General features: G+C 39.2%; 1 protein-coding gene across 1 annotated transcript; it reads left to right on the forward strand.

Moving 5' to 3' along the window:
* Positions 1-11922: 11922 nt before the first annotated feature.
* TPH2 (tryptophan hydroxylase 2) lies at positions 11923-108125 on the forward strand. Its single transcript, XM_522470.7, has 11 exons — positions 11923-12104; positions 14598-14747; positions 17305-17488; positions 17597-17697; positions 22600-22667; positions 45410-45606; positions 51834-51969; positions 67330-67456; positions 95249-95344; positions 104113-104246; positions 104376-108125. Exons 1-11 carry the CDS (start codon positions 12000-12002, stop codon positions 104548-104550), a joined length of 1473 nt encoding a protein of 490 aa, XP_522470.2. The 5' UTR covers positions 11923-11999; the 3' UTR covers positions 104551-108125.
* The last annotated feature ends 36054 nt before the right edge of the window (positions 108126-144179 follow it).

Consider the following 144179-nt stretch of genomic DNA (forward strand, 5'->3'; position numbering starts at 1 on the left):
TTGAGCCCCTCTGAAGTTAGAGCACTACCATTATATATTGTATTTCATATGTTAATCTTTTGATTTATGGCCAAGTGGACAATTCCCTTAGTTTTTAAAAGCTTGTTCCTTGATTTTCTAAGATACTTGCTCTAGTTCCGGTCGCCATTTTTAGTAAAAAGTGATGACAGCTCAGCCTGTTATATGTAGATTTCTCATTTATTACTTTCTGAAGAAAATTAAGCTTTCTGTGTCACTTCTGAGCACGAAACAAGATTAAATTATTGGAATCTGAAAGGCTTCCATCAGTACCTAATCTCATTACCTGATACTAAGTATCTGTGCTTGGACGTATGTATATACACTGCCGTTTGAATAATGCAACCATATTTGGCCTGTTCTTCCCTTGGGATCTTACAATATGGGGAATTTAAGTTGTATATTTTTGAGGAGTTTTCTAATTACAGATGCTTTCCCCATTGTTGTATGCAGGCTTCTAATTTTCAGGCCATCCATCTTGACACAGGGAAAAATGGTGTGTCACCCTTAGAAAGGTTGGGGGAGTGCCTGCGGTTGTACTGGACATCCACACTCTTTTTTAATATCCACAGCACCTCTTTCAGCCACCTGGGAAATTACACTGTTTATGAAATCAATGTTTAAAAGAAGTGATTATAAACAAAAGTCTTCTAAAAACGATCAGGAATCAAGAATCCTATCATTTTTGCCTAATGTGATTCAATCCCTATTGATGAAATCAGGATGTTAGAATAATAGGAAGTGAACTATTAAGTATGCCTCTCCCTCTCAAATGATCTAGATAGTATATTGCCCCTCACATACCCCCCTCTCTCTGCAAAAGATGACAGAACGAGAAGAAATTCCAGTAAGCTTTGCTGTGATCAATGAGCAGCAGTCTAGTTTAGCTTAGTTTTTTTAATTAAAAAGACCTATTAACTTCTAAGATGGACTTTTACTGTGACAGTCAATAATGTGTCCAATATCACACTAGTCTGATTGGAAGCACAGGACCCAGTGGGTTGGTAGACTGCTTTAAAAATAGAAATAGAGCTATTTTTCTATGGCTTTGAGTGTTGTTTTCCCTCATCATGTAGGTACTAGAATCCCTTCCATTGGTGTAACTGACTCACTTTAGAAAGCAAGTTGCTCTCCAGTAGGAGAGCCATCAAGGTACTTCTGAATGTCAGCATTAACACTGCATGCTACCTACAGTCACTGTCAGGGGCACGAATATGGAGTACGTACCGAAAGATTTTGGCCACATGTTTTGTTAGCTAAGTCAAGTCTTAAATGAGCCAAATGTAGTATTTGCTGACTAGGAAGTAAGTCATTTGAAATTAACAGTATTTAGGCTGTACATGGTGGCTCATGCCTGTGATCCCAGCACTTTGGGAGGCTGAGACGGGAGGATTGCTTGAGCCCAGAAGTTTAATGTTACATTGTGCTATGATGGTGCCACTGCACTCCAGCCTGGGCAACAGAGCAAGACCCTATCTCTTAAAAAAAAAAAAGTTAACAGCATGTAACCCTAATAGATTATATAGAGATTAAATTGTTAAGTTTTTGGAGTGAAATTTAAGTTCTTTTAGTTTTTGTACTTTTAAAAGTAATACTATTATAAACACATAGATGTCCCTTTACACACTTCTTCCCCCAAATGGACATCTGCTATTCCTTCTTTTGCACATCAAGGTGTAAAGTAGTGAAGTCTAAAAGCTGAATTTTTTAAACTTGCTCAAATATTTGTCCCAAAGTTATTCAACTTTTGAATAACTTTGGGACAAATTATTCTTTTTTGATTAACAGAGCTTTTAAGCATTCTGTGTAAAAGCTAATGACTTCTTAAAGGAGGAGAAACTATAGTTCTCACTAGCTTCCTCCACATCCTACTAATAATGTTTTTCTAAACCTTTGAACTTTCTGTGGAGAATGACTTTTGCCAAAGTTTTATTGACAAGTGAAGACAGGAGAAAATCCTTTTCATTGACATTTCATACCTGAAAAGCGCTTCATAAGCTACAGCTTACATAGTGGATGGGTTGTCTTGGCAAAGGCACATCTTAGGGATGGAATTTAAGGAATAAGAATGTGGTCAATTAGTTCAGATGGCGGAATTCTGAAGCCATCACTCAGACACACTAGAATCCTTTCCCGATTAAAATTGGTTTTATCAAAAGGCAATAACCGATGCTGGTGAGGATGTGGAGAAAGGGGAACTCTCATACACTTGGTGGGAATGTAAGTTAGTACAACCACCATGGAGAACAATTTGGAAGTTAGTAAAAAAAAAAAAAAAAAGCTAAAAAAACTACCATATGGTCCAGCAATCCCACTGCTGAGTGTATATCCAAAAGAAAGGGAATTAGAGTATCCAAGAGATATGTGTGCTCCCATGTTTATTGCAGCATGATTATAAGAGCCAAGATATGGACTCAACCTACACATCCATCAACAGATGAATAAAGAAAATGTGGTACATATACAGAATGGAATATTATTCAGCCATAAAAATAAAATTCTGATGTGACAACACAGATGTAAGTAGAGGACATGTTAATTGAAATAAGCCAGGCATGGAAAGATAAATATTTCATGTTCTCATTCATATGTGGAGGCTAAGAAAAATTGCATTTATGGAGATAGTAGAATGATGGTTACCAGAGGATGGGAAGGGTAGTGGGGAGGTGGGACAAAGAAGGGGTGGTTAATGAGTATAAAAATACAATTAGAAGGAATAAGATCTAGTGTTTGGTAGCACAATAGGGTGACTATAGTTAACAATAATTTATTGTATATTTCAAAATAAAGAGTAGAATTGGAATGTTCCTAATGCAAAGAAACGATAAGTGCTTGAGGTGATGACTATCTGCCCTCCCACCAAAAAAAATTCTTTCTCCAAATGTATTCCCCTTAATCCTAACAGGACAACTGAATCATTCTGAACATAAGAATACAACTTCCTTTAAAAAAACAACACACACACACACACACACACACACACACACACACAAAACACTTGTAGAAAAGGAGATTCTTTACCACAGAAATTCTCATTTTTATGGGTCACTCTGAATTTGATTTTGTGACACTTTTTCCCATGTCTGGATTGCTGAGGTTTCCACATCCTTCTTCAGCTCTACCCCTCAGAATTAGACATAAAGAAGTAAGTTTAGAAGAGAGTTTATTCTGTAAGAAGGTTTGAATTATAAATATTGTATTTGATAGCTTCACAGTAGTGGATCCATAAGAGGCCTAGCCTTGGTCCAGGGTTCACTCATATTTTAATTTCCTAAGTTTCCTGAGTTTTCCTTAAAGTGTCACATTGTCTAAGAGCATCACCATGGATTTTAAAAAATACAGTCTTGGTTGTTAAACTTGCTTTAAAAAACTGCGGCCAGGCACGGTGGCTCATGCCTGTAATCCCAACATTTTGGGAGGCTGAGGTGGGTGGATCACCTGAGGTCAGAAGTTCAAGACCAGCCTGGCCAACATGGCAAAACGCTGTCTCTACTAAAAATACAAAAATTAGCTGGGTGTGGTGGCGGACACCTGTAATCCAGGCTTCTAGGGAGGCTGAGGCACAAGAATCACTTGAACCCGGGAGGCGGAGGTTGCCATGAGCCGAGATCGTGCCACTGCGCTCCAGCCTGGGCAACAGCAAGACTCCATCTCAAAAGAAAAAGAAGAAGAAAAAAAACGTAGAAGTTTTATATGCCTTATTTTTATTCTTGTTCTCTTATAATTTATATGCTATCACTGACCCAAAGTTTCTTGGCCACAATTTAGAATTGTATACCCATGTAAACTCAAATAATGTGAGCCGTGTTGATAGGTGGTACTTCAAATAATACAACTTGCTTTAGGGGCTTGTTTTCTCAAGTTCAAGGTGAATTCAGGGTGGAGTCTGGATGCCTGGGTCACCTTTATAAGGTGCTTTATATTCTTGCAAAGGATATAAAATTTATTCTATAAGCTTTGGAAGTCAAATGTCAGAAAATAATTTAGTCAAACTGAATTGTTCATATTAGAAAATGTCTACTTATGAAGTAAAACAAAAAGCTTAGACTAAGAAGACAGATTGAGTCCGTCATGGGTCTGAGACCTGGTTCAGTTGCTTCTTAGTTTTGTGACCAGGCCTCTCAGCCCTCAGTTTCTCATTTGTAGATGAGGATATTACCTACCTCAGTTGTGAGGAGTAAATGGAGTACATATAAAATGTCTAATATGGTACTGGGCATGATAAAGCACTTATAAATGCTATCATTATTATTTCATGGCAACCAAATAGATACTGCCACAAACTATCTTTTTGAATCTTAAAGCTACATGGTTTGCTTTTCCTCCCCAAACATACTATCCTACAGATAGAGCCTTGAGGCACCCATTGGTTTGTTTTCTATTGACTGAGGTCATTTTGACTCCAAATCTGAACTATGTATTCTGGTTTCTTCTGAGCCACAGCCTCACTGACCCCACCATAAATCACCATTCTTTTTATGCTTCAGTGTTCTTCATATTTGCTTAGATATGCTTGCCTTTTATCCATTCCCCCTTTATAAAAATTATTATTAAAAATGATGAAAGATGAGTGTAAGATACAGCTTATGTTTTGCTTATTTATGAAGTCTGATCACCCTCAAGTCAATAAATAATCACAAAATTAAAAATGACATGTCTGCATTAAACATTTTTAGTAGTATGGGAAATTATAGTGTCTGACAGTCAGTGAACATTTTATTAGGCAACAAATTAATGCTTAATATTGTGCACAGCTGTTTCTGGTTACGCTTCAACATTAGGTCAATTTGGTCAGACTCTGATACCAAATTGTCCTGCTTGATTTCAGGTCAGACTGTATTATCTGCATGTCTAGATGGTTGACACAACCTCATGCAAAGTTTCAGTGCAGTTTTTCTTTGTTTATCCTTTTTCCCTCTCAAAATGATAGTTTATGTAGTATTTGAGAGTAATCAGCAGGAACAAATACTTTTTTGTGTTATAAACACCATCTGTTACAATATGAGTTGAAGTGCTAAAAGCCACTTGAGTATTAATTTTCAGAAATTTTCATCTGAGCACAGTGTATCACTCATATTGACTATTGAGACTAATAATCAAGGCTTTTCACTCAAAGTCAGGAGAGATGTTGGTTTGTGCATATCTTGAAAATAAAATGGTGTTATGGAGGAGTCTGCTTGAGTTTCCTAAAGGTAAATAATTGCATGCTTATTTCATTTCCTTTTACTGATAAGTTACAATACTACTAAATCAAGGAAGCACCTTAGATAGGCAATAAACTTATTTTGGTATGATATTCATGTGGTTAATTTGACAAAATTAGGAGCAGTTGGTAGTAATAGAGAACAATTGCTGCCAAGAAGACCAAAGTATACCCTATAATCTCTAGAAGACAAATGTTGATGGGAAAAAAATCCAGCCAAACTGATTGTGACCTTGATTGTGTGCTATAAATATAAAGGTCAGCCCTTTCTCTTGCCTTGTTCAACATGAATTTAAGCATAGTAAGCACATGCATCAAATTTGCTTGTGACACATACTTGATAGACTGGAATGATGGCTTAAAACCTAAAGGACAAGTTATTAAAGGAAAAAGAATCAGACTTTTTGTCGAATTCCAATCTTGAAACTCTCACTTTGCTTTGAGTATCTCCAAACTCTCACATCCAATATCTATCCTTTAATAACTTTACACCTGCTTTCTCCATTCACACTGGGGTGTTGCCAGGCAAATTCTCCCTTACTTTAAGTCTACTCATGTCCTTCCATTCTTTCTCCCGAACACATTTCTTTGCACTGCTGAAGCCTAGATTTCTCTTCATGACATTGCATTTCCAGCTGGCTTCTAACTTGGCCAGCATGGTGGGTGTGAGTGGTAAGGGAAGGAGAAGAAATAAGGAGTCCTCAGGCCTCTCACTTTCTGTCTATGAAATGGAAATTGGTAGGTATGGATAGGTTGGTCTCTTCCAGTTGTGGGCCATGGATGCTTCAGCATCCCCTTGGTTGTCTTAGTTTATTTATATTGCCTTTTTCATTTCTTTGTTCATATGGGCTACAGCCTCTCAGAAGCCATTTCCATTTTTCCAGGTGTTTTAAGGGCTAGTTTATAGTATTTCTCTCATTTCACTGCTTTCCTCAATGACAACAAATACCTATGTTGAGGACTCATTGGTGTCCTTAATATAAAACTTCCCTAATTTTGTGGACCCCTATTTCATATCTCAGCTGTTTGCAATCATGGCCATTCATGATCACATGGCCCTCTTACACCTGTAAGATCTTATATTGGAGGTCTCCTTATCTGACAGTATCTCTTTTTATATTTTCCCACCCAATTTTTCGCTTCCTGACGCCTAGCCTCTTTAGCTGCTTGATCCAAGCCACTTCTGTTGGCTTACCTTGTGACTATTGACTTCTTACTTATCATGAATTATGAGGGCAACCACCTCATTAAAACCTAGGTATCCACGTCTCTTAAATTTCTGTCAAATATTGCAAACCAATGCTCAATTTTATATTACTCTGGCTTCAGAATCAATGAGACATAGGGAGATAATTAACACTTTGAGTGTCGAATATCTGCCAGCCACCATGTTAATCACTTTATACAGATACAATACAATCAGCATAACAGCCCTATAAGGTTTAGATATTATTGCCCTACTATTACAGAAATGGAGGCTGAAAAATGTGAAGTAATGTGTCCTGATTAAGCATAAGTAGGCAAATAGCAGAGCGAAGATTTAAACTTAGTTTTATTTTTAAAAATGTCTTATTTCCATGCAGTATTTATTTATTTATTTATTTATTTATTTACTTTAGAGATGGGGTTTTGCTCTGTCACTCAAGCTAGGGTGCAGTGGCATGACCATAACTCACTGCAGCCTTGAACTCCTTGGCTCAAGCGAGCCTTCTGCTTCAGCCTCCTGAGCAGCTGGGAATACTGCCACATACCATTACACTAGTAATTTTTATTTTTATTTTTGTCTTTTGTAGAGATAGGGTCTCATTATGTTTCCCAGGCTGGTCTTAAACTCCTGGCCTCAGCAATCGTCCTGCCTTGGCCTCCCAAAGTGCTGGGATTATAGGCCTGAGCCATTATGCCCGGCATAATGTATTTTTAAAGTTTATATTTTTGTAATCAATATCACACAGGTACATGGTATCCACAAGACTTTTTGTTATGAGAAACTGTTCCTCTCCTTCTCCCCACCATCCATATCCTCCTACCCTCCCCAACCCCCACCAGCGGCAAGACTTTCAACTGTCAGGTCATGCTTGTGGTATTTACTTCCATATGTCCCAATGCTGTAATATGTGTATGCTGCTACTACTTTGATTTTCAGCTCTAGGCATTAACCATTGATTTTTCATCTTGGAAGACAAGAATTTAGCTGTTTACCCTCTCCCCACAGCCCCTATTATTCACATACACACTTTCTTATCTGTCTGTCTTCTAATATAATTGATATAATATTGGTTAGGTCAATATTTAGTGCTTATGTTATGACTTTGTAACTGTAATCCCCAAATGAGACATGCTCCCCTTCAGCCCTAATTTTCATTTTTCTTGGGGGTTAATTCTTATCAAGGTTTTTTACTGGCTGATTTTATATACAGTTGTCACTAATCTAACCCCACACTCTCTACCAAATATTTAAATTGAGGCTTGTCAAATGTGAGCTTACCTACAGGGTAATCTGTTTGCATTATTTTGTTCAGAGCTTTCAATATTATCTGAGCTTTTAGTGTGTTTTAAGATCTTGCCTTTGCCAGATTCTCCAAAGATATTTTTTGTCTTTATTTGGCTGGAGAATAAATGCCTGGCTGTCAGACTTCTGAGGTTTGGGAGTCTCCATGTCATGATATCATGAGTCTCAATACCTCAATACATTCATTTAATCAGAATGGTACCCGTATTCTAAACTATGCCTGATGCTCCTAAGTACAGAGGCCCTTTGTTTTACCCTTTCCAGAGAGTAACCTTCAATTTTCTACCTGGGGGCAAAAGAGGAGGTGGCTTGGCTATTTAGTCAAGGGGAATATGGAATTTTAACTGCTTTTTAAAAATAAGATAACAGCTTTATCGAGATATGATATATATGCCAAAAGATTCCCTCCCTTAAAGTGTACAATTTTGTGGCTTTTAGTATATTCACAAAGTTGTGTAAATATCACTAATATTTAATTTTATTAGTGATGAATTCTGTATGAATTTTATTAGTGATAAATTCTGTGTAAAAATTCATTTTCATACAGAAACCTTGTACCTTTTAGCAGCTATTCCCCACCTCTTCTTTTTTTTCCAGTCCCTGGCAGCCACTAATCTACTTTCTGTGTGTGTCTCTCTCTCTTTTTAAAACGATCTCTTTTTACATCTTCTAGACATTTCATATAAACAAAATCTTGCAATACATGCATGGTCTTTTGTGACTGGCTTCTTTCACTTAGCATAATATTTTCAAGGTTCACCCATATTGTAACATGTATCAGTACATTATTTCCTTATATTGCTAAATAACATTTTATTTATCATGTATCATTTTTTTGTTTTTTTCATTAGGTGATAGTATTTGAGTTGTTTCTACTTTTGGCTATTATGAATAATGCTGCTATGAACATTCATGTACAGTTTTTGTGTGGATGTATATTTTCATTTTTCTTCGGTGTATACCTAAGAGTGGAATTGCTGAATCATGTAGTAACTCTAGTTTTACCTTTGTGAGGAACCGCCAAACGTTTTTTCAAAGTGACTACACCATTTTACACATAGCTAGGAGTGAAATTGTTGAGTCATACAGTAACTTTATGTTTTGCATTTTGAGAAACCACCAAACTGTTTCCCAAAGTGACTGTACCATTTTATAATACCACCAGCAATGTGTGAGTGTTCCACATTTTCTGCTTCTTTACCAACATTTGTTATTGTCTGTCTTTTTTATTTTAGCCATCCTAGTTGGTCAGAAGTCATACTGTGTTTTTTGATTTGCATTTCCCTAATGACTATTGATGTAGAGCACCTTTTCGTGTTTGCACTGGCCATATCTTCTTTGGAGAAATGTCTATTAATTTTTTTTCCCCAGCCAGAGCATGATAGCAAGACCCTGCCTTTACAACAGCAACAAAAAATTAGCTGGGTGTGATGGCCTGTGCTTGTAGTCCCAGATGCTTGGGACGCTGAGGCCGGAGGATCACTTGAGCCCAGGAGGTTGAGGCTGCCAAGAACTATGATTGTGCCACTGCACTCCACTGTGGGTAACAAAGCCAGCTGTCTCAAATAAATTTTGTTTATTAAAAATTGGTCTGTTTTTTTAATTGCTGAGTTGTAAGAATTTTTTATTCTCGATACTGTTTCCTATGAGATATATGATTTATAAATATTTCCTCCCACATTGTGGGTTGTCTTTTCACTTTTCTGAGGGTGTCCTCTGAAGCACAGAAGTTTTTAATTTTGATGAAATCTTATTTTTTTCTTTAGGTACTTATGTTTTTGGTGTCCTATCTAAGAAACAATGGCCTAATCCAAAGTCAAAAACATTTACTCCTATCCTTTCTTCTAAGAATTTTAATTTTAGTTCTTACATGTGTGTTTGTGATTCATTTTGAGTTAATTTTTGTGTGCAATGTGAAATAGAAGTCCATCTTCATTATTTTGCATGTGGATATCCAAAGTTGTCCTGGGACAGTTTGTTCAAAAGATCATTCTTTCCCCATTGAATTGTCTTGGCACGTTTGTTGAAAATCAATTCCCTCTACATGTAAGGGTTTATTTCTGGACACTCAATTCTATTTCATTTACCTATATATCTGTCCTTAGTACCACACTGTCTTGATTATTGTAACTTTGTTATAAGTTTTGATTTGTCTAACTGCTTCTCACACTTTGAACCACTCTTTTTCAGTCTCATCTACCTTCAATTCCAGAGGTATTTGAGCCTTTAGGGTATTCTGTCATGTAAAGTGCGTTGCTTCTAAGTCTTCTTCATTGATAGCTTAAGGTTCAGCTTTCCCATGACTGCAAAGCCTTTGATCAGTTTTTCTTCTTTCAAGCTGCTAATTTTTTGTTGCCATTGTTTTCCAACTTATGCGACTCTTGTGTACCTTGAAAAGGAATTTTTTATCTTGTTTTAATAGGGTTTCCAGGGTGAGCAAAAGTAGTTAAATCTTTAATATTCTAAATATATATTATAAATAAATTACTTTTAATATCTTTTTTTCCCTCATTTCCACATCCAAGCAGGGACACTATCTAGTGGATTTTATCCCTTCACATCTCTGGTTCTTTCATTACATCTCAGTAACATTAGCTACTATTATTGTCATTAGTTCATTTGCCTTATTTAAACTTGCTTCTCCTATTAGCTGATTAGAGCTGACCCTTGCAGAAAATGTAAGCCAAATAATATTTTCAGAATTAGATCAATTAATAATTATGTCTCTTCAAGACTCCAGAAACAATTAAACTTCAGTCAATATTAGTTCATCCCGACTTGTTTTGAAATTTTTTTTCTATATAGACAAGCAGTGCCAGCACCAGATTTTGTTTAGATTTTCAGTCAAACAAGCACATTTGGTCAAGAGTTTTTCATTCTTCAGGAGATTGGTAACATTTTCCTGTGGCCTGGTGAATTTTATGACTTTCTAAGGTTTGAATAGTAAGAATATTGATTAATCTATGCATGTCAAGTTGCTGGATTTGATCTAGTTGACATTGATGTTTGACAGTATGTGTAGTCATTAAAAGCTCAAATGTCATAGTACTCTTAACCTCTGCGTTCTCCTCACCACATAACACGCAGATCTCATATATTTAAGTAGCACTTTTTATATGAAAGGGTCATGTCAAAGATTAAATTTCCATGATTTCCAGTAGAGAGAAAAACCACAAGAGTATTAAAATGAATGGCTGATATATGGGAATCTAGTTTCCTTTTATTTCTCATTTAGTAAGGAAGATTCCAGGATTAGTATATGAGCTATATGTAATCTACATGTGGCTAAATCGAACCCTTACTTTTCCTTTGCAATACATTTTCCTCCATATAACTCTACATAGAGGCATCACAGGATTAAGAAGAAGCCCTTTTATGAAAGCCATTACACATATATACACTCACACATTTGCATGCACAAAATTATAATATGTCAAGTCAGAAAAAGCTTCTTAACATAAAATGGAGTTGGTCAATGAGTAAAAAAAAATATGCTGATAGGAGGGATAAGATCTAGTGTTCGGGAGCACAATAATTTATTTTCTTTTGTATTTTAAAATAACTGGAAGAGTGGAATTGGAATGTTTCTAACACAAAGAAATGATAAATGCTTGAGGCAATGGATATCTTGATTACCTTATTTGATCATTACACATTGTACGCTTGTGTCAAAATATCACATGTACCTTATAAATATGCACAACTATTAGTTATCCATAAAAATTAAAAATTAAAAAATCCGTAAAATGGTTTAAGCATTCAGCGGTGCTGATCTTTCTTAAATTATTTTTCTAATTTTGGAAAGAAAGCACAAAATCTTTGAATTCACAGTTGCTTAAAGACTGAGGTTAACTTGCCAGTGGCAGGCTTGAGAGATGAGAGAACTAACATCAGAGGATAGATGGTTTCTTGTACAAATAACACCCCCTTATGTATTGTTCTCCACCACCCCCGCCCAAAAAGCTACTCGACCTATGAAACAAATCACACCATGAGCACAGATAACCCCAGGCTTCAGGTCTGTAATCTGACTGTGGCCATCGGCAACCAGAAATGAGTTTCTTTCTAATCAGTCTTGCATCAGTCTCCAGTCATTCATATAAAGGAGCCCGGGGATGGGAGGATTCGCATTGCTCTTCAGCACCAGGGTTTTGGACAGCGCCCCAAGCAGGCAGCTGATCGCACGCCCCTTCCTCTCAATCTCCGCCAGCGCTGCTACTGCCCCTCTAGTACCCCCTGCTGCAGAGAAAGAATATTACACCGGGATCCATGCAGCCAGCAATGATGATGTTTTCCAGTAAATACTGGGCACGGAGAGGGTTTTCCCTGGATTCAGCAGTGCCCGAAGAGCATCAGCTACTTGGCAGCTCAACAGTGAGTACTACGTACCTGGCACTATGGAGAAGTATTTTTTAGGGTGTGGCCATCTTCTCCTCACCATATGAATCCCTTTTGTAGTGTAAGCACGCACACCTCAAATTTCTCCTTCTTCATAATCTGTCTACCCTGCTTTCCTCCTGTCTGCCTCCAGTCTTCCTCTTCTCTCCATAAGTAAAGCGAGTGTGCCAATCACTGCGTGCTCAACTTTTTTTTCCGCAAAGTTTGTAAGTAGAGAGTTAAGAAGTTCCTGAACATTAAGAATGAGAGATTGTATGAATCAATGTCTTAAATCTACAGCCAAAAAAAAAAAAAAAAAAAAAACGGAGTGTGAAGAATTTTGAAAAGCCGTTTATTATGAGGAGGAGGAGTAGGGAGAACAAATTAAATAAATTTCCACGGTTTTCAGAAGATCATTGTGTCTCCTACACCCCCTTCAGTTTACAAAGCCTGGTCTTTAAACATAGAACTATTATTTTCTCTTCTTAGTTATGGGTGCAGGTTATTGGAATAAAAGAAAGATTGGATTCCTTTCAAAAGTTTTTCTGTGTTTCACATTGCTCAATTTTTTTCAGTTTACTTGATGGAATAATGAAAGCAATACACCACTTGCTATAGTATTTAAGGGAGTTTTATGTTTATAATATCTACAGGATAAAAAAGCAGTATTTGCAGGATTTTAGATCCTGCTTTCAGGTAATAGTCGTGGGATTTAATAAAAACCACGAAATAAAAATGTATCCAGGTCCTAGTCATTAAAAATATTAAATGATATTTTATTACTGTACTATCAGAGTTTATCAACCAAATCCAATTCAGTCTGTATCATAGAATCATCTGTTTTAATTTCGTAGCTCCAAATATGTGCCAGAGGGCTGCATTGGACTGACATATTATTACTGATAAAAATGTTGAAAAGTAAACATGGCAACTTCTGTAGAATTATTTAAATCAATTTGCAAAAATGAGGCCAAAATGTAAATAGATTTTCTAACATTTAAATATCATGAATATTTGGATGAGATATTACAATGAAGAATTTTGAAGTCATAATTAACTGCTAGAAGGAAAACAAAGAAAGCTCAGGGTAATGGTTAATGTATGACCCTTTTATATAAAAAATGCTACTTTTGTATGCGAGATCTGTGTGTTGTGTGGTGAGGAGGAGGCAGATGTTAAGAACACTGAGATATTTGAGCTTTTAATGACTAAACATACTGTCAAATGTCAATGTCTGCATAAACTTCTTCCCTCCCTCAAGTCATAAATAATAAAATCTCCATCTCTATTATATATAAATCTAGTGAGTAAGGCAATACTGATGTGTGAAAATAAAGCCAGTAGAGAAATCAGAAGAAGACAATGGCAGATAACTATTCACTGGGTCCCAAAGCAAACCTACATTTCTCAGTTTCATGAGGATGTAGTAGATTGGTACGATTGTATTAAATCACCATTTGCCAGGAGTTACTTCTATGTCTGCCCAATGCTGTATCTGCATATAAAGAATATAAAACAGACCATCATAATTTTGCATTGTCTGTCAAATGAAAGTTTCCAGCTTGTTGTTTTTGTTTTGTTTCCTCCCATTCTATTCCTAAATAAAGTTTCCAGCTTTGTATTCTGCATTTCTGGCAATGTGACCTGAGTTACTGGAATCTGTCATTTTTTTCTTTAGCCAGCAGGATTAATAGACATTACTTCATCAGGCAATATAAAATCTTAAGTGGCTAATGAAGTGTTAATCTTTTTCAGTTTCTCAGATTTTTACTGTTTGCCCCTAATAATTAGCTGGCCAGGTTTCTTCCTTCCTTCCTTTCTCCTTTTTTCCTTTTATTTGTCACTGAATTTTAATAGTCACTTTTCAAATATTATCTTCTGACACAGATGGCCTTAGAGTTATACACTTGTCTGTGCTAAACTTTTGCAGGCAGATTCACATTGACAATGCGGATCTAACTGAAGAAAGTAATACTACCCGTTAATTTCTGGGCATGTGCTGACATATTTTGGAATGAAATCGATATTTTGTTTTTAAAATTTAATTGAAACTAAAAATATTTTCAAAAATATGTTTGATCTTGTTTTTATTATGGTTAGTAATTAATGTAGTTTCCATATGATTCAACGAGGCTAAGAGATCAAATTTTGTGCTGTAAAATAATCCTAGAAAGGCAGGAATTGTTCATATATGATATTTCAGGCGTTATGACAGTCAGGTTTTTGTTACTATTAAAGTGAAGCAAATCTGATCCCCTTTTAATTTCAACCACTAGATGATGTCTTAGACCATTGGAAAATAGTGTCTCAGAATAAATTAGACCAATATTTATGACTGAAAGTTATGAGTGACATGGCAACTTCACCTTAAGTTTGTATGATTGGTGGAGCTTCCAGCTTATGAATGAAATGTGTGGGAAAAATCTAATTATGGAGGATTCTGGAACCCTAACTAATATTTTGTTTTATTATGCTTCCACATTCCTGAAGCTAAATAAACCTAACTCTGGCAAAAATGACGACAAAGGCAACAAGGGAAGCAGCAAAAGTGAAACTGCTACCGAAAGTGGCAAGACAGCAGTTGTTTTCTCCTTGAAAAATGAAGTTGGCGGACTGGTAAAAGCACTGAGGCTCTTTCAGGTGAATGTAAAATATCATTACATAATTTTAAAAGTGACGGTGTGCCTGGGTACAAACCTGTTATCTGCTATGAAACATTACTGAATCAATTTCTGGATAATGTGGTGAAAGATTCAAAGGAACCAAACTTCGTGAGGCTTTAAAAGGGGAGTTGTCTGTCAAGCAATGAAATAAGCAGAATTGCATAAGCCGTGGCTTATTAATGCAGAGTTAGCTTGTTAGGAACTCTGAAGACTATTGCCAGGTTAGGAGGTCAGTACTTCAAAAATGTGAGCTTCACACCTGAAAATGAAAACACAAGAGCCAAACAGGGTATCTTAAGTAGCAAGAGCCTGTAGCTTGATTTGATTTGTTCAAATTTGAATTTACACATGTCCTAGGAGCATGTTTATTACGAAAAACTGAGATACATGAATATAGGCACACGGTATTCCCCTGTCTCATTGTTTATGTGTCTTAATGTATCTTTTTGCAAAGATGAGTCACTCTCCTTATATTATATATTGTTGGGGTAGCTCTTCCCTTATCTTATAGAAATGTTCATAGCATCTTCTCAGGCCCAAATCTGTAGTTTGAACCCTCAAGAAAGATCCTGGTTAGGGATGAGGCTGGAAAAGCCCAGAAAAGCTGTTGTGTTCTTGCCAGCATATACCTAATGGTTTCTGTACCCATCAGCAAACACCCTCCCTTACAAATGCATTTTGTTTGGGGGCAGTGGCGGTTGATGAGAGCTGTTAAGATAAGGAACCTAGCTCTGCGTGATGCCTTGGGCTGCTAGTGCAGTGGAAAGATAGCTGCAATTGCAGTTAGGGGGTTCAGACCTGTGTTCTCCTGGCTTGGCTAAACACTAGCTGCTTCTTAGGTTCAATTTCTTTATTTGTAAAATTGCAATAATAATTCCTACCTAACAGGATTGCTGGGACGACATAATATGAGTGAAAGTGCTTTGTAAAGTGTACAACTATGAGGCATTATTATGATGCCTCTATGATGATCATAGCAGGGGAATTAGAAGCCTGATTTGGCAAATAATTTCTTGTTCTCTTTTGACCTTGAAGAAAGGATCAGGCACCATAAACAGTGGTAATGGAAATCTGAGGAAATATTTTACAGATAATTATGTCATCCAAGGCTGTGTCCATACAGTGCCAAAGGCAGGCCAATTCAATTAGACAGCTGGGTGCAGTGGATAAATTCCTGGAGAAGGAGTTAGCAGCCCTGAGTTTTCACTCTGCCATCAGCTAGTCACGGGGCCTTAGCTAAGCCATTTAACCCATCTGGACCTCAGTTCCCCTAAAAACATCTACTCTGCTTCAACCAAAAGCCATTAAAAGCCCAACGTGACACAATGTATGTGAAGTCTATTGGGCCTTGAACTTAATCTTAATATTATTATCAGCCAACTGAAAAAACATGCATGATATTATTGTAAAGGTTAATAAAAACAGAAATAGGACATTTAGTTTCCTCATCACAAGACCAGTTTCTTTATATAGGAGAGGGTGCTGTTTGATTTGATGCTATTCTGGCACTGGAAACTACCTATCTTGTTCCTATGCTGAAAATTCTGAGATCATCTAGGATTGCATCAGGAATTGTGTTGGTAATCACAGTGTATCATCTGGAGTGAGAAGATGTCTGCTTATTTGTAGGTGGGTTGGGATGGAGAGAACAGAGTCTTCAATTAACTTAGAGGAAATGAAGAACACATCACTGGGGGAAATTCTAACCTGATTTTTAAATATTAAATCACTGCCCTTATCTCTGAGATCCATCATAGAGTAATAGTTGCAGCAACACATCCTTGGTTGAAGCTAGTTTAAAGATTGCCAAAAGAGAGCAATTATTAAATGATCTCATTTAGGGGTTATTATCATTATTTTTTTACCTTTTTTTCACCCTCCTTGCAATCATCTAAGTTGTTTGTTTCCTTTTGCCTTCAAAGATCCTGTCTTGACTACTTATCTTGCTCCTAATTCTTTTTGTACCATATGGGTTACAGTTTGGCTAGTGTTTCCCAAGCCTCAGTCATTTTCATGCCACCTCCCCAATTTCTGCTTGCCTTTTGTACTGTTTACTTATAAAAAAATTATAAAAGGTCATTTCTAAAAGGTTATTTTAAAACTTTATTTTAAAAGAAAACTTTATATTAGGGGTTTGAGTTTTAGTTATGTTTTTCAGAAACATATAAATCTGGATATTACATGATAATATAATAAATAATTTTTTCCCCAAATAATCACGTGCCACCTGTGGGATGTGTACCACTCTCTGGGAAATGATGATGTTCATTTTATAGGGCCATTTTATATTTTAAATGCCCCTTCTATTTTTTTATGAGGCAGGACAACCTATACACAGAAGTATAAATATACAGATTTTTTATTAATGGAAATAATGGTTGGAAACATTTCCAAGTTTTATTCAAAGAACAGAGAGATTGTCTCTTCCTCTTGTGTGGGTACTTCGCACCTTGCTTAAGATGTGAACAAGAAAAGCTCATGGCATTCCTTTTATTGTCCCTGAAGGTGATTTTCAGATGCTCGTGTTTCCACAGGAAAAACGTGTCAACATGGTTCATATTGAATCCAGGAAATCTCGGCGAAGAAGTTCTGAGGTTGAAATCTTTGTGGACTGTGAGTGTGGGAAAACAGAATTCAATGAGCTCATTCAGTTGCTGAAATTTCAAACCACTATTGTGACGCTGAATCCTCCAGAGAATATTTGGACAGAGGAAGAAGGCAAGGGTGGTCTTAGCTTGTCGGGTAACTTTGCAATCTGACAAATATTGCAAAGGGGAAAACACAATCTGTGAACTAATATTTTTGAACCTGCACTGTTTTCAACAGAGCTAGAGGATGTGCCCTGGTTCCCTCGGAAGATCTCTGAGTTAGACAAATGCTCTCACAGAGTTCTCATGTATGGTTCTGAGCTTGATGCCGACCACCCAGTAAGTATCCAGTAAAATCTATTTCTCACATGCTCTTTCAGCTCCACCCATGTGCCAGGCACTGTGCCATGTTCTGTGCTGCAATGATTTATTATAGAACAATTTATTATTTATTCCCCATAACTGAGAGCAGACTTCCAAATGATAAAGCTTCCCTGTACATGTGTTGACTGGAAGCAGGTTAGAAGGATGGTATTTTCACATAGCATTTATTTTTAAAAGGGTTGGATAGAGGAGGAGAGGCTAAACCTTGGAGAATATTTCTGTGGAATTAGACAGCCTGAAATATACCTGCAGATGGTGACCCTTGGAAAAACGATGAACTGAAATTGATCATGCCTCTGGGAAACTAGGGAGGACTAGGTATTATGGGGCTCAGTGAGAGAATAAAATTCTTCTTGCTATTTTCCTTGACTGGAGGTAGTTAGGAGTAGAGTAATGTAGTTGACTTCAGTCTCAATGGAAAGGTAGAGAGTTTTAGAATAAAGGCTATGATGGAAGACATATCTCTTCCCACATCTACCCTGAATCTATCTACCATCATTCTTTCCTCTACTCCAATAAAAATGACCATCTGTAAAGAAATATGATACTTGGGTAAGCATTTCCCATTATTCTCCCCTTCCCCCTTTTACATCAGTTTTTATTTAACACAAGAGACCTGGAACTTCTTTATGGCCAGAGTGAAGTACAGTTAATAGTCTGGGAGAAGTAAGCAATGCACCCATTCATTATAGGCATTTTTTCCCTCCCCCGGTGCCCCTTGTCTAAAAATGGGCAGATAAAAGAGTGAAACCCAAGCAGATCACTAACGCTTACAGGACGCATCTGTGGTCTGCAGGTAATAGTTTACAGACATTCCTTGCTGTTTAAACTGAGGAAATCTGGGGGTTTGGCAGTGTGGCTGTACTCTGCGCAGTGGCTCTCTAAGTGCGACCCCAACATCAGCAGTGTCAGTATCACCTGGGAATTTGTTTTAACAAGCCCGCCCTTAAGTTTGAGAACCCCTGTTTTAAAGGAAACTATGACAACTTTAACCCTAGGGAAATCTTCAATTAAACCAGTCATTTGACATATATGCCAACTCAGACCAATTCAAATATACCATTCAAACAAATGGTCAAACAGACCTAATTCAATTGCATTATTTTCAAAAAGCTGAATTCTCTCAAAGAAACAATGTGTTATATTTGCTAACACAGCCTATAATTTCAGAATATTTTCCAGTAATTCACATGTAAGGCTTCTGAACATTAGAAAAACATTAAAAAATAGCTTTAATAATCACCCATTGTTATCTTTCCCCTCTCTCAATTTCCAGAAGGCATCAGAATTAGCACGGGAACCTGACGTAGGAGCTAAGCAGTACCCGGGCTGCACAGACACCAGCTGTTAACTTGCAGAATGACCTTGCCCAAGTCCCTTTACCTCTGCACCTCAAGTTCTTTATGTAAAAAGTGGAAATAAAATTGTTATTGACCTCAAAGGGGTGTTTGAAAAGCCTAGTTAATAAAACAACTGGAAAGCATTTGGCAAGAGTAAATGCTTAATTCCAGAAATAGAAATGCTGTATTAAATCATCCAGATCAATGCCTGGACAGTAAAGGATTTTTCGATAACCTCCTATTTCCAAATGCTCCCCTTAGTCTAGTTTGAAAATTACTCAACCTGGAGAAAGGAGTTCAGCCATTTTAATGGAACGACCATAGGAACCACTGACTTTGCTGAGAAAACATTTATTCCAATACCCAGCATAAATTTTCCTGTGCTTAATTTTATTCCATTACTCCTAATTATACCCACCTTATGATACCTTCTCTTATTTTCTGTGCAGCCACTTGAAATAATTGCAAGCACTTAGCAATCCCCTCTCTTGTCATTTTTTAGACCACATATATTTCTTTTATACGCACACCAAATGTTCATTACACAGAATGTGATATAGGCAAATTGGTGTTTTTGTACGTTGTTTGATGAGGATGGAAAAGTTGTCTAAGCACTTTTTCTGCCTGGGAATAATCCCAGTCCTGAGACAAACACAGGGACCGTTGTGATAGGATACTTCAGAAGGGGCTTGGAATATAAGAGTAAGGTTGCCGAGGCTCCCTAGAAAGGGTTAAATATCTAGGTCAGTGCCTCTCAAACCTCAGGGGGCAAACTAATCACCTTCGCGATCATTTTTAAATGCAGATAATGAGTCTGTAGGGCCTGGGATTCTGTATTTCTGGTGATCTCCCAGATAAGACTTGCACCAGAGGGTCTTGGGACCACACTTTGAGGAGCCAGCATCTAGACTGGGAAGGTCTTTCGAAGTGGGGGTTCAAGGTTCACTCATAAGGTGTTTGTTAAAAATACAATATCTTGATGCTCATCTGAAGCCTACTGAGTCAGAACTTTCAGGGATGGCCCAGGAATCTGCATTTCAAAGTTTCTGCAGGGGATCCTGATGAGATCTAAAGTTTGAGAACTAATGTCTTAATTAATGTTCCAGCTCAGCGATTCTCATCCCTAGCTTTCCATTCACATCACATGCGGAGAATTAAAAAATACTGATGCCAGGGCCTCTGGGAATGTGGCCAGGTTTGATGTATTATTTAAAGCTCCCAGGTGATTCTAATATTCCATCACGGTTGACCTATTTGGGATAGCTAATTGAGTGTCAACACAAATTTAGCTGAGCACTTTAGAGTTCAGGCTGGGTCTTCAATTTCCTTTGATTTCAATTGAGAGAGGGAGGGTGGGTACTCTCTGGCTGCTAGGGTTGCCAGATTTAGCAAATAAATATCTAGGATGCCCAGTTAAATTTGAGTTTCAGATAAATAAGGAGTAGTTTTGTGGTATAAGTATGTCCCATGTAATACTTGGAACATATTTATACTAAAAAGATTATTTGTTGTTTACCTGAAATTCAAATTTAACTGAGTGCCCTGTATTTTATCCGGTAACCCTATCCCTGGCTTCAGTTCAGAATGGATGGCCAAGGAATGCTGTTTCTCTGTCACTACTAGTGCAGCTAGCGTCCCTAGTTTACTTTGCCAGTCCATGGTTCAATCCAGGAAGTTCTGGATCGCCCACAACATTTGCGTAATCACCGCCACACTAAGCTAATGAGGCATGATGAGTAAATCACTCTCTTGCGTCCTTGGAAAAGGTGCAGGTGTTTGCAGAAGAGAGGCAGTTGAGATTCTTCAGGAGGCCCAGCAGATTATGATGCCGTTACCATGGTGTCCAGTCTGGCAGGAACCGGGGAACAGATGCTGTGCTTTTCACAGGACGCTTTTCCTTTTGTCATGGCCTGTTTTCTTTTTGAATAATAAAGGTGCTTGGAATTCTTTGGTTTTACCATCTCAAGTAGCCTGGTTTTACTAGTGAGTGTTGAAACAAGTATTTTCTAGCATGACTGCATCTACCCTCTACAGCAGGAGACCTTTTTAAAGGGCACAGATCTATTTGTGAATGTGGTAACTATTTATTTTATTTTATTATTATTATTATTATTTTTTACCAAATACCCAAACTTCAAGGACTGTGGTAACTATTTTGTAAAATTTTTTATATAGACATTTTAGGACTTCACAAGCCTGCCTATGAACCCCAGTTTAAAAACTCCCAATTCACAGTAAAAGAAAGTGCTAGTTTCTTGGACAGAGGATACTTCATTTCTACATGGTGTTAATGTGGTCTCAGGGCATCTTCTCTCTCCTCCCCTTAGTAACTCTCTTGTCATTCCTGAAAGAAAGGTTGTTGACAATGGAAGTTCTTCATTTCTGTCAAGCAGACAGCCCTGTGAAGATTTCTAGCCTCGAGGCCAGTTCTCTTCAGCCAGGCAAGAGAGGGGCGATTTGCTAATGAGTTTGAGGCTCCTTTTGAGCAGCCCATCTTGCAGAGCTGTCTTAGGCTCAGCAAAGGTAGTCTAGGCCTTTGTGGGCCTCACCCTGTTCTTCACTCTCCAATGCCATGATCCCAGTGGCTTGTCTCCTTGCCTGGCCTCCATTCTTAGCAAGCCATTGCTTCCTGGTTATCCTTCCAGGTTGCAGGGCTGTAGTGGTAGGAGTCAAATTGCAATAACTCCTTCTGAGCTTCCAACAGCTAGAAGAAACAACCCTGGAAAGAATTGATTGTCTGAAAGTGCTTAAAGGAAAGGAAAATGGAAAGTCTGTTGACAAGAGGAGAGATTTCTGAGTAAACCGAGAAGTCCTCTCTGAAGGATTTCACTTGACTGAAAAATGACAGACATAATGTTTAATTTCCCAAGTGGATGATGATGGATAAATATCTTGAAGTTGGCTAAGACTAACTAGAATTATAAGAAGTCAGAGTGAAATGGTGCTAAGCTTCTGTCCTGTGCATGAATTCCCTAAAATCGATTTTGCATTATGTGGCTGTAGTCATAAAATACAGCAAAACCTCTTTAATTCATACTAATTTGGGAATGTGTCGATTATTGTAAATGATAGAATTTATAATAAATGTCACATTTATTAGTTATTTATACAAAGCAATTAAAATTAGGTTAAGTTACTGAATAATCATGTTAAAGGGATCTGTTTTAATGAATAGGATGGGATTAATTTGTGATTAAGATCAATTACATGCAAATGATATTTGAAAACCTAAAGGTATTGTTCACAATATCAATTTGCTCAACTAAGCCATTCTGCTTACTTAGTGGAAAGGTAAACTTTAGCCTGAATTGCCACACATCCTAAATTAGTACAGCCCCAATTTAATGAGGTTTTACTGTAAGCACAATTTGTTTCTGTCTGTGTCATCAAGATGGCCATCCTAGGATAAGATTTACATATGAATTGAACACTCAGACACCACAGTGATTTTCTTTTAGGTCTTCTGCAGCTAATTTTCAGCACTTTGTTAAATAACTTAATCTTTTTTGTGTTTAAGGGATTTAAGGACAATGTCTATCGACAGAGAAGAAAGTATTTTGTGGATGTGGCCATGGGTTATAAATAGTAAGTACCTGTATAACTCTTTCTTGTCACTGGCTAGTTAGGAAAAACACGTGCTGTGTTAAACAAACCTGTCATCTCTTCACTTTAACTTTTGCAGAAGGCAGGTGTGAACCATTTTAAACACTCACCAACTCTGTAGGCTTTAAATGCCAACATTGATGTTTGACATCTGGGTATAATTGTAAAATAATGAGACCTGCGGGCCACATGCCAAGTGCTACATTTACACCATTGTGTTCCCAGCTCCACCAAGACAAAGACCATTTCTGTGCACTCTGCAGGCCTTAGAAACTGTGTTTTAATTTTAATTTTACTTTAGCCTTGACTTTTCAGTAACCCCCTTCAATCTCCTGCTTCCCCGACGAAAGTAGAGGATTCAGCAAGAACGGTGAAAGGGCTCAGTTAAGGAGCCGTAATAGAGAAGTCATGTGTTTGCTTTACATGGAGAGGAAAACTTCCTGTAAACTGCAGGGGTTATGAAGGAGTTTCACACCCATTCCCAGATCAGAGTTGGGATGGAAGAGGAGGACCTAACTTCGGGGTGAGGACTGTGCATAGTACATAATGCTAAGGGGCAGTGACTTTCACTCGCGTCCGTGTGAAGAGACCACCAAACAGGCTTTGTGTGAGCAATAAAGCTGTTGATTTCACCTGGGTGCAGGTGGGCTGAGTCCGAAAAGAGAGTCAGCGAAGGGAGATAAGGGTGGGGCCGTTTTATAGGATTTGGGTCGATAAAGGAAAATTACAGTCAAAGGGGGGTTGTTCTCTGGTGGGCAGAGTGGGGGTTACAAGGTGCTCAGTAGGCTTAGCTTGGGCTCAGAGGCCTGACAGTGACAGGATGTGTTTGCGACTGGAAATGGTGTTGTATGTTAACTGCAGGCCATGTTTAGAAAAATGCAGTGGTGGTTAGGCCTGTGTTTGTTCTATTCATGCTAGTATAACTCATAGATCATCACAATGCTCTCTTTCCTCTGTCTGGTATGATTGATCAGCTACAGGAAACTTGTCATCAGAACAAAATGCAAATCCATCTCGTAAGGGAAAGATTCGTCCTACCCCAATTGAGAGTAAGTGTGAAACTTGACTGTCCTGTGAGGCGAATTTTTCATTGGTGAAAGTTTAGAACATTACGTGTGTTATAGAGGGTCTCAGTGTGGGCTTTGTTTATAAAAAGGGATTTGACACACGGTGCTTAAGACAGATGAGAAGATTCTTCATCCCACCTCTCACTGGGCATCCCTAGCTTCCTCTGATGCTTAGGTGCTCTTCCCTTCATCCTCCCAAGTCCCAGGCATCCTTCGTCCTTTCTCCACGACATTTAGGAAAACAATGTTCTTAAAAACCAGGACCACATGGCACATGCCCTTTCACATGTGCCTATTCTCATCTCCTCTGTTCTAAGCAGCTTCTTTCCCCTCTCTACTGTGACTTTCCACAGCTTGCAATGTCAGCATGCACTTGCCCTAGCCCAAGCCCAACCTCAGGCCCCCTTCTTACCCTCAGTACCACCCCCTCTAGCCCCATGTCCCAGTGTTTCCTGATTAAATTGCCAAGAGAGGACTCGGATGGGCTGAGCTCACGTTTTAACCTCAGGCCCTGATGATGGTTCTGAGCCTTATGATTGGCTTCCCCTGGTCCACAGGCTCCTTCTGCGGAATCAGGTCATGACTGTAAAGGTGGATCCTTAGAGTGCGTGTGGGCAGGGCAGTTCTTTGTAGCATGACCTGCCAGAACATGGTAAAAGCTCAATGCCTGGGAGAGCCTTTTCCCTTAGATAAAGTAGATAGCTTTGTCACTCAGTCTGCCTCCTGAGTAGCTGGGACTACAGGTGTGTGCCACCATGCCCAGCTAATTTTTAAAATTTACTTTTTGTATTTTTGACAGGGTTTTGCTGTGTTGCTCTGACTGTTCTCAAACTCCTGGGCTCAAGTGATCCTCCTACCTTGGCCTCCCAAACTATTGGGATTATAGGTGTTTGCCATTGTGCTTGGCCAGAAAATGTATTTTATATGTAGATGCTATATGTTTTATGTATGTGTGTGTGTGCATGTGTGTGTGTGTGTGTATAAAATGACATGATTTCGGCCGGGTACAGTGGCTCATGCCTGTAATCTCAGCACTTTGGGAGGCTGAGGCAGGCAGATCGCCTGAGGTCAGGAGTTCAAGACCAGCCTGACCAACATGGAGAAACCCTGTCTCTACTGAATACACAAAATTAACCAGGCATGGTGGTGCATGCCTGTAATCCCAGCTACTTGGGAGGCTGAGGCAGGAGAATCGCTTGAACCTGGGAGGCAGAGGTTGCAGTGAGCCAAGACTAAGGGACTAGCTCAAGGGTTACTTATTTCTTCTTGATAGAATTCAAAAGCTAAACAAAGGCAAGCTGATGTTGTGGTGATACAAGTAGAATATATGAGTCAACCAGTTTCATGGAACTTTGATAATGAGGAGTCATTTGGTTTTAAAGAAAACATATTTATATGGAGAGGACAGAAAATGAGCATATAGTCAAAGTGATGGAGAGTGAGGTTCTCAAAGTGTTAACAAGAGTTTGCGTTTGCCACCTTTGCATAGCTAAAGAGTAAGATGAAGGTGTGATGTCTGTAGAGAAAAAAAAGTAGAGACTGGAGAAACTGGTGGACATTTACACAAAAGAGGGCTGGATGGAGCTGGGGCATTCCAGGATCTGGTCCCAGTTTGGAGGGCTGGGAAGTGCTAAGGTTCAAGGGGCCTGGCTGTTGGTAACTGAATGTTCAGGAATCCAAGAGAGCCAGGAAATGGCCAATTCATCATTTTATAATGAGAAACAACCCTCATAGGACTCACAAAATTATCCTTATAGTCATGATAGCAGAGGAGGCCAGATTATAACCTTCGGCTACTTGGTGGATGCAGAGTCAAGTCAAAGCAAAGGGTATTTACCTAAGAGAGCTTAGAATCCAGGGAATTATAGCCCTCTCCCCTGGATGGTGCTGAGCCCAGACTGACCTAGGCAGGATAACAGCATGCTCAAAAACTGCAGCATTGGACTCCAATAGTCTGGGCTTGTGTGCACTCCTCTCCTCCAAGCCAGATGTGCAACCTCATTGTGCCAAGGCTGCTTCATCTGGGAAGTGTGCCCAACAATAGGACCCATTTCACAGGGTTGTATTAAGGACTAAAACAGAGAGTGCATGTGCTGTACCTCACACATTGCCCAACACATGACCAATGATTATAAATGTCACTTATATTATTAGGTTTAATACATCTCCCCTGACCTTTTCCACAGGCTGTCTTCCATTTCCAGTGGACCTACTGTTTTCTTCTTTAGTGATGTTAATACCATTGTTTATGTGCCATTTGCAAATAATGTAGCTCAAAACATTCTTGGAAGAAACTGTTTAGTTTCCCATTGAAGGGCTGTTGCATATACAGAAGTATTTTGTGTTGACCCACATTCCTCTTTACAGAGAGATTTCATAAAAAGCAGTCATATTCCTCCCCACCCCCTTTTCCCTGCTTTTTTTTTTTTTTTTGCACATGGGAAGCTGCCAAAATACAGACTGCCAGTACTTCTTGTGAGTGGATGAACTGAGGAAGGTGCCTACCAAAGGTAGTTAAATCAGGAAAGCACGAACCCAGGACTTGTGGGAAGTAGAGCCAAGGATCACTCCTTAATGCCCCGCATGCTGTCATTGCTAAAGTTTCTCTGAGTATGAGTTTGAGGATGGATAAGAAAGAGACAGTCCTGTGTGTCACTTTTGGGCTCTTGTGCCTGCCATGGTGCTGGTGGGGGTGGGGCACAGATACTAACGAATTCCAAATGGGCCTTGTCCATTTTCTCCAGGCTGCCATGTAGCAAGTAAGGTTTCTCTTCAGTTTATAGGAAACAGAGACGCAATTTCTAATTGAAATAGGTATTTTTCTAGTCCTGATGGTTTTCTGAGTACCTAAAGGAGAGTGACGTGAATACCATAATTACTTAAAATAATCTCATTTAAGTGTGCAACAACCTGATTTTCCAAACTGACGTTTAGAACCACTTTGTCCAAGGAATAGATCATTTGAGATTGGGGTAGTTTTGAAAAATCTGGCATACGCAGTCCTCGCAAATATAGTTTGGTGATAAAATTAGGGACCATGCTGGCAGGTGGAGGACAATTCAATTCCCTGTTGATAATTAGTTAAGACTTTCTGGACAATAAGAAGAAGTCAAACGTGTGGTCAGAAATACAGAGAAAGATGGAGTATGGATATTTTGGGGTTGTAATAGAGGTTAGCAGGATATAGTTTGAGTTGTCTAAAGGTAAGGAGAAGGCAAAGAAATGAAATACAGAATAATATATATTGAAACCACAACCAAGAAGCCCTCTGGGGGATTCGTGTTGAATACTATATTTTCTGTGATATTCTTGAAAGGATAAATCAGGGGGAAGAATAAACACAAGCAGAGAAAAATGAAAAAATTCCACTCTATGATGAAAAAACAGCAGGCTCAAAGTCTGTATTACCATGAACCCGAAAGAGGAGAGGGGGCGGGAAAGCGCTGGCATGCTGAGAACTGTCAATAGATGCCACTCAGGCGAGCTTCTGATTGACAGTGCTGCTGAGAAACATGATTGATTACCCAGAGGCCCACAGCAGCCTGCAGACATGAGTGTGGGAAGGCCTAATTGCCTCACCAATAATAGTGCAGGAAACACTCATTAGTGCAAATATCATTCTTCATAGAAGATCTGAGAATGAACGCCCTGTATCGAGAGGACACTGTTTCTAAAATCATCTGTGAGAGAATGTCTAACACGCAGATTATGCCTCTCCTCCCCCGCCCAAATAAAATAAATTCTAGTATAAACAGGAAAAAAGTACCCCATGATTAGATAATGTGATGTGCATATAGACTTGCAGTTCAGAGGAAATGGAAGTGTGTGGGGGGCAGATAGCCTGTGGAGGAAGAGGAAATTATGACTGCGATGTTGTAGTTGTTAGGTTTGTCTGAAACTGTCCAGTTTTCTCTCTTTAGTGCCTTCATATTTGAATCTCAGCATTAACATTGCTGCATTTCTGTGGACTTCACAATTACTATATTGTTGGGGGAACAATCAGTGATACATTTTTTCAATTGACTAGAAATAAACACATTTTTCTTTTGGGGGCTGTTACAATGATTATTCCTCAACAATATGCATGCATATTTAATTTTTTTTTTTAGTGGGGATGGTGGTAGTTATTTCAAGCCATCTTATTCTCTTGGAAAGAGGCCCTGAGCTCCTACTTTAATTATGCCACTCTTGTTTGCTTAAATTGATTTTGAATATTATTGTGATTGTGTTTTATTATGAATGTACCTACTCCTGGTTGAAAGTAAGGTAGCCCATGAACCTCATGTTCTTCTCATGGGGCTGCTTCCTCTTTGATTTATTTATTTTTATCCATGGAATCTGAAATGTAAATAGGCAACTACAACTGTCAATAGGTAAGGTAAACAAGAGAGTTTCAACATGTTAGAATTTCCAACTCTAATTTAGGTTAGAGTTGGACAATTCCTTAATTTGCCAAGAAAACTCATTTGATTTAAAATTCACCGATTCAAATCATCCCTTAACATTGCTCAGCCTCAGTTTTTCTCCTCTGTAAAATGGAGACAAAACTATCTCTTCGGCCTCTCCTGGGAGTTTTTTTTAAGGATTAAGTGAAGTAAGTGGGGCATTGCTATACAATGTACTTTGTTATCCTTATTAAAACAAGAATCAAACAATCTAGACCAAAGGCATGGGGTTTACTCAGACCCCTGACAACATAAAGGCCTTGGCTGCTTTTCCTGTTTTTCTTTAGATCTGAGAGGCAGCGTGTGAAGTTGTTAAGTGTCAAAAGTTGGAGCTGCACTGCCTGGGGTGAATCCCAGCTTTACCATTTACTAACTGAGTGACCTGGGCAAATTGTTTAAATCTTCTGTACCTCAGTTTCCTTATCTGTAAAATGAGGATAACTCTAGTACTACTTTATAGGATTGTTATGTGGATTACATGAGCGAATATAGTAACAAAACTTAGAACACTACATGTGCTATATAAATATTTAATAATATTGTTATTTTCTCACTTCAGATGATCTCTTCTTTTTGTCTGTCCTCATGCTCCAAATCATTTTATTACCCTTTGGTTGCCAGTCTTCTCCCCTCCCCTCGGCCAAGGCTTTTGTATAATCCTGACTTCTGTCTGATTTTTACACTATATTAGTTATTGATACATAAAAAATAATCCTCAAATTTAGCACCTTAAAACAACAAACATTTATTACCTCACATAGTTTCTGAGTATCAAGAATTAGGGAACAGCCTAGCTGGAGGGTTCTAGATTAGGGTCTCTCATAAAGCAAACTGTTGACCAGGGGAACAATCATCCAAAGGCTTGACTAGGGCCAGAGGACCTGCTTCCAATATGGTTGCTCATAGGGCTGTTTGCAGGAGGCGTCAGTGTTTAGCAACGTGGCCTCTCTACCAGGCAGCCTGAATATCTTCAAGATATTGTAGATGGCTTCTCCCAAATCATGTGATCCAAGAGAGTGAGCAAGGCAGAATCTATAATGCCTTTTATAACCTAGCATTGGAAGTGACACACCATCACTCTTGCTGTATCCATTAGATTCATAGACCAACTGTGACACACTGTGGGAAGGGATTACACATGGGCATGAATATCAGGAGTCAGGGTTCACTGAGGACCATCTGGGAGGTTGGGTACCACATTCATTTAACTTGTTCCCTCCCTCCCTCTCCCTCCCTCTCTCCCTCCCTCCCTCCCTCCCTTCCTCCCTCCCTTCCTCCCTCCCTTCCTCCCTTCCTCCCTTTCTTCCTTCCTTCCCTCCTTCCCTCCTTCCTTCCCTCTTTCCCTCCTTCCCTCTTTCTCTCCTTCCTTCCTTTTTTTGAAACAGGGTCTCACTCTGTTGCCTGAGCTGGAGTGCAGTGGTATGATTTTAGCTCACTGCAACCTCGACCTATCGGGCTCAGGTGATCCTCCTGCCTCAGCCTCCCGAGTAGCTGGGACCACAGGTGCATGCCATCATGCCTGGCTAATTTTTGTATCTTTTGTAGAGATGGGGTTTCCCCATGTTGCCCAGGCTGGTCTCAGACTCTTGGGCTCAAGCAATCTGTCTGCCTTGGCCTCCCAAAGTGCTAGGATTACAGGTGTCAGCCACTGTGGCTGGCCCCATTTCATTTCTTTATGACACTTTTTAACTGCTCTCCCACAGTGGGAGCTAATGTGCTATCTGTACAACTAATCCCTATGAAAGAAGAGGTAGCATGGTATAGCAGAAGATGTGGCAGAATGTATAGGATTTGGAGCTAGACAGAATTAGGTTTGAATTCCCGCTCTACCACTTAAAAGCTCTGTGGTCATGGGCAGTGACCTAGTCTCTCTAATTCTCATGCTGTCATCTTAAAATGGGCACAACACCTTGCATGATTGGGAGGATTAGCAATGATTACAGGACTCAGAGTGCTGACTGGCACAAGGAGATATTAAATCTATGATAGATATGATTATTAGTGTCATGTGGTAAATAGCTAATTGTTCCTCAATTTCATGTAATCAATTGTTAGGCTCATTTAAAATGAGTAAAGGATTTTTTTTTTTTTTTGTGAGACAGGATCTCGCTCTGGTCACCCAGGCTGGAGTGCAGTGACATGCTCATGGGTCACTGCAGCCTCCACCTCCCAGGCTCAAGTGATCCTCCCACCTCAGCCTCTTGAGTTGCTGGGACTACAGGTGTGTGCCACCATATCTGGCTAATTTTTCATATTTTGTAGAGACACAGGTCTCACTATGTTGCCCAGGCTAGTCTTGAACTCTGGCCTCAAGCAATCCTCCTGCCTCTGGCTCCCAAAGTGATGGGATTATAATTGTAAGCCACTGCACCAGACTCTAAAGGATCTTAAGGAGTAATTGAATTAAGGAATTTCAGGCTCCATGATGGGCTGGGTTAAAGGAACTTTTAAAAAATAGGGGTGTGTGTGTGTGAGGGGACCTTCCAGCTTCACATAAATCATGCACATAATTTGCTTCTTTAATCTGGAAAATTGCCCCCTCAAAGGCCTTCCCAGGTCAATGTGTCTCAGCCAGAATATGGTTGGAGGATAAGCTCGCAACAGGGCTATGTTGGACTCATCCCTGAATGGCTCATTGTGGTAAAAATGTTCATTATGTTGACCTCTCAGCTAACACTTTCAGATTGTATTAGGTTCCTTTTCTTAGATCCTGCACTGTGTTAAACGTGTCACTTGATTTTCTGTCATTTAACCACACAACGAGCCCTTGAGGTAGGTGCCATTATTGTACGCACTTTGAAGATGAGGAAACTGAACTTCGGAGACATTAAGAAACTTACTAAAGGTTACACAGCTGATTGTGCCACTTGCATGAAACACCAGGTATAGATGCTTAAAATTCCTCTGAAATGGAGCAGTAAATTGAAGAGCAGAACTGAAGCAAATATTTATAGTACTAGGGTCATTTCCTGGATGGCCAGAATAGTTTCTGAGTAAGGTCACTTTTAGAGGTTCCAAGAATGCCTCTGGTAGAATCTAAATGTCTGCTCAAAAGTCCACACCTTTTTCTTTTTTGTTTTCTGAAGTGGCTTCAGCAACTTCCACTTGACATAGGTGGTTTCATACACAAGTTGGGAATAACAGCGACAGAACTAAGTGACTTGGCATTTGTAAAAGTTATTCTCCTTACAGAATTCGCAGCATATTTGAAATGCACCATCCTTGTAAGTATTTAATACACTTAGAACTTTATGGACTCAGAACTCAAACCAGCCCTGTGACACTGCAAACCTGTTTCTCGCAGGTTGTTGGGGACATCTGCCAGGGTCTGGCATGGCAGAACCATGTCTCCATTCTGTGTGGTGATTTTTCCCTCTCTTCCAGGCCCCATGCTCTTCTCCTCCTACCCAAAGCTTGACCCTCATGAGATATAGAATGAATGGAAATAAACACAGCTGGGCTGAGGCTTGAAAATCAATTTCCAGGGATGTGTCACTCTGGTTTTTACTAGTTGCTAGCTTATCTATTTCTTGATTTTTTTATTTATAAAATTGCACCCTTTGTGATTCATTTGCTCTGAGTGTAAGTACACAGCTAAACAGAGACCCTAAAACAAAACAGCTCCAAAAGAGGACTAGCATATCTGAAAAATGCAATCATCAGCTCAGCAGGCACATTCAATTTGGGTGAGCTTGTGAATATTCTACTCAGCTCTATCAGAGAGACAGAGAATTTTCTCCTTTTACATGGAGTGGTGTTGATTCTAACCTTCTATTCTCATCAAAGCAGAGAAGGGCATTTTTTTTTTTTTTTACCCTCCTCTTCCTGCTTATACTGCCAAGTACTACATGATGTCAAAACAAAACCCTCTGGGACTGAGATTCGGTACTATGCAGTGCATTTTAAGATATTTGAGTAGATACATAAATATGGAATGGATGTGCCTTGGAATGAACATATTGGATTTCCAAGCCAGCATCTCACTTCTTAGGAGGTCTTCTCAGTTTCCTCCTTCACTAGATGACTCAGCCATAGGTCTGCAAAGAAAAAGAGACAGATGATCAGAGACTAATAAGGGTAGACTGCAGACTTGGAGTAGAGCTGTTTTGCTGCCCTGCCTCTCACGTCCTAGTGCTCAGTACTGTGCACACTAGGGCTTCTCCCACTTGCAGGTAGCTGTGACAGTTTAGCTTTGTGTCTGAGCTAGGGGATTACTGATGCTGAGTTTTTCCTAAGAGGCATTTGCAATTATTGCAACTTGCAGAAAAATAACTGGGGTGGCTCTACCTCTCCACCTTTCCAGAAATTTCAGTTGACCTTAGCATTTCTCATTTCATGAGAGAAGAGGCATGATTTATGGATCCTGCTTGGTTTCAGAATGTAGCTTAAAGGAATACATTACTAACAGGAGGTGTGAGTGCCACATTACCTATTTTTAGATAGGCGAATCTTAATTGGAAGCATAACAAGTAGAAGGTAGAGGAAGAATGGAAGGGAAGGTTATGCTTTCTTAACAGGGAAAAAAACTTAATTGGGGGGGCGTTGTAAGTTTTTCTTTTTAATGATGTTTTCCTCATCAATTTCATTGGCAGGTGGTCACCTTGATGAATTGTAGGCTCTACTGTGATGTGAAACCAAGCTTTAATTTTTTTCCTTTCGCTGCCCTTTTGAGAAGAGGCACCTTAGAAGGCAAATATGTTTTCTCCCTGACTGAGCTAATTTTATCCCATTCCATTATCTTCCATTGATTTGCTTTCTCAGGTTTTGAATGAAACTGAGATATATGTGGCTGTTTGGGTACTTTGTGACTCCTGCATAAACACCAGTTGTTGATGCTTTAATTTCTCTGAAATGAAGTGGTAAATTGAAAAGTAGAACAAAACCAAATATTTGTAGTACTGGGGTCATTTCCCAGATGAGTAGGATAGTTTCTGAGGAAGGTCATATTAGGGATTTTTAGAGTGCTTCTCCTGTAGAATTCAAATATCTTTCTCTGCCCAAGATGCCACGTCTTTTCTTTTTTAAAAAATCTGCTTAGCAACTTCCATTTGACATAGGTGGTATCACACACAGGTTGAAAACAAGACCAATAGAATTAAGTGACTTGGTTTTTTATAAAGTTATCCTTCTCTTTACAGAAGTCTTAGTGTATTTGAAATGCACAGTTCTTATAAGTATTTAAAATACTTCAGGCTTTATGGGAGAATCATTTTCATGCCAAGTGTTTCTCTCTACCTGAAGCGCAGCTCAATGGCTGAAAGGAAGGGAGCCTGAGAGTTGCAAAGAAAGACAAAAGGGAAAATTGATTTGGAAAAGGTTTCTCCTTTTTGCTTTTTGGGCTTGGTGGGTTTTTTAGATGTGTGTGAATGCCTCAGTAGGATGTTGTCTGATTATAGCATGGCTCCCACAGCTGTGGAAAACATTAATGCAGTATGGTCCTGTATCACTTACTGACAAGGACAACAGTTGCACCAAATTCTAATGTATTTCACAGGGAAAGAGGTATGAGTATTTTTACTTTAAAATGATTTTCATGAACATGAAGGATTCGAATTACTTCCACAAGTCCTGCTTGAGAGGTGAATGGATTTATATGGAACAGTGCTGTTTTGTCATCTCCAGACCTGCTTCCAACCCTGCAGGGAAGTGATGAAATTTTATTCATTTTTATACACCTGGAGGAAGAGAATCAACTATATTGAGTACCTATTAGGCACTAGGCACTGGCCAGGATGTTTTACAGATGACCTCTCATTTGATCCTCACGATGTGAGAAGTCTTATTTCCCTCAGTTTCGAATGAGGAAACGGAGGCCACACCTTGATGCTAGGTGCATATTGGGTACTCAGTACCTTGTACTGATGTGTATTGGTCAAGAGTGGGGTCTCTAGAGCTAGCCTTCCTATAGCTGAGTCCACACTATTGTACTTACTAGCTGTTTGATCTTGGACAGATTATTACATTTGTAAGCCTCAGTTTCTTCAACAGTTAAGTGAGGACATGAATAGTCATTTAGTCACTCTGTGGGATAAGCATTATATGACATAATCCATGTAATGAACTATTATAGTATTGTTATTGTTACAGTGAAATGGGTGGGTGAATAAATGAATGCTGTTATTAATTTGCACAGGACCATGAGCTGTAGGATAATCACGCTTCTTCATCTATCACTCTGAAAAAGATAGGGCCTAGTAGTTAGCTGTGTTCTGTCCCTTTCAAACAAGGTGCAAGATGTATCTGATTAAATCTGTGACTCTTCATTCTTTGTGAATCTTCATTCTAGTGGCCCAAGACTGTTAGCTGCTATTGGCGACTGGGAATTTTAGCTCTTTTCTGTATCAAGTTCTTTGAGCTCAAGCTCCTTGTGCATGTTGAGCGTGCACATATTGATGGATGTTAGATCCATTGTTGTTGCTGTTGATATTTAATTTCATGATAGTTTTTGCAGATGAAAATCACTTCTCTAGAATATGAAGAGGACTTTCTGCAAGGTGAGAAAATAGTGGGAAGCCCTATCCTGTGGTGCACAGGACAAATAAAAACAAATAATTTCTAGGAGTTAAATCTTTGTTCTCCCTGAGGCTCCTTAGGTGCAGTAGTTTATTTTCATTATGTCTCTTGTAAAGGCAGCACCAATATTAACAACGTGAACAAAACAAACTAACGTTTTTGTTTGCTCCCATCTGAAAGTTCCTTAAGGCCCGTAGACTCATTTACGAAAATTCATGTGCGCAAAACTCATTTGCAAAAGCAAATAAAATATGTGATTGCAAATGCTCTTTACCTGACTGGCCTAGGGGACTAGCTGAAAATGCATTTATGCCTTTGTGTTTACTCTATGGCGTGGCTTAGCAGTCATGGGGCTCCTAACCTCCTCTACAGATGAGTCCCCGTCAAGCCACGTATGTCAGATGACTTGAATGTTTTGAAATTCAGGCATCATTTAGATGGTTGTTAAGTTGCTGTACTAATGTGTGAGTTTTTGTTTGTAAAAAAATTTATTAAATCATTGTGCTCTGTAGCCTTGGAAATGTTTTTGAAGTTCATTCATTACAATGTCCAGCCAAGGAAACATCTCTGTATTTAGTTAAGTTCGGACTTTTCTGTCCCTTTGGGTTTACATATGCTGCTTTCTTTCCTGGTGAAAATTTTGGTTACAAGTGTGACTGAGTGACGATGTCTAGACAAGGATCAGGAAAACTGAATTGAGAAAATTAGAAAAAAGAAACCCTTATATGTAAATTGTACATAGGAATAATTGGAAGCTACCAGAAAGTTTGTTAAAATCCTGAATCTTTGCTTTTTGCATAGTAATTGAAATATATGAGACAAGACAAATACATACCTGCCAGACTCTCTGATGCATAACTATTTTTTCCCTAACATTTAAATGTGTGTTTTGCTTTAGGCTGATTGATTGATTTACTCACTTAACAAATATTATTTTTTTGTTTTGTTTTGTTTTGTTTTGAGATAGAGTATCTGTCATCCAAGCTGAGGTGCAGTGGCACGATCTCAGCTCACTGCAACCTCCGCCTCCTGGGTTCAAGCGATTCTCCTGCCTCAGCCTCTCTATTAGCTGGAATTACAGGCACATGCCACCATGCCTGGTTAATTTTTGTATTTTTAGTAGAGACGGGGTTTCACCATGTTGGCCAGGCTGGTCTTGACCCCCTGACCTCAGGTGATCCACCCGCCTCGGCCTCCCAGAGTGCCGGGATTACAGATGTGAGCCACCGTGCCTGGCCTGAACACCTCTGCATTCCAGGCTCCACCCTGGGTAGCAGGGATACAAAAATGAACACAGCAACAAAAATCTCTGCCTTCAAAAAGTGTATATCCTAATAGGGAGACACATTTAGCAGAGTAATATTTTGAATATTTTACTTTTTGCTTTTTTGCCCCGGGCATTACTGATAATATTTTATCATAAATTTATTGAGTGTCCTTTATGGTCTGAATTCTGAAGTCTAATTTTATCAAATGCAGGACTCCCAGACTTTTCTTATGAATTCTTGGAAGTCAGTAAATAAAAATTACATTTGCTTTATCGTTAAACCTTAATTAGAATTCATCATCAACTCCATTTAGTGTGTGTATATATATAATATATATATAGCTATATATATTATATATGTACTAATACTATGTATTAGTGTGTGTATATATATATATGTACTTTCCAAGAGGCCACATGTTTTCGTTTTTAAAAAATCTGCTTAGTGGCTGGGTACTTTGGCTCACACCTGTAATCCCAGCTCTTTGGGAGGCCGAGGTGGGCGGATCACGAGGTCAGGAGTTCAAGACCAGCCTGGCCAATATGGTGAAACCCTGTCTCTACTAAAAATACAAAAATTAGCCAGGCGTGGTGGCACGCGCCTATAGTCGCAGCTACTCAGGAGGCTGAGGCAGAAGAATTGCTTGAACCTGGGAGGCAGAAGTTGCAGTGAGCTGAGATCGTGCCACTGCACTCCAGCCTGGGTGACAGAGTCAGACTCTGTCTCAAAAAAAAAAAAAAAAATCTGCTTAGCAACTTCCATTTGACATAGGTGGTATGACACACAGGTTGAAAACAAGATCAATCAAATTAAGTGACTTGGGTTTTTAAAAAATTATTCTTCTCTTTACAGAAGTCTCAGCATATTTGAAATGCTGAGACTTCTTGTTGAAACCCACCAAGCCCGAAAAGCAAAAAGGAGAAACCATTTCAGAGAAATTAAAGCATCAACAACTGGTGTTTATGCAGGAGTCACAAAGTACCCAAACAGCCACATATATCTCAGTTTCATTCAAAACCTGGGAAAGCAAATCAATGGAAGATAATGGAATGGGATTTAAAAAATGTATATATATATGCACATACATACTGGCAATATTCTGGGCATATATATACACTTATATATATTAGTATATATATGCTTATTATATATTATATATTAGTATATATAGCATTCTGGCAATATTCAGAAAAAAAAATATATAGTTGTTTTGTTTTGAGATGGGGTCTCTGTCGTCCAGGCTGAGGTGCAGTGGCACGATCTCAGCTCACTACAACCTCCGCCTCCTGGGTTCAAGCGATTCTCCTGCCTCAGTCTCTCTAGTAGCTGGAATTATAGGCACACGCCACCATGCCCGGTTAATTTTAGTATTTTTAGTATTTTTGTATTTTTAGTTGATGCAGAATATATATATATATTCTGGCAATATTTTTCCAGTCTCAGAGGCATAAGCGATCTTCTTGAATACTCATTGAGTATTTGGCTGTACTTTGTAGACACCTGGATGCAGGTGATACTATTTCATGAAGGTGGTACCAACTAATATAGTACTAGGTAACACTATGGTCACTGGCTAAAAATGAGAGTCATCAATTACTGATTGAAATTTCTACACACCTGGTGTGACACCTCAGTTGTGAGACGTGCAACAAATGCTTGATAAGAGTTAATTATAAATTTTGTGATGATGAATTTTTTTTTTAACTTTTACTTTAGGTTTAGGGGTACATGTGAAGGTTTGTTACGTAGGTAAACACATGTCATGGGGTTTTGTTGCACATATTATTTCATCACCCAGGTGTTAAGCCTAGTACCCAATAGTTTACTTTTCTGCTCCTCGCCCTCCTCTCACCCTCCACCCTCCAGGAGACCCCAGTGTCTGTGGTTTCCTTCTTTGTGTTCATAAGTTCTTATCATTTAGCTCCCACTTACAAGTGAGAACATGCAGTATTTAGTTTTCTGTTCCTTCATTAGTTTGCTAAGGATAATAGCCTCCAGCTCCATCCATGTTGCTGCAAAAGACATTATCTCATTTTTTATGGCTGCATAGTATTCCATCGTGTATATGTACCACATTTTTCTCATGCAATCTGTCACTGATGGACATGTAAGTTGATTCTGTGTCTTTGCTATTGTAAATAGTGCTGCAGTGAACTTCTGCATGCATGTGTCTTGATGGTAGAATGATTTATATTCCTCTGGGTATATACTCAGTAACGGGATTGCTAGGTTGAATGGTAATTCTGCTTTTAGCTCTTTCAGGAATGGCCATACTGCTTTCCACAATGGTTGAACTAATTTACACTCCCACCAACAGTGTATAAGTGTTTCCTTTTCTCTGCAACCTTGCCAGCATCTGTTATTTTTTTGACTTTTAAATAATAAACATTCTGACTGGTGTGAGATGGTCTCAGTGTGGTTTTGATTTGCATTTCTCTAATGATCAGTGATGTTGAGCTATTTTTCATATGATTATTGGCTGCATGTATGCCTTCTTTTGAAAAATGTTCAAGTCCTTTGCTCACTTTTTAATGAGGTTGTTTTTCTCTTGTGTTAGAAACTGCAATTACTTTTGCACCAATTTAATAAATTGGTTTAAGTTCCCTATAGATGCTGGATATTAGACCTTTGTCAGATGCATAGTTTGCAAATATTTTCTCCTATTCTGTACGTCATCCATTTACTCTGTTGGTAGTTCCTTTTGCTGCACAGAAGCAGTTAAGTTTAATTAGATCCCACTTGCCAATTTTTGCTTTTGTTGCAATTGCTTTTGGTGTCTTTGTCATGAAATCTTTGCCTGTTCCCATATCCAAGAGGGTACTGCCTAGGTTTTCTTCTAGGGATTTTATAGTGTTGGGTTTTACATTTAGGTCTTTAATGTATCTTGAGTGATGAATTCCTTTAAAAAGTTACATTAGATTAAAAATAAGGTTATTCTTATAATAATGTTAGAATAATGTCAACCTCAGTCTTCTATATTCTTAGGTGCTTTCTTGAATAAGAAGGAAAGGGGATAAATTACAAATAGCTCTCTGGAAATTATGCCAAATTCAGGGTATATTTATTGAGGAGTGCAACAAATGCATCTCAAAAATCAAGAAGGAACAAGAGACCACTAGCCTTGATGTTCCCATAATCTTTCTGCAAAGGCCCTGTCTAAATCTTTTTTTTTTTTAAAGGATTCTGTGGTCTTATTGATTCAACACCATAAGTTACACTTTAGAAATTAAGGTATAGTTTACATACAGTAAAATTATACATATTTTATTATACTTTAAGTTCTGAGATACATATGCAGAACATGCCAATGAGCTGCTAATTTCTAATGAGTTGCAAAGTTGATGCATTTAATCTCTTCTTATTTGTTTTCTCCAACCGCCAGGTAGAAGTGTCAATCAAGACAGAAACACCAAAGGTGGGGAAGGAAAGAAAAGATGAGAGGGACAGTCTATTCCAGGCAGATAAACATCTCTTGAATAAGTGAGGCATCTCCTGCCCTAAGGAACATGTAATGAAATAAAACAGTAAATGAGTTCATTCTTAACTATTTCCATCAGATTCACCCATCCCCTTACCCAATTCTCTGTTATCTTCTGCTCTGTTTGCTCCTTGCCACTGAGAAAATCCGGCTGTTTTCAAAGAACACAATTGGTGTTGTGATTCAGACAGTCTTGCCATCTTGAAGTAAATACTATCAATTGCAGCCTGTCACATCTTCCTCCAATGAATAAGTGAATTGCTTCCCCACACTGAAGTTCTTCTAAAGATAACACAAGCTGAGAAACTGCATCTCATATTAGGAATTCTAGCAGCAAGGACTCCAGGAGGCAGCCAGGATATAGCATCACAATAGAGTATTTTCCAATTCCCCTAATTAAAAAAAATGTGTAAGAAAAATAGCTTGCTGTTGGACCGCTGGAGGAGAAGATCAAATAATAGTTAAACAAAATGAAATCATTGTTGCTTATTCATCTGGCTGTAGAAAGAACTTCCACAATTTCAGTCTCAGTGGGGTATATGTCCCTGAATTTCTGAGTCAAAAATGTGTTTGTTAAACAACTTCAGTCTAATAAGCTCAGGACTCGCACAAAATAACTGTATCTATACCTGCACTCAATTAGATTTGTCTATGTACTTTCCACTCATTCTTCTCTGCAGGCACAAGGCTGGTTTTTCAGAATCATCTCCCTTTCTCTAGGAAGAGTGGGGTTTAACCATACAGGCAGACAGATGCCTCCCACAGCCTTCAATATTCTCAAAGAAAGTTCTTAGTCATCTCTGAGTAACATAATCCACCAGAGAGTTTTCCCTGTTTTCAAGTTGACATCCCCATGGTGACCATTTTAGCTTTCTAGTACTGCCGTCGCTGAACACTGGTTCCGTATCAATGCTCATACAATCTTAGTTTGCCATTCTTTGACAAGAGGGCAGAATCTACAGTGAATGGAAACTACTGAAAGTCCCATTTGTTTTTCTCCAGTAAATTAAGAACCTGTGAATTATAATTTTGGTGGTTGTTGAGAATGCTGTAATCCTAACAAATTCCATATAAATGCAGGAGACTCTCTAGATATCCAATTATAATATTTACATATAATTAGTCTGTTGAGGAGTATCACCTTGTAGCAACATAAAATGGTTTTATTTTTCCCACTCTTTACTTTCAACTGTATTGGGTTGAATTCTACTTTCTTGCTGGGAAGCAAGTTCCTTAGCAACATCTAATTTCCTGTCATTTTCAATTATTAGTGTAGTCTCATTTGGGTATTTAAGGCCTGGTCTTTTTCATTTGAAAAATATTAATCTCAAACTTGATTCAAAGTGTATCCTCCCTCTCCCGCAGTTATTTGGAGTGAATGTGTGTGGATGTGCATGTGTTTTTTGGGGAGTTCTCTGGTTCTGAGACACTTTTCCTTCCCTTCTCTAAGACCTATTTCTTCTAGAGTTGGGGGCTGCGAGGAGGGAGGGAGGAGGCTGAGGCCCTTTTACATGCTTGCTGGAATGTCAGTGGTGAGTAGGTCTCAGGCCACACTCACCCTGGTTCTGACAAATCCCTTTCGATAGTGTTCTCTGCTGAAATGGTGTTAGGCATAGTTTACCTGGGGGAGACCACTCCCTCACCTCCACAGCTGCAGAAATGTGCTCTGCCTCCCTTGGCCTTGTCAGTGACATACCATAGCTGGGGCAGCCCTCAGAGCTTCTTCATGACGGTGATGGGGACCACTGTGGTGTCTTTTGCCTCCTGAGAACTGAGCAGAACTGGATGGCATGGGACTTTTCCATCTTTCTCGCAGGCACACCACATTGGGTCCCACATAAATGTCTAGACTTTGCTGGGCATTAGACTTCATGTTCACGTGAACCTCAAATTTCAGAGGACGTATGTCCAGGCTCCCCATGGTACACCATCCTCCCAGGCCTCCAGACACTCTCCCAGGGACTGTCGGTCCCCTGCTCTGAAGTGGTGGCAGCACCTGGAGGCCTGGATCCTGCTGCCCAGTAAGGGTCCGGTTGGGAAAGAAAGTGCCCTACTCCACTTCTCGCAGGTGCGCTCTCAGGGAGCAGCCTGCTGTCTTGACTTTGAGAGGAGGAAAGAAACTGCCCTTTCCCTCAAACACTGACCTCCTCACAATGCTGAGCATCTCTGATTCCCTAGTAGGCTGGTGGATGAGGTCTGGGGAGAGTGTGGTATAGGTGGTACGGGAGGAATTTGTTGGTGATAGGGCCATTTGTGCTGCCTCTCACCAAGCCCTGTAAGGAGATGGTTGGCTTCAGCTGCTCGGGAATTTCTCTAGAATGTGGAGTCCTTAGGTAACTTTAGTTTTGGACCAGAGCAGAGTTGTAGGATGCTGGAATATGACTTCTGTTATATATATACATTACAACATACACCCATAGAAAGATGCGTAACGGGCCGGAAGCGGCTGGCTCACGCCTGTAATCCCAGCACTTTGGGAGGCCGAGGCGGGCGGATCACGAGGTCAGGAGACGAGATCATCTTGGCTAATACGGTGAAACCCCATCTCTACTAAAAATACAAAAAATTAGCCGGGCGTGGTAGCGGGCGCCTGTAGTCCCAGCTACCCCGGAGGCTGAGGCAGGAGAACGGCGTGAACCCGGGAGGCGGAGCTTGCAGTGAGCCGAGATTACCCCACTGCACTCCAGCCTGGGCGACAGGGCAAGACTCCATCTCAAAAAAGAAAGAAAGATACATAATGATATACAAGGATATATCGAAGGCCTTGAAAAGACCAGGGCACCCCTCTGGCTCCCTTCTCATACGTGATTTACAAAAAACCCACTAACCCATAACAAATTCAAAGAAATACAACACATTCTGATTTTCCTCATGACTATGATTTTTTTCTCAAATGTCAAATTTCAAAGTCCTAAAAAAATGTGAGTGCCCTGCATTCCTGGTGCCCCAAACACATGTTTGTTTTGTTGAGGAGCCAGGTAAAACCTCACAGTCTTACTGGGAAGGTTAAATGAGTGAATAAAGATGAAAGTACTCTTTGTGATCTACAAATATATCCTAGTATGACATATAATTGTATATGAGATTTTCTACATATGAATACACATACCTATAAACCTTATTTTAGTTTGGTATGTGAAAAATAAGTTGGGATGTGAAAAATCAATTTTACTCCATCAGTCTGGAGTACAATTTTTCATTTAATTTGTGTATACTAATCCATTAAGATTACAGCCAGTCTTCAGCTAGACTGACTAGGTTTTAAGCCTGAATCCATGATTTTAGACAAGCAGCTTAATTTCTCTGAGCCTCACTTTCCTCATCCATAAAATGGAGATAATAACAGTATCTACCTCATGGAATTGTGAGAATCAAATGGGCCAATTCATATAAAAACACTTAACCTTAAACATATGCCTGGCACATAGTAAGCTCTCAAATATCAGCTGTTACTGTATGCTTGTATTAACTACATAGAAAAATGGAAAATTTCTTATTTTTTCTGTATTTTGGATATTTTCAACAGAAACAAAGTAGATAAAACTAGTATTTACTTTGCAATCAAATTGATTTTTAAATATTTACCTTAAAGAGTTACCTGGGGTGTGGGGTTACAGTGGTATGAGAAATCTGTTGATATGACCGGAGGCCGACTTACTTGGGTTTAGGGTAGCAGCAGTGCATTGCACCGGTTTTTAACTCAAAGAGCAGGACAAGTTATCCAGGAGAGACAAACAGAACAGTTGACAACATACATGATCACTCATATTCCCAAGACTGCGAGGCTGGAAGTTCATTATTAAGTAACAGACCTGTATAACTCTTTCTTCCTATCCTAATTTACACTTGATCTCATTCTGCCTGTTGAATATTCAGCTCCCCTCTGAAATGCTGCATGTTTGCAGATTGATGTTGAAGGGAAAATTTTGACCTAACGATTCTTCTCAAGTGGCTTCTCAATATTTCCTTTATTGTCTCAGCCTCATTGCTTTCCTACCTTCTGATCATGCACAGCCCTTATTAGCTTTACTGGCTTACCCAACTCAAACAGATTTAGTTGAATTTTCTGGAACCAGAGGCAGACCATTTATATACTTATTTCCTTACATCTTTTCTATTTTTGTCTTTTCATTTCAAGCTTTCATTCTAAATTCATCACAGGTGCGAGGTCTTAGAAGCCTTGATCTTCCCAGCAAATATTTGCCAGGTTGTAATTTTTTATTTGTTATCAACAGCCAAATTTAAACAAGGCTAATCTTGTTCTAATTTGGTTTGTGGAAGACCTAGTCTTGGTATTCAGAGAAAGCAAATGTGAATTTCTGTTTTTTTTTCTTCAGTATGTGTTATTCCCTCATCCCTCATGTACTGCAATTAATTCTTTTTAAACAAAAATAATTTGGGGGCAGGAGAAACTCCATTTGGACCTGAGCTTTAAACAGAAAGTATTTTGCCGAGAACACTGAAATATGTAGAGGGTTAGGGAGGAGGAAGGCAGCTAGGGGATCTGTTTGATAGCCTATTCTTGTTATAGTCCTCTATCTCATTTTTCTCTACCTCAGGGGTGCTACTGAATGATCCTAGCTCATTGAAGATGCCCCTCTCACTGCAGCAACCCTGAGTGACAGTTGCTGTCTATGCATGGGTTCCTGTAGTGACCACCTGCTACAGGCTGGATTTGTAGATTGCAGGGGCACAACTCCTAGTTTTACGTGCATATGTTTGGACTTCCATATGTTGTACGTGTATATTTGCTAATTGCAGAGGCAGAATTTCTGACGCATGGCCAGGGTGGGAAGTGAGGGCGTGCTGCAGGTGGCTGTTGAGTATGTCATGAGAGGTTTTCTCAAATCCTGAGTTTCAGAATAGGTATCTTAATCAGAGGCTAAATTCAGATTTGGGTCCCTCAAGCAATAGCTTACAAAAGCACATGTTTGTATTCTCCTCCTTCTACCCATCCCTGGTTGCAGCACGAGGTATGTTCCTTGCCTGTGGCTGCTGGCTGCTATTATATTAGAGCACCAGTTTCTCCTGACTTTCTTTTTGTTGGAGCCTGCAGGTCTTTACCTGGCCAAAAAGTCTCAACTCAAGTTGTGCCTCCTCCAGGAAGCTCTCTCTGACTACTTCAGTCCAGCGCGGTGTCTCAATATTCTAAACCAGTCACTAGTACACTACTGTTTACGGGCCAAATAAAGACAATTTTTATTAAAATACACCTATATCCATTTGTTATTGTGCATGGTTGCTTTTGAGATATAGTGGCAGAATTGAACAGTTGTGACAGAGACCATATGACCCACAAGCCTAAAATATTTACTTTTTGGCTCTTTACAGAAAAAGTTTGCTGACCTCATCCTAAATTGAGGGGGCTTAATGTGTGTATCTTTCAGCATGACCTGCAATGAATGCTCCTTATTTTTTGGTTTGCAAAACTTTCACTTTTAAATTCAGCATAGTCTTTCAGTATCTCCCAGACATTTTGGACACTGAACAAATAATCTCAAAATTACACTTGAAGATTGGGGTGAGTCTGGGCAAGGGACAAAAAGAACCCATAAAGCAATTTTATTTTTAAGAGACAAAACATTTATTACTGTTGTTAGGTGTTTGCAGAAAATGCTCTCAGAGAATAGTTTTGTACTTAAACCAGTTCCTTCTAACCCGTAACTATTACTTGTTACTGACCTCAGTTTAAGAACATAAATCTTATCACATTTCTCTAAGGATGCATGAAGATATAACTGAATTAAAAAATAATTTATATGGAAATTCAAATACACATGCACAACATTAGAAGGTTAGCATTTGCTTTAAAAAATAATACTTAATGGGATCCTTTCAGACGCTCATGTGCTCCACTTTGCCAGGGTCTGACTTGTGATAGGTATTGAGGTGAGAAAATACTTAACTCAGTGATTCAAAGTTAGATTCATTTAGTTTCTTCTCTCCTGCCTAGTGGTCAGCCCATTCCCAGGGTGGAGTATACTGAAGAAGAAACTAAAACTTGGGGTGTTGTATTCCGGGAGCTCTCCAAACTCTATCCCACTCATGCTTGCCGAGAGTATTTGAAAAACTTCCCTCTGCTGACTAAATACTGTGGCTACAGAGAGGACAATGTGCCTCAACTCGAAGATGTCTCCATGTTTCTGAAAGGTAAGATTTCACACAGGCTGTCTCTTATTAGTCAATATCCTCAATTGCCTTCCAAGGACACAGGTTGCAGCAATGGCTCTTTTTCCAAAAAAGGAAAAACAGTGATTTAAAAAATTGTTGGCTTTGAGCCAACAATTACCTGCGGCCACCTGTGGGAAGCAGAGCAGGGACTCAGCTGTTTTTGCAGCTCAGGAGCTTGCTGAGGCCTCTTTGTGGCTGGTTGTTGTAAATGGTAAGGCCCAAAGGATATTTGCAAGTTCAGCTCTGAGCTTCTTTTGATCCAGGAGCTGCTGTGCTGGGCTACATGAGTATGAAATGACCTCCAAAAGTGCCTTTTTATTTGCTTTGTTAAAAAGTATATACTGAATGATGATATTTTATGGATAATGTTGAATATTAGTGACTTTCCTCTAGGAGAAATCAGGCAACTGTCAGAGGCGTTTGGACCAGAGCAACTCCTTCTTGAATAGGGGCTGGGTAGAATCAGGCTGAGACTTATTGGGCTGCATTCACAGGAGGTAAGGCCTTCTAAGTCACAGGATGAGATAGGAGGTCAGCACAAGATACAGGTCATAAAGACCTTGCTGATAAAACAGGTTGCAGTCAAGAAGCCAGCCAAAACCCATCAAAACCAAGATGACGATGAGAGTGACCTCTGGTCATTCTCACTACTCGTTATACACTAATCATAAGGCATTGGCATGCTAAAAGACACTCCCACCAGTGCCGTGACAGTTTACAGATGCCATGGCAATGTCGGGAAATTACCCCATATAGCCTAAAAAGGGGAGGAACCCTCAGTTCTGGGAATTGCCCACCCCTTTCCTAGAAAACTCATGAATAATCCATTCCTTGTTTAGCATATAATCAAGAAGTAACCATAAAAATGGGCAACCAGCGATCCATTCCACAGCTCTGCCTATGGAGTAATCATTCTTTTATTCCTTTACTTTCTTAATAAACTTGCTTTCATTTTATGGACTCACTCACTTTGAATTCTTTGCGTGAGATCCAAGAATCCTCACTTGGGGTCTGGAATGGGACCCCTTTCTGGTCACACAACTAGTCAATAAATCAATCAACTAATTGATCAATACTTTACATTATAATTTGTGTGTCAGGGATTGTACTTGTTGCTGATGTTACACTAGTGAACCCGATGAATCATACAGTGACATCATTTCACACTCTCTGTGGGTCCCTTCACTGACAACACCCCCCTGGAACAATAGCTGGGAAATAGGCTTGTGAGGGGTTGGGGGAAGAGGCAAAGTTTCACGGTGGTCCCGCTTTCTCCTCTGTTTTTCCTTGTGCTTAGGTCCTTGGATTCTCTGCCCTTTTCTCTCTCTTCTTTCAAGTGCAGTAGTTCCAAAAGCAAAAACTTCATTGCCTGCTCTCTTTCCTGGAACTTGCTTTCTTGCTTGTCTCCCCAGTTTCTATCAGTACTGTTTTTTCTAAACTCATCAGGCTTGCCTCTAAGGACTCCCCTGAATTCCTACCCACTTTATCCCCCAATCCCATACTCAGTCCTTCTTTGTGTTAGTGTCCAATTATAGCTGTAACACATTACCACAAACTTTGTGACTTAAAACAACACGAGTTATCTCACAGTTCTGGAGCTCAGAAGTCTAAAATCAGGGTGTTGACAGGGCTTATTCCTTCTGGTGGCTTCTGTGCCCTGGCCTTTCCCAGCTTCTAGAGTCCTCCTGCATTCCTTGGCTCATGGACTCTTCTTTGCATCACTCCAACCTCTTGCTTCCATTGTCACATCTCCTTCTCTGACTCTGACCCTTCTGCCTCCCTCTTATAAGGACTCTTATGATTATATTGGCCCCACCCAAATTATCTAGGACAGTCTCTCCATCTCAAGATCCTTAAGTTAATAACATCTGCAAAGTCTCTTTTGCCATGTAAGGTCACATACTCACAGATTCAGGAGATTAAGACATAGGCATCCTTGGGGGGCCATTACTTAGCCTACCACAGTCTCCCCCTGTTGCCACTTATGGCTTCATGACATGTGGTAAATCTGTCCTTTTCTTTCTGTTCTACTGCTGTCATCCAAATTGAGGTCCTCATCATTTTATAAACTTGATGCCTATATTTTCTTCCCTTAACTCTCCTGCCCACTGCCCATAAATGTTACTTTCTAAAACATTACTTTTTTTTCTGACATCTCTGCTCAGAAACTATCATTGGCTCCCTCTTGTTTTCACTGGGACTGGCAAACTTTTTTTGTAAAAGGCCAGATGGTAAATATTTTAGGCTTTTCGGGCCAAGAGGCAAAATCAAGGCTATTATATAGGTACTTTTATAGCCATTTAAATATATCTATTAAAAATATAAAAACTGGCTAGGCACGGTGGCTCACACCTCAGCACTTTGGGAGGCCAAGGCAGGCAGATCCCTTGAGGTTAGGAGTTCGAGACCAGCCTGGCCAACATGGTGAAACCCTGTCTCTACTGAAAATACAAAAATTGGCTGGGCGTGGTGGTGGGCGCCTGCAGTCCTAGCTACTTGTGGGGCTGAGGCATGAGAATCACTTGAACTTGGGAGGCAGAAGATGTAGTGAGCTGAGATCACGCCACTGCACTCCAGCCTGGGTGACAGAGTGGGACTCTGTCTCAAAACAAACAAATGAACAAACAAACAAAACTATTCTCACTTTTGGGGTGTACAAAAACAGGCAGTGGGCTGGATTTGGCCTGCAGGTGATAGTTTGCTGATCTCTGTTTTACACGCTCAAGTCTGAACAGCTCAGCCTTAATGTGAGGCCCTGACCCAGGTTTCCAAGTTAGTTTCCTGCTGCAACTGCCCTGTACAAATCCTCTGCCCTTGCTGTGGGCTCTCTTTACCGTTGCTTAAACTCTGTTCCTTACTAGAAAATTTCATCTCTTCTCCACCTACTCAAATTCTACCTATTCTTCAGGACTCAGAGCAAGTCCTGCCTCCTTCATGAATCTTGATTATAGAAGCCACCATGATCTCTCCCACTCTGATTTCATTCTATGTTATGTGTGAACATCATCTACTATATTTGTTACTGAGGAAAAGAGATTGAGAACTACCAATCAGTATCACTTAATTAGCACCTAATTACCTCATGCCTTATGTTGTTAACTAGACTGTATTCTCCTGTCATTTTCTTCTTTGTGTCCCACAGAGCTATACGCATATTACCTCTTTACCAAGAGCTCCTTATATCGAGATGGCTTTTTACTGCATTGTTTCCCAAACCCCAATAGTTAGAATATCACCTCATAAATACTGTTGTATTTGCCCCCCAAATTAATATTCTTATGAGAGGCAGTATGGTATAGTGGCTTGGACCATAGACCCTGGATGTAGAATGTCAGGGCTTGAGTCCCCACTCTGCCCCTTCCTAGCTATGTGACCTTAGAAGAGTCACCTTAACCTTTCTGTGTCTCTGTTTCCTCCTCTGTCAATGGAGATAGTAATTTTATCTACCTCACAAGGTGGTTGAGAGGAGAAATTAATTGATATACCTTAAAGGCCTAATGTGCCTAACACATTAAGCATAGCAGAGTCTTAGCTATTTCCTTTGTTATTGTTTTCCACAACCCTTGGTGAACTGGATATATCGCCTAGTTTGTATCACGCACTGGCATGTAGATAGTATGATGTAAGTATAGGTGTCCTTATATCATTTCATTGACTCACTTTTAAAATACCTAATTTATTTAAAACATAAACTTTTAAAGCAATGGTATCTACAGATTCAAAGTTCTTGATGTCATGGTTTTATATTTTTTCTAATTCACATAAAAATAAAATACATAACTATTAAAAAAAATGTTCCTCTGTGTACTGTTACATATGTCCCACATGTGGGATATACTGGCTTAATTGATGTAATATGGAAAAAGAAGAAAATACACTTATCTTTTTGATATTCACCGGGGAATAATCCAAAGTGAAGGCTTTTGGAATGAACATAGTGCTGTTCGAATTACGGGTCTGAGGAGGCCTGAGAACAGGTTATTTCCAGCAGGTACCAGAAGACCCAGGACGGGCCTGTTTTATAAGCTTAGTTGGTTCTTGCCTCTTAAGATCATTTTCAACCATTGTGTGGTACTCTCCTAATGAGTTAAAGGAATAGCCTTCCAGGACATTATGCTAAATGAAATAAGCCAGACACAGAAAGAAAAATACTGCATTATCTCATATGTGGAATTTGGAAAAGTTAAATACACAGAAGCAAAGAATAGAACAGTGGCTACAAGGGGCAGGAGGTGGAGTAAGTGGGGAGATTTTGGTCAAAGAGTACAAAGTTGCAGTTAGATAGGATGAATAAGTCTAGAGGTCTTTTTTTTTATAATTATTATTTTTTAGATAGAGTCTTGCTCTGTTGCCCAAGCTGGGGTGCAGTGGCGTAAGCTCGGCTCACTGCAACCTCCACCTCCTAGGCTCAAGCAATTCTTGTGCCTCACCTGTATTCCCCAAGTAGCTGGGACTACAGGTGCATGCTGTCTATGCCAGCTCATTTTTTTATTTTTAGTAGATACAAAGTTTTGCCATGTTGCCCAGGTTGGTCTCGAACTCCTGGCTTCAAACCATCCACCCACCTTGGCCTCCTAAAGTACTGGGATTACAGGTGTGAGCCACAGTGCCTGGTAATCTAGAGATTTAATGAACAGCATGAGGACTGTAGTTAATAATATCATATTACATAAGGGAAATTTGTTACTAAATTTTATGTGCTCTTACTACATGCACACACACACACATAGACACACGCACACGCATGTGCACATATAACTATATGAGAAGAAAGATATATTAATGAACTTGAATGTAGTAATCATTTCACTATTACAGTAAATCCTCACTTAACGTCATCGATAGGTTCTTGAAAACTGTGGCTTAAAGTGAAACGATGTATAACAAAACCAATTTTTCCCCTCATCAACATTATGACAATACAATGTTGAAGGAAATGATGTTATTCTGGGCACTGCTTTATGTCATTCACTTAAAGTCGCAATTTTCAAGAACCTATCGACGATGTTGAGGACTCATTGTATGTGTGTATCAAAACATGAAGTTATACACCTTAAATATATACAATTTATATTAAAAAATAGAACTGCTCTTGTGAGAAGAGAACAGAACATAAAGCAGCCATTTAAAAATAGTCATGTGCTACATATAGACTGTTTGGTCAACAATGGACCTCATGCATAGTGGTGATCTTATCAGATTATAATACTGTATTTTCACTGTACCTTTTCTATGTTTAGAATGTTTAGAGACACAAATACTTACTAATGTGTTACAATTGCCTACAGTATTCAGTATAGTAATGTGTTGTACAGATTTGTAGTCTAGGAGTAGGCTGTACCATCTAGGTTTGTGTGAGTACACTCTATGAGATTTACACAACAAAATCACCTAACAATGCATTTCCTAGAATGTATCCCCATTGTTAAGCAATGCACGACTCTATACAACATTTTAATAAAATGCATATTAAAAAAAAAAAAGAATAGCCCTTCTGCTGTAAGTTTTCTGGGCCTTCCTGAGAAGAAAACATTAAGTAGCCCTTAGAATGAGAACACTGATGACTCACAACCTAATTGAATTAGTGGTATAGGGCAGGTTTATAGACTTTATTGCATTCTTACTTTGTTTCCTCTTACCATAAGCCAATAGAGCAAGTAGGGCTTTCGTGTACCTCTTCAAATCATGATAATTCATATAACATCACAGAAAACAATATAGAGTGAAGGAGTTAGCGGGTATTGGCAATAGAAAGCCTCAGTATGAACTGATTTGAAGATGCTAGTGAAGGGGGTGCTTAGCTGTGTGTCACTGAACACATGCACACAGAAGAGATCCCTAGGTATGTCTCTTAGAAAGATACCCGGTAATGTGCGGTAAGCATCACTTTCGATTGTAATCAATTTATCTGAGATTTCTTATCCTAATTGGGCTTCTGAATTTAAATCTCTAAATACTTTTTTCACCCTTCTTTTCATTTTCTTGAATGTTTTGTTCTCCTGGAAACCGTCATTTGAGAGTGATTTTAGTCATCAGAAGCACCAAACATGATAGCTGTTAACAGTATATGTCACTCAGTTGTCAAGAGGTTTATGACCTTGATTACTTTGTTTCTGGATCTTCCTTATAAATAGTAGAAGCTCCTGCTTGGGCCCTCAAGTCTTGCTGGGTTAATATTTAGTTGGCTTTTTCTGTTGCCTTTTTAGAAAGGTCTGGCTTCACGGTGAGGCCGGTGGCTGGATACCTGAGCCCACGAGACTTTCTGGCAGGACTGGCCTACAGAGTGTTCCACTGTACCCAGTACATCCGGCATGGCTCAGATCCCCTCTACACCCCGGAACCGTGAGTACTTACATTAAAGCCCAGGCCACCACACCATAAAGTGGTCAATGATCCCTTTACTTGAAAATGACTTAGGCCCTGTTTTACCTCCAAACTAATTTCCTTGAGCTAGTGAGAGTCACATCACTCACCTAAAGAGAAAAGGGCTCACTGAAGGATCAGACTCCTCAGCTGGGTCCGTGGGGGCCCCTGATATTCCAGCTCTGGCTCGATGCTCTAGCTTTATCCCAACACTGAGCCATCTGCTTGGCCAGATCTCCATTTCTGCTGATGAAGAGAAGGCACAGAAGTGTAAAGTAGACACTGACACATGGTCAGAACATGTGAGGCTCTCTCATTAGGAGGCCTCTTTCATGTGAAGGAGGTTCATGTACACACACCATAGCAACTCATTACTAATCCCCTCTCATCTCTTTCATCACTTCCAAACTCAGAACTCTGTGCTTTGCTCTCCCTGCCATTTTAGTTTCTTGAACACTTCTCTAGTCCTGCCCGCCACCTCCAGATATAGATGAGGTTTGTGATTCTTCTCTGGTTCTGTCAGTTTTCCTTTGGGGCTTTTATCCATTCTCTCCTGGACAATGGGTAAGCTAGGAGTGGGGAGAGAAGCTAAGAGGTGATGCTACACTTCTCTGACATGGGTAAGAAGCAGGAGTAAGCTGGGAACACCCACATGTTAATCATTTGGCCTAATCACACGTGGGATTGTACAGTCTCCAAGTGTGAAATGCCCTGTATCATGTTTCTTTGAGTGCTTTAAAATATGTAACAAGCATTTACTGGGAGACAACTACATGCTTGGATTGTCTGGGAATGAGACAGCATTCCTGCCCTTCCAGGTGAATGGTGAAGACAATGGTTAGCATACAGACAGACAGACAGACAGACAGGGAATATGGTGTCAGGTGTAAGTGCTTCCATGAAGTGCTAGTAAGTGCTGTGAAGACAAATAGAGCATGGCGAGGAGATGGAGAGTCCTGGGTGCTGTTTTTTGGATTGGGTCAGGACAGCTTCTTGGTAAACATCTGAGCAAAGACTTGAATGTGTATATGATGGGGTGGAGAATTTCAGGCTGAGAGAACAGCAAAAACAAAGACCCTGAGGCTGGGAGCTCTGGGTTCTTTTGCCTTCCTGGGCTCCATTAAAATGAGTGCCTTGCTTTAATCTTACCCCACTGTTCTTCAGGCCACTCAGGGTATCGCTTTGCTTATGATGCTGCTTTACTTGAATGCACTTGTGGTTAATGGGTTGCCATGGCCTTCGCTGGGGAGCAGAGAAGCTTTTGAGGTTCCAGCAGTTAAGTAGCTGATGGTAGTAGAAGTGAGCAAGGGTAAGTCAAGTCCCTGAAGCACCCCTCGTTTTCCTAGGCTGGCATAAGGCTCACAGTCCGGGTAGGTCCCTGTCAGGTCACTACATTTTTTTTTAAGCTTTTTTCAGCTTCCCTGAAAGTGTTTTCAGGGTAAACAAAGGTTACTTATAGGACCCCAGACATTTGGAAAAGAAATGCTTCTTTCAGTGGAGTGAGTGCTCAAAGAAGCACTGTCAGAGTTAGAAAGGCAATCTCTAAATCTAGCCCAGAGGGTTTACAAATGGCCTTGTTTACAAATAGAAGGCACTTTGTTAGTTCCCTTTGAATAACTGGCCCTCCTGAGACCTGTGATAGCGTGCCAATAGGTATGCAGAGAGAGAGAGAGGCAAAGAAATGAGATTTTAGCCACAGAGGATAATGTGTTACATTTTTACCAAAGTACTTTCGGCCAATTCATTCAGCAAACATTTATGTGCAATGCTAGCAGGGCAGTGCAGTGGATTCAGAGATAAATAAAATATAGTAGCTTAAAAAAAATTTTTTTTAAAGCAGTTCACATTCTGGCAGCGGAGATAGAAACATAAGTAATTAGGAAATAGTGTGGTTAGGGTTATAATTAGTGTGTGGAAAAAGTGCTGGAGAGCACAGAGGAAGGCACAGTCCTGAAAGGCTTTTCAGAGAACGTATAACCTGTGTGGGAGTCTGGAAGGATGAGCAGAAATTTCATTTTTGTACAAGGCTGGACGGGGAGGGAAGGGGAGGCTTTGCAAGTCAGGGGAAACAGCAAGTGCAAAGTTGTGGAGACACGCAAGAGGCATACATGTTCAAGGCTTGTTAGACCAGAATAGCCAGGATACAGTTTATGTATTAGGGGTGAAATGTATCTTCAGGCCATGTTATAAATGACCATTTGTCAAACTAGGACATTTGGACTTAATTCTGTAGGCAACGGGGAGCTATCCAAGGTTCTTAGGCATAGTTAGGTAAGTGTATTGGAGAAAAATGACTGGGGGTGAGGGCTGGGGAATTGTTGAGAATGAACAACACGGAAAACCAGCTAGGGAGCTCACATTCTATGAAGGAATATAGTTCAAAAGGTGTGGAGCTAGATGAGGTCAGAGGTATAGTACAAGAGGGCACCTATTTAATGCCCTCTTAACACCACAGAGATGGAAGTAACAATATCCAGTGACTACAATAGGGGTGAGACGAGGGGAGGTCCCCTAAGGTAGGGCTAAGGTTTTTGTTTGGGAAGCTGAGTGGAAAGTCATTTCTAATAATGACTGAGAATATTGGAGGAGGATCAAGCTTGGAGGGAAGAGAAAAGGAAAGAGGGAGGGAAGAGGAGGATTTGGGTTTGGGGTATTTTGTCTGTGAGGTGCCCATGGCTGGAACCTCCAGATGGAGAAGTTTCTGGTAGTTACAAATAAAGATTATAAACTCAGAAGTGAATGTAAAGCACCCACAATAGATTTGAGTAGTAATTTTTCTTCCAAGTCTCCTATGACTACACAGATAAGAGGAGACTAAGTCAGAGGATGGAAACTTGGGATTCACTCACTCGGGGTTGTTTTTACAAGCCCTTTATTTTTTGTGGGTTTCATATCATTCGTTTTTTTTTTTGTTTGTTTGTTTGTTTGTTTTTTTTTTTTTTAAGACAGAGTCTCACTCTGTCAGGTGTAGTGGTGCAATCTCAGCTCACGGCAACCTCTGCCTCCTGGATTCAAGCAATTCTCCTGCCTCAGCCTCCTCAGTAGCTGGGATTACAGGCGTGCGACACCATACCCAGCTAATTTTTTGTGTTTTTAGTAGAGATGGGGTTTTGCTATATTGGCCAGGCTGGTCTTGAACTCCTGACCTCAGGTGATCCACCTGCCTCGACCTCCTAAAGTGCTGGGATTACAGGCCTTTCATTTGGTTTTTAAAATTATTACTTTATGAATAGGTAATACATATGCATAATTCAGAATTTAAAGTTCACTAAAAGGTATATACTGTGAACAATGAGTTTCTTTCCATCCTCTGTCCGCTTGATACCCAGTGCATCCTCTCCAGAGGCAACCACTGCTACTAGTTTCCATTTCATCCTTCCAGAAATATACTATGCAGACAAAATTCTCTGTAAAGATCTTTTTAATCCTTGTATATCGCAAAGTCCTAAGTCCCTTCTCAGCCACATAGTTTGAATCTATGGGTACTATACTGGGAGGGCTGTTTCCTGCCTAAGCACTTTCACAGGCATTGTCTTTGTAATGAAATCCCATTTCCTCAATTGAAAACCAACTAGAGGGCAGATTCTCCAATTTATGAAGTTCAACTTGGCTACTGTGTTTGCTGCTTGTACTGTGTTTCCAAATAACTGCTTTCAATTGCTGAACTGTTGTAGTGGAGGCTGCGCTAATGAGACAAAGGTGAGCACTGAAGATCCAGGTAGAAATGAGCATGAAGCAACAAAAAAGACATTATCTGAAAAAAGAATTTTATTTTCCCTTTCAGTCTGATAGAATGTATTTTGCCATCAGAGCTTTCAACACACATTGGATTTTAAACATATCTTCGACTTCTTTTTACATTTTACAATTTTAAAGACTCTGGCTTCTCTAAACCTGGTACACTAGAAACCAAACCTTGCCTTCACACAATATATTCCTGTAACAAATCTGCACATGGACTCCCTGAATCTATACAAATAAAAAAAAAGTGATGGCAGATTAGACTGGTTTCCTGGGGGAAAGTTTTCTGGCCTGGAAGACAATAAAGAACCCCTGGCAAATTAGTGACTTCTGGTTTTCCTGGTGGGAGGAGTTGCTTTTCTATGCATTAATGCCTGGATTGAAAGGTCACTGATCTGCTAGAAGAGGAAATGGACTCTTGCTTTTTCTCCCTTTGAGCAGTGCCTGAGGCAATGAATCTGCATTTCAGTTTTGCCTGGCTCCATGCTTTGATCAGCTGTGGTTGCAATGTTCTCACTAATTGGATAATGAAGTTTGCAAATGATTTCCTTTAAAAAAAATCAATTGGGCCAAATTCAAAGTTATTCCAATAAACCTTCCCTCTCACTCACTGGAATGAGAGGGAAAGATGCAGAGTTCCAAGTTATGTAGGCATGTGAGCGTCGCCTGGCATGTGTACAGTGGCAGAACAAAATCTTGAGAAGTTCTAAATCTCCCTGATCTCCTTTTTGTCTCTCTGGGAAGTCCATTGTGTGCTCTCTCATGCTATGCCCTCCGTCCACCTCATCTTTTAGAACAGGGTTACTTGCAGATCCTAGGCAGAGAGGGTGCAGTGTATCAGGAACGCAGTCCTCCTTCAACCCTGGGTCCTGTGGATCAGGAATGGAGAGTCAGGCAGAGAGAGAAAGAGAGAGAGAGAGAGACAGACAGACAGACAGACACACAGAGAGAGAGAGACAGAGAGAGAGAGAGAAAGAGAGAGATAGCACAAACCCTGGCAACTAGCAGTGTGTGGGCCCCTTAAGGTTCATGGTCAGATGTCTCAGTGGTCTGTTTAAAAGGCAAAGTGAGGGCCCAGTCTGCTAGGTAGGAACGATAACTCACAGCTCTTATCACTGGCCGCTAGCTTGGGCCATATGGGTGTGGTGTTCTATTTCTAATGCCAAAGCAGCACCCTTTGCTGTGTTGTTCCCATTCCACACATCTCTTCTTTTCTGCCGGCGTCACTTTTCAAATCAAAGAGCAAACTTTCAGCATTGAGGAATAATTCAGGGCACCAGTGACTAATATTGCAACTTATATTGCCGTAATACAATGAAATACATTTGTGTTAAGGAACATCTTTTTTGTTGCAGTTGACCAGTTTACTGGCAATTAATGTTATTTTTAAATATAACTGTTTAAAGGCTTTGCAGTCAGGTGGTTTTTCTTATAATTGCCGCTGTTTAATTTTATAAGAAAAATAAAAGTGAATTATTTCTGACACATTTTTCATCCGTTTCTAAGTAAAGTAAATGAATTTTTTGCTTATTAGGAAAGCTTGGTTGCTCCTCTCTTGATTGAACAGATGTCTCTCACTAGGTCCATAATGAGAGGAAAAATATGAATTTTTTCTTTCCCAACTTTTCCTCCTTGTTCCCACTCGAGAGGTTCTGGGACTTGGGCCCTGGCTGTTGTTGGTGTTTTTAATATCAGGCCCTGCTGAAGTCATCTCAGCATGGTCTTCCTGCAGAGCTGGGAGGATAAACCAGAGCTTTACGGAGTTTAACCTGCATGCCCATGAGCTGTGTTTAGCTTAAACTTGTTCTTTCCCATGGGACATGCGAGCTTGGTGCCAAGCCTCCTGCTCATCCACCTGGCTTCCTCCATAGCACTATTACCATTCTTGCTGCTCAGGATTGCAGTGCAGCATTATTACTGGTGATTCTTGGAAAATGGCATGTTCCCAGAAAGCCGGTCATCTGGCCTACCTTTCCTGCTTTGTAACTGGTGCACATACCCTCAGTTTGGTAGCCATGCTCTCCCTTAGGAGAAGTCTGGTTTGGGCTATACTGAGGGCCAGTTAAGATGTTAGAGGCCCCAAGACCTGAAAATACTTTAATTCCTTCCATCCTTCAGCATAGATAATCTTGACAGCAATCACAACAGCAGTAGCAACAATACTTTTACTATGAATAGCAAACATGTCTATATATATCAACTGGACACAGGTTTACTGTTAATAGCACCAGACACTATTTTAAGTGTTATGTATGGACGGACTCACCTAATACTACAACACTTTGAGTTGTTATATTATTATTCTGAGTTTATAGATGAGGAAATAAGACACAGAAAGGTTAAGTACATTGCCCAAGGTAACACAGCTGGTAAGTACGTGAGTCAGGGTTTGAACTTCAGGAGTAATGCCAGCACCTGTGGGCTTAGCCACTACTTTGTTAATCAGTAACACTAAACAAAAATACTCAAAACTTATTTGTATGCTGAAGCTGAATAGCATTTTTGTTGTTGTTGTTGTTGTTGTTTTCCAATGGCATATTTTGTAGAAGGGATTTGAAAAGGCTACTTTCTTTTTTTATTTTTTGAGACGGAGTCCCACTCTGTTGCCCGGGCTGGAGTGCAGTGGTGCGATGTCAGCTCACCGTAACCTCCGCCTCCTGGGTTCAAGCGATTCTCCTGCCTCAGCCTCCTGAGTAGCTGGGATTACAGGGGCCCGCCACTATGCCTGGCTAATTTTTGTATTTTTAGTATAGACAAGGTTTTATCATGTTGGTCAGGCTGGTCTCGAACTCCTGACCTCGTGATCCAGCCACCTCGGCCTCCCAAAGTGCTGGGATTACAGGTGTGAGCCACTGTACCTGGCCTTGAAAGGGATACTTCCTTACTTTTATTTGGTGACCCTGATTTGCTAGAACCCTAAAGACTGTTTATGGCTATTATATAGTTTAGTGCTGTGCTGCCCCATCCAGTTCTCAGCCCAACTTCCAGGCTCCTTAGAGGCCTGCCCTCCCCTTTGATCTTCACAAGGTCACAGTTGGTCTGCCCCATTTATCAAGAGGAGGAGGCATCTGCTATCTCACTGGGAAAAAGAAGGGGACAGCACCTGTCTACAGTATTGAGCATAGCTTATATGCTAGGCTTTTCTAAGCACTGCAGACCCAAATATGAACATGGCCTAACCTCTGTCCTGGAGAAACTTACTCCTTCTTAAGTGACAAAATACCTTCTCAAAGGGCAGTAATGCAGGTAGGAGACTGCTGTGTCCTCAGGCAGAAGGACCTAAGGACTGATTGTCCAGAAATGTAGGCCCCTCTCTCAGCTCCCAGTGTGACTGTCGGCAAGCCATTTAACCTCCCTGTGTGAGAGATGATGAAATAACACTTTGATCTTTGGAGAGAAAAAAGCTTTATAAAAATACCAAATAAGTCCACCCTTACTCGGCACCTCTTAAATTCATGTGGAGGGATAATGTGCCTCATAAAATTCCAATGCGTCCTTAGTTACAAGGCCACGTTCCTAGACCTGGACTCCCAAGTTTTCAGTTGCAATATTGTGTCTAGTTTTGTGAAGTGCCTAAAGCAAAAATAACCCCTGAGATTTCTTATAAAGCCTTTTGTCTAAAGAGCTTAAGCATTCTAACAATATACATTCTATTTTTAAAAAATCATATACATTATTTAAAATGTGCAGTTTGAAACCAAAATTGTGTCTAACTGTCTGCTGGAGCCCTGTTTTTGTTCTTTTAGGCTGTTTTCTGTAGTGACTTGGGATAAAGCTTCAATACTTCAGCCACCCTTCTTTTTTTTTTTTTTTTTTTAGCAGATTCAAAGCAGGATTCCTTATGTCACTCTCCCCTACCCCTGCACCCAGTTCTGTTTTCCTTGTGCGGAGCCCATAATCCAAAATTAGCACTTAAAAGCACCTGGCCCAAATCAAAATTCATATTCCTTCAGCACTCTGTAGTCAGGGAGAGGTTCATTATGTATTTTCAGGTGTGGAAGACTGAGATGACCAGGGAGAAATGTTTCCAGGAGTATTTGCATTTTTAAATTGCAAGTTCAGAAGAAGAAATCCAAAATGATTGAATTTTATGCAAGAAAGAGGTAATCACTGTTCATACCTCTTTACTACCGTGTAGAGAATTGTGTCTATGGATGGGCACAGAAGCCACCACAAGAGAGAAGGAAAGAGGGAGCAGACATTTCCCACACACGTTCTGTTTGTCTGGCATCATCCCACTCATCTCTATTAGGTGGACAGGATTGTCACCATTTTACAGATGGCAATTCCAAGGTTCAAAGAAGTCAGGTAATTTCCCTAAGGTTACACAACTAGAAAATAGCAAAACCAAGTTCTGGTCCAAAGCCTTTATGTGACACTGGAAATTAGGAAAACCATACTTGAGTTTCACTTGGATTCACTTCTATTTGGAACAACAGAGCCCCATCATCACCTGCTCTATTCAGTTGAGTTTAAAAAGCAGTTATTAAGCATATCTTATGTGCCAGGCTTTTTTAAGCACTGCAGACCCAAATACGAACATGGCCTAATCTCTGTCCTGAAGAAACTTACTCTTTTTTAAGTGATAAAGTACCTTCTCAAAGGGCAAAACTTATTCAGGTATGATAGGCTTAGGTATAAATACAATTTAATATAATAAGTAATAATACCTAACTTACGGGAACTAAGATTTTCAATGCATTCTCTTACTACATTGTTTAATAATGTAAGAGATGGCTGGGTACGGTGGCTCACGCCTGTAATCCTAGCACTTTGGGAAGCCGAGACGGGCAGATCACCTGAGGTCAGGAGTTTGAGACCAGCCTGGCCCAACATGATAAAACCCCGTCTCTACTAAAAATACAAAAAAATTAGCCAGGGGTGGTGGCGGGTGCCTGTAATCCCAGCTACTCGGCGGGCTGAGGCAGGAGAATCGCTTGAACCCGGGAGGCGGAGCTTGCAGTGAGCCGAGATCAGGCTACTGCGCTCCAGCCTGGGTGATAAGAGCGAAACTCCATCTCAATAAAAGAAAAAATAATGTAAGAGAGAAGAAATCTTACAATCTCCATTTTATAGATGAGAAAACACTATGTCTGTGTTGTCCAATATGGTAAGATGTGGTTATCTACATTTATTAATTAAAATTAAATAAAAGTACACATTTGGTTCTTCAGTAGCACTAGCCACATTTCAAGTGTTCAGTAGACATCTGTGTCAAGTGGCTATTATATTGCATGGTGCAGATACAGAACATTTTTATCATTGCAGGCAGTCCGATTGGACAGTGCTGCTCTAAGTAATTTGCCTACACGAGAATATGAGAGATGAACTTAGGTCTGACTGTAGGGTATATGCTTTTGACTGTTGTGTTATATTGCTTTCTTAATTACACTGAACTTGGAGAGGTGGAGAGAAAGTTAAATATCTTTTATTTCTTCAAGAAATAAGAAACACTTCAGAAATGGTGGGTGTATTAGGTCATACTTGCATTGCTATAAAAAATACCCGAGACTGGGAAATTTATAAAGAAAAGGGGTTTAATTGGCTGGCGGTTCTGCAGGCTGCACAGGAAGCATAGTGGCATCTGTTTCTGGGGGACCTCAGGAAGCTTCCAATCATGATGGAAGACAAAAAGGGAACACTTCACATGGCGAAAGGAGGAATGAGAGAGAGAGTTGGAGGGGGTGTGCCACACACTTTTAAATGACCAGATCTCGGGAGAACTCACTCACTATCCCGAGGACAACACCAAGAGAATGGTGCTAAATCATTAATGAGAAATCCACCCCCGTGATCCAGTCACCTCCCACCAGGCCCCACCTTCAACATTGGGGTTTACATTTTAACGTGAGATTTTGGCTGGGTACAAATATCTAAGCTATATCAGTAGGGAGCTAGTGATATACCAACAGAATTTCCATTGCACTCTTTCTGTGGTCCCTCTAAGAACTGGAAATTGTTTCTTTTTATGCATCAGGAAAGTTTGTACTTGCTATTTGATTGCCTTTTTCTGGAACCAGATGGTGACTTTTGCTAGGAGTTATTCTAAGATTATGCCTTATTTACTTTTAAGCCACATTTCCTAATATAGCACCTGGTACAAATAGGCACACAATGAACTAAATTTTAAGAAAGACAACTATAATATCTGCCAGTCTTAAAAGAATTGTAGTAAAGAAGAGAAACATCAGTGCACATCCTTATGATTCCTAAGGGGAAAAAGCAAAGAAGATTTTCCCCAATGCAACATCCAGGTTCCTGGCTTTATTAAAAAAAAAAAAAAAAGGTGACTTTTTGTAGCTATACTGTGATAGGGATATAAGAAGGAGTGATCATAAGAATTGCCTAAAATCTTATCTGGGTCAGATTTTACAGTATGCTATTTTAAATCTAAACTAAAGAAACTCTGTATATGGCTCCAAAAGAAGCCCTGAGAAAAAGTTGCCTCACTACCAAGTTAATTCCCCTTATCATCTTATGCAGTGAAAGCAAACTAAGTCACCTGTCTGCAACGCATCCCAGTGTGTTATCCCACATTACTTGCATTTACCCATCAACTGTTGTGTGAAAGCTGAAAAACGCGCCCTATTTTGGCTCCCAGCTCATCCTCCTGCTTCCTTTTATTAATGCAAAGTCTTCACCTCTCCCGCTCATCTCCCTTTCCTTCTCTTTGTGATTTAGCTAAAGTGTTGGCTTCTGTGTCATTTAGAGCAAACAAAACCTAAAGAAATATGTTTTAAAAGACAGATGTGCAGATTTTGGATGGGAAGCAAATGTTGGATGCTCAGTCAATTCCTCGTAAAGGCTTTAATTTACAACAAAAATAAAAAGGAGTTGTTCAACGCGTAGTGTGAAGAGTCAGCTTTGAAAACTGATAAGAGGAGAAAAATGCCAGACTCATTTTGAATTTGAACTTAACAACCAGAACCCTTATTTCTTCATAGCAAAATGATGGCTACTTTCTTGGACTGAGTTAAGAATTTCCCAGAGACATTTCGCCGAGGCTCCTTTGTGGACCTGTTTCTGCAGGCTTTAGAATCCCCCTAGCAGGGCTTATCAGAGAAGATTCCAATTTAGAGCAGCAAAAGTTTAGTGTCTGTTATCAGCTCTTGCTTTTTTTTTTTTTTTTTTAAATAAAAAGGAGACATGATGTTTTACAGTGTTAACAGCTTTGAAAGGTCTTGTATTTCCAGTGAACAGAGCACATTTGTGAAAAGGACTCTAAAAAGCATTATTCAGGCAAAAATGTATCAAAGGGATGGGAGTTAAAAAGAAAAAAGTTTGCTGATGTAGAGATTGGAGGCAGCATGTACTGACAGGTGCAATTATGGCCAAATAATTGAATCTTTTTGGAGAGATCTGGTGAGATAAGGCAATAGTTGTGAACTCACATCGGAAACCTGTTCATAATTAGATACTCAGGGGTTCGGCTGTGGATGATACAACCAAAGTAGGGGTCTCAAACTACTTTACATGCAGGACACAGCGCAGTGGCATTTGCACTTTGTAAAATAGAGTTTAATAGCATAATTTCAGCCCAACAGACCTTAATTGGCACAGAGGTTAGAGAGAAGGCTTTGCAGTCTGCATTCTCCCTCAGACTCCCCATAGCCTGGAACCCCTCTCTGCCCCAAAGAGTGGAAGTGACTTCGGCTTCTAAGTCCTCTGCAGAGAATCTAAAAAAATGTAAACTTTTCAAAGTTAATGAATTGCTTTTATTAGTAATGTTAAAAATCTTTGCTCTTTGGTTGAAGAGTTTCCAGGCACTTCAATTTCCTTTGTCTACATGTACCTTAGCCAAACACAGTGGGATAGAGAACAATATGGTGTTTATTTCTGAGAAAGTTTCACCAAAGACATAAAATATAATAACCTTGTTCCTGGTCTTGAAATACAGGTGCTTAAAGCCTTGGCCCAATGACATGCTATGTCCACACTTTGTTCAGGAATCTGAAGGGAAGTTCTTTCTCAGGGTCTCTGCATGGAAATGGAGCTGAGAAGTGGGCACAAGTTAGCAAAATACAGCAAGATCATTTCTACTTATAACAGAGCAAAGAGTATCTCTGAGGTTCCATTAATCTGCTAGACAACTCACTTCAGGCTTTCATTCTTAATGAAACAATATAACTTACTCTGCTGTATTGTATGATTTTTTTCTTCCAAATTTATAATTTCTTTTATCCTCTTCTATGTGTAGTTAGATTACTTTGTCATTGCAATGGTATTAAAGGTTCTTAAGTTGGCTAGTGAGTTACAGGTTTCTGATAATGACGTCTTAACACTCAGGTGATAGCTCCTTTTTCTGTCATGGAGAACTGACTCCTGAATGTCTTTGGATCTCTAGTATTTTCCTAACTGCTAACTTTTCACCTTACGTTCTACCAGTAAGCTTTCGGACTCCATTAGTGTCTAAGTAGACAGAAGACTGTCTTTTGGATTGGCTTTCTTCAAGTATTTAACAAGTTCAAAGGTAAATTCTGTACTGCACCAAGCATCTACCACCACTGTAGCTTTGACCTACCCTATTCTTTTCTTACATTATGAAGCATTTAGCACAGTGCCTGGCTCATAGTAAGCATTCACTGTAATTGTTACTTTAGTTTCCGCTCACCTTGTTTATGTCAATGAGAGAATACTCATCATCTTCAGTATTTTCTTGGAGTTTGACATAGTGACTAATTTAAAATTATTGTTGCCACATCTTCTGCCTGGATCAGTGGGAGCTCTTTAGCATTTACATCATGAGCCACAATGGAGGTTTTCAGATTTTTCCATGGTAGGTTACTTGATCTTAATTCCAATATTGGTGCAGGCGGCATGACCTTTTAAAAAAATTGATCACAAGAATGAGTCCATAGGGTCCACTCCCGGCTTAGAACTATTGGACTTGTAACTGAATCAAATGCACATGGAGAATGAATTAGTTACCCATCTACCTCTCAGTCACCACCTTTAATTATTCTTCAGTATCATGGTGTAATTTTAGTGGAATTAAACTTGAACAGCTCTAAATTACATAATCACATTCAGTTGTAGTTTTAAGTACTAGTTGCTTGAAGCTTGCTAGGAGAGCTCCTAGAGTCATCAGTTATACAGTGAATCTCAGCCCTGGCTGTGTCTCATTATCACCTGGTGAGAGTTTAAAAAAAATGCTCAGGTTTATCTCAGGGAGCCTGATTGAATTAGTCTAAGGCAGGGCCTAGCCATTCGGTATTTTTAAAATGCTCCTCAAGTGATTTGGAAAGTTGAGAAGCACTGAGTTGGAGGAAAAGAGACTTAGGAAATACTGACTACATTTTTACTTGTGCTAGCTAGCTTGGCTAAACTCTCTTCCTACGGCCTAAGCTGTGTACGCCCCAGCCCCTTTCTTGCTTACACCATATCTGCAAATTGAAACAACAGAGAGCAGAAAGAGTGTAGCTTTGGAGTTCAAAAAATTTGATTTCAAACCTTGTCTCTGGGCTGGGTGCAGTGGCTCATGCCTGTAATCCCAGCACTTTGGGAGGCTGAGGTGGGCGGATCGCTTGAGGTCAGAAGTTCAAGACTAGCTGGGGCAACATTGTGAGGGACCCCCCCACCCCCACCCCCACCCCCGCCCCTGACATTTCTACAAAAAATTAGCCAGGTGTGGTGGCATGCGCCTGTAGTCCCAACTACTTGAGGGGCTGAGGTGGGAGGATTGCTTGAGCCCAGGAGGTCCAGGCTGCGATGAGCTGTGATTGCCCTACTGCACTGTAGCCCGGGCAACAAAGGGAGACCCTGATTAAAAAAAAAAATGTCTCTGTCTTTGCCAAAAGTGTGGTAGCCTAGGAAAAGATTCTTAGATTTACTAAATTTTAGCTTCCTCATTTGTTAAATTGGAATAATAAAGCTTCTCTTATTATATTTATTATTCCTTTATAAAACACGTAAGGAAAGATTCAGTTACCAATGTGACATGAAAACATTTAGCACAGTACCTAGTACACAGTAGGAGCTCAGCATATTCTCTCTCTCTTCTTTATTTTTCATTTCTTCATATGTAAAATGAAGGGCTTGGATTACATTTAAATGCCCCTATACCCTAAAATCCAGTGAATCTGCTTCTTTGCCATAAGCAATGTGATTGAAGAATAACCACCTCGTATGCCTTTTGTTTTAAAAAACAAATTCAGTTCAGTTCATGTACCAAAAAGGAAGTTATTGACACAGTTGACAAGGGATGAATTTGGAGTTTGTTTCAGTATCCTGTCCACTATTCTCAAGTGGCTGCCCTTTCAACCTGCTCTCTATGAAGTAACTGGCCAAGACTGGGGATACGGTTTGAGTTGTGGGAATAAGATTTTTTGATTGAGTGATTGAGTGATGCTCTCTGTTTTATGTGGGCATCAATCTTGGCCCTTGACCATCATTCATTTGCTTCAACTGTGTGACCATCCAACATACTTTATAATTGTAATAATGGTAGCACCTGGTATTTGTATTCTAGCACCTATTTGAAGTGATAGATTTCAGAGGAGTACAAGTGAAATCAAAACTATCTTTTAATTACTACCTAGGTAATTGGTGTTTTTTCGTCAATAATTTAAAATGTTCCTGCATCTCAATCCATTCCCAGACAACCATAGGGGAATTCATTCCATTACAGCTTGGTATCATGGAACGGTTCATTATTCATGGCAATGACTCAGGAAGGCATCTGCCTTGTATTGTCGTGAAAGATACCTGTCTTTTGCTCACTTTTCTGGCTCCAAATGAAAGCTCAGGCAAATGAGAGAGGTTCCAGGCTTCTATTACTACCTAGTTCAGGCTAACCAAAGCAGAGAACTGGGAGATTTTCTAATGTGTTATCACAAGAGAGTTGCTTACATTAGAGCCATAAATCATCTACTGGAAAAGCGACTTTGATCATGATGACAATAGAATCCTCTGCCATTACCCATTGCCTGGCAGAGTGTAACAGAGTTGCAGTGCACCTTAAGGGTTAACAGCAAGAGTTGAAAAACATGACAAATTGGATTCCAATTTTGCCTTCCTCACTATCTATAGCAAGAAACAGCAAATTTTTTCTGTAAAGGGCCAGCTAGTTAATTATTTTAGCCCTATGATCTCAGTCACAACTACTCAACTCTGCAGTGTGATCAAAAGCAGCCACAGATAATACACAAATGAATGGGCATGGCTATATTCCAGTAAAACTTTATTTACAAAAGCAGGCAATGGACCAGATTTGGACCATGGCTGTTGTTTGCCTATCCCTGATCTATAGGATCCTGTGCTAACAAGTTACTTTAATTCTCTAAGGTTGTTTTGAGAATAAAAGATATAAAGCATACAATAAAACACTTACCATGTACTTGGTATATAGTAAGAGCTTGAAAATAGTAGTTGCTTTTATGTTATTAAAATATGGTATATCATATGTTTTAAGTGCTGTTGATTATGAGATGCACTGGGATTTCAGACATATTAAAATGATTAAGAAGTTCCAGCATTGATGAACTGTAGTAACTAATTAATTACAGTGACAAGGTCTTATTTAGGTTTTTAAGTCTTGTTCTACCAGTGGTAATTTAAAGCTTCTTATTTAACACATCTTTGTGATGCCTTTTTTGTCAGAGACACATGCCATGAACTCTTGGGACATGTTCCACTACTTGCGGATCCTAAGTTTGCTCAGTTTTCACAAGAAATAGGTCTGGCGTCTCTGGGAGCATCAGATGAAGATGTTCAGAAACTAGCCACGGTGAGTTCATTTTCAACTTAAAACCAGTTCTATTTATGTCCATTTGTAAGGTAAAGAAAGCTTCAGGATTATTGACTATGAGTTATAGGTAAATATTCTGGAGAAAACATGGTGAACTTACCTTTTCCTATGTTGTATTATTTTGAAGCACAATGAATTATCAGCTTATTGACCACCAAAACATTTGTATTTTATCATTCTTGTTCGGGGGTCAGCTAGAGATAAAGGGCTAGATAGTAAACATATTAGGTTTGTGGGTCGTAAGGTCTCTGTCAGAATTACTCAGCTTAGCCACTGTGGTATGAAAGCAGCCACAGACAACAAATAAGTAAATAAATGAGTGTGACTGTGTCCCAATAAAACTTTATTTATAAAAGCTGGTGGTGGGCAGATTTAGCCTGTGTGCTGTGGTTTGCTGACTCTCACAGAAATATTAGTAATAGTAAAAGGTATACATATATGATAAAGTAGGGGTTGCACCTGAAACTCTCTCTGATTATTCTAGGTGGTTGTAGTCAGACATAATTTGAGTCAACAAGGAGTAAGACACTGAGGCTCAACAATTATTCTAAGTACAAAACCAGGAAAAGATTTAATGGATGTTATAATATCTTCCTAAAACTGAAGTTCTTCTGAAAACAAGCAATATGAGAGAAAAGGTTTAATGTTGGCTGCTACCTTTAAGATGCTGAAGGGCCAGATCTAGCATGCTCATATGCTGTACCCTAGCTCCATTTCTAAGGGCCCAGGAAGAGAAAAAGCAGTTTTAGCCAACCCATTACCTACAGGGACCAGTCAGTTAGCCTAGTGAGCAAAACCACCAAGGGATGAAAAATGCGATCTTAAATTGTATGTATTCAGCACAGGTACACCACAGTGGCATATTTGATATGCAGGAATATTCTTCATTTCCACCCAGAAATAAGTTTTCTCCTAGATTTCTTAAAACACACACAGATCTTTCAGTACATCTTTTGTTTCCTACTTTTGATAAAAATATAGGAACTGGGAGATATTTCTCAACTAAAAGATAAATAGCAATGCAGAAGCCATCTAAATGGCAAGGACCTCTGGGGTCAGTATGGAGATGAATAGGCTCTGGTGGGGGCTGTGGTGGACAAGGACACCATGTCTCCTGTATAGCAGGTTCTCAGCTTCTACTGCTTGTTGCCAGAGATGGGATGCAGGACTTTGTGTTGCTAGAGACCTCCTAAATTTTTTAGAGAGACTGGCAATCTAGATTTCTCAATGAAATTTAATGATTTTTAAATGTTGGCTTATTAAAAAAAGTCCCACCATTATGAGCTGAAGAAAATATATTTGTAGACTGAATCTAGATCTTGACTTCCAATTTGTAACTTCTGGTATAAGGATTGTATCTCATTTGTATTGGCTATCCATCACGATATAATAAATTATCTCAAAGCTTAGTGGCTTAAAACAACAAACATCTATTATATCATAATTTCTATGGTTGGAAATTTGAAAGCAGCTTAGCTGAGTGGTTCTGGCTCAGGGACTCTCAGGAGGTTGTAGTCAAGATGCTGGCTGGGCCTGTAATTGTCTGAAGGTTTGGGAATTGGCTTCCAAAATGGCTCACTCATGTGACTATTGGCAGGAGGCCTCGGTTCCTCACCATGTGGGCCTCTCCTTAAGCTACTTATGACATAGCCACTGGCTTCCTCCACAAGTGATGACAGAGAGTGAGAGCAAGGAGAAAGCTGTGATGTCTTTTGTGGCTTGATCAGATGCTGTTCACATTGGCCATATTCCGTTCATTAGAAGGGACTCATTTCAGCCCACGCTCAACTGGAGTGGAATTAGTTTTCACCATTTAGAAAAAGGATTGTCAAAGTATTTGTGGATATATTTTAAAACCACCATATCATGAGTTGTTTAGTTCTGAAACCTTGGTTCTGGTTTTAAATGCCTTGTTTTGGAACCTTTTCTGTGCATTTCAAACTTGCCTTGAAATTTTCTGGTTTCAGTCTTTGACTCCCTTCTGCCTATACCCTTGATCACGGAGCAAGATATATCGCTCACTTGTCTGACCTTGAATAGCCATAAACTGATACTCAATGGCCAGGCTGTGTGGAGCTGACGTGTGTGTGTGTGTGTGTGCATGTGTGCATGTGAACATGGGCATCTAAATAGAGGAGAAGAAGAAATAAGGCAGGAGTTTATGGATGTAAATGGAGGTGGATCCTCGTGAGTGCTGGTAATCCTTTTTCTAAAACAGTGACACGAATACCATTTTATTGTCCTTTATTTTTACAGTCCATCAAATTATGATTGATTAATTCCATCATTCAAATTACATTTATAAGGAATATGACAATGTTCTCCTCACTTTTTGGAAATTTATAGCTTATATCGACAAAACAGATTTTTTAAGAGGATAGTTTGTACTGAATCTTTAAAGATGAGAAAAGATAGTCAAGTGGAGAAGAGTGAAAGAGGGAATAGAGGAATAGTTTTAGTCAGAATAATCTCTCTGGTTTGGCAGGGCTGTGTTCCTTTATGGGGGCTCTGGGGTATGATCCGTTTTGTTGCTTTTTCCACCTTCTTGAGGCCGTCCGCATTCCTTGGCTCATGGCTTTCTTCATTCCTCTTTAAAGCCAGCAATGCTGCATCTCTTTGACCTTGTTTCTCTCATCACGTGTCTCTTTCTCTCACTGACCAAGACTGAGAAAAGTCCTGTGCTTTTAAGAGCTTCTATGATTAGATTGGGCCCACCGGATAATTTATGATAACCTTCCCATCTCACTATGTATGGCCATCATCAACATCTGCAAAGGTAACATATTCACAGGTTCTGGTGATTAGGCCATCAAAATCTTTATGGGATCATTATTCTTTGTTTCTATTTTTACACTTTCTGGGAAAAATGAATACTCATACCTTGAAATCTATTTTACTAGGCCAACAAATTTGTAGGGCGAGTAAGTTTTCTTTAGGAGCTTGCATTCCTTAGGATAATTCCAATACTCTTGGCCTTGAGTTGCTTGAGCTCCAACAGCTAAAAACACTTCCATCTAGTAGAGAACATTAGGCCATTAATCATGTTTCACCATCTCTTTTTCTCTCCCTCTCTCTTTTATTGTCCTTTCCCTGAAATGTACCTGCTTTTTTGCAAAAGCCAATTTAAGCTACCAGGTATTCTTTAAATGGCTAAAGGATCCTAGGTACCATGAGGTAGGGACAGGGGGAAAAAAGAGGTGGTAGTTTCTTCAAGAAAGTCACAGTCTAGTACCCCAAAATACAAAAAACCCAGAGTCAGTATTACTTTTTATTTATATACATGAGTAGTTATGTAGAAGAAATGGATTTAGCTGAATATTCACCATGTGTGAGTGAGTTCTGAGTTCAGTGTTGGAGGCTGGGCTTCAGGATAGGGGGCAGGAGCTAGAAGAGATGGTCTTCTCTATATAGGTCATGGCTAGGAAGGATCAAGTGTCCTTCCAAGGAGGCCAACCTACCTGCAGTCTTATGATGACTTTGAAAGTTTAAAAGAAAGTGTAAACTTGCAAAGGACTTAACATAAATGCTTTAAATGCAGTGAAGAATTTGGGATGGAGTAGGGGTGGGTGTTTGCCTCACCATGGTTTTGACTGATTCACTCATTTCTCTTTTCTTGATATTGCTTGAGCTCCCACCCCAACTCACTCTGACTTTCTGTCTCTCATGACCCTTCCAGTTCCAAATTTTCCCAATTCTATAGGCTGCCCGTTTACTTCGAATAGTGTTTTGCAGACCAAAGAGAAATTTGGAAGGATTTTTCTGTATGATGTGGAGAGTATGGAGGAGGATAACCTCACACAGCGTGAGGAGGCTAAGGGAGATTGTTCCTGAAATGATACTAAAACTGCTATTGACTTCAAGAGCCACATACCATCCATCAGTTAAAAACAAAGTGAATAGAAAATTGCCAGAAGATAGTCTTGAAAAAAAAAACCACAGATTCCAACCAGGCAATTTCAAAGTAAGCCCTGGAATAAATAACCTGTTGGATACCATGCATATTAATGAACCTCAAACCATATACCGAAACTAGAAGGCAAATTTAATGACCCACTTGCAGAAACAAAAATATTAAGAGCTCAGGTCTTACTGGCAGGGATAAAAAGTCTATGGCAGGGGGATAATGGTAGCTAGCAAGGCCAGATAAGAAATAGAGGTATTATTAGCTGATTTCCTCAAAGTTGTTCACATTAAGTCTTCTGAAGAAGTAGAGGGAAATGAGCAATGAGATGCACCAAAGGAGAAAAATCTGTAGAGAGGACAAATGGAAAGCCATGGAAATCACTATTTATGCAGAACAATGAGACAGGCCATATTACTCTTTGACTCTAGGTGAGATTTATATTATTAATGACTCTGTTTCTATAGTGCCTGCTTTTCCTTATTTAGTGAATTTAAGCACTTATGAAAAAGAGAGTCATGCCTAGTGAAAGCAGACATGTAATAACTTTCTGTGATGTGCTATTGACAAATCCATCTAAAGAAGAAAACCACCTCCACTAGGACTAATCGACACCGCCAAACTCTTTGTCCAAAGCAGCTTTTGAACTTCTTGGTCTGATTTTCCGAGGTACTAGACTATATTGCCTATGGCTCTTCTATCTCCTTGCTATATTTCTATAGAATATTTATTTTGACATTTTAATAATGCTCAGTTTTGAGAATAAAGCTATCTCTGCTATTTAATGTGGGCAATGGTTTCTATGCCCTGAGAACCATTTAAATGAACTCTTTTGTATCTGAAGAAATTGATGACAATGCTTAGAAAACGTATTTCAAATGCATTGTTATACATGTAAATAATTTGCCCTCTGGTGGATAATAAATAAGACCACTGGTTGTGGCAGCATTACTCTGTTTCATACTCATCATAGCTGTCCAAGGTCTGTGTGTGATAGATATGCAAAAATATTCCCAATAAAGGCTGCTTAGAGTGTGTTATAGTTTTGAGACCAGCTATTTACCACAGTAGCACTAGTGGAAGTGAATTTAATAGATTAGTGTGTATGTTAGGAGTTGTAAACTTAAATGTTACTTCATTGGCCAGCTAGGTAGCACACATGTGTGAAATAGCCTGATATAAGATAATAAGGAATATCAGAGCGTGTGGACAACTGGAGAATGTATATATTATGCTAAAGGGCTTCAAATTCCAAAACTAAAAGAAAACAAAAGGTCCTTTGGCTGCAAGTGATGTCTGCAAAAAGCTGAAACAGAACTACAAGGCTCTCAATTCTCTGTCCTTATATCTAAAATTAAATTCTACCTTAGACTACACTATCCTTGAGGGACAAGCCCATGCTAGATTCTTCTTTATATCACATTGTACATTCTCAATTACTGTTTTCTGGACAGCACAATATTTTTCCTAAGAAAAGACAGCTATTACAGTGTTCAGTAGAGATAAGTATCTTATTGTGGTTGAGAGGTGACTTGCCTTTGAGTTATAACTTTAAACCTGTTACAAACACGACTCTCATACATATGCATTGAACATGTGTCAAAGATTTATTTAAAACCCATTAATGAGGGAGGGAAAAGCAGGATGGTAAATCTAGTTCAAAGAAGAATTTGAGGGACCAAGAATATATAGTCACTGAAGGAAAGAATCCTGAAATAAGATGCAAAATGGTTAATGTTCTACAGGGCAATAAAACCATAACCTTGAGGTTATCTTTTCTACTGGGCAGAAATTATTTGCATGTCTTGTGGACAAAATAATTTGCAATTTGTCAGTCTTCACAAATTAACATTGAACTTTACAGTCTGTGGACCCTAATCAATAATAAATAGGAAGTCAGACGAAGATTATATCCCCTGGATCAGTGCTTCTCAAAATGTGATGTATACGAAATAACCTGAGGATCATGTTAAAATGCAGATTCTGATAGAGTGGGTCTGGAGTGAGGCCTGAGACTTGGCATTCCTGACAGATCTCACATGATGCTGATGCTGCAGTTTGAAGGACCACATTTCAGTAGCAGGAATGGTGGGTGGCATTTCAGACATGCGGATCCATTAGACAATAGGAGAGTATGTCTTTCGAAAGGCACATAGTAATCTCTCATCCTTATTTCCATATTTTGCCTGCTTTTCTAACAACTGGATGAACAGGATATCACCAGATAAATATCATGCAGTATGAGATGAGTGTATTTATGACTTATTCAAGCACTGAAAACAGACCTTTCATCTATGAGAGCCACGCCATTGCTTCTGTTTTGTGTCTCTGCTCTCATCCTCTTCTGTCTGCTGTTTTTCCATATAACTTACATTATTTATTTTTATACAAATACACAAACAGAAATTTACTGATCAGATGAATTTAGGAACTAGTCCCTGAAATATATTGATTTCCCTTCCCCCAAATGTTAGAAAATGTAAAGGGGCATCTTTCGTCAAACAGTACATCCCATCCTATGATGCAGATGGCTTCAATTCAGTCTATTCATTTCTCATATCATAAAGGCATTTGAAACAGACAAAGCTGTGCATCATCTGTGGGGGAAGCAATCAGTGTGAATATACCACAGATGTTTCCAAAGCAGAATAAATCGGCCTCTGGCCCAGTTGGAATTTTTCCTCCACAAGAGTTTTAGGTGATCCATTCTGTTCTGTCAACCCTGAAACATGTTTACCTTCACTTTCTGATTGAAAGATTTGTTACTGGATCTCAGTAATGCTGATGAGAGAAGAGTCTTGGCTAAGGGTAATGAGGGAATAAGGAGTCTTTCCCAGAACCGGTTCCTGGAATGTTAGCTTTATGAAATGGCATTATGAGTTCTGTAAAAGGAGGGACCCGTGGGCAAATGTATTTGGACAACACTAGCTTAAATAAACAGCTTTGTGTTCTTTTTTTTTTTTTTTTTTGAGACAGAGTTCTCTCTTGTTGCCCAGGCCAAAGTGCAATGGCGTGATCTCAGCTCACTGTAACCTCCGCCTCCCAGGTTCAGGTGATTCTCCTGCCTCAGCCCCCCGGGTAGATGGGATTACAGGCATGTGCCGGGCTAATTTTTGTATTTTTAGTAGAGATGGAGTTTCGCCATGTTGGCCAGGCTGGTCTCGAACTCCTAACCTCAGGTGATCCATCCACCTCGGCCTCCCAAAGTGCTGGGATTACAAACTTCTTAGAACCTTTAATAACATAATATGTGGAGTGAATCTCCAAAAGTGATAAAAAGTTATTTTTCTAAACTTACCATATCTCCTCCATTTGAAGGTGCCATTGGTTGTAAACCATTTTGTTAATTTAATAGTGGCTTTTTTTTTTTAGAGGGAAAAGATTCAGCTAGCTAAATTTTTGATATTGTAAGATGAAGCTCCATTTTGGAAATGTTAAAGTATAAAAAAAGTGAACTTGGGAATTGTTGGTCAAAGGGTACAAAGTTTTAGATAGATAGAAGGAATAGGTTTTGAGGTCTATTGCACAGAAGGGTGACTATAGTCAATAATAATGTATATTTCGAAATAACTAAGAGAATAACTTTCAAATGTCTCACCATAAAAATAAGAGATAGGTAAGTGAGATAAATGGACAGGTTAATTAACTTGATTTAATCATGCATGTCACATACAAATATCAAAACATCACATTGCATCCCATAAATATATACAACCATGATTTGTCAATCAAAAATAATATTAGAAAAAGATAAATGCCATGCAAAGAGGGTCTGGCTGTTCATACTCCCAGGCGAGAAAGAAAGGGTGGCCAGTGCTTACAGTTATAAGCAGAATCACAGGTGTCACTGGATGAGGGAGGGGGAGAGAGACAGAGACAGAGAGAGACAGAAAGGGAAGAGAAAGAGACAGCAAGAGACAGACAGAGAAAATGAGAATACACTGTAATCATAAATTAGAAATTGGTTTTTTATCTGACCAGGAAAAGGGTGGAAGAACCGTGGCTGCATCTGAGCTCCGATAATGGCAAGGTTAGAACGCTAAACATTTAGATACTGATTGCTATGGAGTGCACTTGACAAGTAATACAAATCTTAGAAACAAAACAAAACACAAAAAGGAAGAAAATACATTATACGGTCACAGTGGTCTCTTTTTATGAAATGCATATTAGCATGCCAAGCTTTTAGAATTCCAAGAAACACATTTTAGGAGATATAAATCTAGAATGTTTTTTTAAAGGGTGAAATTCATTGTGAACATGACCAGACCATCACCTATTTTATTTTACTTTTTTTTTTTGCAAGAAAGAAGTGTCAGGAAATTAATAATACAGGGTTCTGTTTGTACTTTCCTTGATTAAAACAAATAATTTATTTGTTCCAAGTAAAAGAATTTGCATTGATTGGGGCTTTTGGTGGTCATGAATCACGTGTATTTGAATTTTCAGGATAACCAGTACTTTCTCATGCTGAGAGTTGTAATGAAATGTACAGTCAGTCTTAAACTAATAATCAACTATAATTTATGTTAGAAGTGTAATTATAAAGGTAACCTTAGTTTATAAATTGCTAATTAATATTTTCCTCCCTGCTGAGGATATTAGCTTGTTTCCTGGTCCCTCTTGTCTTTGCCTACCTGGCTGGGGATGGGGAATCTTTGGATGCTAAAAGACTTATGCACAGCTGTAGTTCTTTCTGAACATGGATGACATTAAAAATGACCACTTTAGTATCTCTACAGAAAGCTTGAAATAAGCCTCAGGCTTATTTATTCCATGTAGAGTCTTTGAACTAGTTCAGCTGTTTGGATCATTTTATACAAAGCTGACAAAGGGCTGGGAGGAATGCACTTTTATACATTCTTAATTGAGATGTTTGTGTGGATGATCAGTTTGTGTGTTATTTTTAAGAGTAACTTAATTAAAAGTTAATAATATCTATTCCAAGTCATTACTTTCACTTTTATGTCTGCTGTGCATATAGAAGAGTAGTAGCATCTTGCAAGAAGTGCTCGAATTCTTTAACTAGTCACATAGACCTTAACTTCTGTCCTTTTTCACTATTTTCAGCACTACCTTTTCTTGGTCTTTCTTTTTCTACCTGGGTGCTCTGAGGCTACACTTTTCTGCTGACTAATTCTCTCCTGAGAACTTTGATATTGTAGCCCAGGCTGTTTTGTTCTACTCATATGTGCATGTTTCCCTTATGATATTTGTTGTTGCCATTATGAGGTGTTTGCCATCTATTTATATTATGATGAGAACACCACAGTCATCTGGAGTTGGAAAACAAACAGGAGCTCTGCATTGCCCACTATGTTCAGAAAAAAATACATTTGCAATCTGGAATACTTATATATTTTTGCAACTCAAATCTTTCTTTGTTATTTAGAACTGTATGCTAGGGCTCTCAGAGAGCCATCATATAATTGCAGATGAGAAACAAAGCAACACAATCCTATTTTAGATATTTGGAAACTCATAAAGATAGAACTACCTTGGTAACTCTTTATTCTCTGTTCATGTGCTGAGTTGGGTGCTGAACCCACCATGCTTTGCACACACTTCATTTTATCCATGCAGAAGCACCATAGTCAACAGCTGGGATCTCTCAGCACTCATCCCAGCTCAATGAAGATGGTATTCGGGATGTTTGATGTACAGTATGTGGTGTGGTGCAATGTGGTGAAAAGAATCTGAACTTGAAGTTAGCACAGCTGGGTTTGAGTGTTAGATTTGTTACTTCCTAAACTTGTGCTCAGCTTAGGCACAAAGAAACAAATTATATTACCTCTTTTTGTCTCAAATGTCATCTTTCAATTGAAGATATTCTTCTACTGCCCAATGTTGAATAAAGAGTAAAGGAGATGGCATACTTTAATGATGTACATATGACATTATCTAGGTCATACCCAGGTCTGGAAATACTTCTTCTCATCATTACCTAAAAAATTCTAACTGCACCGAAGGAGGTGTGTTATTGGATATCTAATTTTAAAGTCATTTTAAGTCCCCCAATTCTCCAGTTTTTCCCATAATTCAAAAGTCCTGACATTGAGGACTTCTTACTTTTTCTTCTCAAAGTAAGCTAGAATACATTCATTAAGCACGGAAGATTTCTGCAGTCATTTTAATTTCCATAAAGATGTATAAAAGAAAGAGTTTTCTGGTTTAACTACAATGGAGTAGGCTCTCAAAATCTTAGACTTGTATTAACAGAAATATCTGTGGTGTAATTCCATTTCTAGCAAAAGCAGAAAGAAGATGGTTGGGACTTTTTTATGAGCTAGAATAGCAGAGGTAATGTTATATCAAACTATAGGGATTTAATTACCCCATTCCACAAATGTAGTTTTCAAATAAAGGAGTCAAAAGGATTTCTAAAGCTATTCTTCTGAACTGTGATATAAAAACCCAGAATACATTTAGTAGATGTAAAATGTATTACTGTACATTATGAGCCACCACAATGAATGGTATCACAATAAGAAACACGACATGAGATTGAACACACAGTGATTAGAAATCTATTGGCTGTCTTCTTAGAAATATTGCAATTTGCTTAGAGTTTTATATGCTTGCCACTGTAAGGATGGGCATTTCTGGACTGTTTCTGATGGGTGAATTTCACACTGGGGAAACGTCTCCTAGAAAATGGAAATGCTGTCATTTGAGGGCTTAAATCCAGACTAGGGGTAAGTAAGAAATGCTGTTAGGTTTGGGAGGAATAAATCACCTTGTGAGGGGGGTGCTCATCATTTTTTTCAGGATCTGAAAGTCTGTCCTTTAGAACGTCCATAAAAAATCATCTCTTCAGCAATGAAGAGGAGGCTAATGCAGGGTGACTCAGGGACTTCTTTACTGAGGGGGCTTTAAAGTCTTTACAAAAACCTTTTTTCCTCTTTCTTATTAAAAAGATAACATATATTTATTGTAGAAAAAATTTAAAACATAGATAAGGAAGGAAAATAAAGATCATTTGCACTATCACAGCAGCAATAAACACTCTTAACATTTTGGCATATAGTCTTCTAGCTTTTCTGAAAAGTCATTTTGCCAAGTCAAATAAGAACTTAGTAAATGGAAGTTCTGGCATTGGAAAAAGGAGCATCGAGGTTTGCATCCATTTATCAAACACTTGTGCTGTCAGGAAAGTCTTTATCTTTTATATCTATAGAGGAAAGAATAAATTGGGTATATTCTAGAAATAGGAGGTTTGTGACTTTCACTCAGCTAAGTTCCGAAGTGTTTTAGTGAACATTAGCTGTGGCTAATGAGTTTTGTTTGCTTTTCCTTCTTTGTTTTGAGAAAAAATTGAGCAGATACCACTTTTTAATTAAAGAATCATTTTCCACACATATTTCCTCAATCTTCAAATTTTCCTTTAGTTCTGTCCCCATTAGTGAGAGCTATTTTCATCCAGTCTAATCAATACTCGCCCCTTTCATTGTTCTCATTTTGAGTTTAGATCATAAACATACATCTGTCAGTAGCAAAAGTATTCTGAAGCTCCCCCTCTGCACTTGGTCCCAGATACTCATACTGTTAGGGTGTAAAAGGGAAACTGGAATCCATAAAACAGGGTGAACTCTACTATATATGACACTATGCGGTTTTCCTGAGCTGTGCAGCACAGGGACCTGCTAGTAAGGCAGTATAGTATAGTGGGTAATTCAGAGTGCAGGTTTTGGGGTTAACTTACCTGGGTTTATACCCAGGCTCTGTCACTTACTGGCTGGATGAGGTTAAAGAGAAGATTATTCATAACACTTGTTAAAGAATGGTAAGGAAGACTTTATGCAGGACTATCATAATAGGTGCAGAAACCACTGCAATGGGGTTTTGCAGTAGGGGAGAGAGATTGGGTTCAACTCCTGATACAACAAAGAAAAGTAAGAATTTATAGCCAAGGAACAGGGTTGGGGAGGTGGTGGTCAGTGCATGGAGAGTTACTAAGAGGAAACCTGAGGGGCAAGGGAGGATTCTGGCTGAACTGTCCTAACAGGACTCTTGTGGAAGGCAGGCCAGGATGATTCAGACATCATCTGGGGAAAGGTAGGGGATGAGGAATCTGATCAGATACTGAGGGTGATCAAATATCAAGGGTGATTCCAGTCAGATATTGAGGGTGATCAGATGTCAAGGGTGAGGAATTCTGGCTAAATTAAACAATTTAGCAGGATTCTTGCTAACATTGGACAATGTAGACATGAGCGCAGAAGCACCAAAGTCAAGGTGTCGCTGGAAAAATGGCTCAGAGGAACCTGATTAGAATTTGGTTAAGATAAAGATCTTTGTCAGTAACCTTGGACAAGTTACTTAACCTCTCTGTGCCCCAGTTTTGTCATCTTTAAAATGAGGCTAATGATACTATACAATCTTGTAGAGCTGTTGTGAGAATTGATGAAATAATGCATTGTGAAGCTGCTTAGCACAGTGCTAAGCGTTCAAAAAATGCCAGCTAGCATGTTTCACATGACTATACTCTCAGACTTCTGGGTGGCCATATCAGAAAGCACTCATGTCCAGGAAAGGCCCCTGGAGAGTTTCTTACTTTCTTCTGTGACCTTGGGTAATCCTCTAACTTTCAACAACTCACGTTTCCCCTTCTGAAGTGCAGACTATGCAGTTTATATTACAAAATGGTTTTAGATGGAGATAGCATGCTACTTTGCAATGTAAAGTGTTTTAACCATAAATAATAGAGGTAAGGCCTCCCCTAAGAGATGTCGAGCTTCTCCTTGGAGATGGAGGAGGCTTCCCCTGAGTGAATAGCACACCTCCCCTGAGCATAGAGAAAGGCAAGTCACAGGAAACAGCTTGGGGAAAACAAATGAAAAAATATTGTTTGTGCCAGTGAGGGCCTGTGAAAGATGAATTCCTGACTAAACTTCTTAAGCAGATTAGGAGTGATGCTGTTCATAAATACATGCAGGCTTCCCTGAATAACTAAATAAAGCAATAAATTTGGGGTTTCAAATCTTGGCTGCTCCTCCTTATGAGTTCATGCTTCTGAGAACTCCAGCCAGGTGTTTGCAGTTTGGCTGTAAGATGGCTTCATTAACATACAAGTATGCAAAGAAGCCATTGGAAGAGTTCTGAAAGATGTTGTTTGCTCTAGTTTTGATGTGCTTTGGATATCTCTTCATGTTTGTACACAGGGGTCCTATGTTAGTGTCTATCTAGCAAAGTTTAAAAGTTATCTGTAATAAAACAAGGGGATGTACCTTAAAATGACATGCTTTAGAAACATTTAATTGTTTAGCTCTCACAAAAACTTTTTTTTTTTTGGCTGTTCACTTTTTCCTCTTTCAAATCTAATTAAAGAGTCTTAGTTCTTCCAAGAAAAAAGCCAACGGTATAATAGGCAAGGTAAGGGCATTGGATTTTGCTTCTTTGGAAAGATGTTCTAGCAAAGGCACACTCTTATTGTATTCCTACTAAATATCTTTTCCACAGCGCTGATAGAGTCAATTATGGCCCATTCATTTATTCATTAAGTAATATTTACTGAGCAACTACTATGTGTCAGGACTTAGTTAATTCAATTGTTAAACACTAGTCCTACTTTTGGGGAGCTTGCAGTCTACCGAGGGATATAGATAAGTGAACAGGGACTTTATAGCTTGTGAAGGCAAAGATAGAAGAAGGCGGGCACTCACATCAGGTTCAAGGAGCAAGATGGCTGATCAAAGGTGGCTTCCTGAGGGGAGGCTTCTCTCAGCAGTCAAATTGGTAAATTTTAATTTGCTGTTACATATGCTTACTGGTAGAATAGATGTTAATACTTCAGGAAACTTTTGCATCTAATGGGCTATCTCTACCTTGGAAAACTCCTTAGATTGAGATTCAGAAACTGTTGACCTGTAATTAAGCCCATGCTTGCCTAATCAGAATGTAATTTCTTTGCAGAATCAGAATCCTGAGATGGGATGAGTCAGCCACACAGATAATGCTGTTCCTTATTGTCCCAGGGCAGGGAATCTTAACCTGAGTTATAGCTCTTATGTTTATTTAGCATCTGACATATGTTCATTCATGTGAGTCTCACAATGGCACTTCAAGGGAGGCAGGACTCATATTATCCCTTAACACAGCCCTGGTATTCATTCACATGATGCTGCACACACATTCGGTGCTTAATACAATTTTGGTGAGGAAAGGAATCCCCATTTTATAGGTGAATAAAGGGAGGCTCAGACAAATTAAATGTTGTGTGTAAGACCATAACGCAGAATAATGGCAGGGACTGAGCCATTAGTTTTCTGAGTCCTGGTCCAGTCTAGCAAACTACTTCTCAGGAGTTTAGGGTATTAGGGTAAGTTGTGACCAAGTGAGACAGCAGAAGCCCTTGTTCATTGTCCTGGAGAGCCAATTTGTTGCTACAAAGTGGATTTCAGGGTCTTTAAATCATGCAATCCTCTAAAAAAGGGATTACAAAGCAGCATCTTCTGGTCTGGCTAATATCTGAGCAGTGTGCGTGTGTGTGTGTGTGTGTGTGTGTATGCCTGCATCTTGCTTATAGTGTAAAAAATTACCTATATTTACACATCAGAGGATATCACATGACATCCAGATTCTTAGCTTCTCTCAAAAACAAAAACAGAAACAAAAACAAAACCAGCTTCTCTGGCAGTCAGATTGCTTTATACCAGTGGCCAATTGATCAGAGCTGAGTTGCTGTTGTTCCCTTAGATGGGGTTCATGATCCTCCCCTGGGAAGTGGAACTTCATCTTCAATCACCTGCCTGTCCTGCCTCTACTGACTGATTAGGGGAAGGGAAAGAGAAGAGAGGGATTGTCATTCTAAGCTTGGGATTGTCATTCTGGCTACCAGCTCTCTTGGTAGCCAAAGCCAGAGAGTAAGTTGGCAAAATAACTTATCATGAGACACCAGAAATATTTCAAGTCATCATCCTTTATTGTCTCATGAATTTTCACTATCCTTTACCAAATTAATTTTGTGTCCATCAAATAATGCAAACATAAGTAGAATGCTGTAATATTACATAGTATTTTGTTTTGTGCTTTGTAATATGGCTTTTTAATAGAGACACAACTTACTATATTTCTAAACTAGCCTCATTGATTGTAATCTCAGCTCTCTTGAGCAGTGCTAGTTGGAGTGCCATTTCCAAATGGTGAGACTAAGAAAACTAGTCTTCCTTTTGTGACTTGTTTGTAGTGTGTGTTCTTCATTGGCTTTCAACAGTCCTGTGTTATGTTTCTTAGGATATCCAGGAGTCACAAAGGAAATGAAGGCACCTGCCCCAGGGCAGGACATGGCAGAATGGCTGCAGGAAAGCTAGACAGACCCCTGTCTTTTCTGGCACACACCAAGCTCAACTATCAAGAACATGATGTAAACATCAATTCTGGGGGCCTGTAATGTTCAGTCACTCTGGGGACAGAAGGAAGATAGTGTGGTATGGTAAAAACAGCACAGTCTTTGGGGGTTAGGCACACTTGATTCCAATCTACTTCTATTGCCCTTAAATTTGCAGAAGTTACTCAAGCTCCATCTCAGTTTCCCCATGTTTGAAATGGGGGATTTAGCACTGGCAAATAATAAAACTTCAATAAGTAGTAGTTATTTTATTTTCTCCATTTTACACACAGGGAACCTAAAACTCAGAATGGTTAGATAACATCTCCAAGGTCAAGTAAATGGCAGAGCATGCCCTTGAACCTTGGTCTCTCACTCCAAAGTCAATGCTCAAACTACCACATTACATCACTTTCGTAATGTCTGCCTCTCAGGGTTGTTGTGAATATGATGTAAAGTGCTTAACACTGTGTCTGGTGGAGTGCAGGCTTCAGTAACTGGCAGTGATTATTATTAGAGATAGGTGAGCTCAACTGAGCTTAAATGCCTTCTAGAAGTTCAATTACTAAAGACCCTCAATGTGACAGGGACCCCAGCTCAAAGGTATATCTTTTCAGCCCCATTTACACATATAGATGCTTGGTGTCATCTCTGAGTATGAGAGATGATGATGCTAGTGGTGATGGTTAGTGACTAGAAAAGAAACATGACTTCATTAATAAAAACTTAAAATAGAAGACTGCTCAGTGCAATGGAGTGGCAAGAATGACTCTCCCTGCCAAACATACCTTTCTCGTCAGTTTTCAGACATGAAATCATCTTCCAGGATTATCTGTCTTGCCTGGAAAGAAATAGGCGAGAAAGTGCAAGCTCCTTAGACCTAATGTCTAGGAGGGTGTTGCTTTTAGTAATGCAGGAATAAAAATAAAATGACCCTCTAAAAGGCAGTGGTGACTACCCACAGCTCATGTGGGAGTCAGTAAAAACCTCATTTTTCATACTAGCATTCGAGAGCTGACCTTTAAAATCACCACATCTGGGGAGAATGTGTGATTTGATGCAGAACATTTTAGGGCATGCCAAAGGATGAATGGCTGAGAATGCGCTCATCAGTTTTCTTCTGTTTCAAGGAGCTCAGAATTGCTTAGATTATAAAAGTCAGTTCCTGGGTACTGCCAAAGCTATAGCGTTTGCATAAGCAGGTCTTCTGTGCAAAGTAGATTAAGCACATATATAAATGGAATGCTGATCCATGCACCTGATATGAAAATGATGTGTACCTGTGTGTGTGTGTCCATGTCCTCACAGTGAAGTTTAGCTATTTCAAGGTAGCTAGTTATGTAAGTTCAGCAAAGGGTCATTTGGAAAAAGATGGAACTGCTTTAAAAGAAGAGCCAAACTCTGTCAATTGCTTTGTTATGGAGATGTTGCACTGAGGCTCATGCACTATTTCTAAGGTCCAATGAGTGAGACTGCTGAATATAAAACTAGCTTTTGATTTGTGAAAGGCAAAATACCTGCAGGTCCAGAAGGAATAAAATATGCCTGTTTGTATTAATAAAACCAATTTTTAAAGAGCCATGGAATTTTGTAAAAAACAGAATTGGATGGATGGACATCTCACAGATTCATCTCCAAGAAAAAATAGCATCTGTCTGATCTTGTGTTTCATCATCTGCTAAATGAAGGTCTGGGCAGTGATGCTGATAGAAATTCCCCGTAGCTGCTAATTCTGAGCAGGTTGGGCTGTGAGGCACTTTGGAGCTTGGATCTGTTACAAACTCATCCATTCTCTAGCATTTTCCCTGGCAAGTCTCCAGTTGGCTACAACCTTCAAAAGCAGCAAACTGAAAAACTTTCCCCCTGACATTTTTGAATGAGAATCCAGATGTCAGAATCAATGGGTCTTCAGAGTTGCTACTTGTAATGAAGGAGACCAGAGACCACTTAACTACAAAACTGCTGCCTAACTTCTATAGGAGCTACCTGCCAACCAACCTTCATCCATGCTCCAAAAGGCCTGTGGTGTCTTAGGGCCTGACTGTGGCAAGGAGGCTGGTTCCACCCTTCCTCACTGACTTGGGGACCACTGGCTATTGCTTAAAGGGAGTAGAGAGAAAGGTCAAAGAGCAGACCTATTTCTAAACCTATAAGTGAAAACCACTTTGATGGCTACTGTAGACTTTTACAAAGTCTGTAATACTGGAAAATTGGCTGAGGTTAGTAATGACTCACTCAGAAGGCTGGCATTGACTCTGTTGGCATGGCCTGCAGGGCAACTCTTCTTGCTTATCTATTTCCTCCCTCCCTCTCTTCCTTTCTTTCTACCTTAACTATTTGCTGAGTACCTTCCGCATGTCAGGCAGGATGATAGAGAGCAGGAATTCAACAACAACAACAACAACAACAACAACAACAACAACAACAGTCAGACCCTCTTCCTGATTCCAGGAAGTTCAGGGTCTAGTGGAGAGGACAGGCAGGAAGACTGGCAGTTTCTGTGTGGATTCGTATGGGCTACCTTGGGGAAGGGAGGAGGGCCACCTAACCTGCCAGATGGACACAAATCAGACAAAGGGGCTCGGCAATGACAAGAGCATTCCAAGCAGAGAGAACACAGTGTGCAAAGGCCCAGGTGGAATCTGCAAAGAGCAGGATCAGTCTGTGCAATTGCCACTAGTTCCCCGTGGGGTGGACAATTGGGAGGAAGACGGTGGAGCAATGAAAGTTGAGAGAAAGCGATGGCTAGACCATGGAGGGCCTTTTCTGCCACATAAAGAAGTTTGGACTTTTACTCTAGAGCAATGAGACCATGAAGGTTTGTCATTGGGCTACCAGATGGTTGTCATGACCTACCATTGAGTCTTGGAGATGGGAGTATCTTAGATGGATCTTGCCAGAGTTTTAAGTGTGGGCCAACTGCTTGGGTGGCACCAATGTCAAATGAATGCATGACATTCCTGTTAGTCCTTAAGTGAAAGGAAGAGATTGGGGTATATTTCTTTCTTCTTTTTTTTTATTTTGGAAAATACCATTAAAGGCTGGTATAGGAAGTAGTGTTAAATAAGAAGTCAGGTGGCCTTCTTTGCAGTTGAAAATGCTCCCAGATAAGCTGAGGAAGGGGCAATAAAACTGAAATGGCCAGAGTACACTTAAACACAATCATCCATTTATTCTTGAAAGCAACCCAAAAGATAAAGGAAACAATAGTTAAGAAACACACAGAAAAATTCAGACTAAAACAGTGCTGCTGAAAATCGCCTATGTCGACATATTCTTCAATAAAAGTTGTTTTCTGCTGACACTTTTTTTTTCTTCCACGGATGTCCCTCTTATATTTGATGATCAATTTTCCACAAGGTTTGCCATAATGTTTCCTCAGAGCTTAGGTTTTTACATTTTAATTCATTCGATGGCTGTTCTTAACCTAAGACAATGTATGCTGTTTTCACAATTCAGTGTCATCTTTTTCTAGCTGACAAGATGTTTCTCAAATCCCAACTCTTCTCTTTTCTCCACATGTTTTTCCCTCTCTTGCTTTGAGGAGAATCACTGGTAAAAGAGGCCATCTCTGCTGGTCTCAGTGGAGCCTGTGATCTGTGATTTGACTGACCTCCACCTTCCTATGATGTGCCTTTTGGGTTCCCTGAAATCACCCCCACCCCTCCTAGACCATTTACTTTTTCCAATAACTTCTCTTCTTGCAGTCCTTCTAAGATCCCATTTCTCCTTCAAAATTTGACACAAGCTTCATATTATTCACATCCTGAGACAGATAAGCAAAGATGAATTCAAGATTGAATGAGATGTTTGTGGTAGGAGTAAAAACAGGAGAGATTTATTATTATCATTAGTCTCTGTATCCCTATCGTGCCTTTCTTGAGCAGAGAGACCATCTCTTTAGCTACTTTTGTCATCTCAACTAGAGCTTAGCACAGTGGAATTTAGTACATTTAATTTAAAAAATGTGGTTTGATGAAGTTGTGACCTACTGATCGCTATGGACCAGCCCTAATGTCTTCCAGCTCTAAGTTTCTAGCATTTTTTACACTCGAGCTGGGGTAGGTGGTAAAGGGGTGAGAGTGGGAGGGACCCTGAGGGGTCTTCACCTTTTCAACAGCTTTGCTATGAAACCCAGTGAATGGTGGGTTTCGTTGAGAGGCTCGAAGAGAGTATATGGTAAAATATGAGAATAGAAATCTAGGTGTAGCTGCAGTCGTGAAAGGCATTTGGACGAGTGGTACTTGGAATTTATATAATGACTGCCTCCCAAATCTGTGAATGCTTGATTAGTGGCTTCCTATTGCCAAAGGGAGGCTTCAAGATGTGACATGAGTGGCTTGTGATTACAGAGCAGCTGCAGCCCCAGGATTGCACAGAACCATGTTAGTGAGGACTAGAACTCTGGACCAGCCCTAACATCTTCCATCTTGAAGTTTCTAGCATTTTTACCCCCTTAATTTACATTTTACATAGGACTAGCCCAGGGCAAAATAATAAAGCATGCAAAAACCTATTTTCTGCTATCTCTTGAAGCCTAGTCCCAGAATTTTTTTTTTTTTTTTTTTTTGAGAAGGAGTCCCACTCCCTCACCCAGGCTGGAGTGCAGTGGAGTGATCTCGGCTCACTGCAACCTCCGCCTCCCTGTTTCAAGTGATTCTCCTGCCTCAGCCTCCCAAGTAGCTGGGATTACAGGCGCCCATCCCCATGCCCAGCTAATTTTTGTATTTTTAGTAGAGATGGGGTTTCGCCATGTTGGCCAGGCTGGTCTCAAACTCCTGACCTCAGGTGATCCACCCGCCTTGGCCTCCTGAAGTGCTGGGATTATAGGCGTGAACCACCATGCCCGGCCCAAAAAAATTTTTAACTCAAGAATGCTTGCCCTGCAAAACAAAGCACTGGGGTAGTCGTTGCTGCCTTAGTGTGATTTGGCTTTATGTGTGATTCTTAGGAGTATTTGGAGTTTAAATGATTGAAGAAACAACAAAAATTGATGTCTGGTGGGAGGTTTGGATGAATGATGTTGGGATAGATATTTCAGAGGCAGTGGGACCTCCATAGTTTAAGCAATGCAGCCTCTGTTTTCACTTTTGGTTCCGAATGTTGATTTTTATTGCCTTAAAACTTCTATTCCAAAGCTTTTTGTTTAGCTATCAAGCCTCATTCTTATTTCAGTACTATTGTCATTTGCAATTTAATCAAGATTAAGGAATCTTGGCTAAAGGTGGGAAAACACTTGCTGCTTGTAAACTGACATTTTGATATAGCAAAATTCCAACTCTAGTAGCTAGGGTAGGTGGTAAAGGGGTAAGTGGGAGCAGACCTTGAGGGGCCTTTACCTTTCAACAACTTTGTAAGTGTATACATCGACATACTAGTTGTCTTCTCAAAAACTAGATGGAAAAATGTTAGTAAAAACACTGTGAAAGGAAGGCTGTGAGCCACAGAGCCCTTTTATGCGGTTTTTTTTTTTGGTTTTTTTTTTTTTTTTTTTTTTTGAGATGGAGTCTCACTCTGTCACCCAGGCTGGAGTGCAGTGGTGGGATCTTGGTTCACTGCAAGCTCTGCCTTCCGGGTTCACGCCTGTCTCAGCCTCCTGAGTAGCTGGGACTACAGGTTCCCACCACCACGTCCAGCTAATTTTTTGTATTTTTAGTAGAGACGGGGTTTCATCGTGTTAGCCAGGATGGTCTCGATCTCCTGACCTCGTGATCCACCCGCCTCGGTCTCCCAAAGTGCTGGGATTACAGACGTGAGCCACTGCGCCCGGCTTTATGTGTTTTTATCTGCACTTACCAAAGCTACAGCCGCTGATGTTAGAACATCTTTGAGTGACAGTCTTCTTTTCTGAGATTTATCTTTTTGTTATGACTTGGGCCCCTAACAGCACAGATGCTTGCTAGACTTGCATCTGAAAGGATCCTGGAATTCCTAGCTTTATAGACATTGAGCCTTTATTTGCTAGATCATGAAGAAGTGGCAGTGGTGGGGAGGGTGCGGGGGATGAAACCTAGAAAGAGATGGGGCAGTGTCAGTGGCTGGGGTCATGGGGAGCATAAGGTGATAGCTATTTACACTCGTCCTGGAAATATTTCAGTATTTCAACAACAGGAATGGCTGTGCCAGTGTGACTGACTGATAGTGGCCCTGTATCCATAAGTGCAGTTACTGATAAGAAAAGAATGCTGGATTTGTAGATGGGAAACTTGTGCGTGATTCCTAGCTCTGGCAACCACTAGTTTTGGAACCGGGCAAACCACTTGAACTTTGAGTCTCAGTATTCCCATCTATAAAATGGAAATAATAAGTGCTCTATCTACTTCACAATGGGCAGTAAGATAACATATGTGAGAACACTTAATTAAATGAGGAAGCCTTCTTCTGGTTAAGTTTTCCTATTATTTTCATATTTCTGTATAATTGATTATTTATACAGTTCTTTAGTGATAACGTCAATGTGGAGCGTTTATTTACTCAAACACCAAATATTGTATTGATGAACTTTTTGGGTTGGGCTGCTTTTTGCACATATTTTTGTTGTTCCCCTCCTAAGTGAGGGTGTGGGTTTGGAAGCTACGTAACTAAGCTTTGTTAGAACTGTGTACAAGATAAAGATAACTAGGGTCTGAGGACCTGAGGGATTATCTTATAAGTGAAGTACACCAAATTTAGCCTATAACTTTTTGTTATGTTTGGCACATCTCAAACCAATCTCAAATCCATCTTAAAAGGGCCCTTTTAAGTTCTCTTTGATAACTTCTTGCTTCCTGCCTATGTGCTAGATATGTAGTTAATGGAATTCTAGATGTGGAATGATGTATGTGATTATTTTAAAATATATGCTACCAATATGCAAGATCAAATTTTTAGGGAAGGCGACAGGGAAAATATATCACTCAGTCACTTCCTCACTTGCTTACTCAGGAATTTATTTCTTAAATGATGTGTGTAAGCCAATATCCTGGAGAAAGTGAAAGAAGTAGGCAACTCGGGCTCCCTCCTAGAAGTTTATATGTATCATTTTAATCTAATTTATGAACATTCAAGGACCCTCAGGAAGAGGCTATGTAATTATTTCAAGGAGGGATGCAGAGGGAGTGAGAGGAGGGAGGCAAAAGGGCCCTTCAGTAGGGAAATGGGAATAGTAAATTTCTTTCCCATCAAGTGTTCTTTGACAAAGTCATACATCTCTTTAATTGTGACCTTAGCAAGAACTTCAGGTGCCTAATGCCAAACATAAGAAGGGTTTTGCATAGAGTGCTTTTATAAATCACCGGGTGGCACCGTTACATATTTTATTGGTGTGATTCTGTGTCTGTGGACTTGGTCCCTTCAAGCTTTTGCCACTGCCCATTTGGCTAGGCCCGAACTGCTGCGAGAATGGTGTACTACCAGTAGTGATCTGAAGATGGCAGCATTGGGCGCCCTATCTCATTTTCCTAAGCACACTCACTGCAGCTCGGGTCGACAGCGTGTTTGGATTTCAGATTGTCACTCAGACTTTCTTCTGCTTAATGACTGCATGTATGTAAATGCCTCTGCTATTCTTCCATAAAAGAGGTCTGAGCTATCATTTCTGTTTTGTTTTTTAATGATTATATGTAATTATATCCAAATAAAATATTTATAAATAATTACATGTCATTAATAGTATGTAAAATTTGGAATTCATGAACACCAGCTTTGATGAAAGATACCCTTCAATTTGGGAGGTGTTAGTCTTAGTATTATTATTTGTTTCTGTTTAAAAGACATTAGTGGCCAAGAATCTGCAATTTTCTTTTACTGGTGTTCTTACAAGTCTCAGCATATTTTTATTTTTTTGTTTTCTTGATAATAGGTAGGATTATTCATTTGGTAAATCTCTAGGGAATATATTATAGATCCACATGTGGAGAATTCTCTGAGGAAACCAAATTATATTTTCTTAAACGTTCATGAAGCGATTAGTTATCCTCAACTTCTGAAGGGTCTTCAAGGGGTCATCGAGTGCAACTCTAAGTAGGCTTTGCATTTAAAACCAGACTGTAGCAATCAATGTGTGGTTGCCCTCTCCTCTTGATTAGTGATCATGCCCTATGCATTCTGAGGTCTTCACCAGTATTGAAAACAGAAAGAGAAAAATTATCCTGAGCAAGTTTGTGATTCAAATTTTGCTAATAACTTAATTTCAGATGCAACTTACCATTTCTCTTTATCTCTTAACAACACATGGAGCTGCAAATAGAAAACTGTCTCAGACTAAAAGGTCTAATTCTCTAAACAGAATGGGCTGTAGAAACAGCATTTAGGGACCTTCCTTGGTTGAGGACAGCAGGAAACCAAAGGGAAAGGTAGATAGGGAATGAGCAGATGGCACTATGTAAGGCCAGAGTTTCTGGAAGGACTCCCAGATGAGGTCTGGGGCCAGAAAGCATTCTAAGTGATGGGAAGGAAGAGCACAGGGGCTCTTTTCCTCTGAGGTTGCTCTGATTCTAGAAGCACATTAACCAAAGACACACTGGGTGAGAGATTTATCTTTGAATCTTTAGTTGTATTGATGCAGACCTACCTTTTAATTCCTACCTTAAACTAGGATGGTTTGCCAAATCTATGTGAAGACTGTGTCTATGGCACACCAGATTTTTTCAGAGGCTCTCTTAGCGTGTTTTGGTTCAGATCATAAATGTGACCATGAATTATGTATGCATTGATTCAGCATAAAAAAATTAAACATGTGCTTAATAGGCTGACCCAAACGCTCCTGTAGCTGGCTCTGAATGTGTATTTTGGATGCTTTTGAATTTGACAGCACATTTTTTCCACGAGCTCTTCTATATTCAATGTTAAGGCTCCAAGGATTTCGTGTCAGGTGTTGTAAGTGCAATATAAATTAGGAAAATCAGCCAAAGGCACACTAAGAAGATACTGTGACATTCTAGTTTTCCTCCATTTTAGACTTTTATTTCTCCATTATTTGGTTGTGAAGGAAAATTATGCATCTATTAATTTTTTATCTAGAAACTTTAAAATGTGACAGATGTTGATGTCAAGCTCCTTAAAATCCTGAGCTCTAGATCTCTTAAATGTCACCGTCTAGACTGCTCCCGGGTAAATCACTTCATCTTCCTCAACTTGAATTTTCCTTTTGGTAAAATAGGAGAGCTGAACATCCAGGATACTTCCAAGACTTTGTGCTTTATTCTATGACTGTATGATTACTTCCCTTCATTGCACCCAGAATTATGCAAATTTTTTGGAGGATATACTTGGAGGCTGTATTTTAGCTTTTCAACATGTATTTACATTTTTTATCTTGGTTCTTCTCCTAAGGGCTCTGTGATATTTACTTCTCCCAATCCCCTGCCATCCCTAGCCCAAGTCATACTCGTGTTCACTCACCACTCTTGTGTGCCACTGCCATCTAGCTGGTCTGTTTCCACTCACTTTTGCTCCCCTACAATCTATTTTCCATACAGTACCTCCATGACCTTTTGAAAGCTAAGTTAGTACATATCTTTCTCCTGCCTAAAACCCTCCAGCAACTTCCCATTGCTCTTGGAAATAAAAATCTATTCCTGCCTCAGGGTCTTTGCACTTGCTGTCCCCCCTTCTAGGAACATCATTTTCTCTATATCCTTGCACAGCTGCCTTTTTAATTTCTTAATGAAAAGCTGCTTTTAAAGCTGTTTGCAGCTTAAACAATACCCCTTCACTGAAGCTGTCTCTGACCCTTTTTCTAAAATAGTCACATTCCCTGCTTAATATTTGACATATTATATGGTTTTGTTATACATAGAATGTATTCCACCTGACATTATCTGGCTATTGATTTTAGTTTTTGTTATTGCCTGTCTCATCCCAGTAGCATATATGCTTCATGGGATCACAGGCTTTGTTGCCTTGTTCATTGCATATCCTTAGCATCTAGGGCAGAGTCTGGCATGTAATAGTTGCTCAAGAAGTATTTGTAGAATAGGTGAATGAATGAGTGGATGGATGTCACAGAATAGATGAATGAATGGATGGATCGATGTCACAGGGAGGAAAATTACAACCCCGGGGTTGGAGTCACATAGTTAATGAGAAGCAGGGCTCAGACTAGAACTTGGATCCCTTTGTGTGTTTCTTTCTTCCAGGTCATTCTGCCACATGCCAGCTTAACTTAGAGATCATTAATTCATTCACCGTTTATTTATTAACCCAGTGCTTATTGAGCTCTTGTTATCTTTCAGACAATAGTCTAGATCAGTTGTTCTCAACCAAGGATGATGTTGCTCTCCTGGGAACATTTGCCAATGTCTGAAGACATTTTTGGTTGTTACAAAGGGGGTGGGAATGCTACTGGCACCTAGTTAGTAGAGGCTAGAGATGCTGCTAAACATCCTACCATGTACAGGACAGACTCCCACAATTATGTAGCCTAAAATGTCAATAGTGCTGACTTTGGAAAACCTTGTCCTAAATGAACAGACACCTGCTTTTGTGGAGTTTATAGTCTAGTGTTGGGGGATAGATGATAAGCAGCACATATCATGCATATGGAAATTGCAGTCTATGTAAAGAAGTGATTCATAGAAAGAATGAAAAGATGGAACAGAGTAAGGTGGAGTGGTAGTAAGTGCTGTAGGTTGTGATGGAGGGTAGGAAGGGCTGTTATTTTATTTTATTTTATTTTTGAGACGGAGTTTTGCTCTTGTTGCCCAGGCTGGAGTGTAATGGCACGAACTCAGCTCACTGCAACTTCCGTCTCCTGGGTTCAAATGATTCTCTTGCCTCAGTCTCCTGGGTAGCTAGGATTGCAGGTGCACCACCACGCCCAGCTAATTTTTGTATTTTTAGTAGAGATGGGGTTTCACCATATTGGCCAGGCTGGTCTTGAACTCCTGACCTTAGGTGATCTGATCCCTTCGGCCTCCCAAAGTGCTGGGATTACAGGTGTGAGTCACCATGCCCGGTCTAGGGCTGTAATTTTAGCCTCTTTGGGAGGTGAATCAGGAAAAAAAATTTTACTTCTGGAGGTTAAGCTCCATGACCTGAAAATGATCAGTCCTTTGGGTCCAGCTCAGTGCTGCAGAGCTTTGGAAGATTCAACTTCAGAGATCACCCTCACATCAAAAAAAATATATAACCTTCCTGAACCAAGGGACATCTTAGCCTCCAAATGAAAATAGAGCAAACTGCCACGTGCTGGAAATAATTATTATTTTCTGTCCCTTTTCAGGAGTGTTTAAATTCTCTTTCTTAACACCTTCAGTGCTCTATCATCATTAATGCAGGACAGTGCTAATTTGATGGAATTTTTATTGCTTGTTGTCAGCATCTCACTTTTCTTTCAGAGCAAAAATAGTGTGAGTTCAGCCTCTCTCAACAGCACTGTGAGTTTTTTGTTTTTGTTTTTTTTTCTTCTCGTTGTGCAAAGATTCCTCTGTCTGTTTAGGTTGATTTCTTAAACCCAACAGAAGCAATTGAAGATATTAATGTCCTGGGGAAGTTGTAGTAGTTGATGCTGATAAAACTTGGGCCAATAAAGTGTGTGTGTGTGTGTGTGTGTGTGTGTGTGTGTGTGTATAACATCCGCCCCACTGCTTTCCAATTTATATTAGATCAACTTACAGTTTTTTTTTTTTGACTTCATGATGGTGTGAAAGTGATATGCATTCAGTAGAAAACACACTTCAAATTTGGAATTTCGATCTTTTCAACACTTTATTATGAAATAGGCTTTGTGTTAGATGATTTTGCTCAACTGTAGACTAATGTAAGTGTTCTGAGCACTGTTAAGGTAGGCTAGGCTAAGCTAGGATGTTCAGCAGGTTAGATGTATTAAACGCATTTTCAACTTAGGATATTATTTTCAACTTATTGGGTTTATTGAAATGTAAACCTATTGTAAGTCGAGCAGCATGTACATACACAAATACATATATAAACCTACATGTGCATATACATATGCAAACATAGATATATATTTAAGATTTTACTAAAAAAGTATATTAATATTGTGGTTTTGGTAATTTGGTAGTCATATAGAGGTACTTGCTTTCTTGGTTGCTCTCTTGTTTCTTTACCACAATTCTTTACCAAGCACTGGCACCAATGAATATTTGTTGAACAAATAAACAAACTGCCAAAAACAGTTAGCGATTACTGGATTCCAACTTATTTTTCCACATTTGCATAAACTGATTTATGTCACTGAAACAAAATTTGGTAAATATATAGCATATTGTTAGGGAGGTATCATTGTGATATATTTATTCATTTCTATATCTGTGTTTTTTGTTTTTAAAATGATTGCAGGGGATATAATTTGACTCATAGGGCTTCTGAATTCAGGAAGCATAAGAGTCTTAGTAGTTAATACTTTTTTCATATACATTCAACCTAGGGAGAGAATACTGAGCAAGAGAATAGATTTCAATAAATGTTCTTGATTTAAATGTATTTAAATTGATAATATCGAAGAAATTATGCACAGCCCACCATTTTGTTTTGGGTGCCATTTAATCCTATCAAATAACTCATTGACCAGTTCACTGAATATGTGTTCATTTTTTTTCAGTGCTATTTCTTCACAATCGAGTTTGGCCTTTGCAAGCAAGAAGGGCAACTGCGGGCATATGGAGCAGGACTCCTTTCCTCCATTGGAGAATTAAAGGTATGAAGCTGTGAATGAAAATACCCTTTCCATGCAAACTGGTTCAAGGTCAGGGAAAATATTGATTTGTTTGTCTGAGCATTTCTACTCACAGATACTCCATAAATATTTAACGTAGAGGATTTGGCACCTCGGATGTGGGTGCCGACCTCACTTTTCGCACTTCTGAAAATGGGTCATGCCTTTCTGGATTTGTGGTGTGACTCAAATGGATGGGCAGCCACGTGTACAAATCAACAGCAATGACAAATGTATGCCCAAATCTTGGGTAACAAATGGCAGGCCTAAATTTAGTGCTAAAAAGTGGGCCATGAGCTAGCAGTGATCCTACTGATTGAAATTCACTTGTGAATGTGGCTTGGCTACTCTGATTTCCATCACCTCCCTGGCTCCTTTGGACTCCCCAGCATCTACTTCCTAAAAGGGAGTTTGATGTTGTTTCAGCTTCTTCAAAATTAATGTGCATTAAAACGTGTGGACATAAACGATTTGGAAAAACAAACCAAACAAGTATATTATCAGAGAGGTATCTATTATGTGTAATGATGCCTAAAGAATGTCACTTTGTTTTAAAATACAATAAAATGGTCATTTTTTTTTCCAGAAATGTTGAGACCTGGAATATTCTGATAATTTAAATATTCTGGTCTTTTAAGAATTGCCATTTATACCATGGGGGGATAGCAAGTTTTGATGAATTTTAAATGCAGTGTGATACACAATCTAGAATAGTACTGAAAATAATTTAATCTTTCTTTGACTATTCAGACTAAGGTCAGGATTGTGGACCATTCTTGAGTTTTTATTTTGAGCATTGATTATCCTTATGTAATATAAATGGGAAGTATATAGTTATTGGTACTTTTTGGCCATTTGCATTATTGAAAGATGCAAAGTAATTGTAGTTTTATTGAGTCTGGTCATTTTATGACTTCATTCATTCATTCATTCATTCCTCAAACATTTGGTTGAACACCTAGTGCCATGTACTATGGCAGTCACTGGGGATAAAAAGGCAAGTAATAATGATGAAGAATAAGAAGAAAGGCCAGGTGCATTGGCTCATGCTTGTAGTCCCAGCACTTTGGGAGGCTGAGGTGGGCGGATCACCTGAGGTCAGGAGTTCAAGATCAGCCTGGCCAACATGGTGAAACTCCATTTCTACAAAAATGCAAAAATTAGCTAGGCATGATGGCGGGTACCTGTAATCCCAGCTACTTGGGAGGCTGAGGCAAGCACTTGAACCCAGGAGGCGGAGGTTGCAGTGAGCCGAGATCGTGCCACTGCATTCCAGCCTGGGAACAGAGGAGACTCGGACAGAAAAAAAAAAAAAAGAAAAAAAAAAAAGAAAATAATGATAACAGCCAGAACAAGCATTTAAATAGACAATATTTCTGGTGCTTTAGACATATTAACCCATGTAATGCTCATAAGAACCCAATGAGATAAGGGATATTTATATCACAGATGAGAAAACTGAGGCATAAAGACATTAAGGAACTTGCCGAAGATCACACAGTTAATAAGTGTTGATCTGGGCTCAAATCCCAGCCACCTAGGCTCTAGGATCTGAGCTCCTAACCACTAGGCTGCACTCCCTGGGATCCCTGCCATCAAAGAGTTTACAGTACATTTTAGTGCAAGAGATAAACAACCAATCACATAATACAAAAAGTGTGACAATGAAAGAAATGTGCCTGGCTCATATTAGGCCATGCCTGAGAAGCCTTCCTGTCAAGGGCCCTGCTGTCCATGCTGATTCTTGAGGAATGGAAAGGGTAAATAAGGAAAGGATGGGGTGCACCAGTCTGTCAGTGGAGAGCCACGTGTGGACCCTCAAGATTCTAGCTGAAGCCTGGTCCATTGAAAGAACTGTCTGGGGTTCACTGGAAAAGAGGATAATAATATTCAACCTAACAAAAAACTGATGACCTGATGTAGTATGGTAATTTTTTAAAAAAGTAAATTCTCAACAAAGAATCTATTTGATGTTAGTCTTAGTGCAGTGGGCAAAGCCCAGAGCAACAGCATAATGCCATATCCCCAATAAGGGCATGCACTCTATAGAGTGTTTCTTGATTTCCCTGAACAAAAGAGTCAGAAAATGATGTAGCTCTTGAGCTGTGTCTATTTACATCCTCCTCAGACGGTTTATAAGTTACACCAGAAACAAAGGAAACGGATCTCTCTCATGGCCCTGACTTTCCACAGGATCTTCTGGTCTGGTTAATGAGGCATGTGTGGGCAGCACTAGGATGAATCTGTTGTTTTTGTTCCTACTGGTGTGGACAGAATCGTCTGGAAATGGAAATCAGCCAGAAATACGTACCAAGAAGGGCATTGTTCACAGAATACCTTCTTGCTCTGGTCCATTACCTCTAGTCATTAACATTCTTCCATTCTCCAATTTCTATACCTCAACACCCCTAAGATTGCTACACTGGACCATTTTTACAATTCAGAAATACTTTCTATGTGAAATATCTTCTGAGTTTTCACAGAGAATACGTAACACAAGATGCTTTCCCTAGCATCTCTTCCCCCACATTCTCCTTGCCCTGCTTGTGAAAGTACCCAGAGCCCTCTCAAAGCACTTCTGAGTACTTTTAACCTTTATTTGAATGAAAAAATGATAGTCCTGGACCCATGTAGGGATAACTTTATTAATAGCGTTATCATAATTCTTGTGTAAACAAGCTTACAGTTTTGAGTGCAGTTACCTTTTGCAGTAAAATATTTTATGCTGTTCCAACTGCAGCCCAAATGTAAGTCCCAGCTACTGGAGGGTTTTAGGGTCATCTTTATAACTTTTTAGATTGGGTTGCTGGAGGTTTTGGTGTCATCTTTATAACTTTTACGTTAGTATCCACAATCACCTTCTCTTCTTAAACAGAACATATTCTATACTTTGTGCTATAAGGGGCTAAATTTTCCTGAGACATAGATATTGTTCTTTAGAGCTGGCCAAGTACTTCCGAGTGGTAAACCTATAGTTCAGATAACTTTCATTTTTTCCTCTTATTTTTTGACAATACTTATTCTTTTTGAAGAATAGAAACAAAATAAATATGGAAAAGCTTGTAAAAGTTAGCATAAATCTTATAACCATAAACACTACTTTTTCCCCCACAGCAATGGTTGCCCCTCTCTTATTCTAATTATCTGTTCTGTGGTGTACTTACAGGAATGCCAAAAAGTGCATTTGGGTGGGGCTTTTCCATATCTTTCATCACTGTGGAGAACAATTAACAATGAGCTGAGTCACCTGGAGCACTGACTTTAAAGAAAAGGTTGAAAGTAGGATTATTGCCTTACTCACAGTCTAGCTTGTGTCTTTCCTTTCACACTTTTTCTCTTTATCCTGAGTTGATCTAACTATATGTCTATCATTTTTTGATATATTATTTGCTTGCTCATTCATTTATTTTGTTCAACAAACACAAAATTGATGGTCCAAGATTTCAAGAACTTGGAATGTAGTAGGGAAATTCTAAGAAAGTGATGATACAGATCTTTGTTGAGTCCAGTTCTCTTGGAGAAGTGACAGTAAAGTTTGTTCACTTCAGGTGGTGAGGAAATGATTGCTAGCCAATGAACTGGCTGAGTCTTATATGAAAAAGTTAACCCATCTCAAAAGCAAAAGGCAATTTCTACTCCTTTTTCATGAGTAAGGGTAAGGTCTAGATATTTATATCTTTCGGGCCAGAGATTAGATTTTTTTTTTTTTTTTTTAGCATCCACCCCATAGTAGTTGCTGACATATTACATATAAACACATCTGTTTTGCTCTTTGGGTTTTGAAAAAGCTGATTGTTTAAACAAATTTACTTATTATTTTTTGGCTTTAGTTTTAGGATATCTTTCATGGCAAATTTATTGTGTTGCCTTGATATAGCTATTAATCAGCATTCTCAGAATAGCTTTATATTTATTACAAGCAATTTGTATTTATTACCACTTGCAGCAACTCTGGGAGGTGGCCAGAATTAGTGCTAATCTGTATAGAAGAGGCCCAAGGGCCTTGCAGGTTCTCTGATGTCATCTGTTTGGTCAATGGTGTGACTAGAGTAAGGACTCGCTGCTGCTGAGCTCTCACATGTTTACCCTGTTCAGATGGCTTTCGAGTCCCTTCCTCCTGCTCTTTCTTCTCATGAAGTTAGTGGTGTTGGTAATGACAGAGTAAATGCTGGACATTGGGAGCTGGCAACTCTGTCTTTGCTTTTTGTGGAAGGATTGCTTGAAGATGGAGGTTGTTCCCTCGACCCTGCAGCTTATTCAAATTGGTGAAGCCTAATTGCTAATTTAAAAAAGTGTAATGCATCATTGCTTAATTTGGCAATGGGGATATAGATGTCACAATGTGCTTGTTTAGCAGGATGAGCCTTTGAGGGAGGCTCAAAAGTATTATATACACACATAATGCATTTATACATATACGTATGTATATATTTGTTGTTCTTTTGATGTGGGAAAAGATGACTGTGGTGTGAGTGTAGAGTGTTTGCAAATTCTTATTCAGAATCTAGGGCCCAAACTATTCACAAACCTGACTTCACACTTGAGTTTTTTTTTTTTTTCCCAACTTTAACCAGTCCTAATATAGATAGTGAGGATCACAGGGTTTGCATATAGAATAGTCGAGATAATAACTGTCATTGCAAAAGCAGGTGTCTGGGAAGAAGGAAGATTTTATACTGATGAACCCAGGGCAGGCACTATCATAGTCTAGGACCTGAAAGCCTTAGAGCTGGGGCCGTTTAATTCTCTACGGGTTTCAGACCCCTGAGGGAGAAGAGCTGCACAAATGGTGGAAAGTGTGACTGAACACATATGTACACAAAGCATCATCTCTGGACTGAATTAGTGATGATAACTAAATATACTGAGCACTTCCCATGCCAGGCACTTTGCATCCATTACCTCATTTAATTTTGACCACAACCCCAGGTTATAGATATGACTATTAGTATTTCCATTTTCCAGATGAATACTCAAATAGGCTTACAGAGGTAAAGTAATTTGCCCAAGGACACGTAGTTAGGTAGAGATGGAGTCGGATTCAAACCTCAATTCTTAACTGTAAAGACCTGTGTTCTTAACCATAAAGACCTGTATTTTTAATTGCCTTATAGTATTGTCTACTAATAGTTGGATTCTGGGAAATTTTTGATATTGAAAAGAAATTTTTATATTCAAAAAGCTGGAATGGCAAATAAGTCTTAACTTGTGCACCAAAGTCAATTAATTGGTAGTAGCCGCCTCTGTGGAGAAGGGTGGGAAGTCCGTCTGCAGGCCCAGTGGGAAAGGCTGCTATGGTCAATTTACTGTGGCTGGTGTGGAGGGAGGTAAAGGTGGTATGAGTGCTGTGTACTTGCAGCCTGTTAAAATTATATTTCAAGAAGAGTCTTAGAATTCATCTAGGTCAATCTTTTCAGTTTATCAAAGATAAAGCTGCAGCCCAACATGGGGTAGTTTCACTCATTTGATATTATATGTCTAGCCTCTGGGGACAGCTACATTTAGAACCCAAGTCTCCTGGTTCCCAGCCCTGTGCCCTTGTCTCTAGCACTACGGGTAAATCCAAAATAGTCCTTTTAGGGGGTGTTCTGATGAGAGAAGGTGACTCTCAAGCATTCCTGTACTTTAAAAATGGCTTCAAAGTAAAAGATTGTCAACCAGATTCTGTCAGCATTATAAAGCTTCTCTCTGCAGGAAGTTGGATTAATTCTTGCAAACTTCAGGATATCAGACTGCTAACATTCAAGACAGAATCACTGCAGAGTTCCCTGGGGACATCAAGTAGTTTGGTTCAATGTTTACAGAGAATCCACTCTGGACATAGAGAAGAGGGTACAATAGCTGCTCCCCAAAACTGAGGGGCTTAGAGAGAGACCTGGATAGAAAATGAGAAGCAAACTCAGTCAGACTTCTCCACTGGGCAATAGAAGTTGGAATCAAAGACATGGATGCTATTTTATACCCCTTGGGACACACTGTAGTATTCAGAGATAGGAGACTTCATGGGCTGCATGGATGTTCCTGGAACTCAGCACACAGTCAGCTCATGGTCAGGTAAATGAGGCCATTTATATGGGTGATCATTACTTCATTTGTTGGCTTCATTCACTGGCTGCTCCCCCATCTCCAGATTCTTGTCATTCTCCAGGCTAATCCATGGGTACCATTATTACCCCCATATTCATTAACAGCCAAACAGCAACACTGGTCCCATACTCCATGGGTGGAAAGGTCTCCAGCAGGTAACCAGCATATCACACGCATAGCAGACTCCTGAGGGTAGGCTGCGTTTTTGAGAACTTAAGACCATTAACTTCCAGTTTTTCCTTTAAATATTACATTGGTCAAGCGTGATCTATATTCCTAATGGCCTGCCTCAAATTACATGTGTGTGAACCCACTGGTTTTTCTTGAAGTCTGGGGCAGAGTGCCGTATGCTCTGGGCCTTTTCTTGATCTACTTTAATGCTTTTTAGCTGTTAAAATGACTAAATAAGTATCTGGCTATCCAGTGGAATTGTCACAAAATGACATTTTTTTCCAAAACCACACTGATTTCAGTCTCTGTCATTGCATACACACCTCTGGAGGCATCCTCTATACATAGTGACTGCTAAGGTTGCTAATGTCTTATAGAAGCAATGGAGACACAAACAGATGAGTTTCACTTCTTTCTTGTGCTTGTCCTTGACCCAGTGAAATGTCTTTAGCTTAGCAAGGATGTCCCAAGGGAGCCATGGCTTTAATGTTCTTACAGCCTATTCTGCTACCACTCTGGCCATGACCCTGAATGCAGGGATGAGAGAGTAGGAAGACTAAACACATTGAGCCAGCCACAGTCCTTTCCATATGTACTGATGGATGAATGGACTGTTAGAACAACATAGTACATTAAATGTAACCAGAGTGTACGGATGCAAAGAAAGCTAATTCGAATTCTGAAAATCATGGCAAGCCAACAGGAAGCCAATTTTTTGCAGAGGAGCAACAGCTTTCATAAAGGGACATTTTGTTTCTTGAAACTGTGAATATGTTTCTAAAATTGTGGACAGAATTATTGGTCATGTGGAACCAAAATCCCTTGATGTTCACTGCCCTGCACTGAATCTAGCACAAATGCATTTGCAAGCGTAGTGACCTTCTGCTTATAATGAAGTTGTTCTGTGGGCCAAAAAAAATGAGTTCACGCTGAGAGGCCCTCTGCATTCTGTGATTCATATATGCATTTATCTGGACAATGGAACTTTGCAGGAAAGCAAATCACATGCAGGGTGCCCTTTCTCTTACACGTCAGTCTTTTGGTTCTCAATTGCATTTTCAAACTTAGGGAACCACAGACTTCTTCATGGAGGGCTGTAAATCATTCCATGCATTTTGAAATTGTTGGAGGAATGCACGAAGAATATTGAACAGGAAAGGGTTTTCTGAATTTCTCCAGGAAACCTTAGCTGTTAGAGACCGAGAAGGTAGAAAAGTATAATGGGTGGAATCCAGAGGCTGGGATAGAGATTGTCTTCAGAATCTTCCCGCCTAAAACTCTCATTTACAGTTGAGGAAATGGAGGCACAGGGAGGTTGAATGATTGCTGAGGTTACCCAGTTAGACCTGGACTGAAGCCCCAGTTTTCCAACTCTCAGTTCACGGCAGTTTCTGCTACCCCATTTTTTCTCTCTGCCTCTCTCTCCCAACTAATTTCCCCCTTAAATTAAGAAAAAGAATCAAGAGGAGTATTTCTCAATATATGGTTCACAACCACTTATATTGGAGTCACCTTGGATGCCTTTAAAATGAAGATTTCTAGGTTTCATCCAGACCTGCCAAATGAAATTGAGACCCTGGATATCTGCATTTTCATAAGCTCCTCAGTGATTCTTATGCACATTGCATTTTTAGAACCATCAATCTAGGGTCTATAAATAGGCAGCACATGGCAGGAAATGACCACTAACTTTTAACATCACTGAATTTATCTTGAGAATATAGTCATTCATTGTTCCCTGCTGTTCTTAGTGCTAGTCATGTAGTGAGCTGAACGGAGCTAATGATGGTTCAAAGAGTAATTACGCCAGCTTTCCTGTTTTTCTAATACCTGCTCTTGGCATAACTCTGACTATTAATATTAGCTCCTTTTTTCCTCAAGTGGCAATATTTATCTGCTGTATATTGCTCTGCTGTACTTGGTGGAAGGTAAATGAATGCTTTTTAAGTATCCTCAAATATACAGGCCCACTCCAGACTCTGTTGATACACAGTACCTGGCCTCAAAATATCTCGCAATGAATAGACAAATAGTTTAGTCAGAGCCCCAATTACCTCTCCATGCAGATAATTATTACTTCTGCCATTTAAGTGAAATTTTAGTACATTGCTTATAGCAATAAATTTTGGAGTATATTTATGCTGTCCCTGCTTCTATTCATAGCATAGATTTAAAATCCCATTTCTGTGGGGGAATATCTCTGAACTGTCCTTCAGTATGAATTTGGCTGGTAATAAATTAAATAATATCACAATCTCATTTTCTCCCACAGTACCTAGTATACTTAAAAAAGCAAAACAAACAAACAAACAAACAAAATCCTAGTGTCCAATTTACCCTGCACACAGGAGAGTTCCATATTTCATGACAGACTAGTAACTGAGCAGCTCTGTAGGATTACCGAGCTATCAAATGTGTTGTAAAAATGTGATGTCATGGAACTTCGGAAGTCTCATTACAGAGTTTAACAGGTTTTGTGGTATATTTTGCAGCATGCCCTTTCTGACAAGGCATGTGTGAAAGCCTTTGACCCAAAGACAACTTGCTTACAGGAATGCCTTATCACCACCTTCCAGGAAGCCTACTTTGTTTCAGAAAGTTTTGAAGAAGCCAAAGAAAAGATGAGGTAAACTTTTTTTTTCTCCTAGCTAGAGAAAATAACTTTTTATTTTTCTGTCTCTATTGCTTCCTTTTATCTATCCCTTGTACCAATGAGGGTTGATCACATCTCTTTCTACTTCTGTTTATTCTGCAGGGACTTTGCAAAGTCAATTACCCGTCCCTTCTCAGTATACTTCAATCCCTACACACAGAGTATTGAAATTCTGAAAGACACCAGAAGTATTGAAAATGTGGTGCAGGACCTTCGCAGCGACTTGAATACAGTGTGTGATGCTTTAAACAAAATGAACCAATATCTGGGAATTTGATGCCTGGAACCGATGTTGTTGCCAGCATGATCTTTTTGGGGCTTAGCAGCAGTTCAGTCAATGTCATATAACACAAATAACCTTCTGTGTCATGGCTTGGCTAATAAGCATGCAATTCCATATATCTATACCATCTTGTAACTCACTGTGTTAGTATATAAAGCACCATAAGAAATCCAATGGCAGATAACCACTCATTGTATGAAATAACGTAATATGTTTAAACATCTTAAAAAGATTTGACATTCCTGCTTAGTGTCCTTAACCAAACTGCATCTAGTTAAAATTTGTAACAAATAGCCCTCTTATGAGTCTCATTTATGCCCTTTTCTTTTTCAGATCTAAGCCTTTCCTCTGTGTTCATTAGATAAAATGAAAAAAAGCAGTGAAGCTGTTTCCATTTTCAATAGTATCAGTGTTTTCACGCATTATTTGAGATAAACCCAGAATTGTAGGAAACTTCCCATCACAATAACAAAGGTTCAATATTCTATTTCAAAAATTGTTGAGGTAACACAGCAGTTGGAATGATTTTTAGGTTGAGTATTTACACAATGCAAGAAAACACCTTTTTACAAATGGAATTATGTAGGTTGCGTTGACCTTGTAGAACCTGAGTTATGACAAGCTTCCTGAAGTATTTTGGAAGATAGTACTTCCGGAAAGGACATTAGGAAAGACTAAACAGTGGACAATCAATCTTGGGACTATGAATTTTATGCTGGAATAAAGTAAATTATCATGTTCAGGTGTTTAAACAACTTTTTTCTGGTCAGAGGAGAATAAAATCACAGAGCTATAAAGATCATCTTTGATTTCAGAGATGTGGAAATTGAGTCACAGAGAAGTTGTGATTTGCCTGAAGCAGTACAGTGAGTTGTACACTAACATTCACAGTCGATTGCACTTTCCTTTCGTTTTGCTGATAAATTCGTCCCAGTGCGTGCATGTGTTTCTGTGTCATCCGAGATGGGAAACTTCATCTTGGTGTGTGCATGTGTTAATATGTCGTTGGAGATAGGAAATAATGCCTATCCAAACTAATGTTTATCAGTAAATAGAACTTGGTTTGTGGTCAAGGGTTGCCAACTGTATATATATTGTTTCCCCTCACAGCTGCAAATCAGGCCAAATCTATGGAAGGTTCTCCACTTTCCTAAAGTTTGGGCAACTTTGGGTAAACAGTAGTGATGCAGCACACAGTTTTGGTGGTCTTTGCAGTAAAAGATGAAATTAAGTGGTTAAGTGAACAAATAGAAAACTGCTGAGAGTGAATGAATTTCTTTGGATTCCCTCACTGAACATAACTACTGTTCTTCTGATTCTGCATTTGGTAGTAAGGAACACTGGACTGGGGAAGGAGGGGGCAAGAAAAACTAGAGAAAAAAATGACAAAATAACCTTTAGCAATTTAAAATATTTACTTGAGCAATTTCCAAAGATGTTCTTTTAGTAAGAAATTACATATAATTTTAAACTAATTCATACTCTTATGTGGAGCCCACAAAGGGTCAGAAATCTTTGGACTAAATATATTCAGGAAGAACATGAGAAAGAGCTAAAAGACACATCAGGGAGCGATCAAACTAAAATGAAAACCCAGAGGTTTGAATATTGGTTGTCTTAACGATTGAGGATCTTTTATCTCTGAAGCATTCTCAGAACAACTGAATTTTGAGAAATAATTTGGTGGATAGAATGTGAGAGTCACAAAATATAAATGCTATTCCAGGTGAAGGGAATAGTGCCTTGAAAAATTGGTGGTGGAGAAATGAGGAACAAGCTAAACCAAATTTAAAAGATCTAGATTGATCAGGCAGTCATATATTTTGATAGTTTCATAGATCCATAAATATATAGTTTCTTATATCTTGCTTTGCTAGCTTTAGATGACCCTGAATAAATTACTTATAAATTAGAATCCAGAATCATAATCCAGAATAGCCTATCCACAAATTTTCAGAACTGGTTGCTGAATTTTCTCAGAGAAGAAAATTGGCTAGGAAATGCTCAATGTCTGCCTTTGGTGTTGTTTTCATAATTTGGTATTGTTTTAGACACAAGTCCTAGAGTCCTGTCATATATATTCATTAAAAAACCCTTACAAGTAGTCCCATGAGATTAGAGCTTCTTAATTAAATATACTTGAGAGAGAATTATATTTAATTGTAAACAAATTCCCTCAACAAAAAAATAGCATTTGAAGTGCCTTCTCTTTGGCTTGTAGTGGAATCCAGTTTTCTAATATGTGCAAAAATCTATCTTGTTTCAAAAATAAAAGAGTTGCAAAGTAAATGGGCTTTCCCACAGAGCTTATATAGGTATCATACAAGGAAGTGGAATTACTTGATTCTTTTTAGATTTGTTCTCCATTTGGAATAGCAGTAACCGTAGTTTTCCCCCTGTGAAACAATGGAATCATGGTTTTCATTTGTTGTGAGCATTTAACATGCAAATGCCATTACAGCTAATGGTGGAAAAAATCCTATAAAATTTAATAGCCATCATAGGAAAAGTGTTGGCAGAAAAATTCCCTGTAAGGAAATAGTGTAACAAAATAATCACAGCCAGCTTCTTGTCATATTTGATACCTGCTCAGTGTAACCATTTATCCCAATTATGCTTCATGACTTAAAGCTAAATTAAATAGATCCAAGGGCAATTATAAATTTAAAGACACTTGCTCACTGTCATCTCACTGTGAGTTGTTACTTTATTATGGCTTTGCTGCTGACTTCTGTAATCAGCTAATCAGAAATCAACACAAAATTCCTGGCAGGACCAGGGTGCTTACCTGTCACATTTTGCAAAAGATAGCCAGAATCTGATTAGTCCAGTTTTATTCTTGAAGCATTTTAGTCTATTATGAGTTAGAATAAGGCATACAATATATTCTTGAATGTTCCTTTTATTTGGCATAATGAAAGCATAATAGACTATTTATAAATTATACCTTTTGAGAGTGGGAAAATTTGAACTGAAATTTCTTCTTCCTTTTTTTTTCTTCCACATTAGTGGTGAAAGTTGTGAGACTTGGGTTTCTGACTTAGTCTCATTTATGTACTGTGTAATTTACAAATGATGCTTTATGGGCATGATGTATCTGTGCTTGTCTTGCTTGCTTATAGTAAATGGGCCTGAGCCTAATGATTGTGAAGTATTGCAACATTTACCAACATGAAAAGTCTACAATGAAAAACAGTGTGCTTTAACGTGAAATCAAATAGAAATACAGAGTTTCATTTTCAAATGGAGTCATGGCTGGCATCACCTCATTTTCTTCATTCGAGGAGGAAAACATTAACACAAGATGTAGTTGTCCTCCAATTCATTTGATCTAATTTTCAACTTCTGAAGAATCAAGTCTTGATGTTTATTCTTTCAAACTTGTCTTACTTATAATGAAGAAGAAAGCAGTCCAGAGTTTTCTGGTGTGTCTGAGGTTTTTTTTTTCCTTTTGGGAAATGATTCTTATGCAAATTGTCATGTTCTGGGGACACTCAAAGGAATTAACAATGGGAGACTGCTTCTTGTAATATTAGATTTGCAAATGTTTGAAATAAAACCAGTTCTAGAACATAAAATGGTGGTTCTTTATAATGCGACTTGGAGTTTCAAAACATTCACCCAGTTTCTTGGAACATGTCAGGCGCAATATCAGCATTGTTTTAGATGCTGAGGATGTAGTGATGAATAAAGCAGAGGAGGTTTATACCCACTTTGAGCCTACATTCTAGAGGGAGATACAGGCAAAACAAAACAAAACGAAAAAACAGATGAGTTGAAATCACAGCAAGTTCTATGAAGAAAATAATCACAATGATTTGATAAAGAGAAATGGGGAGATGGTGTCAGGGTTAGGGTTTTCCGAGCAGGTGGCATTTGACCAAGAACCAGGGATGAGATGGAGCCAGGCCTGAAGAGGGCCATGGTTCGCGTGTTCTCAGAAGAGGGAACAAGAAGGACCGAAGGCTCCAAATCCAAATTGGGTTTATGTGTTTGAGGAAGAGACAGATTGTCCGTGGGTGGAATGGAATTATATGAGGGCAGCATGGAAGACAAGGATGAGATAATAGTACAGGGTTCCACAAGAGGTCAGGAGCACTCTCCGTGCAGCGGAAGGTCACTGGAGGGATGTAAGGAAGACAGTGACAAGATCTGATTTACATTTTTAAGAGCTTACTCAGGCTGCTCTGTGGAAAGGGAGTGTAGTGGGGTTAAAGGGTGGGTGTGGGAATAAGAGTAGAAGCAGTGAAACCAATTAGGAGGCCATTGCAATATTGGGGATCTGCAAAGTCAATATCTTACTTGATCATGGTGGATGTTATTAAAAATAGTTGTAATTAAATAAGTTACAAAGTTAAGAGGGTGGGCGCCATCAGGTGAAAAACAGAGAAACTGGAATGATCTGTACCTGGGTTGATTCTCATTTGGCTGGAAAAGAAGGCATCCAAACATATCCTGTGTCTTTCACAGATACTTAAAGCTTCCTTTGACAAATATCATGTGAAACTTTCTCTGGCCAGTTTTTAAGGGAAAGAAAGCTACACCAAAAAGCAAATGCATTTTTTTTTCTTGTGACTCACAGATATTGAAAACAGAAGCAAAAATGACACAGAAAATGAGGTATTATTGGTGAATGTTGGTGGTGCTGACATATAGGGTAATTCAGGAAAAAAAACCTCTCTTACCTCCAGGCAAACTGAATAGTTGTGTTCACTGTTCATTCTGCTATCTCTGTAGGAATAAGCCATATAAACGTTAGTGGATTAGTTAAGTCTATTTCCACTCTTATCTCTGCCTCCCATCTCCCCAAATGCATAGTTCAGATATTCCAGAAAAGGTTCACCTGCTGTGATTTTGTCCTCTTTCCAAGAAGGATGGGCTGGTGCAGCAGCTGGAAGTATATTTCCTTCTTTGGGAAGATTGCGGTGAGCCTGATGTTCAACCCGGGGGCATCTGTGGTTATGGTGCCTGCAAACAGCATTCTCATAATCCAGTCTGGATACAGTTTTTACAATTGAACAACAAAAACATCTGACAGATGTGGGCAGGGTAATTTGAAAGCTAGATGGCACAAAGAAATCAAGTTCATTTTCTGTCAAAATCAAATCTTTAAAAAATGGTACAAAACTAGTCCTTAGTTTACAGGTTGAGAAAGATAATATTAATTACAGGTAGGTGGGAGGAAGTTCCTGGTCCCTCCTTCACTCCTAGATCTCTTGCAGTCTCCTTGCTTTTTAGCTTGTTCATTTCCATGGAACTAGCAAGATTGCTGATTCAGTAGGTCTATTATTCCCAAAGGTTTGCAAACCACTGAACACATCTAATGTACAGCTTGCCCAATTTTAGCGAACAGCTAACTTCACAGACGCTAATGAGGCCAATTATTGGCAAGTGAATTTGAAGTGAAGAACACATTAGATTTGCCACTATAGCAGTTATTTGTTTATCAGGATTGATTGAGGCAAACTTTCTTTTGATCATTACATCTGATTGATCACTGCACATGGCATTATGAAAGAATGAGGTTTCCAAGTTAGATAGCTACTTGTAAGAAAAATCTCTACCTTGCAAGGGCAGAACATGTTTCCCTATCCATTTCAGGGTGAAAGCCTAGCCATTAAATTGGAATGGATCCTAATTAGTCTCCTTGCAAATCTCTAAAACTTTTTGGTCTTTCCTGTTGAGCAGAACTTAAAAGAAGCCTAAATTTCTCCCTTGCCCACGTAGAGTCAATATCAAAGAAAATAACTTGCATGGTAATGCTGCTGAAAATGAGTGCAGACATAGCAATCCTGATTTGAAGTGGCATTGGAAAGTATAATTTGATTCACCCAGCCAAATGATTACTGCAAGTACAGATCATCAGCATGGCCCACTCCAGGACATTTGAATTGCTGATGAGCTGACAGCTAATTGCCAGACTGAGTCTGCCTCTTGAGCTTCTGCCTGAGAACAGAGGGAAAAAGCCCCATAGCTCCTACAAACTCCTAACCTGGACGGAGGCTATTTTTCCATGTTGGAAATATGTCTTTTAGGATGATTGTTTCTCTGATCATACCGACCAGCTGTTGTTAGCCCAGTATCCATACCTTCGTTGTCCTATAATTGCACCATAGTTTTCCTTTTGTGAATCCTGTCCCTGGGTCTTATTCCTTACCTTGGGTGGGGCTGATTCCACTTCTCAGTTCTAGGGGTGGGCTTATGACCAATGTTTAATCAGTGAGCTATTATATTCTTCTGGTCACAATGATTGGTTCATAGGTAGGCCAGGACCTGGGGTGGGCCAATTAAAGCCAAACCCTGGACTTTTCTGAAACCATTGAGAAAGAGGTGTGCTGCTTTCTTCTGTAATTGTAAGGTGGTAGAAAGTGAGTCTGGAACTTCCATGGACCACCAAATAGAGAATGCAAGGCCAAGAGTAAAAGATAGAGACAGTGTTTTACAATTTCTTTTTTTCTTTTTGAGACAGAGTCTCGCTCTCTCGCCCAGGCTAGAGTGCAGTGGTTGGATCTCGGCTCACTGCAAGCTCTGCCTCCTAGGTTCACGCCATTCTCCTGCCTCAGCCTCCCGAGTAGCTGGACTGCAGGCACCCGCCACCGTGCCTGGCTAATTTTTTTTGTATTTTTAATAGAGACAGGGTTTCACCGTGTTAGCCAGGATGGTCTCAATCTTTTGACCTTGTGATCCGCCCGCCTCGGCCTCCCAAAGTGTTGGGATTACAGGCGTGAGCCACTGCGCCCGGCCGAGACAGCGTCTTTGGCCTGGCTGTGAAGCTCATGACATTGTCAAGCTCACAGATTTAGCTGTGCATGTAGCTAGATGTACCTTTAGACTTTCTAGGTCCATGAGCTAATAAATGACCCCTCCTCTCTGCTCTCATTTTCCTTCATGCTGTCACTGGCATCAAAAAAGTTCTAACATCCATGATGAAAGCAAGAGAGAAGGGGTAGAGGAGTTTAGATTTGCTTTCTTCACACTTTTCCAGTTGGTTCTGGGAATCATAACTTTCTGAAGAAGTACAGGCAAACCTCAGATATATTGTGGGTTTGGTTCCAGACCACTGCAATCAAACAAATATAGCAATAAAGTGAGTCACACAAATTTTTTTTTGTATTTTCAATGTACGTAAAAGTTATATTTATACTACACTGTAGTCTAGTAAGTATGCAATAGCATTATGTCTAAAAATGTAGATATCATAATTAAAAATACTTTATTGCTAACAGATGCTAACAGTCATCTAAGCCTTCAGTGAATCATAATCTTTTTGCTGGTGGAAGGTCTTGCCTTGATTTTGATGGCTGCTGACTGATCAGGGTGGTGGTTACTGAAGGTTGGGGAGGCTGTGGCAAGTTCTTAAAATAAGACAACCATAAAGTTTGCCATATTGATTGACTTTTCCTTTTATGAAATATTTCTCTGTAGCATACAATGCTGTTTATAGCATTTTACCCGTGGTAGAACTTCTTTTAGAATTGGAGTCAATACTCTTAAACCTTGCTCTTGATTTAAGAATTATGTTTATTGAAATATTCTAAATCCTTTGTTGTCATTTCAATAGTTCATAGCGTATTCACCAAGAGTCAGTTCCATCTCAAGAAAACACTTGCTTTGCTCACCCATAAAATGCAGTTCCTCCTCTGTTCCGGTTTTATCATGAGTTTGCAGCAATGTAGTTACATCCTAAGACTCTACTTCTAATTCTAATTCTCTTGTTATTTCCACCACTTCTGAAGTTGCTTCCTCCACTGGAGTCTTGAACCCCTAAAAAGTCATCCATGAGGGCTGGAATCAACTTCTTCCATACTTCTCTTAATGTTGATGTTTTGACCTCCTCCTATAAATCACAAATATACTTAATGACATCTAAAATACTAAATCCTTTCCAGAAGGTTTTCATTTACTTTGACCAGATCTATCTGATAAATCACAATCTATGGCAGCAATAGTCTTATGAAATGTGTGTCTTAAATAATAAGACTTAAAAGTCAAAATTACTACTCGATCCATGGGCTGCAGAATGAATGTTATATTAGCCGGCCTGAAAGCAATATTATTCCCTTGTATGTCTTCATCAGAGCTCTTGGGTAACCAGGTACATTGTCAATGAGCAGTAGTATTTTGAAAGGAGTCTCTTTTTCTGAGCAGTAGTTCTCAACAATAGGCTTAAAATATTCAGTAAACAATGCTATAAATAAATGCTCTTTCATCTAGATTTTGTTACATTTCTAGAGCACAGGTAGAGTAGAATTAGCATGAGTCTTAAGGGCCCTAGGCTTTTTTGGCTGTGGTTAATGAGCGTTAGCTTCACCTTAACAGTCACCAGCTGCATAACAAAAGAGTCAGCTTGTCCTTTGAAGCTTTGACTTCTCCTCTCTAGCTGTGAAAGTCCTACGTGGAATTGTCTTCTGATAGAAGGCTATTTTGTCTACATGAAAAATCTGTGGTTTGGTGTAGCAAACTTCATCCACAATCCTGGCTAGATCTGTATAACTTTGCTACAGTTTCTCCCTCAGCACTTGCTGCTTCACCCTGCAATTTAATATGATGGTGATGGCTCCTTTCCTTATATCTCATGAACCAACTTCTAGCTTCATATTTTTCTTCTGCACCTTCCTTACTTCATTCAGCCTCAAAAGAATTGAACAGAGTTAGTACCTTGCTCTGGATTAGGCTCTGGCTTAAGGGAATGTTGTGGCTGGTTTGGTCTTCTATCCAGACCACTCACACTTTCTGCATACCAGTAATAAGGCTGTTTGACTTTCCTATCATTTGTGTGTTCACTAGAGTAGAACTTTCAATTTCCTTCAAGAATATTTTCTTTGCATTCCCTACTTGGTTAACTGGTACAAGAAGTTCAGCTTTTGCGCTATCTTGGTTTTTGATATGCCTTCCTCACTAAGCATAATCATTTCTAGCTTTTAATTGAAAGTGAGAGATGTGTGACTCTTCCTTTCACTTGAACACTTAGAGGTCATTGTAGGGATATTAATTGACCTAATTTCAATATTGTTTGGTCTCAGCAAATAGTAGGTTTGAGGATAGGGAGAGAGATGGGAGAATGGCTGATTGGTGGGGAAGTCAGAGCACATATAACATTTATTGATTTAATTTGTCTTATATAGGTGTGATTCATGGCATCCCCAAACAATTACAATGCTAACACCAAAGATCACTGGTCAGAGATCACCATAACATATAATAATAATAAAAACGTTTGAAAGATTGCAAGAATCATCAAGATGTGACACAGAGACTGAAAGTGAAGACATATTGTTGGAAAAATGGTGCTGATAGGCTTGCTCGATGTAGGGTTGCCACAAACCTTAACTTTCTAAAAAATGCAGTATTTGTGAAGTGTAATAAAGTGAAGTGCAATGAAACATGGTGTGTCTGTACTATTTGTGTCTTTTTGTCCTTCCTATGCTACAGAAATATGGAGTATCTGATGTGTTTATACTCCTCTAATGTTGGGAGTGGTGTGACTTGATTCCAGTGAGATGTGGCCAGCAAAATTGCTCAACAGAAGTGTTTAATTAGATTCCAGGTGACAACTTGAGATTCATTCTGTAGGTTACTCACTGGTTTGTTCCATGGAAAAAGAAAATCAAAGTGAATTCAACTTACGATGAGAGGCAGCTTAGATAACTGGATAAGACTTTTGTTGTCCCAGTGTTTCAGTGTAACTCTTAGGACGATCTGGTTTTCATTAGGGCACCTTTAAATAAAACTTGTCTCCCAGAGTATAGGAGAGAGAACATGGGCACTGACATGTAAACAGAAGTACAAATTCTGATATCTCTACTTACTGGGTGATCGCCGTAGAATTATTGACACTTTCAGGGTTTCATTTTAGTTGTCTGAAAAATAGGAATGAAAATACCTCATTTACAGACTTACCATGATTATTATATATATAATTGAACTGTGGCAAGTGGGCTCTGAGCCATTCCACAATTGTCTTTCTTAGAAAAACTGAAATACAGGGCATAGTGGTTGGTGGGTGTTATGTTCTAGTCACCAGACCATCTACTAAAAGGAAGGCCAAATCAATCCCCTCTATATGAGAGGTACTGCGTTCCCAAAGCTTCATTTCACAAAGCAATTGCTTAAGTTGTCTCTGACTAAAATAATCTCCTGGTCAGAGGGAACAAATTAGGTCCAGAATATAAATGTATATTATTTGCAGAGGAGGAAAGAGAAACACTAAGTAAAAACAGGAAATTGGAATATTATGTGTTGAGAGAGCAATTCCTTTCATCCTTGCAGCTAATGGGCTGAGCAAAAGTGAACAATTTGTTTCATGTGATGATTCGCTAATACTAACTGACAAGGTTTCCATTTCGAGTACCATTCCACATTCAGCTGCTTGTTTTGTAGTGCGGTAGTGTAATTATCCGTCTTTTGCATTGCATAAACAGAATGGCTCAAATGTATGTGAGGAATAACCATAACTGCTTAAGTCCTTCCTGTTAAAAAAAGGGAACAAGGGAAAGGCAATACGGAATGTCTCCTACTTTCCTTAAAGTAACCATCTGTTTCCTTTCTGATGTCCTCTTTGCTGGAGAATTCACTTTTAGAAAAATATCCTAATATGGGAAGGGGAACAATGGTTGGGTTCATTTTCCCTTTGAGCTTTATTTTTGTCTCCATTTTGTCTTTGTTGTAAATAACATTGAAAGGAACACTAATTCTAACCATCAGCCTAGACACAGAGCAATTACGCTTGTGGCTTGCCTGTACATGGGGAACTAGGGTAGGCCTTGGGAGAGCTGACATATGACAGCCTACCTCATTTCAGTAGGGTTTATAATTAAAACTGGTTCAGTCTTAGCTTCATTTTCCATTTCCTACGTTTATTTTGTTGACTTTTATTTTTGTGTCATTTGTATAATTTGGGTTTGCTTGGCAAACTAAAGGGAGCTTTATTATATGTGACTCATGGAATCCAAGAGCAGGGATGCGGTGGCCTTCAAAAGGAATGAGAGCTGGGAACTGAGAAGATTTCAGAATTTTCTCTCTGCCTCTACTATGCCTTCTCTGCACATCGGTTTCACTCTACTGTCTGTGACTCTCTTTTCTTCTTTTTTCTCTGCAGATGGGATTTTTCTACTTACCCATATGCATGATGGAATATGGTGACTTTATAACTTCTGAGGTAAAGGTCATAGTTTTAGACAAAGACAGACTCATTGCCTCTGAATTCAAATTCCAAAATCTTGGGAAAGGGAATCTGATAGATCCAGTGTGGGTCAGCTGTCCATTCCTGGTCCAATTGACTATGGCCAGCATAGAAGGGTAAAGTGGCTTAGATATGACTGCAGAGACACTCACCTGTGGGTAGGGAGGCTTTCCTGGAAGCAGAAGGGCTGGGCAGAAATCTGAATAGATCTCTAGAGTCCAGACTACAACCATTGTCCCTTTGGAAATCACCATGCCTAATGGAGCTTGTCCTTAGATCCTAAATGAGGAGACTAAAGGGGTTCAATTTATGAACCCCTTTTGGATTTGCTGGCTTTTCATCCAAATATTCTAGTTGTTAGAGTGGGTAAAGTGAACTTATATTACAGGTAAACCACCTTTAGCCCATCCATTCTTTCCTTCTCCCTTTCCCTCTCCCTTTCCCTGACGTCAGCTCAAATGCAGGCTGGAAAGGCTTCTAGTAAATTGGTGGCTGAAGAGGAGGAATGATGCAAACAGGAGGAGCATCAAGAGAGGTAGGAGGCTTAGCAAAGTGTGGTCCCAGAAACCTGAGGAGAAGCATCTTAAACAAAGGTTAAGGAGATATGGACTGTGCAAAACTGAGACCATGGTCTCTCCAGAAGTGTTGGTGGAGATCCTGGGCACTGGGCATAATGATGAGCAAAGCTGGACAAGTTCCATGCTTGTGGAGTATGTGTTCCTGCAGAGATTCTTGCCTTATTCTGGGAGTGGTATTTTTCTTGATTTAAGAAGTAGGTAGATTTTATTGCAGCCTGGTTTCTATCAAGATACTATCAGAAAAACAGGCTGACACAACAGATCTAAATCTCATTTGACTAGCTAAATTTCATATATGTGAAAGGTTTGTGGTACCTACTGTGGGAAAATTTGGTCCTGCTTATTTTCTCTGTCTTAAACTTTTCCAAAACTTTTTTCCTTTGTATACTGTGACCTTGTGGTTATGATGGTTTGTGCTGTATAACCTAGAAAAATGAGGGCAGAGGCTGAAGTTTAAGAGGTCTACACAGTGTCAAATGTCTCCTTTAATCTTAGAAAGAAATTGACTCATTAACTTCACTCAATGCTTCAGAGTTGAAGCTTCTACCTAACAAAAAATGTTGGCTTCAAATGACCACACTTGAGTTTTAAAGATATTTGTAGCTTTCTTCTCTCTTTTTTGAAACATGTAGTATTTTTTTAAATGAGTTAAATTGTTTCACTAATCATAGTTTATCATTTAGAATTACCTATCTCAATCCAGAGAAAATTAGATAACTGAGCACTAATATTAATTAGCTTGTTTTCTCAAGATGATTAGTTTAATATCCATTATTTTTAGTATAATTGTTACACATAAAGTGACACCAAAGAGAATGTAACAGTGGATTTGTCTGAACACAACATCACGTTGTCCTATATTTCAGAGGCACACACACATACAATTAAACAATGTCTCTCTTTTGGTTTATAGAATAATTTTCTTTTTCTTCTTCCTGAATCACATTTAAAGCTTATCAAACAATCAGTATTCTTCCAGTATTGATGAAGAAACAGGTTTGCTTAGGCTTAGCAGATATGTGGATTTTTTTTTTCTCTGTGAAATCGGGGCTAAGATGTAGACGCTGGGGTTAAAGAACACAATTGAGTACTCAATTCTGCTACTAACAGGGGTAATTGGCCTAAATGCTCTATTTTTTTTTTCTGTGAAATGAGAACTAATAATGGTACTGATATTATAGAGTGGCTGTGAACACTAAATGAGATGATACATTCAAAGCACTCAGAATGGCACCTACCACCTATCCCACAGAGTTTTTGTCAATAGAATAATATATGGAAAGCATTTGGCCCAATGCTTGACACATGACATTTGTAGACACCCAATAAATATGAGCTATTATTATTTTATCCATTGTTCATTTTTAATCATATGGTTATATCTTCATAACTTTTCTTTTTTCATACAATTAATATATCAATACATTGGACATGAGCCAAAGACATAAAAGAGTGGAGAACGAAGTGTGAACATTTCCCTTTGTCACTCACCTCTGTCAAACTCAATTAACTGTCAACCTTTGCTTTAGGGAGATTTTGATCACCTCATAATCTCTGTCAGTCCTTCCACACCATTCTTTAACAGTGACATTTTCTGTTTTTTTCAGTTTATTCAAAGGCTCAAGCAAACACAGCTTGGAGCTGGGGATACTCTTAAAATGTCTTATCTCTATATCTACCTTCTATGCATTGTATTCACAAACATACACCTTTCTTGGTGTACTTGTGTTTGGGACCATATTATACATAGTGTTCCTTTACTAGCATTTTAAAACTTAGAGTTATTTCCATATCAAATTGTGTAAGTCAATCTCATACATTTATTAAACAACTCTGTCACATCTGTAGTACAAATAAGTCACAATTCATTAACTATTTCTGTTTTAATGGATGTTTTTATTTGTAATTTTCCATGATTACACATGATATTGCAATAAATATTCTTTATATAGTTTATATGATTTCTGAACATATGTGGCTATTTCATGGGATAGATTTATTTCTGGAAGTGTAATTTCAGCATCAGGGAATGTGCACATTTACAATTTTGATAGCAATAGACAATTCAGAAAAACTTAATGAAAAACATATCATCAATTTAAACTGTCACTAACTGTAAGAATCCTCATTTCTTATATACCTACTAATATGCAATGTCATCAATCATAAATATTTTTTGCCAATTAGAGAAGCAAAGGATAAAAATGTCATTTTATTATTCAGTTTGAACTCTTAATTGCCAATAAGGTTACATCACTTTTTTTGGAAGTTTTTAGCTATGATTTCTTTGTGTCCTTTTCTCAGCCCCGCCCTTTTTCTTCTCTCCTTGTAAGACTCCAGTGACAAGAATGTTAGATCTTTTGTTATAGTTTCCTAAGTCCCTGAGGTTCTTTTCATTTTTTTAGTCTATTTTCTCTCTGTTATTCATATTGCTTAATTTCTGCTGCTCTATCTTCAAGTTCATTGATTTTCTTCCTGTCTCGTTTATTCTGCTGTTGTCTTTTGTTTTGGCTTTTGTATTTTTCGGTTCTAAAATTTTTATCTGGCTCTTCTTTATATCTTCTATACTTCTGCTGAGACTTTCTATTTTTTGTTTGTTTCAAGTATGTTTGTAATAGTTTATTTCAAACATTTATATAATGGCTGTCTTTAAAATATTTGTCAGATAATTCTGCCATCTCTGTCATTTTGATGTTGGGATCTATTGATTGTCTTTTTCCATTCAAGTTGAGATTTTCCTGGCTCTTGATATGATCTTCGATGGAAAGCTAGACATTTTGGATATTACGTTATGAGACGCTCAGTCTCATTTACACCTTTTGTTTTTATTGGCTTCTTCCAAAACCACTCTGGCAAAGAAAGGGGTGGAGCCTGCCTTGTTACTACCAGGTGGGGGTAGAAGTCCAGTTTCCCACTCAGCCTCTGTTGACACCTGGGATGGGGAGGGGCTCCTCTTACTGCTGAGAGAGGGTAGAGGGGTCTTGTCACTGCTTCCATGTCCCCATGTGGTCTCCACTGACACTGTGGGAGAAGACAGCCCCAGTTACTGCTCAGTGATGATAGAAGTCCCAGCTCCCTACTCATCCTTCTCTGACATCGTCCTGGTAGGGGGTTTGAGGTGCTTCCTTACAGCCTGGCAAGGAGGAAAGTCTAGGTTCCCCTTTGGATTTCGCTAGTTGGGGTGGGGCCACAGTTTTTTCTGCCATTTTGGCTGCAATAAAGTGGTATTGTCTTGGAAGGCTGCACATTTCCTGGTTCTTTGGGTGTAGACAGTGGCATTTGCTGGGGCTTTTTTTTTTTTTTCTTTTTTGTCTGTACCTGTTGTTGTGTCTGTCTAGGTTGCTGGCTTCTCCAGCACCCAGTTTGGGATATATAAGCCAGAAAGGAAACCCAGGGAACTCGCTGCTATGTTGTTCCTCAGATCCCAAGGTCTCCAGATGGTCTAACGTCTTTTCTCCAACTTTCAGAGTCTTCTTATATTTGTTTTACATATAATGTCCTGTAGAGTAAGAGGGAAACCAAGAAAGAGAGCCAGCGAAGGAGAGTAAAACACAGAGACACAGAGACAGAGACAAAGAGGTGATATTTGGTCTGCTAATTAGGAACTGATAATGGTTAGTAGGGGAGTAGGAGCACTATGCTTCCGGGTGAATTAATATTCTGACCAAAACAGGGTGAGAACCACAAAGATGTAGGTGGGTTCTTACCACTTCCCTCTGCCTTTTTTTCTTTTTTTTTTTTTTTGAGACAGAATCTTGCTCTGTCACCCAGGCTAGAGTGCAATGGCGTGATCTTGGCTCACTACAGCCTCCACTCCTGGGTTCAAGTGATTCTTCTGCTGCAGCCTCCCAAGTAACTGGGATTACAGGGACCCACTGCCACACCTGCCTAATTTTTGTATTTTTAGTAGAGATGGGGTTTCACCATGTTGGCCAGGCTGCTCTTGAACTCCTGACCTCAGGTGATCTGCCTGTCTCAGCCACCCAAAGTGCTGGGATTATAGGCGTCAGCCACCATGCCTGGCCTGCCTTTTCCTCTTGATGAGCTACACAATATACTCCTTATTCCTTGCAGGTACAGATTGGCAATATGGCCCGTACAAGCACTGTTTTGGGTGCTGTTGTTCCAGAAACACAACTGATGTCTCCTGGGGGTGGTAAGACAACAGGATAAGTGGTAAGTTGAAAAGTTTCTCTGCTTATTTATGGCAATATGGCCCGTACAAGCACTGTTTGGGGTGCTGTTGTTCCAGAAACACAACTGATGTCTCCTGGGGGTGGTAAGACAACAGGAAAAGTGGTAAGTTGAAAAGTTTCTCTGCTTATGTATCATTGGAATGACCCAGCCCTGCTCTCAAATCTTCCTTTATGATTCGTGGGTAAAATTTGCTGAATTCATTCATTCAAAATATTTACTGAGCACCACCTATTCATTCATGTGTACAGATTATGGAGCAAAGTGTCTTATGTGAGGGCATGTATGTTTGTGTCTTGTGTGTGTGAATATATATGTGTGTGTGTATATACACAGACACATAAACAAGACACATTTCTCTGTGATATAAACATAATCATGAACAAAAAAATGCACACATATTATGTTCATATGTGGATTTTACAATCAGAAACAGATGAAAGTAATGAAATAATCATAAAATTAATGGAAAATGTTAGTTTATCAGTTATAATGATTGCTGTTAAGGAGAAGTATTGGCTCTGGCAGTATCACAGGCTGTCTGGGAAATCTATCCTAAGGGAGTGAAGTATAAGCTGAAATCCTAAGGACGATGATGAGGTAATGTGGTGAAGGAAATGGATGGACATGATGTGGGGAGGGAAAAGCTTTCCAAGAGGAGGCAACAAACAGCATACGTGACTTGGAAGGATGGACAGGTCATCAGCAGAGTGGCTGTGGATAGCATTATTTCTTTCCTAGTGTGTGTTTGGACCTTATTCATGCCTTGTGCAAATATTAGGTCCATATAGGCCAGCTTCTTGATTACCGAGAGTTACATTTAAGCCACATAATTATATGGGGCTTAATTAGGAAAATACACTGTCAACAAATAATTGAGTCTGTTTATGACTGGGTTTACCAGACCAAAGGGGAAAATTATAGAATATCAAATATGAGAAAATATCCAACTTTAACAATATTAGCTATGTATAATACACTACAGATATCCATTCCATTCAACTGCTATTAATTGAGCCCCTGTATGTGATATGGAAATGTGCCAAAATAGGGACATTTCCCTTCACCAATGCCCAGGCTAGCTGGGAGACAGATCTGCAAATAAATATATCATGTACTGTCAGAAGATTTAGCCAAATTGAGATTTTAGCCAAACTCTGAGAAGAGGGTAGGATGTATTTCTGCATTTTTCTGGATCTGATCTCTCTTGCTCTTAAAGAGTAACTACTGAACTGGTCAATTCCTGAAAGATGTCTATTAGTTCTTACAAAAAAGCTACCAACATTAGTGACTAGCATGAGCAATTGAAGGTGCAACCCGGCCAAGCACGGTGCCTCACGCCTGTAATCCCAACACGTTTGGAGGCCGAGGTGGGTGGATCACCTGAGGTCGGGAGTTCGCGACCAGCCTGACCAACATGGAGAAACCCCATCTCTACTAAAAATACAAAAATTAGCCAGGCATGGTGGCACATGCCTGTAATCCCAGCTACTTGGGAGGCTGAGGCAGGAGAATCACTTAAACCCAGGAGGCAGAGGTTGTGGTGAGCTGAGATCGTGCTATTACACTCCAGCCTGGGCAACTAGAGTGAAATTTCGTCTCAAAAAAAAAAAAAAAAAAAAAAAAAAGTGCAACTCATTTGGAATCCAGTTAGTATTTATTCTATGCCACTTATTATGTTAATTATTTTGCATGGATATATTCTGTCTCTCCAAGTAGACTCTAAATTCCTTGAGAATAGGAATTGTGTATTACATGTTTTTGTGTTCACAAAGCATTGTGCTTCACTCCGTAATATTTTTTTTGATGGAAGGCCAAGATAAATCAGGTTCTGGAAACTACTATCATATAAGTAGTACCTGTAGGAACAGGGAGATTTATGCAGCAGAATATCTACTGGTAGATAGAACTGTCTTCAGCCATGTAATTAACATCTATGAATTAGCTACCTTAATACACTCCTATAAACATTCACAAAACTGTATGTTTTGTCAATTATTTTCCACTGCTACTGCTAGTTTTACCAAATTATAGCCTAGGAGAAGCTTCAAGGGAATCAAACTTCTTTTGAATGATGTTTTTCTTTATCCTGTTTTTTTTAAACTTAAAAATTTTTTTTTCCTTAAATGGACTTTTCATGATACTTGGGAGGGGACTTGGGAGACATTTAGGTTTTTGGAACATTTAAAAAATAATTTTGAAAAGCAAAGAAAGATGACAAAAATAACTTCCTGTTGTATGGAGTCTCGTTTATTATTTATCAAATACAACGCTAGGCTAAGCCTTTGAAATGTGTTATACCATTAATCTTCACAACAGCCTGATGTGATAGATAATAAATAATAAAGATGTCTCTTTTTATTATGCTTTTTCCTTTATAAGGTAAACAGTCTGAAATTGAGAGAAGGTAAGTAACTTACCCAAGGTCATACCGAGGGCTGGTGCCGTTTTTTAAAACCTGGAAAGACTGACCCCACCGTCCAGTCTCTGACCTCTGTGCTATTCTGCCCCATTTGTGCTGAAATGTTACCAGGCACTGAAACTGCATAGATGAGCAAGACCTAATTCTTGCCCCCGTGTAGTCCATTGTCTAAAGCAAGAGGGAAGCCAGAGCCTGTCTACAGCTTAGCTCTGGAGTCAGGCTATCTGGGCTCAGATTCTGGCTCTACCACTTAGTAGCTGAATAACTGTTGACAAGTTACTAAACCTTTCTGTGCTTCAGATATCTTGCTTGTGAAATGGGGATAGAAATTTTCAGGGTTACTGCAAGGATTAAGTGAGATAATACATGTGAAGCACTTGGAATTGTACGTGGCAGTGCACCCAGCAAGTGCTCAGTAATGCTAGTAGCTATCATTACTATCCTTGGTCATTATTACTGAGGTCGGCCGAGACCAACTGGGCTGTCATACCCACTGAAGGAACAAGACTAGTTTGAGGATCTCGAAGGGACTCCTCCCATTCACAAAATGTGGGTAGATGAAGGGCCTGTTTGGGACAATTACTTGGAAATTTCCTGGTGCTTAGCTACCACAGCTCTGAAGAAGTTGCTTTTCTCCCAAGGACATATAGTGCCTCTCAAGCTTAGCATGTCTCCTTCTTCCCATCCAACATTAATATCCCATTTTGGCCAGGGCTTTAATTTATTTTTTCTCACTAACCAGAGACAATGATTTTGGTCCTACAGTTTATTTTTAGAGTTTGTTAGGAAATAGAATAATTATGGAGTTGTAACCAGATCCTACACTTTTTAGGCAAATTTACTAATTTAGATAACTGAGTTCTTGTATTAGCTGTGACATAAACTAATATCAGCAAACCATTATACCTCACTGAACCTCAGTTTCTTTTTGTGTATAAAATGAGAATTGGATGTATAGTTTGCAAGACTACTTTCCTTTCTAAAATTCATTTAACGTGATTTTGTAATTTTGTTTCTATGTGTCAATATATAGAGGTCGGATTTTTCCCCAGACTACAAAAACCTATATACTCCTCTGTCATACATGGTTATTAAAGGTTTTTAGGTGTTTCAAGAGCTGATTAGTCTGCCAGGAAGTGTGTTAACACTGTGGAACATCTCTCAGTGTCCTCCCCTCATATTATATTAGTCACTTTCCTTCTATACCCAATCACTAATTGCAACTCCCTCTAATCACTTTTGGGAAATCTCCCCAGAGGTCTGTTTGAACCATACAGGCAGATAGATATTCTTTTACCTCAGTCACCTTTTAATTTTTGCTTTCTCATCTACCCATGTTTACAGGCACATTTCTCACATTAGTAGTGTATTGTTTTTTATCATTGCCAAAAAATTACCCCAAATTAGTGGCTTAAATTAACACAAATTTATTACCCAAGTTCTACAGGTTAGAAACCCAACACCACTCTCACTGTGCTAAATTAAGATGTCAACAGGACTGCACTCCTTTCTGGAGGCTCCAGGAGAGAATCTGTTTTCTTGCCTTTTCTAGCTACTCAAGACTGCACCATTCCTTGGCTCATGGATCCCTTTTTCCATCTTCAAAACAAGCAATGGCAGGTGGGTCTTTACATTGCATCCTTTCCGTCTGACTGTGCTTCCATCATCACATCTTCTCTGACTCTTCTGCATCCCTTTTCTACTTGTAAGGACTCCTGTGATTACATTGGGTCCACCTGGATAATCCATGATAATCTGCCTATTTCAAGGTCAGCTGATTAGAAACCCTAGTCCCATCAGCAGTTTTAATTCTATCAGCTACCTTGATTCTCTTTTGCCATGTAATTAAAAATATTCACAGGTTCTGAGGATTAGGAAATGGACCTGTTTGGTATTCTGCATACCACAAACAGACAGAGACATCTTCTAAAACCATAGTTCTACCATCTAGACTTTATACACTGCTTCATCTACATCTTACACTTCCTAACAAGATAAAACAGTGAAGAGTTTTAAAGGGATCAATAGAGGCACCAGCTAAGAGTTGCTAAAAATTTCAGGTTGGTGATATTAGGTTTGAAAGCCTTCTTCATATCCCCTATTATTTATAAGCTTAACAGATTTACAGGAAGAAGGGAATTCCTTGCTTTCTGCTCATACACTGCATCCTAGAATACAAAGCTTATTCCCTGACCAGCTGCCTTTTATATGCCCGGGGTTACAGAGATAAACCAGATTCCCAGGTGCTCCACTGTAAGAGATAATCAAAAGAGAGTAAACATCTTTGGTCCCTTTGTCAATGACAAGGCTTCCAGCAGGGCCAAAGTTGTTCCCTGCTGAAAAATATGAAATAACATATTAGAAGCTCCTAGTAGAGTGCCTTGCATATGCTAGAGGCTTGGTAAAGAGTATCATTATTCTTTATGTAATATCTGGTACACCCAGACAAAGAGTATGGCTAAGAGAGAATTGTATAAGAATTATTTTTCTGATTTGCCCTCTGTTTTATTAGAAGCTTTTTCAATACAATCTTTTTCCTATCAGAAAAATAATGTCTTTTCATCACAGGATGTTTGATAAATAAAAAAAATTAAAAAGTAAATGAAGTGGCCTGCTGTATTAGTTTGTTCTCACACTGCTATAAAGAATTACCTGAGATGGCCGGGTGCAGTGGCTCACGCCTGTAATACCAGCACTTCAGGAGGCCGAAGCAGGCGGATCACGAGGTCAGGAGATGGAGACCAACCTGGTTAACATGGTGAAACCCCTTCTCTACAAAAAATGCAAAACATTAGCCAGGCATGGGGGCACACGCCTGTAGTCCCAGCTACTCAGGAGGCTGAGGCACGAGAATAGTTTAAACCCGGGAGGCAGAGGTTGCAGTGAGCTGAGATCGCACCACTGCACTCCAGCCTGGGCAAAAGAGTGAGACTCTGTCTCAAAAAAAAAAAAAAAAAAAAAAAAAAAAAAAGAATTACCTGAGACTGGGCAATTTATAAAGAAAACAGGTTTAATTGATTCACAATTCCACAGGCTGTACAGGAAGCATGGCTAGGAGGCCTCAGAAAAATTGCAACCATGGTAGAAGGGCAAAGGGGAAGTAAGCACATCTTCACATGGCAGCAGGAGAGAAAGAGTGAAGGGGGAAGTGTTACATACTTTTAAACAACCAGATCTCATGAGGACTCACTATCATGAGAACAGTAAGAGAGAAATCCACTCCCATGATCCAATCACCTTCTACAAGGTCCCTCCCCCAACATTAAGGATTATAATTCAACATGAGATTTGAGTGGGTACACAGAGTCAAATCATATCACTTGCATATCTACCCCATAAACATGACTACTTTTGACATTTTTGTGTATTTCTTGCTTTCATTCTTGCTCTCTTGCCATCTTAGAGGTTTTTGGAGCTATAAGCAATGGAAATCCAAACCCTCTTAATAAAAAATGCACATTTATTGAAAGCATATTTATGAAACTCAGGAACGTTAAGAAAGAATGTAACCAGTAACTGAACTGACAGCAGTAACAACTTACTCTCTTCATTTCTCGAAGGCAGAATGTATTTCCAATCTTTATTTCCTTTTGGTGATTTTCTGCTCTTGAAGACTGGCTTTCTCAACTTTGGCCACGTATGTGGCTACCCCAGTTCTGGCTTTACATGGCCTTTGTATAGGTTTCAGAAAAGGCAACAAAGAACCTGCAAAATGCCGTGGTTTCAAAAGAAGTTTACTCAAAGAAGTTATCTCACTCCAGGTTGATGAGACAGGCCTACTCCCTGCAGTTATTCTGAGATCTAGATTCCTTACATATTTTTTTTGCTCTGTCACTCCCTAGAGCATTGCCCAGTTTGCCTGGATGAAGCTGGTTCAAAGGCATGCCCAAGTTACAATTCATGGGAGGGGGTGGAAAGCGCTAGTTCAGGAGAAATGGTTTACCTTTAGGAGATAATCCAGATGTTACATGTGTGACTTCCATTCATAGTCCTTTGACTTGAAATAAACCAGATAATTGTAGCTAGCTGCGAGAGGCTTGGGAATGTCAGATCTAGCTGGTCTTAAGTGTGTCCAGCCACAACTGTGTTGCTATGGACAGAAGAGACTGGTGGACAACTGGCAGCCTCTGATATGACTTCCTAGTTCAAGAACAGAACTACAGCTCCTCTGCCTCAGTTCCAAACTCTCTTGAATGGGGCTCTGATTGTACTAGTTTGGGTAAGGTGTCTACTCCAGTTTAGTCAGTCCTTGTTTTGGGAGACAGGATCATGTGGACTATGGCAACATCACAGGGGTTCCGGGAGAAGACTAAGAAGGAGCAAGTAATACAAAGTGCTCACCTGTATCTGAATATATGTATTCCCCTCCCAAGTCTGGACACATACAAACACACAAATATTTGGGAATTATCTCTTTTTTTATCTTTCTTTCCTCCCACATCAGTCTATGGATTTTATCTTTATTCCATCCATCCATCCATCCATCCATCCATCCATCCATCCATCCCACCTCCACATCTTACCTAGTTCATTGAGATTTAAATAAATTTGGCTTGACCCCACTAAGTCAGAGAACATAGTTCTCCTTTCCTCCTGGACATACATCTAGATCACAATTCTTAGCCTTTCTTACAATTAGGTGTGGCCATATGACTGAGTTATGGCTAACAGAATGTTGAACATAGAAATATCTTGCATGGTTATCCACTCTTTCTCTCTCTCCTACCAAGAGCTAGCTGATAGTCCAGGTTGACCTTGGAACCCGTGTGATGTACCCTTTATCAGCCTGGGAACTTAAATAACTGTGTGGAGCAGAGTTCATACCTTGTCACTTGCCACCCATTGAACTCTAATATGACATAGAAATAAATTTCTATTGCTTTAAATCACTGATATCTTGAGATAGCAGGTAGGGTTACCTTAATACACTCAATAATTTCTGTCTTATAGGGTGTACAATACCCTAGCTATATTTTCTATCATTTCTTAGAAAAGTGATATTACATATTTTATGGTACCTCTCTTTTCAATTTCTTATTTCCTTAAAGCCTTGAAACTCACTCATCTCTCAACTCCTAGAGTGATTCTTTTCTTCCTTGCCTGCACCAACAAAGGGGGATGTGCAAATAGCTACTGTCCTTTGATTTTCTCAAAATACCATCATCCAAGGCATTTATATGCATGGCATAGTTTACTGAGGGTTCACAGCAATCCTAGTGAATTGGATATTTAGAAATCCATGTTCTTATAAGTCCTTACTTCACCTACTGTTGTGTTACTTCACTTCCTATTCCTTCTCCTCTTTCCATTTGTCTACTTTTCCTCCACCCTTTTTTGCTGAATAGTTTGTCTAGCCATTCTTTGGAAATTATTTTAGCCTATCCAGGCTATCCCTGGAGAGCTTCCTTGTTCCCAAAAACCACAGTCACTAAGGGATCTTAATTTATTTTGACCTCTAAGCCAGATGCAAAGAAAAAACAAAAAACAAACCCTCTGGCATCCCTTGGGTTAATATGAAATGGCCCTTTAGACTATTGACTATGATGACAGAAAAGCATAGCAAAATCCAGGTGGTAAGCTCCTTTAGAAAAAAATCAGAAGAAATGGCAACGATGGGTGCACATTCTCAGATACAACTGAGTTGGAGCTGAGTTTTGGTTGTCTGTATAGATTGGCAAGTGCTCTTCAGTATGCCACAGATGCCCCCACTATCACTCTTCCATGTTATCTCTTATACAGGGATCATTTCACTCATTTATGTCACTTGTCTGCTTCCTTTAGGCATATGAGCTTGCCACTTCTCTTCCATCTGGAAACAGTTTCTATCCTGTTAAAAACAAAGTGCTCAACTCTCAAAATAACAAATGTTCTCCCCTGTACACATATACATTGCCCATTTTGCTATTTATCTTGTCCATGGAAGTCCCAAAAGTAACATATAAATGTATCATAATTTATCTATTTCTTTAAAGTTGTTAATTTAGGGTGTCTACAAATATTTGTGTATAAGTGTTTATTTATTCTTCATGTTCACAGACCACATTTCTTGATGTAGTATCACTTGACGAAGAAGTATGAAGAATTCATAGTACCCGTTACAGATCACTAAATTGTTCTGAAAAGGATGATATCCATAATGGGTATCAAAATCTTGCTTGCAGTGGTTAACAGGGTTACAACTCAGTCTTCAATCATGGCTTCTAAAATATCTGGAGGGGTTTTTAAATTTTGAACTTTAATTTTGACTGAGTTAATTGTATGGAATGAAAACTACATAGAATTTAGTATCTGGTTAACTTAAGTATAATTACATATGATAAACTATCAATGATGATAATGAGACCAGCATTTTAATTCACCTTTACTAAAGAGTGAGTACAAACCTGAGCTAAACATGTCTGAGAGAACAGTTTTGGTTCCAGTTTTTCCTCCTGGTCCATCCAAGTTTTGCTGATTCTTTCCCATGTATTTCATGGTGTCCTTGTTCTACATTAGAAGGTTATTTCCTTCAAACAGGACATTTCTCACTATTTGCAGCAAACTTTTAGTTTCCTTCTGCTTCTTAAAACCATACAGTCTATTTTAGTGTTCAGAAGAGACTGGTATTTTCTTCTATCATGCTAAATACTTCTCATCTGCTCCATCCTACCTTAATGGTATTTTTAAGGTCCTCTCCACAGTCTTTCTCTGTTCCGTGGATTGCCTAGTTGTAGTAGTTTCATCTAGTATTTTGGATTTAGGCAGAAATATTAGGTCAAATTGTCTAGTAGCATAATCGCCAGGATGTTTTCTCTGTCACATTGTTAAGTGTCACTCAGGACTGGAGCAGATCAGTTTAATTATTTAACTACTTCTTAACCATATTCATGCAGCCTACACTGGTGAACGTAAAGTTACAATTTACTACAGCAAAACTCTTATTATGAGAAAAACATTCCAAGGGAAACTTTAATGCAGAGATTCTCATCTATTTAGGAACTGATAAGCAGCCTGCCTTAAAGGAAAGTTTGTGGTTGATGCTCTTGTAACATTGTTCCCATTCCAATAATTACATGATGAGACTTTACACCAACAACAACAAAAATCAAAGTCACTGTCCAGTTCAACCAAGTCATGTTTTTTCCATGTTTATAAAGGATTTACTTTAAGAATGAATCACTGGATCTCTGTGTTTTGCTTGTCTAAAGTAGCATCAGAAGTCCATTAATCTAATTCAATCAAGACAGTAGTTGGTTAAAGAAGTTAACTGAAGAAGTTGCTTAAAATAGGAATTATTTTAAAAAGACACATTCAAGATTTTACTTACCTTAAAAACATGTATATTTGTATTCACTCATCAATATTTTGATGGAGACCCACTGTCTTCATTTCTAATATGGATCCCCTGATTGAAACTCTGCTTCGTCTTTCTTGCATCAACCACACCCATAATTCATTGTCTGTGAGTTCTGGTTTTGCTTTTGTAAGTGGAGCAATAACCCAAAGACATGGGTAAAGCAGCGTGAGTGCTGACACCTTCTACGTTTTTATGATTCTTTAAAAATATTTTACGTTTGTCTCACTCACACCTAATCTGATAGCACGTTTCTTAGTGACTCACCTTTATTAAATATTTCTAGCATTCCACGTGGTTTTCAGAGAAGCCACATTTTTGCATTCATATATCATTGACTTGTATAACGTCTCATGAAACTATGTCATTATGTAATTATAACATTGAATTTAAGAGGCACTAACAGTGTTGGAAACAAACATAACTGACTCTTGGCAAGCATCCAACTCAACTGGTGGGAGTAGAAGCGAGTGAGCAGACCAGAGAGCAGTCTTTGCCAGGGGCTTTCTCTCATCTTTGGGCTTCAACAGAAAAGCTTTGCAGAGAAAGGGAAGCATGTGGATAGATAATCTGGCAAGTTGGCTGAGTGGAAATGGGTTAAGAGAGTTCTACTGTACTTTTAAGATCCTTATTAAATGCTTTATAGAACAATTTGAGTGCTACTTGCTATGATTTCAGTTAAGGTACGAAATATTTTGCAGAAACGCAAAATCTTTTACTTTGAGTTTCTGGAAAATTTTACCTTTTACATCATTGGCACTCTAACAGTACTCCTGCCCTAATCTTGGCAATTTCAATATCTGGATTGAATATTGGAAGGTGAACTTTCCAGTACACTGACTTCTCAATTTCTTCATCTCCCCTCCTCCACCTCTCTTGTCTTCCACCCTTCAGGTAGTTCTTTATTCTCAAAGTCTATACCCCATCTTTGTGGTTGTTGATACCTGCAATCTCTCCATAAGCTCTGTTTCAAACAACTGCTTCCTGCCATCACCACCCTGACTGTGAAGCTTCCTTCAGTAATTACAACTCTAAAAGTGCTTCCATGCAGTCTTTCACTTCCCCTCACTCCCCTCTTGTACACATTTCCCTTCCTCTCCAGCTTCAATTCCATGGTCATTCATTATTATTCCCTTGCCTGTGCTCTCGGCTTCCCTCATGTACTCTTTTTATAAGTTTTGTTTGGGAGGATCCTAACCTGTATAAATCTAATTATCCCTCTACTCTATGGCTGCACCCATGAGACAGAATGTGATTGCAGATAAACACAGAACTATGTGATTGGTCTCGCTTTAAATTCGTGATCACTCACCTCAAGTGGGTCTTATGCAGCCTGGCTTTATGTAGTGCATTTATTTTTCCATTCTCCTATCTGATTATTTCATACTTTCTCCTTTCTTATTGAATGCTCAGATCTCCTCCCTCAGTCTCTTTTAGCTGACCTTGCTTCCTGTTCCATTTGGAAAGTATAAGCAACCAAAAGATACTTTCCTTATGCTCTTACTCAACACTGCTTGCCTTCTAGCATGAGTTTCAATATACTCTGCCTTCTCTTCAGTTTGTCAATTAGTCCCCTCTCTTCTTCATCAAGTTTTCTTCTCTGCTGGTTCATTCTCATCAGTAAATAGAAAAAGCCATTCTCAATCCTATTAAAAAATCAAAAACTCCTCTTTAAATCTAATTTTTCTCTCTAACTACTTTCCCTTTTCTCTGTTCCTCTATATAGCAAAACTTAATAAAGTTACCAGAACTTCACATTGCAGGATCCAATGGTACTATTTCAGTCTTCATCCTACTTGACCTATCAGTATGTAATTTGGTCCAGTGGACTACTAATATGGTTTGGTTCTGTGTCTCCACACAAGTCTCACCTTGGATTGTAATAATCCCCACGTGTTGTGGAAGGACCCCGTGGGAGGTAATTGAATCATGGGGACAGGTTTTCCCATGCTGTTCTTGTGATAGTGAATAATTCTCACAAGATCTGATGGTTTTATAAAGGGGAGTTCCCCTGCACATGCCCTCTTGCCTGTCACCATGTAAGGCATGGACCTTCTCCTGTACCTTTGTCTGCTCCTGCTCAGTCTCTTTTGCTGGTTCTTTCTCATTTTCCTAACATCTTCACATTGAAGTGTCTCAAGATTTAGATTTCATCTATTCTTTATCTACATTCACTTCCTAGAAGATCTTAATTAGTCTCATGGCTTTAAATACCATCTAAATTCTTATGATGCTTACATTTATACTTTAGCCTATACCTCTTTCTTGGTATATGCAATTCCTATTCAATCTCCCCTGTAACATCTCAAATTTAATATGTCCAAGACTAAAATCCTGTTTTCTCTCCCAAAACTTGCTCTTCCTTCAGAATTTCTTATTTTAGCAAATATAACTTTATCCTCTAAGTTGCTTAGTGTATCAGCTAGCTATTGCATCATAACAAACCACTCCAACCCTCAAAGGCTTAAAACAGCAATCATTAATTATTACTCACGTGTCTGAGGTTGATTTAAATTTGGCTGATCTGGGTTTGGCCAGGTACCTCTGCTTCAAGCTTCAGAGGCCAAGGCAGTTCTACTTCCTACTGCAGGTCTGTCGGTCACTTGAGCAGCTCTCTTACACCTGTTTCTTATCTTCCTAGAACATGAAAGCTGGTTAGGGTATATTCTTTTCATGCTGATAGAACAACTGTAAGAGGGCAAGAAATAATGTGCAAGGCCTTTTAAGTCCTGGGCTCAGAATGAGCAGGCAGTCACTTTCATACACATGTCATTCGCCAAAGTTAAATTTGTGTTTGAGTCCATAGTTACGGAGTGGAAAAACAGATGCTGCCCACAATGAGGCCACGGGGAGGGCATGGATGCTGGGAAACATGAAGAATTAGATTCAATCATTTGGCTGATTACACTCAGCCAAAATCCTTGGTGTCATAGTAAATTCCTCTTTCTCACATTCCTTTCCACCCCCACTACATCCAATCAGTAAATCCTATGGACTTTACCTTCAAAATATATCCAACTCCTGATCACTTGTCACCACCTTCACTGCTTCCACTCAGGTCCCAGCCACCATCATGTCTGATCTGGATAACCGTAATAGTCTTCTATCCAGTTTCCCTGCTGCTATCTCTTTTTCTTGATCATATTTCTTAACGAGGTAACCAAAGTGGTCCTGTTAAAATGTCAGATCATGTCATTCTTTTTGAACTCTTCCAGGAGCTTTCTAACTTAGGAAAAAAGCCAAAATTCTTACTATGGCCTAAAAAAGAACGTACCCTGATCTTAATCCTATTCCCTTACCTCTATGATTTCGTTGTTACTTTCTTCTGCCTTGTGTTGCTCCAGGCTTATTGCACCTCTTGATGTTTTTTTGAAAATGTCAACCATATCCTTGTGTCAGGATCTTTGAACCTGCTGTTCCTTCTACCTGAAATGCTTTTGCTGCAGGCAGCAACATGTCTTATTCTCTTACTTTCTTAGGTCTTTGCAAAAATGCTATCTTTTCAGTGAGGCCTTAATTATTCAATTTGCTTCTCTTCCCTCATCCCCAAATCTTGCCATCCCCAGCATTCTCCATTATCCTTTCCTACATTGTTTCTCCATAGTACTTACCACCATCTAACATACATATGTTTTATTTTTTTGTTCATTTTTTATTTTTCTTTACTCTGAGTTTTTCCCCCCATCTTGTTCACTACTGTATCTCCAGTGTTTCGAAGAATGCTTGGCACATAGTAGTCCCCTAATAAATATTTTTTGAATGAAAGAATGATTGAATGAATTTTACTGTTTTATCAGTATTTAGTTTATAATGGACAGAAAGATTACTCATTTGCTTATGTGTGAATAATTACCAGTAAATGTCTTAGGGATGTTTAACTTTTGAAATATTATTGATTATTTATAGTTTTCTGCAGTCAGCTATGGATTTAGGAATTATTTTGCTAGAATATTTTTATCATTTAGATGTTGAAATGTTGTTGTTAAAATGGTAGAGAATATATTCATTGAAATTATTTCTTTTCACCTGAACTTCATTTTTATTTTTTCTTCTTTTTGTTTAATCCATATTATTTACTCTGAAGGGCACAGAATCTATGTGCTTTGTCCCTTTTGTAAAATGACCATTTTTGGAATTTCAGCAAAAATGACCTCAGTTGTAGAAATAAGTAAGTTTAATTCTCCGTTAGATTTTGAGATGATTAAGATTGAGAATAGATCAGATTTTTTATCTGTTATTTTTTCAGCTTTAAACATTTATTTTCAAGCTAGTTTATTTTTCTAAGCCCCCCCCCACTTTTTTCCTCCACTGAGGGCAAAGTAAATTTCTTTACTTTGCAGAAATGTGCCAGGAGCATCCTGCAAAATCACTGAGGAAGCTTATCCATTGCCATTAATTTTGGAAGATTCATGGAGCTCTGAAAAGACATAAAAAGTCTGTGCTAGGAAGCTGGTTATTATTATTTACTTTTCTTTCCTTTCATATGCAAGGGGAAGGTGGGCATATTGCCTCAGTTTTAATGATAGTGAGACATGATCAGAGATCATGATATTCTTCTCAAGCTCGAATGGGAGGGAGTGACTGCTCATCCAAGAAAATAGAGGCTGGTCTGCAGTCAGAATTATGTGTGCCTGGATTAAATGAATTGGCTTAGGTCTCCCAGTGTATATCAATAAGTTTACTTTCCTTTGTATATTTTACAAAATTCCTTTCATTTCTTTTACTTTATGAAAGGTGATTGAAGTAGAGGTTTAAAAGACCTGAATATATTGCTGCAATTCTCTACAACTATTATGTTTCCTTCTGTATGTCAGGCTGGAGACAATTATCAATAAAATGTACAGAATTATTATTTAGCACTGACACACCACTTCTCATGCACATTTGTAAAGGCACAGGAGATGTGTTGGGTTCGGCTTTTCAAGCCCTTATAAATAGCTCTTTTGATCTTTGATTGTTTTCATTCAAATTTAAATGTTTTAAAATTCATTTTTAATCTTCAATTTGTGTAGGAAACGAAATCCTCATTATGCTGCTTCTTCATGTTCCACATCCCAAAGGAGGATTTTTCTCTTTTTTTTTTGGGAGCAATGCATAATCTTGTTTTATTTATTTTTTCCTCCAAAATCATCAAGTGAAAATTTCTCTTTATATAAAAAAATTGAACTTAAATGCTGTCATTTTTAATGGCTGGCATATATTAAGAAAAATACTTTACATGTGGTATTTAATTAATCTCATTCCTAAAATAAAAGCAAAAGATCAGTGGGTCTGTAAGAATGGTGACTTTAGTGTTTTCTTACAGAAACGTTTTCAGTTTGTCAATATGATCTTCTCACATTTTCTTGGGGGCCCAGTGATCCTTTGTCCCCACGTCTCTTCCAGAAAATAAATAGGAGACTCCACCTTAAAGAAGCAAATAGGAAGGAAAATGAATGGACATATAACCATGTACATACTTTGCAGATATTTCCAAAGTTAATTTCTCCCCAAGGAAGGGCAGTAAGCAGTCATTCACTTTGGAAGGTCAAAGTCTTATTTTTAGTCATTTAAAATGGGAATGTTAATAAGAATACAATTAGAGTAAACAGTCTACAGCCCATGTGAGAATCATCAAAGTTATGAACAAGAGGAGGCATTTAAGTGATAAACACAATTGCTGAAATCGGGTTGCGGAGATAAAAGGAGATTAGACTGAGAACATGCTGTGGGATTTTAATCAGATCTTTTTTTTTTTTTACAACATTCCACCTCCCATTTCCTTCCAGCCCAAGTATTGGGCAAACTATGGTCATCCTCTTAGGCTAGAGGACAGGGCGTGTAAAGCTTCATAAAGATAGTGAATATCCACTGTCCCTTTCCACTTCCCACCTATGACAACCTATTGACCCAGCCACTCCTGGTGGGTTACAATCCTTGCTGTAGCTACACCCACATGCCTAGGAGGGAGAACCATTTTCCTCCACGTGAGGGCATACAGGGTGTGAAGTGCTGTTAAGACTTTCTCTACCTCAGGGGAAAGCTAAAAGGGATTGGTTGGACCTCAGCACACCTTTTTTAAAATGTAAAAGCACTAGGATAGGCACTATTGTAGAAAGAGGTTTTAAGTTTCTGCTTTTAGAGATTGTCAATGAAAACATTCAGTTAATCAACAGCTATTCACTGAGGCTTATTTTGTTTTCATGTTCAGAGTTTTCACATCTGCTGTCATATGGCTACACCAGGACATTGAGGGCACAAGGAAGTTCTTATTCTGCATCATTTAGACTTCACTTGTCTGAAGGCGAGATGCCGCACCCAGTCTGCAGAGCCAGGAGACAGCTGACTGGTAAAGAATGTGGCCTCTGTAGTCACATTGCCTGGCTTTGAGTCCCGGTTCTCTTGCTCGCAAGCTGTGGGACTTTAGTAAGTCATTGAATCTCTCTGTGCCTCAGTTTCCTCATCTGTAATATGGGGGACATAATATCTCCCTCATGGGGTTGAGGTAAAATTCTTAGAACAGTGTCTGACACATTGTAGCTCAGGAGCTGTGAGTGGAGGAGGCTGAGACTAAGAATGATTCTACTTTTTATTTAATGTGAGATGTGACTGAACCATATAAAATTAAAGTGACTCATTAAAAAGTGCTACAGCAGCCGTGAATTTTATTCCACCCCAACACTTAGGTGGAAGATATTTCTTTTACTGGCATACCTCGATTTTTGCACTTCACTTTTTTATACTTCTCAGATACTGCATTTTGCTTTTTTTTTTTTTTTTTTTAACAAATTGAAGCTTTGTGACATCCTTGTGTTGAATAAGTCTATAGGCACTATTTTTCCAACAGCATGAGTTCGCTTTTTGTCTTTAGGTCACATTTTGGTAATTCTTGCAGCATTTCAAGTGTTTGTATTGTTATGTATCTGCTATGATGATTTGTGACCCCCACTCTTTCATGTTACTATTGTATTTGTTTTAGGATGCCATGAACTGCACCCATAAAAGTTGGCGAACTTAATGCATCAATGTTGTATACATTCTGACTGCTTTACTGACTGGCCATTTCCCCATCTTCTCCTTCTCTTCAGACCTCCGTGTTTCCTGAGATACAACAATATTGAAATCGGGTCAGTTAATGACTATAATGGCCTATATGTGTTCAAGTGAAAGGAAGAGCCACACATCTCTCACTTTAAATCAAAAGCTACATATGATTAAACTTACTGAGGAAGGCATATCAAAAGCTGAGATAGGCTGAAAGCTAGTCTTCTTATGCCAACAGTTAACCAAGTTATGAATGTAAAGGAATAGATCTTAAAGGAAATTAATAGTGCTACTCCAGTGAACAAACAAGTGATAAGAGAGCAAAACAGTCTTATTGCTGGTACGGAGAAAGTTTTAGTGGTCTGGAGAGAAGATCAAATCAGCCACAGCATACCTGTAGGTCTATACTTAACACAGGGCAAGATGCTAACTCTGCTCAGTCGTTTGAAGGGAGAGTGGGGTGATGATGCTACACAAGAAAAGTTGAAAACTAGGAGAGATTGGTATATGATGTTTGAGAAAAGGAGATGAAGCAGCAAGTGCTGATATAGAAGCTGCAGCAAAATATCCAGAATATCTAGTTAAGATCATTGATGAAGGTGGCTAAACAACAGATTTTCCATGTAGACAAAATGCCCTTCTACCAGAGGATGAAGCCATATAGGATTTTTATAACAAGAGAGGGGAAGAAGGCAATGCCTAGCTTCAAAAATTCAAAGGACAGGCTGAATCTTATTAGGGGCTAATGCAGTCAGTGACTTTAAGTTGAAGCAAATGCTCACTGATTATTTTAAAAATCCTAGGACCTTTAAAAATTATGCTATATCTACTCTGCCTATGCTCTAGAAATGGAACTACAAAGCCTGGATAAAAGTCCATCTGTTTATAGTATGATTTACTGAATATTTTAAGGCTATTATTAAGATCTACTGCTCAGAAGAAGAGACTCCTTTCAAAATACTACTGCTCATTGACAATGTACCTGGTTGCCCAAGAGCTCTGATGGAAGTGTACAGGGCAGTAATATTTTCAGGCCTGCTAATGCAACATACATTCTGCAGCCCATGGATCAGGAAGTAATATTGACTTTTAAGTCTTATTATTTACGACATACATTTTGTAAGGCTATAACTGTCATACATTGTGATTTATCTGATAGATCTGGGCAAAGTAAATGGAAAACCTTCTGGAAAGGATTTAATATTCTAGATGTCATTAAGAACATTTGTGATACGTGGAAGGAGGTCAAAATATCAACATTAAGAAAAGTACAGAAGAAGTTGATTCCAGCCCTCATGGATGACTTTTAAGGAGTTCATGACTCTGGTAGAGGAAATAACTGCAGATGTGGTGGAAATAGCAAGATAATTAGAATTAGAAGTAGAGCCTGAAGATTTGATTGAATTGGTGCAATCTTATGATAAAACATTAATAAATGAGGAGCTGCTTCTTATGGATGAGAAAGAAAATGGTTTCTTGAGACAGAATGTATTTCTGGTGACAGCGCTATGAACATTGCTGGAAATAACAAAGGATTTAGAATATTTTATAAACTTAGTTGGCAAAGCAGCAGCAGGGTTTGAAAGGATTGGCTTAAATTTTGAAAGAAGTTTTACTATGGGTAAAATGCTGTCAAACTGTAAAGTATACTACAGAGAAATATTTCCTGAAAGAAAAAGTCAATCAATGTGGCAAGTTTCATTGTTGTTTTAATCTAAGAAATTGCCACAGCCCCCTGAATCTTCAGCAACCACCAAAATGATCAGTCATCAGCTATCAATATGTAGGCAAGACAATCTGCCAGCAAAAAGATTACAATGCACTGAAGGCTCATGATTTTTTAGCGACAAAGTTTTTTTAAATTAATGTGTGTACTTACTAGACTACAGTATAGTGTAAATATAACTTAAGTATGTACTGGAAAACCAAAACATTCATGTGACTTGTTTTATTGCAGTATTTACTTTATTAGGTGATCTGGAACAGAACCCACAGTATCTTCAAGGTATGTGTATACTTCTCTAAATCAAATTTAATCTGATCCAAGCCTTCATCTCATTATATTGGCTGAAAGTTCAATTTCAATAATTACTGGAGTTTTTTTCCATTTCTGGATTGGGCAAAGGTGCTATTTAGGGTAGATGGGTGGAAGGCGGATCTTGATGTTTTTGGTTCAAATGGATTTCTGCCCAAGCTCACATCAGCCCTTGAGTGGGAGGGGATCTTCTACTTTTGTTTCAAGCTTCAGCCTGTGTCTTCGTGAGGCTGGGTGCCCAGGCACTTAGTGTTCAGTCTCCCTACATACAGAACGCTGTTGTTCCTTTCAGAAGTCTGCCATCTCCTCCTTTTGTAGAACTTCCTTGTAGAACCCACAGATCTCAGTCCCTATTGTAGTCTTGGGAGAAGCTTTCCCTCGATATATTCACCTTATTTACCTTTCTTCTTACCCCAAAGACCTAGCATAACTCCCCAGATGAGTTTAGGCTTTTAGGAAGAAAGAATCCACAAAAATGCATAATCTTTAGGCAAATTCTTCTTTGGCCATACAACATGAACTCCTCTAAGAAGAAAACCTAAAGACCTGGTGACCACCTTGGAGCCAGGAAGCAAAATGACAGGAGAAATAAGACACATATTAATCTCTCACCATCTTGGTTCAACACTGGTTTCAGAATGTAGAACATGGGAGTTTTCTCTGAAGTTCGTGCTGACACTTCTTTCACACTTTTAAAAGTCATCTTTTCAGTCACTCACTGAAATCCAGTCATGTTAATTGGCAGTCTACACAGTTTTAGTAATTTCTGGCCTATCTTACAGCCCATATATGTCTTTCATTGGCACATGCAGTATGGTTCTTCCCACAACAGAGATCTCAAATGATGGAGCTGCAATGCACACCAGCACAGATCTTGAGGGGCCCAAACACACCAAGATAATAATATGTTAATTATATTTGGTCTGGATTTTAGAATAGATTTTTTGATTCATAGAATTGAAATAAGCCAATTACCTTTAATTCTGTAAAAATACTATGGAATGGACTTTTAAAAGTATAGTGAAGCAGGCTTTGGTCATTCATGACTTTGAAATCTCTGCCTGACCTTGAAGAAATTACTGAGAGTCTGCCACTTCTCTATTGCAGGCTCGTTGGTCTCTTCCTCTTCTCTTTTATTCTCTATTTATTATTATTTCTTTCTCTTTTTCTCCTATGCTCTTCCTCATTGCTTACTCTTTCTATTTCCCCTATCTCCTTTCCCTGATTTTTTTTTTTTAAATCATAGAATAGTCATTTTGTAGCCCCATCAAGAACATTCAGGACTAAAAAGACAATTTCTATGTTAAGGTATTTTCTTTTTTTTTTAAACTGAAGAGCTTCTTTATCTTCCCATTAACAGAATCTAGATATGCTAATACTTTTATCTATATATACAAATGGTGTTTGTTATTATTTTTTTTCCACCTCAAGAAACTAAACTATAATTTAGGGAAGCAACATAATCTCAGTAAATATCATTCCTAGAGTTCACATCAGAAAAAAATCAGGTCAATTTTCTCTACGCTAGTTCTTATGTTTCTAAACTGATATTCCCTTGGATCTTTTTAAGACCAACTGGTGGTATTGAGCTCAGGACTTTAATTGTGAAAATCCAGAGATTTTTGTTTTCATTAAGAAGCTGTAAAAAAAAGATGTCCCATCCTGTTTCCATTTCTGCAGCAGCATTTTTCTAAAAGTGGTTAGTGTTAGTTATCATTGCTCCGTATCTTGCTCTGTCTCCTGCCCTCTCTCCTTGTCTTTCTCTCTCTTTGTGGATATGTGTGCAAAGATCAAACTCCAAAATCAAAAGAATAAAGTTTTCCAAGTGGTTCAAGTCAATTCAAAAACTGCAAAGAGGATAAAAATAGTTCCTAGTCTCTAGAACAATGTTCAGCAAACTATGGCCCATGGGCCAAATATGGCTCGCTGCATGTAAATATAGTTTTATTGGAACATAGCCATGTTTGTTTCCATATTGTCTATGACTGCTTTTGCACTTCAATGACAGGGTCCAATAGTTGCTACAGAAATGGTATTGCCTGAGAAACCTAAAATATTTACTCTCTGGCTCATTATAGAAAACATTTACTTACTCTTGCTATAAAAGCTTACATTTAGTGTGGGAGTGCTGTGGAGAGTAATGGGCAAGGAGACATAGATGCCTGTTTGCTCACCTTTATTATGTTATGCTGGATAAGGAGGCAAAGTTATTTGTGTTTCCATTGTATTTTGTATATATTTCTTTTAAAGCACTTGCCACCAGGCAATTGCAGTTATTATTTCTAAATACTTGTCTCCCCTAGTATTTAACTGTGTTTCTTTTAAAAACACTTATTGAAGACCTACTTTGTGCCAGGTATGGAAGATATGGTAACAAACAATAACAGCAAAATATTGACTCTCTTTCATGGGATTTCCAATCAAGGCCAACTGTTGCAAATCCAAATGTTTTCAGGGAACAGGTTGGTAATGTAAATGAGTGAAGCAGCACAGGTATAGGCCACTTTCTTTGACTATTAAGTGTGTAGAAACAACTTTCACTTCCACGGAGTTTGTGCTATTTCTTGGTTTTATTGAAACATGAGTTTCTCTCAGATTATCCTTCAGTTTTCCAATTATGATAGAGACATCTTTGAGATATATTTCTCTTCTATGAGAAAATAATGTGTGATGGCTGAGGGGGGCTGACACTTGGCTTTTATGTCAGGAAAACAATAAGGAATGATGGGGACTATGACACACTGGAGACCACTCACTTCTTCAAAGGGAACTCCAGCTACTCAACTCCAGAGTATTATTGTCATATAGGAATGGTAAATCCTTCTTCTTCCTCCCCTTCCTCCTCTTCCTCCAGCTTTTCATCTTCTGCTTGTCCTTTTTCTTCTCCATCTCCTTCTTTTGAGGGGACAGAGACAAGCTGAAGAGCTAATCTGAATTTTATGTGAACTTCTAATTTTTAAATGTTGACTAAATTTATAAAATACTGGGCAGGCCAAACTCAGTATATGTGCTGGTCAGATTTTGTTCACAGTCCATCACTTTGTGTTCCCTGTGTGAGAACGGTTTAAGGTCCTTGGGAACAAATACCTTGGTGTAAAAATGACAATATTCTCAGTGATTCTTTAATTGTGTGTTATTAGTTGTGTTAGTCCATTCTCATGCTGCTAATAAAGACATACCCCAGACTGGGTAATTTATAAAGGAAAGAGGTTTAATGGACTCACAGTTCCACATGGCTGGGGAGGCCTCACTGTCACAGTGGAAGGTGAAGAAAGAGCAAAGGGATGTCTTACATGGCATCAGGCAAAAGGGAATGTGCAGGGGAATTTCCTTTATGAAACCATCAGATCTCATGAGGCTTATTCACTATCACAAGAATAGCACTGATAAAGCCCATCCCCACGATTCAATTACCTCACACCGGTCTCTCCCACCACACGTGGGGATTATTATAATTCAAGGTGATACTTAGATGGGGACACAGATACAAACCATGTCATTTTGCCCCTAGGCCCTCCCAAATCTCATGTCCTCACATTTCAAAACCAATCATGCTTTCCCAATTACATTAGTAAATTTGCACACTGCTGATAAAGACATACCTGAGAGCAGGTAATTTATAAAGAAAAAGGTTTAATGGACTCACAGTTCCATGTGGCTAGGGAGGCCTCGCAATCATGGCAGAAGGCAAAAGACACATCTTACATGGCAACAGACAAGAGAAAAAATGAGAGCTTGTGTAGGAAACTCCACTTTGTAAAACCATCAGATCTCATGAGACTTATTCACTATCATGAGAACAGCATGAGAACAGTGGAAAGACCCCCTGCTCCCATGATTCAATTTACCTCCCACTGGGTCCCTCCCATGGCACATGGGAATTGAGGGAGCTACAATTCAAGATGAGATTTGGGTGGGGACACAGTCAAACAATATTATTCTGCCCCTTGTCCCTCCCAAATCTCATGTTCTTATATTTCAAAACTAATAACGCCTTCCCAAGAGTCCCTCAAAGCCTTAACTCATTTCAGCATTAACTCAAAAGTCCACAGTCCAAAGAGTCTCGTCTGAGACAAGGCAAGTTTCTTCCACCTAAGGGCCTGTAAAATCAAAAGCAGGTTAGTTACTATCTAGATACAGTGGGGGTCCAGGCAATGGGTAAATATACCTGTTCCAAATGGGAGAAATTGACCAAAATGAAGGGACTGCAGGCCCCATGAAAGTCTGAAATCCAGCAGGGCAGCCAAATCTTAAAGCTCCGAGATGAACTCCTTTGACTGCATGTCTCACATCCAGGTCACACTGATGCAAGAGGTGGGCTCTCATGGCCTTGGGCAGCTTCACCCTTATGGCTTTTCAGGGTACAGCTCCCCTCCAGGCTGCTTTCCTGGGCTGGTATTGAGTGTTTGTGGCTTTTCCAGGTGCACAGTCAAAGCTGTTGGTGGATCTACCTTTCTGGGGTCTGGAGAATCGTGGCCCTCTTCTCACAGCTCCACTAGGCAGTGTCCCAGTGAGGACTCTGTGTGCGGGCTCCAACCACACATTTCCCTTCTGCACTGCCCTAGCAGAGGTTCTCCATGAGAGCCTCATCACTGCAGCAAACGTCTGCCTGGACATCCAGGTGTTTCCATACATCCTCTGAAATCTAGACAGAGGTTCCCAAACCTCAATTCTTGACTTCTGTGCACCTGCAAGTTCAACACCATGTGGAAGCTGCCAAGGCTTGGGCTTACACTTTCTGAAGCCATGGCCTGAGCTGTGCCTTGGCCCCTTTTAGCCATGGCTGGAGCAGCTGGGATGCAGGGCACCAAGTCCCTGTGCTGCACAGAGCAGAGGGGCCCTGGGCCTGGCCCTTG

This window comes from Pan troglodytes, chromosome 10 (genome assembly GCF_028858775.2).
Source record: "Pan troglodytes isolate AG18354 chromosome 10, NHGRI_mPanTro3-v2.0_pri, whole genome shotgun sequence".
Lineage (NCBI taxonomy): Eukaryota > Metazoa > Chordata > Mammalia > Primates > Hominidae > Pan > Pan troglodytes.

Excerpts from the sequence above, each read along its gene's own strand:
- TPH2 (XM_522470.7), top strand. The coding sequence starts at position 12,000 with ATGCAGCCAGCAATGATGATGTTTTCCAGTAAATACTGGGCACGGAGA. Across the intron at positions 14,748-17,304 it reads AAGCACTGAGGCTCTTTCAG|GAAAAACGTGTCAACATGGT; the intron begins GTGAATGTAAAA and ends GTGTTTCCACAG. Across the intron at positions 51,970-67,329 it reads CCCCTCTACACCCCGGAACC|AGACACATGCCATGAACTCT; the intron begins GTGAGTACTTAC and ends CTTTTTTGTCAG.